Genomic DNA, 114967 nt, shown 5'->3' with positions numbered 1-114967 from the left:
CAAAAAATGAAAGAAACTGTCTGCGGATGGTGCTGGACCATCTGACATAAGAAAAAAGGGGACAGATTGATGAAAAAGCTTTAAATAAAGCAAAAAAAATTCAGGTCATGTGACATTATTAAGCAATACACAGGGCCCTTCTCATAATTGATGGGATGAAGAAATCGAAGGCCTGGTTGCCAAGGTTCATCTCCAAGAACACTTATGAAACTCAACAACAAACGGTTTAATCATACAGTATCAAACAAGATAATTTACAACATCATATACATCAACAGTTTGTTTCGCTTTATGACGAGAGTCAATCAAATATCATTAATCACAGATTGTAATCATAAAAATATAGCCTTAGTTATAAAGACTTATAACTAAGGCACATCCTTCTAGAAACATCCGTTCTACCGTTCACCCACTATCGCATCACTTCCTTTAACTGCTCTGGGCCCCAGTTTCCCGATAGCAATGGAACTTATGAGTGTTTTAACGATGCATTGTTCTCACAACGGCTGAAGATGTAACATGTTCACTCAGTGTTACGTTGGAGAATGTGTCCATACTGATAGGATCAAAAGAAAGGCAGTACTGCTCTCGGATCAGCTTTCTCCATTCAAATCTTACCTTTAAATTATACGTATTCCACAAGACTGACGAGGGATCAGCTCCTACAGAGACATTATTCTAATGCTTACCCGATAACAATCCACTAAATCACATATTTGGCACATCATTGCATCATGAAATATATTGAGGAAAAAATGACAGTAGGTTAGCTTTAATAACCCATTTTCCAACCAGGGAAAGGTGGGGGAGGTATGATTAGTCCAGTGTTAGTCCTAGTGTTCAGTTTAGTCCAGTGTTAGTCCTAGTGTTCCGTTTAGTCCAGTGTTAGTCCTAGTGTTCCGTTTAGTCCAGTGTTAGTCCTAGTGTTCCGTTTAGTCCAGTGTTAGTCCTAGTGTTCCGTTTAGTCCAGTGTTAGTCCTAGTGTTCCGTTTAGTCCAGTGTTAGTCCTAGTGTTCCGTTTAGTCCAGTGTTAGTCCTAGTGTTCAGTCCAGTGTTTAGTCCTGTTGTTTTGTCCACTGATTTGCCTGGTGTGGAGGTCAAATGAAGGAGTCTGCTGGGGTGGATGGGTAAGTGGGATCCTGTCGAAAGAGCAGTAGAATGAAGACAGACAGTATTTGATCTTGTGCGTTTAAAGATTTTGAAAGTGTTGGACGTGCGTGTGCTTGATGTAGCTTGGAGTTTATTTGAAACTAGAAAGTATTATTAAGTATTCTACCGAGGTCTACAACTTATATTACACTGCCATTATGCATAAAGATGACATCAACACACCAAAGCACATACGAAAACAATAAAACACATATTCTACTGTAGAATGGAATGCACTCGTATTTCTTGAACACTCACCGAGAACATTGGGTTTATGAAACTGCCGTCGGCATTGTCATCAGGAATGGGTTCGAACTGAAGAGGGGGGTGTGAAAGAAACAATTATTGGCATTCAGGTAAATTAACAAGAACTTATATCTCAAACATAGACATCATATGACCATATTCAAGTACGCATGATATTTACAGTATTTTCATAGTAATGGTATACACAGAGAGAGCTGTACACTACAATTAAAACATGACAGTACTCATCATCATATATCATTTTCACAAAGTACAGAGTAGTATCCACGTCTAATTGTCCTTTATCATCTCCGTGGATACCTTTAGTGACTCGTCGGCGACTGGTTCCTCGGGAGTCAGTTCCTCACCTGGATTCTCAAAGGCCCCCTAAAATGTCAGCCAGAAGAAAAATGGTATAAAAGCCTGAACTGTAAAGATTTTACTCTATTGGCTGATATTTTAAAGGGATAGTTCACCTCAAAATCAAAACTTGTCAGTCTGTTTGAGTTACATTTAAAGGGATAATTCGCCCTATGTCAAAAGTCAGCTAAAACTTTAAAAAGCTAACTATCCCATGAAAATGAAAACAAGCTGACCAGCTTTTATTTTAGATGTGAACTATAACTAGCCCCTAAATGTTTGTTTTTTCAAATGGTGCCTACCTCGACTGATAAAGTATTAGCAGGTGTGGCGCTAGCGTCGGGCTCAGGGTCAGGCTCAGCTATCACACGAACCTCAGCATACAACGGGTTCTCAATGTTCTCCTATAGAACCAAGGACATCATAAAGAACAGTTCAGAACTACACGCAAGATACAGTCGACAGGGTGGTCTTCCTCATGTTCTATGTTCTGAATGAGATTGGCATACTGCTCAGTGCATGTCCCTAAAAACAATAATAATACACTTTTTAACTAGCTCTCAATTGAAACTCCAAATCAAGGGTCTTCAATATGGCCCACAAGCTGATTGGATGTGACCCGCAAGTGTTGTCTTAGTAAAAATAAAATCATAGAACTGCTGAAATCCACATTGGGATGATTTAACAGAATACAGTACATTATAGGGCTCCCAAGTGGCGCAGTGGTCTAAGGCACTGCATCCCTAGTTCGATTCCAGGCTGTATCACATCCGCCCCTGATTGGGAGTCCCATAGGGCGGCGCAAAATTGGCCCAGCATCGTCCAGGTTTGGCCGGTGTAGGCCGTCATTGTAAATAAGAATTTGCTCTTAACTGACATGCCTAGTTAAATAAAAGGTTACATAGTACATATATTGGCTAATAAAGTATATTTGGTGTATTGACCATTGCTGTCCCATTGGGCACAAGGACGGCAGGAGTAATGCAGTTAGGGGCAGGTCTCTCATCCCCCTCAGCTGCATAGGCGGGGTTCTCAAAACTCTTCCCCCCTGCCTCCTCCATAGAAACAGCAGTACAGGGCTCCTGATGAGACATTGATGAGACAAAGATGAGACATAGACCGTAAAGACTATGTAAAGAGACCCCTTGCATGAACATAAGCTAACCACAGTACCGTAGGCGTGCGTCTGTGTGCTGGAAAATACTGATTGAAATACTTTAATGTTTTTGTTTTATGGGTTATTAAGAAATCATGATCAGACAAACCGCTTTGATGCTTGGGCCCGGGTCACTCCCCTCCTCCTTTGATGGGTCAGAGCTTTGATATGGGGAACCCCTGAAAATATCCATTAAAAGTACACTTGGTATGAATGAAAGGATTAGGACACAGATATTAGCTCTGTATTATGAGGAAACTTAGCTTTAGCATTAGCATCCCTTTAGATTTAGAATATAATGAGATGGAGGGGCTAGCTTTAGCATTAGCATCCCTTTAGATTTAGAATCCAATGAGATGGGGGGGCTAGCTTTAGCATTAGCATCCCTTTAGATTTAGAATCGAATGAGACGGGGGGGCTAGCTTTAACATTAGCATCCATTGAGATTCTAGTGGGCTAGTGGACAAGATATAGTGTGGCAGTACCTGTGGAACTGTGGCTCACCTGAAGCTAGGCATACTTGGCATGATGTGGCTTATTGTCTCCGTGACACTGGCCTTCCTTTGGGCAGCATAGACCAGACCCCCAAGGAGAAGTACTATCAGTACAGTCACCCCGATGGCTATACCCACTGGGAGGGACAGAATGAGAGAGAGAGGGTGAAAGAGAAGGGAGAGAAGGATATGAGGTGAAAGGGAGAAAGACAGAGAGAAAGGGGAGACGGAAAGACATTGGCATCTTGTGGTATGGAAAAAAATATATGTATGAACAAAATAACGATGGATCATGGATGAACTGTAGCATGTACCTGAAGATGCGACCACCCCAAATATGTTTATCTCGCAAAAGTCTCCCTGCCATTCTGAAGGACATCTGAGGAAAAAAAATGTAACCAATGTTATACAGAGAGAGGTAACACCGGCAGGGCTCGTACGCTATCCATAATAAGGACAGAGTCACACGTTATGTTCAGGTTATTTGTTGAATTTAAGACTTTTTAATGCCACTTGGAATGCAAATCAATACCAATTTTGAGGTTTGCAAGCGCCACACACCTGCTAATATTCCACTCCATGTTGGCAAAAAGTAATATTTTTATGTTTGAATTTCACCAAAGGCTATAACCTACAGTACATTATCAGGCAGGTGTGCTATTTTAGCAATGCACATTATCCTGTAGCCTAACGGATGTAGTAGCATAGTGGCAAGGATATAGATGGCTGAAGCATGGGGTTGCCCATCTGCATTTGTTTAGGCTACCCCAAATGGGCAAATCATTAGCTAAATCACAAACTCTAGGCCTAAGTGTTCAGAATTTTGGCTTCGATACCAATATCAAGTTTAGTATAATGATGCTCAATATCATAACGAAACCACTGTGAAAATGCCTTAAAGTAAAATATACAACTATGTTACTATATAAAACACGTGGTCAACTCTCAATCTGGAAATCCAAGCCACTGGGTGTGCAGGCTTTTAATCCTGCACTGCTCAAACACACCTGAGTCAGCTTAACAAGGTCCTGTTGAGCAGTTAGTGTGTTAGAGTTGAGGGTGGAACAAAAGTCTACACAACCAGTAGCTCTCTTGGAGTTATTATGCTATACCGTTAGAACATTAGCCTACAACCAAAAAGCCTAATAAAATAATTCCCTTGTTCAGTGAATCAGGTATCAAATGGCTATACTTTGAAGCAAGGTAGCTCTAGACTGAGTTTTTCCAGTGCCAAGTAAGACATGTTAATGGAATGCATGAATTAAATATATGATTTTGATTTGTAATGTTTTTTGTGCATATTGACCAGGGGCAATTGTATGGTTAAACAGTACAAATACAACCTACGCAGATTGATCAAGATGATGAATATAGGGACAAAGTGGAGGAAAAGAGGTGGATACGAGGTGCATGTGAAGGGCTTCTAATGATCACGGATTATCACCAATGCCGCCCTACCAGACGAGCTATACAACTTTTTCTCATGCTTTAAGCAAAACGACTCTGAGCTGCTGAGTAGAGCCCTTGACGACAACAAGGGCTATGTGGTTACGGTCTTCATGGAGGACGTATGCAAGTAATTTAAGCGTGTTAACCCTCGCAAGGCTGCAGGCCCATACGGCATCCCTAGCCGTGCCCTCAGAACATGTGCAGACCAGTTAGCTGTTGATGGCGCCGACAGACATGGCAGCTCTGCTTCTAGCTCCTAAGCAACTCTGCAGTGTTTTTTGTTGTGTGTGTGTTATTTCTTACGTTATTAGCCCAGAATATGTTTTTTGTTATTACATACAGCCCGGAAATAACTTTTGGATATCAGAGGGCGGTAACTCACCAGTATTACAACCAGGAATATAACTTTCCCGAATTGGATCCTTCGTTCGTACCCCCCCAGGGAAATTGAACTTATCCCAGAGGCTGCTCCAAGATGCCGCCAGCGGCGAAGAGGTGGACTTCTAGTCCGACTCAGGAGGCGTGCACACCATCTACCGCTTCCGAGTATATTACTCGCTAATGTTCAGTCTTTGACAACAAAATAGACAAGCTCAGGGCGAGGATCTCCTTCCAGAGAGGCATCAGGGTGTAACAGTCAGTTTCATGGAATCATGGCTCTCTCGGGATATACTGTCCCCGTCCATACAGCCAGCTCAGTTCTCAGTTCATCATGCAGACAGGAATAAAGAACTCTCCGGGAAGAAGAAAGGTGGGGGTGAATGTTTCATGATGAACTACTTATGGTGTGATTGTAATAACATACAGAAACTCAAGTCCTTTTGTTCACCCGACTTAGAATATCTCATTTAAATGCTGACTGTATTACCTCCCAAGATAATTCCCTTCAGTTACAGTCCCAGCCGTGTATATTCCCCCTCAAGTCGATACCACGTCGGCCCTCAAGGAACTACACTGGACTTTATGAAACTGGAAACCACATATCTTGATTTATTGAAGCTGGGGATTTTAACTAAGCAGATTTGAGGAAAACGCTACCGAAGTTCTGTCAACATATTGACTGTAGTACTCGCTTAGGAAAAACATTAGATCACTGTTTCTCACCTTTTCAAGACGTCTACGGCCCTCCCTTCGGCAAATCAGATCACAACTCCATTTTGCTCTTCCCTTCCTATAGGCAGAAACTCAAACAGGAAGTATCCGTGCTAAGGTCTATTCAACATTGGTCTGACCAATCAGAATCCATGCTTCAAGGTTGTTTTGATCACGCGGACTGGGATATGTTCCGGGTAGCCTCAGAGAATAACATTGACGTTTACCCGGACACGATGACTGAGTTCATCAGGAAGTGTATAGGGTATGTTGTTCCCACGGTGTCTATTAAAATCTACCCAAACCAAAAAACGTGGATAGATGGCAGCATTCGCGCAAAACTAAAAGCGCGAACCACAGCATTTAACCATGGCAATGTGATTGGCAATATGATTGAATACAAACAGTGTACTTATTCCCTCCGTTAGGCAATCAAACAAAGCAAAACGTCAGTACAGAAACAAAGTGGAGTTGCAATTCAATGGCTCAGACACAAGACATATGTGGCAGGGTCTACAGACAATCACGGATTACAAAGGGAAAACCAGCCACGTCACGGACACTGACGTCTTGCTCCCAGACGAGCTAAACACCTTCTTCGCCCGTTTTGAGGATAACACAGAGCCACCGACGCTGCCCGCTCCCAAGGACTGTGGGCTCTCGTTCTCCATGGCCAACATGAGTGAGACAATTAAATGTGTTACCCCTTGCAAGTCTGCCGGCCCAGACAACATCCCTAGCCGCGTCCTCAGAGCAGGCGCAGACCAGCTGGCTGTAGTGTTTACAAACATACTCAATCTCTCCCTATCCCAGTCTGCTGTCCTAACTTGCTTCAGGATGTCCAGCATTGTTCCTGCACCCAAGAAAGCAAAGGTAACTGAACTAAATGACTCACTTCTGTCATCATGAAGTGCTTTGAGAGGCTAGTTCCCTGACACCCTAGACCCACTTCAATTTGCTTACCGCCCCAATAGATCCAGCAAAGCTGTCATCAAGGCAAAGGGTGGCTACTTTGAAGAATCTAAAATATGATTAACACTTTTTTGGTTGCTACATGATTCTATTTGTTATTTAATAGTTTTGATATCTTCACTGCAATGTAGAAAATAGTAAAAATAAAGAAAAACCCTTGAATGAGTAGATGTGTCCAAACTTTTGACTGGTACTGTATGTGAGAATGCTTTTTATCGACTACAGCTCGGCCTTCAAAACCATTGTTTCACCACAAAGCGCACAGCCCTGGGACTGAACTCTTCCCTATGCAACTGGGTCCTGGACTTCCTGATGGGCCGCCCCCATATGATGAAGGTAGGCAACATTACCTCCTCCACATGGGGGCCCCACAAGGGTATGTCCTCAGTCCCCTCCAGTACTCAATGTATACCCACGACTGCATGGCCTCACACAGTTCCAACTCCCTCATCAAGAGTGCTGACGACACGACAGTAGTAGGCCTGATTACCAACAACGATGAGATGGCCTACAGGGAGGAGGTAGGCACTGACGGTGTGGTGCCAGGTAAAAAACCTCTTAACGTCAGCAAAACAAAGGAGCCGATTGTGGACTTCCGGAGGAAACCGGCTGGGCACGCCCCCCATCCTCATCAATGGGGCCGCTGTGAAGACTGTCAAAAACTTCAAGTACCTCAGTGTCCACATCTCCAAAGAGCTGAAATGGTCAAACCACACTAACACTGTGGTGAAGAAGGAATGACAGCCACTCTAACCTCAGGAGGCTGAAGAAATTCAGCCTGTCCCAGAAGGCCCTCACATCAAAAACATACAGTCGGACTACATCACAGTCTGGTACGATGACTCCAACGCCGCTGACCGCAAGGCTCTACAGAGGGTGGTACGCTCATCTGAACGCACCATTGGTTGCACAATGCCTGCTCTCCAAGACACCTACCAGACCAGGTGTCGCAGGAAGACCAAGAAGTTTATCAGGGACCTCAGCCACCCGAGCCACGGCCTGTTCTCCCCGCTTCCATCACTCAGATGCGGGAAGTACAGGAGCATCATGGCTAAAAATAACAGACTGACCAATAGGTTCTACCCCCAGAATAGCCACCACTAGCCAGCTACGTGCTCTCAATGACATACTCTGTTTGTAAAGTGGTGTTATTTCCTCTGTATTGACAGTAGAGAAAAAAATGTTACACTCCCATAAAGCTGAGACTCTCCTCTTTTTTTAACAACAGCATCAGTAGTTTTTTTTTTAAACGGTCTTTCACACAATTACATTTTGAAATGTTGCTCAACTGTCAGTATGCTTGCACGTATCAGAATACATCTCTCCCTTCACTACATGTTTAAATAGGTGAGCGGAAGTGAGAGCCAGGACAAAACAGGGGCAGGGCAGATACATTCATTGCAGGAAGCAGATTAATTAAAGCACATTATTGTTGACCAAATAATGGCTTTTAGAGCCAAAACATCTGCAGGAACTTGTGTAGCCTAATCACCGAAATGACAGGTGTACGCACATTTGCTTCGATAAGAGGGCAATGTTTGTGTTGTCTATCAAATTGTATAGGCTTATTAGGCTACAATTGCTAGGCTACTATAGGCTACTATTGCCTATTGGCTACTATTGCTACTTTTTAGGCTACTTATTATTGCTCTCATCTCTCTTCTCTGGCAACGGACCGACTCGCACTGGCACACGCACCGGATGTGCGCACACAGACATGTGGTTGGATAGCTCTTCAACATCATCGAAAGTGTGCCTCAGGTATTATTTGATGTTCAATTTTGTGTATTTTTTTTGCCGTGGTGGCAACAATTAAAACCTCTACAGGATCGGTGGGTCCCCAACAGGGCGGTTGAGCTAACGTAGGCTAATGCGATTAGCATACAAGTTTGTAAGTAACAAGAACATTTCCCAGGACATAGACATATTTGATATTGGCAGAAAGCTTAAATTCTTGTTAATCTAACTGCACTGTCCAATTTACAGTAGCTATTACAGTGATATAATATCATGCTATTGTTTGAGGACAGTGCATAGTTATGAACTTGAAAAGTTATTAATAAACCAATTAGGCACATTTGGGCAGTCTTGATACAACAGTTTGAACAGAAATGCAATGGTTCATTGTATCAGTCTAAAACTTTGCACATACACTGCTACCATCTAGTGGCCAAAATCTAAATTCTGCCTGGGCTTTAATAGTACATTATGGCCTTTCCCTTGCATTTCAAAGATGATGGTACAAAACCAGTACAAAAAAAACACGTTTTTTTCTTTGTATTATCTTTTACCAAATCGAATGCGTTATATTGTCCTACATTAATTTCACATTTCCACAAACTTCAAAGTTTCCTTTGAAATGGTATCAAGAATATCCATATCCTTGCTTCAGCTCCTGAGCTACAGCTAGTTAGATTTGGCTATGTCATTTTAGGCAAAAATGGAAAAAAAGTGGTGGATCCTTAGCAGCGGCACAATATAAAGGAAACACTCTAGTCCTCTCCGTCACATTTGTTAAGACGTTTGAATACTGAATTTAAGACATTTTAGGATTTAATAAGGCTTTTAAATCAGATAAATTCATTTAAGACTAATACTTTTTAAGGACCCGGGGACACTTAAAAATGGCACTAATAGGACAAGTTAATGTAACAGACAACTTACATGCACATGGCCTTGTTGTCATCAAAGTAGCATGTTCCGCCATTTATACACTGGCATGGAGGGGGCATGGTGGGTGGGGGGTCAAATCCTGACAGAGGTCAGAGTTCAAAGGTTAATACATGGTCAACACTAGTCAGCACAATTTCAGCACAATTTCCTTTATAGTGTTACATTCTGTTTAAGGTATTACATCATATCCTGTCTCTGCCCAATACTAAAGTTTGGAACAGTGTCTCAAAAATATGTATTTTTGACCCACCTACAGCTATTCCAATTTTGTTGTGGCACACAAAATAGATTAAAAACCTAATGTAGCTAACCACAACAGTCAAACCAAGAGGAACAAGATACAGATCATTGACATTTACAATACAAGACAGAGTCATCAGTCCAAGATGGAGGAGGCTATGGTACCTGCATCACAGTCTGTGTTGCTGCCAGAGACAAAGCTGGATCCTTCAGGGCAGGCGCAGGTGTAGCCTCCAGGTCTGAGCAGACACAAGTGACTACAGGTCCCTTTACAAGGGGTTTTCACTGACAGACACAAGTAAACAATGTCACTTAAACCTAGACAGCATTTTAATTTATTCTCAAACAGGAAACACAAGAGATGTTTGAAGTGTCACTCACTGCCTATTGAGTTGTATCTCTGCTGCTGGTACACACTGATCTGGGTGAGCCAGGGCCCAGCGGTGAGCAGCTTGGTCTTGGTGCCACGGCCAAACTTGTCCTGCCGGAACACTTCCCCTTTCTCCTGCGTGCTCCAGTAAATGTGGTCCTCAAACACACTCACACTGAAAGGGTACCGCACATCTGGGCCCACAGAGACAAATGACAGGGGTTAGAAATGACAGGTTACCGATGAAAGAAAATAGGGTTAGAAACCATGAACCACCTTAAATTTCTGTTCATTTTCAGACCTATAAGTAGTCCAATGTCAAAACGAACCAATTCTCCACACACTTAGATTGAGTGTAATGTCCCTTTAAAGAATTAAAAAAGCATGAAGTTTGAATAGTAAGTCAGCCGACTGTCACAGAGAGGCAGGGCAATCGTATGATAGAGTTTTGTACAAGTAAAGCAAACGATAAAAAATAACACTATTTTCAGGTCATGTGTTTCCCTCCACCCCATTGTGTATTACTCCGCCCTCCAGCCTCACCAATATACAGTGCAGTGCGGCGGTCTTCTCCGGAAGGTAGCACCGACTCAATGCGACTCTCCTTGGCATCGGACCAGTACACCCGGTCACCGTTGGCGTAGTCGATTGACAGGCCTGTGGGAAAACCCAGGCCGTCGGGCACCAGGACATTCCGGTGCTGCCCGTCCAACCATGAGTACTCGATCCTGGCCGCGGTTCCGCGGTCCGCCCAGTACAGCATCCTGGATGAAGATGGTAAAGTGGAAAAGGAAAATGAGGGATAAGTGTTTCACCTTCAGTAGATTTATTTTGCAAGGGGATTTTCAGACGTCAGATTTTTTTGTCCAAAGAATTCCGAGGTCAACGACAAATATGACCATGTCTCATCCATGACTGCTTGCTCGTCAATTGTGAAAACTGTCGTACTGCGATGATCCATCAATTTTGCAGTTGAAACCAGTTCACAGTTTCTATGTGTATGAATTTTTTGGGACAAAACAATTGTGAGCCTCTCGAAGCATCATCCACAGCTTCCAATACAAGTCCCAGACTCATTGCAGCCTACAATGATTCTCACCCCAGTCGAGGATTGACAGCCACAGCAGAGGGATGGTCAATGTCCGTCTTGACCAGGTGCTTCCTGTAGCGCCCGTCCAGCATGGCCACCTCTACCCTCTTGACTCTCGAGTCCGCCCAGTACAGGTTCCTATTCACAGGAAAATAAAGAACGTGTTATGTTATGTCCCAAACATGTTATAGCACTGCATATCAAAGTCATTCATAGCCATTAACATAAATATAACAAGTAACGTGTAGATACCACTGCCATGACAATTTCAGTGATCGATATATATTAGCTAACAGATTACATTACATTTCCATAATGTGAACATTTCAGAATATGAATGAAACACAAAACCACACAGTAGGGGAGTATGCCCAGTTCTTCATTACAAGGGAAGCTGAACAACAAACAAACAAATAAGTAAATAAAAGAGGCGCAGCCATGCCATCCTACCTTCCGACCCAGTCAACAGCGATGCCATCTGGTGTGGTAATGTATTTGATGCCCAGGTCGACAGCGGCGGCAATATTGTTGCTATTGTCATCCACTGTGGGTATATATGCCCTCTTGATGGCGCCTGCCGCATTGTCCTTCCCCTCCACCGTGAAATACACCATACCTGAGAAAGACGCGGAGAGCTTACTCAGCTCTCTTTTAACGCGGAGACCTTATTTTTGTCAGGATTATTATTTTGCATCACTTAGTCCCGTTTGAATATAATTAGTAACTTTTTTATGATATTGATGACAATTAAGGTTTTCCATGTAAGTTTAACTAACATGTTAAACATGTATTTGAATATGCATTCCTGACTTTGATGAGTAAAGTTTCTTTGGAAGCATAATGTTTCTTTGTTTCTTTGTAAATGAAAAATGAAAAAATAAATTACATTTAAAAAAAAAAAACTAATAAAAGAGTATTTTTAGTATTATCGTAGCTATTTTGTCTGGGTCATAGGAGGCAGCTAATTTTGTTTGTGTGACATACTGAGTCCAGTGTTGTTGTGGTCCCAGTCATAGTCCAGAGCCATGATGTGCTCCTGCTCCTCGAGGAAGTCATGGTAGGCCTCCATCTGCAAGTTGAACTTCCGGATACGGATATTCTCTGGGAGCAACAGGAGTGGCCCGGCACCTGGTAAGTTTGTGTTGAAGTAGGAAAGAGTTCATTTTTTAAGTTTCCCCATAAAACATTTCTCCATAAACATCGATAAATGAATAGCAACTGTAATAACAACAATATTGTTACTCTTTGTTCATAATAGTGTATAATATTATGGAGATTATTTTGAAATCCCAAACAGTCCATTTATAGGCCTAAACAGTACTAAAATGAGATAGAAACAACAAACTGTTAATTTGCAAATTAGACAACTGGTCTTTAATTAGCAAAATACTTAGCAATTAGCATATTTCTAAAGCAAAGCTTTCTCAGTTCTAAACAACAGTATGGTAGAGGTGTGAACTCACCCTCAGCTTCACACTGGTTGCCATTGCCCACTTTGCGGTACCCGGGGGCACACTCACAGTCGTACCCGCCCTTGGTGTTCTTGCAGACCTGCGGGCAAGTCCCATGTACCTCACACTCGTTGATATCTGGGGAAAATTTCGGTAGAAAGTTAAGTAACTATATGTGCTTGTTATTGTTTATAGGGTAGCAAGGTCTAGGTAGGGGTGGGTGGATGTCAGGAAGTGATTTTGCCCTCCATATTGTAAACGTGGACTTAAATATTATTTTCTAAGCAAAACATGTTTTGGACAAAGAATTGACCAATACTGTATATAACCACAAAAAGGAGTTGTACTAATGCTGCTTTTTTACCACAAACACTTTGATTCATGTTCTTTCAGAGGGTTATCTACGCTGCGTTGATTGTGTTTCGTTGTTTTCAGTGAACAACAACTCTACAAGGAAGAGATGGAACGAAAGCAACGATCCAGTTAATAAACAATATTCATGTTGCTTATGTCTGTGTGGGTGTAGTCTAAGTTGAATGTTGTTTAAGTGAATTCTGGAGTGTGTGTGGCATGCATGTATCGTGATAGGTCAACATATTTTAAACGTGTATTTGTCCATATATAGACACATCCTATGAGTTTTAATCAAATCAACTATATGCACTGAGCTTGTCTGGTGCTTTAAGCGCTCTGTCTGATTAAATAATTAACCTAAGGTCGATGTCCGCGCCCTCGTGGAAATCAAACTCGCATGGTACAAAAATCCCCATTAAAGTCTGTCAGTTTAATCTAGAGATATCAATTTGACATTGGACGCATTTCAGTCGACCGCATCCGCCTAAGTAACACTTCCGTAGCTGCAGTGAAAGGTGATAGAACTAGAGAAGATCGGTATACTCACAAAATAGTCTGTAGCGTCCGAATGGTTTGGCCTAGGAACTATTATGACCCCTCTATGGAAAGACGAGAATCTTGCTCTATGACACCCCCACAAGCGTCTTGGGACTCATCTGCAGTCGGTACAACCGATTTGCCAACGTCTGTCTGTAGCGCCCAAACGGTTTGGGCTACACACTAATATGACCCCTCTGTGTAAAGGTGAGACTCTTGTTTTGCTCTAGGCCTCAAAAGACTAGTCTGAAGGTCCCATTGTACTAGTTGAAACAAAACAGTATATGGACACTGTTTAGTGACAAAAATAAGGGGTTAAATACATGTACAAAAAATACAACAAAATGTTTCCTGATCTTTCTTACATCTCTGAGATATAGGACAGACACTTCAGAACAAACGTCATTTAGGTTTTTTTCGGGGGACTATCTGCTGTTCCATGTAATGAATCTGTTATTCAATGCGTTTGAATGGGCTAATAGCAGTAAGGCCCAAAAATTATTTTTATAATATTTTTTGTAATATATTTTTTTGATACTTCAAGGCGTCTTAAAATTTAAAAAATCAAATAGCAAAATTATCCTTGGTATGACTTTCTTAAAACAATTCCATTTATCTTAAAAACTACTAACCCTGCTAATGATAATGACATTACTTATAACGATGATCATGAAAATAACAATAACAAGGAGATCAAGAAAAGGAGGCTTATTGTTATTATAAATATTATTTTCCTGACAATTTGGAACAGTATAAAACACTAAATAAACAAGCAATACCAGAGAGTCTGTTCTAATGAAAAAAATTATAGCACAGCAAATATTAAAAACAGCCGAATTTGTGAAATTGTTTATCCGACATGTTGTCTTGCATGAGGCTTGGTACTCACGGGAATCAGTAGGCTGTTAAACAAACACTCAAACAGGCAACACAAGCAGGATCTGTCTTACTTCTGTAGATAAACTATATATAGATGATTAAAAAAACAGGCACATTTAACAGTTAGGCTATTGATTATAGACCTAATTAAGTTTGGGTTTCCTCTCTCCTCACTTTTCTTAGACAATTAAGGCAAGGGCTGTTTTCTCGTCTCCTAACTCTGCTGCTGCCTCCACCACATTGTTCTCAACACCAATATACTGGTTAACTTTGCTATTGTGCACATAGCAACATGGTCTAGGAAAAGGCACCAATTCAAAGGCACGCTCATGTTTCAGAACAGCGGACAGCAACCACTATCAAACGAGGGAGAAAGCGCATTTTTTATAAAATATATTTTTAAAATTATTAGTGTCGTACCATTGTCCTTAACCATATGCAATTTCAGTAGCACATGCCTTAGTGATGGACTGCGCCATCCCCACAGCCTCCACAATGGAGTAGTCCACTCAGATAGGTGTCTTGTACATCATGATTATTATTTTTTTGCTCAACTAAAGAAATCTCGGTCAAACAACAAACAGCCTATCGACCAGATGACTAAATTGGGTCAACCCTAGTGAGAATGTCTTTATATGTGTGTACCTATGCAGTTGAAGGTGCTGTCCGGGTCCACTCTGTATCCAGGTCTACAGGAGCAGATGAAGCCGGTCCTGTTCAGGTGGGTACACTCGTGCTGACACAGTTTCTCCTCACAGGTCCGGTCATGGCCAAAATCTGAAACAGGGCACACAATGAGTCACTTTCTCCATTTGTCTAAATCAGCTTTTGATAGGATCACAGTAATAAACAATTGTTTAAAGTGAAGGATTCTGGTTCAGGCTATGAAAGTAGGATTAAACCCAATCCCCGAGGCCCACCAGCCATTCTATAATTTAGTTGTACTCCAACACTTGCACACCCGTTGCTGATTAGTTCACTAGTTTCAGTGGTGTTTGAATACATCAAATACATGGAATTGCGGTGGAGAAAAGTTGAGGTAAATTACCTACATTACATAATAGATCATGTGAAGACAGCATCTGCATAAGGACAATGCATCTTCACTTATACACTTATACATTTAGTTTGTCAAATATGTTGTTTAATTCCGCCCAAAGTGTGTTTCATTTCATTCAAACCTTGCTATACAAGTACCATCAACTTCACCTTCAACAGTTTCAAGTGTTTGTCTTTTCAGTTTGAGTGTGTTGATTTTCATTACTGTGTTAATTATTGATCTTAGTTATTGTGTGTTGCTTTGGAATGGTGTCTGTTTGAACAGTGTAGGAGACATACTTAGTGAAAGGTGGTAGACATGCTTTTATGCTCTGCAGGAAAGTTTGTTGATTTTATAACCTTTAGCATTGTTTTTTATTTTTGTTTTTTATTTCACCTTTATTTAACCAGGTTGGCCAGTTGAGAACAAGTTCTCATTTACAACAACTGCGACAAGATAAAGCAAAGCAGTGCGACACAAAACAACAACAACAAGGTTACAAATGGCATAAACAAAACGTACAGTCAGTAACACAACAGTAAAAATGTACAGTGTGAGCAAATGTAGAAGATTAGGGAGGTAAAGAAATAAATAGGCCAGAGGCGAAATAATTACAATTTAGCATTAACACAGGAGTGATAGATGTGCAGATGATGATGTGCAAGTAGATATACTGGAGTGCAAAAGAGCAAAAAGATAAACAACAATATGGGGATGAGGTAGTTGTGTGTGCTATTTACAGATTGGCTCTGTACAGGTACAGTGATTGGTAAGCTGCTCTGACAGCTGATGCTTAAAGTTAGAGAGAGAGAGAGACAGAGGGAGCTACAAGTCTCCAGCTTCGTGATTTTTGCAATTCGTTCCAGTCGTTGGCAGCAGAGAATTGGAAGGAAGAGCGGCCAAAGTAGGTGTTGGCTTTGGGGATGACCAGTGAAATACACCTGCTGGAGCACGTGCTACGGGTGGGTGTTGCTATGGTGACCAGTGAGCTGAGATAAGGTGGGACTTTACCTAGCAAAGGCTTATAGATGACCTGGGGCCAGTGGGTTTGGCGACGAATATGTAGCGAGGGCCAGCCAACGAGAGCATACAGGTGGGTAGTATATGGGGCTTTGGTGACAAAACAGATGGCACTGTTTGCTGAGTAGAATGTTGGAGGCTATTTTGTAAATGACATCGCCGAAGTCAAGGATCGGTAGTATAGTCAGTTTTACGAGGGTATTGACAGTGATGAGGGGTGGTCGTTTGACCGCGGACCCATTACTGAGGCAGTGATCGCTGAGATCCTGGTTGAAGACAGCAGAGGTGTATTTAGAGGGCAAGTTGGTCAGGATGATATCTAAGAGGATGCCCATGGTTACGGATTTAGGGTTGTACCGGGTAGGTTCCTTGATAATTTGTGTGAGATTGAGGGAATCTAGATTAGATTGTAGGACGGCCAGCTTAGATTGTACATATCCCAGTTTAGTTCACCTATCAGTACAAACTCTGAAGAAAGATGGGGGGCAATCAATTCACATATGGTGTCCAGGGCACAGCTAGGGGCTGATGGGGGTCTATAACAAGCAGCAACGGTGAGAGACTTGTTTCTGGAAAGGTGGATTTTTAAAAGTAGAAGCTCAAATTGTTTGGGCACAGACTTGGATAGTATGACAGAACTCTACAGGCTATCGCTGCAGTAGATTGCAACTCCGCCCCCTTTGGCAGTTATATCTTGTCGGAAAATGCTGTAGTTGGGGATGGAAATGTAAGAATTTTTGGTGGCCTTCCTAAGCCAGGATTCGGACATGGCTAAGACATCAGGGTTGGCAGAGTGTGCTAAAGCAGTGAATAAAATAAACTTAGGGAGTAGGCTTCTGATGTTAACATGCATGAAACCAAGGTTTTTATGGTTACAGAAGTCAACAAATGAGAGGGTTAACCTCGACATCACCAGAGGAATAGAGGAGGAGTAGGATAAGGGTATGGCTAAAAGCTATAAGAACTGGTCGCCTAGTGCATTTGGAACAGAGAGTAAAAGTGGCAGATTTCTGGGCATGGTAGAATAGATTCAGGGCATAATGTACAGACAAGGGTATGGTAGGATGTGGGAACAGTGGAGTAAACCTAGGCATTGAGTGACGATGAGAGGTTTTGTCTCTAGAGGCACCAGTTAAGCCATGTGAGGTCACCGCATGTGTGGGGGGAGGTGGGACAAAAGGGCTCTCTAAGTAAGGCATGCTGGGCAGGGCTGGGGGCTCTACAGTAAAATTGTTACGTGCGTGAATGAGGACCCAAAAGCGAATTAACGTAAACAGAGCTTCTTTATTAACAAAACAAACGTAGGCTCAGATGGACCGGCAGATTCCGACAGGACAGGACAAGGTTGCAGCAAACATGACGATAGTCTGGTTCAGGCATGAATAACACAAACAAGAATCCGACAAAGACAGAAACAAAAACAGAGAGAGATATAGAGGACTAATCAGAGGGAAAAAGGGAACAGGTGGGAAAAGGGGTGACGAGGTAGTTAGGAGGAGACAAGGAACAGCTGGGGGAAAGAGGGGGAGAAAAGGTAACCTAATAACGACCAGCAGAGGGAGACAGGGTGAAGGGAAAGGACAGAAACAAGACACAACATGACAATACATGACAGTACCCCCCCACTCACCGAGCGCCTCCTGGCGCACTCGAGGAGGAAACCTGGCGGCAACGGAGGAAATCATCGATCAGCGCACGGTCCAGCACGTCCCGAGAGGGAACCCAACTCCTCTCCTCAGGACCGTACCCCTCCCAATCTACTAGGTACTGATGACCACGGCCCCGAGGACGCATGTCCAAAATCCTACGGACCCTGTAGATGGGTGCGCCCTCGACAAGGATGGGGGGGGTGGGGGAAGACGAGCGGGGGCGCGAAGAACGGGCTTGACACAGGAGACATGGAAGACCGGGTGGACGCGACGAAGATATCGCGGAAGAAGAAGTCGAACTGCGACAGGATTAATGATCTGAGAAATACGGAACGGACCAATGAACCGCGGGGTCAACTTGCGAGAAGCGGTCTTAAGGGGAAGGTTCTGAGTGGAGAGCCAAACTCTCTGACCGCGACAATATCTAGGACTCTTAGTTCTACGCTTATTAGCAGCCCTCACAGTCTGCGCCCTATAACGGCAAAGTGCAGACCTGACTCTCTTCCAGGTGCGCTCGCAACGTTGGACAAAAGCCTGAGCGGAGGGGACGCTGGACTCGGCGAACTGAGATGAGAACAGCGGAGGCTGGTACCCGAGGCTACTCTGAAAAGGAGATAGCCCGGTCGCAGACGAAGGAAGCGAGTTGTGGGCGTATTCTGCCCAGGGGAGCTGTTCTGACCAAGACGCAGGGTTGCGAAAAGAAAGACTGCGTAAGATGCGACCAATAGTCTGATTGGCCCGTTCTGCTTGACCGTTAGACTGGGGGTGAAAGCCGGAAGAGAGACTGACGGAAGCCCCAATCAAACGGCAAAACTCCCTCCAAAATTGAGACGTGAATTGCGGACCTCTGTCCGAAACGACGTCTGACGGAAGGCCATGAATTCTGAAAACATTCTCGATGATGATTTGTGCCGTCTCTTTAGCAGAAGGAAGCTTAGCAAGGGGAATAAAATGAGCCGCCTTAGAGAACCTGTCGACAACCGTAAGAATAACAGTCTTCCCCGCTGACGAAGGCAGTCCGGTGACAAAATCTAAGGCGATGTGAGACCACGGTCGAGAGGGAATGGGAAGCGGCCTGAGACGGCCGGCAGGAGGGGAGTTACCGGACTTAGTCTGCGCACAGACCGAACAAGCAGCCACGAAGCGACGCGTGTCATGCTCCCGGGTGGGCCACCAAAAACGCTGGCGAATGGAAGCAAGCGTACCCCGAACGCCAGGGTGGCCGGCTAACTTGGCAGAGTGAGCCCACTGAAGAACGGCCAGACGAGTAGGAACGGGAACGAAAAGAAGGTTCCTGGGACAAGCGCGCGGCGACGGAGTTTGAGTGAGTGCTTGCTTTACCTGCCTCTCAATTCCCCAGACAGTCAACCCGACAACACGCCCCTCAGGGAGAATCCCCTCGGGGTCAGTGGAGGCTACTGAAGAACTGAAGAGACGAGATAAAGCATCAGGCTTGGTGTTCTTAGAGCCCGGACGATAAGAAATCACGAACTCGAAACGAGCGAAAAACAGCGCCCAGCGCGCCTGACGCGCATTAAGTTGTTTGGCAGAACGGATGTACTCAAGGTTCCTATGGTCAGTCCAAACGACAAAAGGAACGGTCGCCCCCTCCAACCACTGTCGCCATTCGCCTAGGGCTAAGCGGATGGCGAGCAGTTCGCGGTTTCCCACATCATAGTTACGTTCCGACGGCGACAGGCGATGAGAAAAATACGCGCAAGGGTGGACCTTGTCGTCAGAGAGGGAGCGCTGAGAAAGAATGGCTCCCACGCCCACCTCTGACGCGTCAACCTCGACAACGAACTGTCTAGTGACGTCAGGTGTAACAAGGATAGGTGCGGATGTAAAACGATTCTTGAGGAGATCAAAAGCTCCCTGGGCGGAAACGGACCACTTAAAGCACGTCTTGACAGAAGTAAGGGCTGTGAGAGGGGCTGCCACCTGACCGAAATTACGGATGAAACGACGATAGAAGTTCGCGAAGCCGAGAAAGCGCTGCAGCTCGACGCGTGACCTAGGGACGGGCCAATCAATGACAGCTTGGACCTTAGCGGGATCCATCTTAATGCCTTCAGCGGAAATAACAGAACCGAGAAATGTGACGGAGGAGGCATGAAAAGAGCACTTCTCAGCCTTCACAAAAAGACAATTCTCTAAAAGGCGCTGGAGGACACGTCGAACGTGCTGAACATGAATCTGGAGTGACGGTGAAAAAAATCAGGATATCGTCAAGGTAAACGAAAACAAAGATGTTCAGCATGTCTCTCAGGACATCATTGACTAATGCCTGAAAGACAGCTGGAGCGTTAGCGAGGCCGAAAGGAAGAACCCGGTATTCAAAGTGCCCTAACGGAGTGTTAAACGCCGTCTTCCACTCGTCCCCCTCCCTGATGCGCACGAGATGGTAAGCGTTACGAAGGTCCAACTTAGTGAAAAACCTGGCTCCCTGCAGGATCTCGAAGGCTGAAGACATAAGAGGAAGCGGATAACGATTCTTCACTGTTATGTCATTCAGCCCTCGATAATCTATGCAGGGGCGCAGGGACCCGTCCTTCTTCTTAACAAAAAAAAAAACCCCGCTCCGGCGGGAGAGGAGGAGGGGACTATGGTACCGGCGGCAAGAGCTACAGACAAATAATCTTCGAGAGCCTTACGTTCGGGAGCCGACAGAGAGTATAGTCTACCCCGGGGGGGAGTGGTTCCCGGAAGGAGATCAATACTACAATCATACGACCGGTGTGGAGGAAGAGAGGTGGCCCTGGACCGACTGAACACCGTGCGCAGATCGTGATATTCCTCCGGCACCCCTGTCAAATCACCAGGCTCCTCCTGTGAAGAAGAGACAGAGGAAACAGGAGGGATAGCAGACATTAAACATTTCACATGACAAGAGACGTTCCAGGAGAGGATAGAATTACTAGACCAATTAATGGAAGGATTATGACAAACTAGCCAGGGATGGCCCAAAACAACAGGTGTAAAAGGTGAACGAAAAATTAAAAAAGAAATGGTTTCGCTATGATTACCAGAAACAGTGAGGGTTAAAGGTAGCGTCTCACGCTGAATCCTGGGGAGAGGACTACCATCCAGGGCGAACAAGGCCGTGGACTCCCTTAACTGTCTGAGAGGAATGTCATGTTCCCGAGCCCAGGTCTCGTCCATAAAACAGCCCTCCGCCCCAGAGTCTATTAAGGCACTGCAGGAAGCTGACGAACCGGTCCAGCGTAGATGGACCGACAAGGTAGTGCAGGATCTTGAAGGAGAGACAGGAGTAGTAGCGCTCACCAGTAGCCCTCCGCTTACTGATGAGCTCTGGCTTTTACTGGACATGAAGTGACAAAATGACCAGCAGAACCGCAATAGAGACAGAGGCGGTTGGTGATTCTCCGTTCCCTCTCCTTAGTCGAGATGCGGATACCTCCCAGCTGCATAGGCTCAGCACCCGAGCCGGCAGAGGAAGATGGTAGTGATGCGGAGAGGGGAGCAACGGAGAACGCGAGCTCCTTTCCACGAGCTCGGTGACGAAGATCAACCCGTCGCTCAATGCGAATAGCGAGTTCAATCAAGGAATCCACGCTGGAAGGAACCTCCCGGGAGAGAATCTCATCCTTTACCTCTGCGCGGAGACCCTCCAGAAAACGAGCGAGCAAAGCCGGCTCGTTCCAGCCACTGGAGGCAGCAAGAGTGCGAAACTCAATAGAGTAGTCTGTTATGGATCGATTACCTTGACATAGGGAAGACAGGGCCCTGGAAGCCTCCTCCCCAAAAACAGATCGATCAAAAACCCGTATCATCTCCTCCTTAAAGTCCTGATACTGGTTAGTACACTCAGCTCTTGCCTCCCAGATTGCCGTGCCCCACTCACGAGCCCGTCCAGTAAGGAGAGATATGACGTAGGCGACACGAGCAGTGCTCCTGGAGTAAGTGTTGGGCTGGAGAGAAAACACAATATCACACTGGGTGAGGAACGAGCGGCATTCAGTGGGCTCCCCAGAGTAACACGGCGGGTTATTGATTCTGGGCTCCGGAGATTCGAAAGCCCTGGAAGTGGCCGGTGGATCGAGGCGGAGATGGTGAACCTGTTCTGTGAGGTTGGAGACTTGGGTGGCCAGGGTCTCAACGGCATGTCGAGCAGCAGACAATTCCTGCTCGTGTCTGCCTAGCATCGCTCCCTGGATCTCGACGGCTGAGTGGAGAGGATCCGAAGTCGCTGGGTCCATTCTTGGTCGGATTCTTCTGTTACGTGCGTGAATGAGGACCCAAAAGCGAATTAACGTAAACAGAGCTTCTTTAATAACAAAACAAACGTAGGCTCAGATGGACCGGCAGATTCCGACAGGACAGGACAAGGTTGCAGCAAACATGACGATAGTCTGGTTCAGGCATGAATAACACAAACAAGAATCCGACAAAGACAGAAACAAAAACAGAGAGAGATATAGAGGACTAATCAGAGGGAAAAAGGGAACAGGTGGGAAAAGGGGTGACGAGGTAGTTAGGAGGAGACAAGGAACAGCTGGGGGAAAGAGGGGGAGAAAAGGTAACCTAATAACGACCAGCAGAGGGAGACAGGGTGAAGGGAAAGGACAGAAACAAGACACAACATGACAATACATGACAAAAATAACACAATAATAACTAACCAAAACAACAATAGACAAGGCATATTGACATAAGGGCATTGGCATGTAGGGTCCAATGAGTCAGGGAGCCTTCGGTAGCCACTACTACGCTAGGCGAGCTGGAGACATGGCGATTCAGAGCTAGTGGGGCGGGAATAGCAGATGGGCTTCGGCAACGTCGCAACGGAAAAGCCTGCTGAAAACACCTCGGGCGATTACGTCGGCAGACCAGTCGTGATAGATCGGTGGGGTTCCGTGTCGGCAATAAAGGGTCCATGCCAATTGGCAAAAGAGGTATAGTAGACCAAGAATTAGCTGGTAGACCTCTTTGGCTAGCCGGGAGAAGGCCTAGCTCGAAGCTAGCTCAAGGCTAACTGGTGCTTGCTTCGGGACAGGTGTGTTAACCAGCAATAGCCACTCGATTGCAGCTAGCTAGCTGTGACGATCCGGTGTAATGGTCCAGGGCTTACTGCAAGAATCCGGTGATGAGGTAGAGAAAAAGCAGTCCGATATGCTCTGGGTTGATATCGCGCTGTGCAGACTGGCAGGTATTGACCGAGCTGAAGCTGGCTGGTGTCCGAGTTAACGGTGAAGACCGCTAGCAGGGGCTAACTGACTACTAGCTAGTTAGCTGGCTAGCTTCTGATGGGGGTTCCGATTCTAAAGTATAAAAATAGCAGAACCGTATGACATTGGGTGAGGCGGGTTGCAGGAAAGTATATTCAGTTCGTAGATGGAAAGTGAGATTAAAATATATATGGAAAAAAGCGAGGAAAACGACCATTTACACAGGACAAGACAAACACGTCCGACTGCTACGCCATCTTGGATCAATCGCCTGTATTTTAACCAATTTTTTAACCCATCTGTTTTACAATAATTATTTACAGATTTAGAAAATGTTTCCAGTCCATTTACCATTTTAATAAGCCTCTTAGTGTGCATGGGTACGGCCAGTTCCTTCACAGATACAGTTGAAGTCAGTCGAAGCATACATACACCTTAGCCAAATACATTTAAACTCAGTTTTTCACAATTCCTGACATTTAATCCTAGTAAAAATTCCCCATTTTAGGCCAGTTTATTTTAAGAATGTGAAATGTCAGAATAATAGTAGAGAGAATGATTTATTTAATTTTATCACATTCCCAGTTGGTCAGAAGTTTACATACAATCATTTAGTATTTGGTAGAATTGCCTTTAAATTGTTTAACTTGGGTCAAACGTTTTGGGTAGACTTCCACAAGCTTCCCACAATAATGACAGAGCTGGTGTAACTTAGTCAGGTTTGTAGGCCTCCTTGCTCGCACACGCTTTTTCAGTTCTGCCCACAAATCTTCTATAGCATTGAGATCATGGCTTTGTGATGGTCACTCCAATACCTTGACTTTGTTGTCCTTAAGCCATCTTGCCACAACTTTGGAAGTATGCTTGGGGTCATTGTCCATTTGGACCCATTGAGATGTTGCTTCAATATATCCACATAATTTTCCTTCCTTATGTTGCCATCTATTTTGTGAAGTGCACCAGTCCCCCCTGCAGCAAAGCACCCCCACAACATGATGCTGCCACCCCCATGCTTCACCGTGTTCTTTGGCTTGTTCTTTGGCCTTTTTCCTCCAAACATAACGATGACCATTATGGCCAAACAGTTCTATTTTTGTTTCATCAGACCAGAGGACATTTCTCCAAAAAGTATGATCTTTGTCCCCATGTGCAGTTGCAAACCGTAGTCTGGCTTTTTTATAGAGAGGTTTGGAGCAGTAGCTTCTTCCTTGCTGAGTGGCCTTTCAGGTTATGTCGATATAGGACTCGTTTTACTGTGGATATAGATACTTTCGGACCTGTTTCCTCCAGCATCTTCACAAGGTCCTTTGCTGTTGTACTGGGATTGATTTGCACGTTTCACACCAAAGTACGTTCAGCTCTAGGAGACAGAACGTGTCTTCTTCCTGAGCGGTATGACGGCTGCGTGGTCCCATGGTGTTTATACTTGCGTACTATTGTTTGTACAGATGAACGTGGTACCTTCATGCGTTCTACAATTCTTTAAATCTGAGGCTGATTTCTTTTGATTTTCCCATGATTTCAAGCAAAGAGGCACTGAGTTTGAAGGTAGGCCTTGAAATACATCCACAATTACACCTCCAATTAACTAAAATTATGTCAATTAGCCTATCAGAAGCTTCTAAAGCCATGGCATCATTTTCTGTAATTTTCCAAGCTGTTTAAAGGCACAGTCAACTTTGTGTATGTAAACTTCTGACCCACTGGAATTGTGATACAGTGAATTATAAGTGAGATAATCTGTCTGTAAACAGTTGTTGTAAAAATTACTTGTGTCATGCACAAAGTACAGGTCCTAACCGACTTAAAGAACTATAGTTTGTTAACAAGAAATTTGTGGAGTGGTTGAAAAACTAGTTTTAATGACTCCAACCTAAGTGTATGGAAACTTCCGACTTCAAATGTACATTGCAGATCATGTTTACTCATTTGTAATGTATCAACAATGTAATACAAATAATTATGAGCAATGGGTTTTGCTCTCTCAGAAGATTCATGTTGTGAGAGAGTGATGTTGAACTCACTGCAGCCTATCTCGTCAGTGAGGTCCCCACAGTTGTCATTGTGGTCACACACATAGGGCAGGGCAACACACTGTCCATTGGTACATTTGAACTCCTGGAGCGTGCAAGGAGCCAGGGTGGGCTCACGGCCTGTAAGGAAACACACACACACACATGCTAGGATGAGCACACACACACAGACGCTAGGATGAGCACACACACACGCACGCTAGGATGAGCACACGCACACGCTAGGATGAGCACACGCACACGCTAGGATGAGCACACACACACACAGGCACACAAATATTTAAAACACAATCAAAAGGTGCATTCAAGTCTTAATGTATTTTTTGTCTCATCCTGTTGTACCCCCAAAATATTACAAAACTACCTAAATTCATAACAGCAATCTCGTCTAAAAATAATTTGCCTAGATCGATTTTTATGCCGGATCGTACAACAATGAAACAAATAACTACTTTTGTTTTATCTCTAATATTGTTATTTCAATAGTGATAAATGCTGCCCCTCTTGCCTTTCACCCTTACTTCGAGATTAAGTCACTGAGTGCCTGTCCAACTGCACTTTAACATAGAGGGTCATCTAACAAAGTCATTATCTATGGAATGTTCGGGAAGATTCCATTGGAAAAAGTACACTGAGCGTACAAAACATGCTCTTTCCATGACATGACCAGCTGAATCCAAGTGAAAGCTATGATCCCTTATTGATGTCACCTGTTAAATACACTTCAATCAGTTTAGATGAAGGGGAGGAGACAGGTTAAAGAAGGATTTTTGAGACAATTGAGACATGGATTGTGTATATGTGCAATTCAGAGGGTGAATGGGCAAGACAAAAGATTTAAGTGCCTTTGAACGGGGTATGGAAGTTGGTGCCAGGCGCACTGGTTTTGAGTGCTCCAAGAACTGCAACGCTGCTAGGTCTTTCATGTTCAAGTTTCCTGTGTGTATCAAGAATGGTCCACTACCCAAAGGACATCTAGCCAACTTGACACAACTGTGGAAAGCATCGGAGCCAACATGTGCCAGCATCCCTGTGGTAAGCTTTCGACACCTTGTAGTCAGTCCATGGCCCAACAAATTGAGTCTGTTCTGGGGGCAACAGTGGATTAAACTCAATATTAAGAAGGTGTTCCTAATGTTTTTTACACTCAGTGCATATTGCAATACATTTTCAAATATAAGGGCTGTGTTCACTGAACCTTGACCTAATGAATATTTGGGTTAGGGATACGTTCACGCAAACATAATCATAATACTATTTGCATAAGGGCAAATAAGTCATAAGGGCTGTTTTAACTAAACCTAGATAAACCCCAATATGTTGCACTAGGGCTATGTTCACTTCACTAAACATCACTACAGGTTGCATTATTTCTGTGTTTATTGAACCTAACCTCCACAACATATTGCATTAGGGCAGCATTCACAAATGTTGCGTTGGGGGTGCGTTGCTTACAGAGGTCCTCCTTCTCATCACTTCCGTCCCCACAGTCGTCCTTCTGGTTACACAGATTCCCAGAGTAGATGCAGTAGCCGTTAGCGCAGCGGAACCTAGATGGCATCTCACAGGTGATGTTCACTGGCAAACAACACCAAAGGAGGAAATGGGTATTAATTAATTTGACAAACATACACACACACACACACACGACTGTATTTCTACAGTATTATTGGTTGCCCTGAGCCCTATACTACGAATTTAGTGAGGTAAATTTGGTCAACTCTGGATAACCGATGACACGAAAGTGGCTCACTTTTTCAATTATAATGAATGAAGGGTTTGAGCCGTGAGTTGGGGACCAATCAAATTAGATTCCCTCCGTTTGCAAAGAGTGCATCATCATCCCATCAGACGACTGATTAAATATTTCATTAATCAAATGTTTTTGTGTGTTAAAATTATAAATATTCAAATACATACAGTGGGGTCTGAAATCATTGACAGCCTTGATAAAGATGAGCAAAAATGACTGAAAAAAACAATGAATATACTGAGGGCTTTATTTTCGGCTGGCGGTAGGAAGTGCAAGTGTCAAACGCATATTAGTTTCAAATCAAATGTTATTAGTCACATGCGCCAAATACAGTGAAACGCTTACTTACAAGCCCCTAACCAACAATGCAGTTAAAAAAAATACGAATAAGAAATAAAAGGAACAAGTAATTGAAGAGCAGCAGTAAAATAACAATAACGAGAGTATATACAAGGGATACCGGTACTGAGTCAATGTGCGGGGGCACCGGTTAGTCAATAAAAAAAGTGGTCAGATGAAGCAAATGCTAAGCTACAGGACAGTTTTGCTAGCACAGACTGGAATACGTTCCGGGATTCTTACGATGGCAATGAGGAGTACATCACATCAGTCATTGGTTTCATCAATAAGTGCATCGATGACGTTGTCCCCACAGTGAACGTACATACATACCCCAACCAGAAGCCATGGATTACAGGCAACATCCGCACTGAGCTAAAGGATAGAGCTGCTGCTTTCAAGGAGCGGGACTCTAAACCGGAAGCTTATAAAAAATCCCGCTATGCCCTCCGACAAACCATCAAACAGGCAAAGCGTTAATACAGGACTAAGATCATATCGTACTACACCAGCTCCGACGCTCGTCGTATGTGGCAGGGCTTGCAAAACCATTACAGACTACAAATGGGAAGCACAGCCGAGAGCTGCCCAGTGACACGAGCCTACCAGACAAGCTAAACTACTTCTATGCTCGTTTCAAGGCAAATAACACTGAAAGGCATGAGAGCACCAGCTGTTCAGAACGACTGTGTGATCACGCTCTCAGCAGCCGATGTGAGTAAGACCTTTAAACAGGTCAACATTCACAAGGCTGCTGGGCCAGACAGATTACCATACTGCGAGCTTGCGCTGACCAACTGGCAAGTGTCCTCACTGACATTTTCAACCTCTCCCTGTCCGAGTCTGTAATACCAACATGTTTTAAGCAGACCACCATGGTGCCTGTGCCCAAGAACACTAAGGTAACATGCCTAAATGACTACCGACCCCTAGCACTAACATCTCTAGCCATGAAGTGCTTCGAAAGGCTGGTCATGGGTAGGTAACAACCCATCTGCCAAGCTGATACTCAACACAGGGGCCCCTCAGGGGAACGTACTCAGTCCCCTCCTGTACTTCCTGTTCACTCATGACTGCACGGCCAGACACGACTCCAACACCACACCGTCATTAAATTTGCCGATGACACAACAGTGGTAGGCCTGATCACAGACAACTACAAAACAGCCTATAGGGAGGAGGTCAGAGACCAGGCTGTGTGGTGCAAGGACAGCAACCCCTCCCTCAACGTGATCAAGACAAAGGAGATGCTTGTGGACTACAGGAAAGGGAGGAACCGAGCACGCCCCCATTCTCATCGACGTGGCTGTAGTCGAGCATGTTGAGAGCTTCAAGTTCCTTGGTGTCCACATCACCAACAAACTAACATGGTCCAAGCACACCAAGACAGTCACGAAGAGGGCACGACAAATCCTATTCCCCCTCAGGAGACTGAAAAGATTTGGCATGGGTCCTCAGATCCTCAAAAGGTTCTACAGCTGCAACATCGAGAGCAACCATCGATGCAACAACTGTTCGGCCTCCGACCGCAAGGCACTACAGAGGGTAGTGCGTACGGCCCAGTACACCACTGGGACCAAGCTTCCTGCCATCCAGGACCTCTAACCAGGTGATGTCAGAGGAAGGCCCTAAAAATTGTCAAAGACTCCAGCCACCCTAGTCATAGACTGTTCTCTCTGCTACCGCACGGCAAGCAGTACCGGAGCGCCATGGCTAGGTCCAAGAGGCTTCTAAACAGCTTCTAAGCCATAAGCCATAAGCCTCCTGAACATCTAGTCAAATGGCTACCCAGACTATTTGCATTGCCTCCCCCTTTTTACTCCACTGCTACTCTCCACTGCTACTTTAATAACTCTACTTATATGTACATACTACCTCAACTAACCGGTGCCCGTGCACATTGACTCTGTATCAGTGCCCCCCTGTATAGTCTCACTATTGTTATTTTACTGCTGTTCTTTAAAAAGTGCCATTTGATGACGTTATCAAAAGTTTAAAAAAAATAAAATCAGTGATTTTAAAACACTTTGAGATTCACAATGACAAGGGGAAAAAAACTCATTGCAGGTTTTGAAAATCATTTAAAAAAAACGTATAATCCTACTCGATCATGTCATAGAGTACGACTTAATGTCCTTTCTTTTTGTATTTTTATCCAAAGAAAGTAGAAATGTGCCGTTTTTTTACATTATATGTACATATTATGTAGACACGGGTATGGTGCTGGAGATAATGAATAGGCGGTTGAAAAGTGGTGGAATTGCCCTTTAAGTAGTCTGCCATGAAAAGGAGACCAGAAGACATAACCAAATAAATGCCATCATCTTAAGAGAGTTTTGTGTGTGTGTGTGTGTGTGTATGTTAGGGAGTACTTGCATGTGTGTGTGTCTTACAACATAAGATGAGCTCCTCGTCGGAGTGGTCTCCACAGTCGTCATTGCCGTCACACACCCAGTTCTCATACACACACAGCTTGTTCGCACACTGGAACTGGTGGTTGGGACACCAGCGGCCACCTGGGTAACGGGTCGCTATGGTTTGGAGAAAAGGTAGGGAATGAGAGATGTATTTGCATACCATTTTTTTTAAATAGCGAAATGGCTAGCATTGGTGTGGCAAAATGGCTGGTAAAGGTGTAGAGAAATGGCTAGCATTGGTTAAGCAATATAGCGAAATGGCTAGCCTTGGGGTAGTGAAATGGCTCGCTAACTGAAACAGTTCCTCTTGTAGAGACTTACGACAGGAGCTCTCGTCAGAGATGTCCAAGCAGTCTGGTCGTCCGTCACATTGAAGAGCGGCGGGGATACAATGACCCGACAGACACTGGAAATACCCTGGACGACATGTCTTCAACTCTGTGTGTGAGAGGAAGGTAGAGTGACCAGTTGAGTGTGTATATGTGAGAGAGAGGCATGTAGAATGAGAGAAAAGAGAGCAAGAAAGTGGGAGAAGAGAGTGGAGAGAAGAGATATAGTGGTCCATCTCACCACAGTCGCGCTCGTCTGAGTTGTCCCCACAGTCGTTGTCATGGTCACACACCCAGTTTCCAGGTATGCACTGCTGGTTGTCACAGCGATACTCGCTCTCCGAGCACGGCCTTGGCACTGTGAATGAACACGCACACATAAACCACCTGTCCTGGCAACCCATCATTATGCACACCTGGCAACCTTCATTACGCACACCTGCGCCTCATCATTAGGCACACCTAGACGTCATCACTTCCCTGATTACTTCCCCTTTATGTTCATCAGTCCTTAGGTATTATTGATTGTCTCTCACTTTCACTACGCTTCCCATGTTTGTTCTTTTGTATCTGTTCTGTATTAAACTCGCATTCCGCACACATACACACACACACACAATAGTGTGGGGTCACTTAGAAATATCATTTTTTTTGTTTAAGAAAAGCACATTATTTGTCCATTAAAATAACATCAAATTGGCCTCTCGGGTGGCGCAGTGGTCTAAGAGATTCTGGATTCGAGCCCAGGCTCTGCCGCAGCCGGCCGCGGCTGGGAGGTCCATGGGGCGATGCACAATTGGCCCAGCATCGTCCGGGTTAGGGAGGTTTTGGCTGGCAGGGATATCCTTGTCTCATCGCGCACTAGCGACTCCTGTGGAGGGCCGTGCGCAGTGCACGCTGACCAGGTCGCCAGGTGTTTCCTCTGACACATTGGTGTGGCTGGCTTCCGGGTTGGATGTGCATTGTGTCAAGTAGCAGTGCGGCTAGGTTGGATTGTGTTTCGGAGGACGCATGGCTGTCAACCTTCGCCTCTCCTGAGTCCGTACGGGAGTTGCAGCGATGGGACAAGACTGTAACTACTACCAATTGGGGAGAAAAAGGGGGTAAAAAATAAATAAATAACATCAAATTGATCAGAAACACATTGTTAATGTTGTAAATTACTTTTGTAGCTGGAAACGGCTGATTTTAAAATAAAAAATAAAAACAAGTTATGGAATATCTACAGAGGCCCATTATCAGCAACAATCACTCCTGTATTCCAATGGAACGTTGTTAGCTAATCCAAATGTATCATTTTAAAAGGCAAATTGATCATTAGAAAACCCATTTGCAATTATGCTAGCACAGCTGAAAACTGTTGTCCTGATTAAAGAAGCAATAAAACTGGCCTTCTTTAGACTAGTTGAGTATCTGGTGCATCAGCATTTGTGGGTTAGATTATAGGCTCAAAATGGCCAGAAACAGAACTTTCTTCTGAAACTTGTCAGTTTATTCTTGTTCTGAGAAATTAAGGCTATTCAATGCGAGAAATTGACAAGAAACAAGAAACTGAAGATCTCGTACAATACTGTGTACTAATCCCTTCACAGAACAGCGCAAACTGTCTCTAACTGAAAATAGAAAGAGTGGGAGGCCCTGGTGCACAACTGAGCAAGAGGACAAGTTTGAGAAAGACGCATCACAACAGCTTCATTCGATAGTTCCTACAAAACACCAGTCTCAACACCAACAGTGAAGAGGCGACTCCATTGTGGCGTATTGTGTACAAGCCACCAGTGGGAGACTCGTCGAAGCCTGGTGACAGACAGAGTCTACATCCAACGGCAGTGGCTCCTTCTGCTGGACGTACCAGGTCTCTACGGGTCCTCTGGCCAGGACTAATTGGGACTGATTGAGGCTTGTGAGTAATCAAGGGGCTGATTGCTCACCACCCGTATGGGGCCCATAAAGCTGCCAGGAGGCCAGCACATGGGAGGTTTGGATGTAGTGAGAGGTTGCTACCGGATAGACGTCCGAGGGGCTCGGTGTTCCACCGCAGAGGAGACAGCATTCCCCAGAGCCCAGACGATGGTAGGAGGAGGAGGAGACCCATCTCTTTTATTTTTCTTTATAGTTTTAAATAAACACTCTTGAAACTGAGGTATCACACTTGTGTCCATGTCTGATCTGTGTAAACATCTAGATCCAAAACCCTGGTCTGCCACAAGTGATGGAGAATGCAGGCATTTGACAATGCGGTCAGACCAAGGTTGACGTTTACGCAGTATCAGCATGGACGAGTTGATAGCTCAGTTCGTTCGGGCCCAACAGGACATTCAGAAACAAATGCTGGAAGAACAGCGTCTACAGAATATCTGCCTGCTTGGACGGACAGCACTCCTTGATAGATGGCCCAACGTCAAGTGGGCGAGTCTGCTGTCCCCATTCCTGTCCGGAGATGCCCAAAAGGCATATCATGCCTCAACACTAAATAGACGGCTAACTACGATGGTCTCAAGAGGGAGGTACTCAGCTGCTATGGGTACAGCCTGGCACTGTCGGGCCCAACTGTTCCACGATTGAAGGTTCATGGGCGAAGCTTCCCCTGTGCCCAGATGAACGATCTACTGCGCATCACCAGGAAATTGCTCCCAACTGACATAGCCTCACGACATGAAGAGGACAGTGAGCCTACGCGCGCCCCAGACCTTGGAGAACCTCTTGTGAGCCGTGGAGACACACCAGAATACAGAGGCCCTGCTGAAGGGGACGCAGACCGAGTCCGTGAGCTGTCAGGGGGGACGGAAGGACAAGCCCACCACGTACTCCCAATCCGGAAGTCAGCCATGCTAAAGGACTGCAGACACGCGGAAGGAGCCGGGGGAGAGTCGACCCACCACCGACAATCCCAGGTTGAGCAAGACCAAAGGAGGTGTTTTGAGTGTGGGGCCCGGGGACACCTCGAAAGGAATTGCCGGGTTCGAAAAGAGTCGATGACATCAGCGGGCCCCGGAGACGAACCGTGCGACGCAGTAAACTACGTCACCTCCTGTAGGGCCCACAGCGAACCACCAGCACCTATGGTCATGGTGAAAGTTGACGGTCATGACACCCACGCTCAGTTGGATTCTGTGAGTGTGGTAACGCTCGTACAAACGCGCATGCTGGTCCATCCGGCTGACCATGGTGAGGAGATGTCTGTCTCCTATGTCCATGGCGACACCAAGTGGTATTCGACTGGGGAGGCCACCATCTTGATGCCACACAGTTGCTGCCAAATGGTGGTGTGTGCCGTCCTTGAGTTGCCGGTACCGCTCCTCGTGGGACGAGATTGTCCACTGTTCGTGGCACTGCGGAGGCATGAGCTGGGAAAAAAAGAGTCAGAGCCAGCAACAGACAACAGCGGGGAGGGACTGTTACCTGTGCGGCCCGGAAGCAAGCATTTGCCAATCCTGTGTTTACGGACCCGGAGTCCGAGGGGGCGCCGGAACCAACCTCACCTGGTGAACAACCGGAGGAGGAGCCCATACTTCCCCTCTTCGATTTCGAGGGACCCGTCGAGACACCTGCCCTGAGCCCCGAGGGAACAGTTTGGGACCGCCCAGTGGGAAGATCCGAACTTGAAAGCCGCCGCAGCTCAAGTGATAGCGGTGGATGGCCAGCTTCTTCCAGGGGTGAGTGACTGGCGATACCCTCATTTCCAAATAAAAAATAACCTGTTGTATCAATTGTCGTACGAACAGGGGGATCTTCGAGAGCGCTGTTGCTGCCCCGCCGGTACGACGGAACCGTTCTTCAGCTGGTCTACACTCATTTGTTGGGGGCGCACCTGGAAATGGAGAAGACGCGGGAACGGATCGCTGCCCGGTTCCACTGGCCCGTGATGAGGTGGGCCATGGAAGACTATTGTCGCAGCTGCCTGGAGTGTCAAATCACAGCCCCAAATGCACCTTTCCAGGAACTGCTGGTTCCCCTACCGATCATCGGAGTGCCATTTGAATGCATCGCCATGGCCCGAGGGCACCGCTACATCTTGGTAATAGTAGATTATGCCACCCGATATCCCGAGGCCCATTCCCCTATGGGTAGCAGTCTCCAAGGGAATCGCCCGGAAACTATTCCACCTCTTCAGCCGGCTGGGCATCCCGAACAAGATCCTGACCGACCAAGGTACCGAGTTCATGTCCTGACTAATGTAATATTTGTGTGCTCTCCTACAGCTAAGGCAGATTCGGACCTGTGGTTGCAGGTCAGACGCCGGACCTGTGCCTTGCGGTCAGACGCTGAGCAATTGCTGTACCAAGCAGTGATCCACAGATGGATGGACTCAAACAAATGCTGTGGAAGGTCATCGAGCAGGACGGGAACAACTGGGACCAGCTACTACCCTACCTAATGTTCTCGATCCGAGAAGTGCCCCAGGCCTGCACTGGGTTTTCCCGTTTTGAACTCCTCTACGGGAGGAATCCATGCGGCATACTGGATCTTGCCAAGGAGGTGTGGGCCAATGGTAAGGGAACATATGGAGAAGGCCCAGTGCGCCCAAGCCTACAATCGGGGTACCCAGCACCGAGAGTTCCATGACGGTGACAAAGTTCTAGTTTTAATCCCCACCTCAGAAAGTAAGTTCCTGGCAATATGGCACAGGCCATACGAGGTGACAGAAAAGCTGGGACCTGTAAATTACCGCTTACCGTAGCCAGGGAGACAGAAACCCCAACAGATTTACGTGAACCTATTGAAGAGATGGCACGTGAGGACAGCCTTTGCCATGTTGTGGTCAAAACCCAGGACGTCACTGGTCCCGAGCAATGAGGACCCCTTTCCCAGGTGCGCCCCGCCCCCAACAATATACATGACACAACAAAAATACTATTTACACACTTCATATATTCATATTCTTATATACAGTACAGTTAAATCAGATCTTTAGAAAGAGGAGAGACGATGTGATACAAGATGTTTTTTAAAGCTAATCTCACTTTTTGCCTGAGTACCCTCTGGTGGCAGAGCATTCCATGCACAATGACATGGCTCTATACATAACTGAGCGACACTTTAAATCTGTTTTTGGATTAGGTACCGTGAAGAAACCCAAATTGGCGTCTGTTTGAAGTGTATGCAAATTTATTACACAAGTGGTTAGGCATTTTCAATACACAAAAAAATCTTAAAAATACAAGAAGTAATGTAGTCAACTTCGCCTCAACCCGCAACCATGAAAGACTATCATGCTTGTTGTTGATGTTAGTTATGTTTGTGCAGTTAAGAGCAAGGCGTGCTGGTTTGTTTTGAGCCAGCTGCAGCTTTGCTAGGTCTATCTTCGTTGCAAATGACCATATTGCCAGACAGTAATCAAGATGGGACAAGATCAAAACCTGAACAACATGTACAGTTGATCTGTGTCAAAAACACATTTTTATAACAGACATACTGTACCTCCCCCCATCTTCACAATCATTTTGTCAATATGACTTGACCATGACAATTGACCATCCAATGTTACTCCTAGGAGCTCAAGCTTCTTCAACTTGTTCAATTATAACACCATGAGGATAGTACCATTTTCAATTTTCACCTAAAATGACATACCCAACTCTAACTGCCTGTAGCTCAGGACCTGAAGCAAGGATATGCATATTCTTATTCTTGATATATTTGGGCAGGTAAAAATCTGAGTGGCTGGTACATTTTTTAAATCTACCTGCCACAGTTGCTGGTGTACCTGCGGGTTACCGCACTGTACATATCTGATGTTAGAGAAGCTCCCATTGAAGAATACTCTCTGGGTTCTGTAAGTAACTCTCCAACCATGTGATGGCAAGTGATGTAAAGCCATAACAAGTGAGTTTTTAAAAAACAAATTATGATCAATAACATCTGCACTGAAATCTAACAATACAGCTTCAACTATCATCTTATTATACATTCATTTGAGTCAGTGCAGTACAAGTTGAGTGCCCTTCCCTATATGCATGCTGAAAGTCAGTAGTTTGCTATTTTGTAAAAAAAAAAAAAAAAAGAGTTTTGTATTGTTCAAACACAATTCTCTCCATTAGATTACTAAGAACAGGCATCAAACTGATTGGGCGGCTGTAAGAGCCAGCAAAGGGTGCTTTACTATTTTTAGGTAGTGGAATTACTTTAGCTTCCTTCCACAACTGTGGACACGCACTCCTTTAGGCTTTGGTTAAAGACATGGCAAATAGGGGTAACAATACAGTCTGCTAATGATTGGCTTTATCAAAAAGTTTTGCTATAAATTATCCATCAACTTCGATGAATGACAGAGTCATTATATTATGGGCAGAAAACCAAATGTAAGGTGCTGTCACACCCTGACCTTAGAGAGCCTGTTTATTTCTCTATTTGGTGAGGTCAGGGTGTGATTTGGGTGGGCATTATAGTTTTCTATTTCTTTGTTGGCCGGGTATGGTTCCCAATCAGAGGCAGCTGTCTATCGTTGTCTCTGATTGGGAATCATACTTAGGCAGCCTGTTTTCCACCGGCGTTTGTGGGATCTTGTTTTTGCATTGTTGCTGTATAGCCCTGCAGAACTTTACGGTCGGTGGTCTTGTGTTGTTTTCGGTGTTCATCTAAAATAAAGAAAGATGTAGACTTTCCACACTGCGCTTTGGTCTCATTCTGACGACGGACGTAAACAGGTGCTCAATTCTTTCCCCATTGTTGATGTTGTTGATCTTGATTTGGTAATACCATTTATTTTTTAAAGTTTAGTCACAGCATTTCTCAAATGACAGTATGTAAACTAAATCAGCTGAGCAGTCAGACTTGTTTCCCACCTTTTTTGCATAATTTCTTTGAACCCTGTTAGATGGCTATGGAGTTGAATTCCATTAGGAGGGCTACAGAGTTGAATCGCATGAGAGGGCTACGAAGTTGATCCCTATTAGATGGTTATGTACAGTGCCTTGCAACATTTTGCCACATTTCAGGCTTCAAACATAAAGATAAAGATATAAAACTGTATTTTTTTGTGAAGAATCAACAACAAGTGGGACACAATCATGAGGTGGAACGACATTTATTGGATATTTCAAACTTTTTTAACAAATCAAAAACTGAAAAATTGGGCGTGCAAAATTATTCAGCCCCTTTACTTTCAGTGCAGCAAACTCTCTCCAGAAGTTCAGTGAGGATCTCTGAATGATCCAATGTTGACCTAAATGACTAATGATGATAAATACAATCCACCTGTGTGTAATCAAGTCTCCGTATAAATGCACCTGCACTGTGATAGTCTCAGAGGTCCGTTAAAAGCGCAGAGCATCATGAAGAACAAGGAACACACCAGGCAGGTCCGAGATACTTTTGTGAAGAAGTTTAAAGCTGGATTTGGATACAAAAAGATTTCCCAAGCTTTAAACATCCCAAGGAGCACTGTGCAAGCGATAATATTGAAATGGAAGGAGTATCAGACCACTGCAAATCTACCAAGACCTGGCCGTCCCTCTAAACTTTCAGCTCATACAAGGAGAAGACTGATCAGAGATGCAGCCAAGAGGCCCATGATCACTCTGGATGAACTGCAGAGATCTACAGCTGAGGTGGGAGACTCTGTCCACAGGACAACAATCAGTCGTATATTGCACAAATCTGGCCTTTATGGAAGAGTGGCAAGAAGAAAGCCATTTCTTAAAGATATCCATAAAAAGTGTTGTTTAAAGTTTGCCACAAGCCACCTGCGAGACACACCAAACATGTGGAAGAAGGTGATCTGGTCAGATGAAACCAAAATTGAACTTTTTGGCAACAATGCAAAACGTTATGTTTGGCGTAAAAGCAACACAGCTGAACACACCATCCCCACTGTCAAACATGGTGGTGGCAGCATCATGGTTTGGGCCTGCTTTTCTTCAGCAGGGACAGGGAAGATGGTTAAAATTGATGGGAAGATGGATGGAGCCAAATACAGGACCATTCTGGAAGAAAACCTGATGGAGTCTGCAAAAGACCTGCGACTGGGACAGAGATTTGTCTTCCAACAAGACAATGATCCAAAACATAAAGCAAAATCTACAATGGAATGGTTCAAAAATAAACATATCCAGGTGTTAGAATGGCCAAGTCAAAGTCCAGACCTGAATCCAATCGAGAATCTGTGGAAAGAACTGAAAACTGCTGTTCACAAATGCTCTCCATCCAACCTCACTGAGCTCGAGCTGTTTTGCAAGGAGGAATGGGAAAAAATGTCAGTCTCTCAATGTGCAAAACTGATAGAGACATACCCCAAGCGACTTACAGCTGTAATCGCAGCAAAAGGTGGCGCTACAAAGTATTAACTTAAGGGGGCTGAATAATTTTGCACGCCCAATTTTTCAGTTTTTGATTTGTTAAAAAAGTTTGAAATATCCAAACATTTCGTTCCACTTCATGATTGTGTCCCACTTGTTGTTGATTCTTCACAAAAAAATACAGTTTTATATCTTTATGTTTGAAGCCTGAAATGTGGCAAAAGGTCGCAAAGTTCAAGGGGGCCGAATACTTTCGCAAGGCACTGTAGTTGACCTCTACTCACCGCAGTCCCTCTCATCAGAGCCGTCACCACAGTCGTTGCTGCCGTCACACCTCCAGCGGATGGGCACACAGCGGTGGTTGTCACAACGAAAGTCTCCCAGGGGGTCACAGGTCAACGCCTCTGTGAATAGGTCAGGGGTCAGGTTAATGAGGGGTCAAATAGTTTGAAATTATCTATTTGAAGTTATTTAGTGAAATGTAAGGAAAAAGCAGGACCCGGAACTTACACAAATGTGATTGGTAGCCTGCTATACATTTTCTGTATCCATATTCAGACAATGTAACTTTGCCCTTATATCACAAGCACACACACACACACACCACAGTTCTGCTCGTCAGTGTTGTCGATGCAGTCATTGGAGCCATCGCACACGGCCCAGGTGGGGATACAGCGGTAGTTGGTCTTACAGGAGAACTCTGTGAGCTCGTCGCAGTTATATTCTGGCCCCACTACAGAGGGAGGAGACAAAGGGATGAAGGGATAGATAGAGAAAAAAGATGGACGCAGTGAGTTTTTCTGCAAGACGGTGTTTTAAAAAATATATATATATTAAGCACTATGCAGATGACGGAGCACAATTCTCTCCTGATCCTATAAGTGCCACTGTTTCGGTACATAAAACATAAATTCATAATTAGCACCGAACGAAAAAATCCAGACTTATACAAACATAGCAAACTCACTGCAGATCTCGTAGTGCTCATCGGATCTATCTCCGCAGTCGTTCTGAGTGTCACACACATAGTTGGGCGGGATACACACTCCGTTTGCGCACGTGAACTGGCCCGGTCGGCATGTCTTCTGGGCACAGCCATCAGGATCCTCGTCACTCCCATCAGAACAGTCGATGATGCCGTCACAGTGCAGTGACACAGGGATGCACTGCTTGTTCTTACACTGGAACTGATTTTCTGCACACCTGTGGTCACCTAGGGGATTGAAGGATTGGGTGTTTTGATTCTAAGGCCACATCTCTGAAAGTTTTAGTTTATCTTGAGGGATCAGACTGGGTTGCCCCCCCCCCATGTTTGTTTGTAATCGCTATTAAAGACACTACAACAGAAAGAGCAACGAGAGCAGTTGAACAATCACACTGTGGGTTTCGGACGCTAGTAGAATGGTGGGATGGAAGTGGTGTGGTACAAATAGGTGGAATAGGGTTTTCGTACTGCAGAGGGCAGCGTCCTCATCTGAATTGTCACGGCAGTCAGCGTGTCCGTCACACAGGAAGCCAGGATAAGTGCAGTTCCCATCCTGGCACTGGAACTGACCAATTGGACAGTAGCGGGGCGGGCAGGTGAGGGGTTCGTCGGACCCGTCACCACAGTCGGACTGACCATCACACTTCCACCAGATGGAGACACACCTAGGGGATTAGAAGGAGAGATGGAGGGAGGTGGGAGAGTAAAGAGTTAACTCACTCACTTAATGAATTTAGACAACTGTGCAACCACACAAGTTATCAAGCAAATAGTCACATGGCTCCAAATACCCTTTTCCACACTCACCGAACCAAACTGTGCTCGCTCAAATATTTCACATTGTCCTTTTCAAGCAAGCTTAGTACAGCTTAGTTTGGCTCAGCTTGGTAGTGTGAAAAGCCCTAAATTGTACGGTTGTGTCAGTATCTGATCCCAAAAAAAACTGATTCAAATTCTACTACATGGAAAACAAATATTCCTGATAAGTGACATAAGTGACATAAATTCAGACTGACTTCTCGTTGTCTCCGCAGCGGAACTGGGTGCTGGAACAGTCGGCCACACACTGGATCTTGAAGCCCACGGAGAGGCCAATGAAGTGGTCTGGACACTCACACGTAGCGCTGGTCCCGCCAGGACCAATCAGACACAGGTGGCTACAGGTTAGGTGGTGTGTTGCACAAGGGTTATCGCCTAGGAAACACCAATCAGCAGCCATAAGAATGGACGCATCTATGATGGAAAGCTAATAATATTGTCCCGATGGACAATCAAGCCATTTTGCAAATGCTGTTATCCAGTAAGTGCATTCAACTAGGTTAGAGGAAAACAACCACATATCAAAGTCATTGCAAGTAAAAAATGTATTTTAAATAAGCTGCTATCTGCAAAATCAGGGCCAGTAAGAAAATACAAATATGAGTGTAAATGCAGGAAAGACAAGTACAACAGTGGTGTATACAAATGAAAATTAAGCAAGCAATGTATGGGAATTCCAAAGGGTCAAAGGGCACAGTACTATACATACTGCGAGGCTGCCTGTAGGGATGGTATACATGGATGTCATTTGGCCGGTGTGTGTTGTTTCCCATGACAACGCGGCCGGTGCCAGTGTACTTGTGGGCCTTCTCAACGGTGTGGGTGTTCCAGTCAGTCCAGTAGACCCAGTCTTCAAACAGGGTGACGGCAAAGGGGTGAGGCAGAGAGCCTGCTATGGCCCGGTGGCGGTTCTCCCCGTCCATATCAGCAAAACTTTAGAGAGTTAGAGAGAGGGCATACACTTTAACTGTACTGTTCTGTTGTCCTTATTTTGTTCTTGTCTTTTTTTTTCCTAACTAAAGAGTTTTTTCCTCCATTGCCTTTTCTCTACTAGGGGTTTTCTTACCTACTTATCCTCAAGTGTTTTATTTCTTCAACTGAACATGATCTCATTCAACCCTGATATTCAAGGCATAGATGTGATGGGGTCATAATGCCTTATTTTTCTGCCCTACGACACTTTCATGATAAAGCCCGATAGTACTACATAGAAAGGTATTAAGAGTGAATTATTAAGTTCATCCCTGAAGACAGTGTTGTGTTGATGTCTCACTCTAGGAAATTGAGGTGGGAGTCGGCGAAGAAGATCTTGTTGGTGGTGTAGTCAATGGTCAGGGCACTGGGCCACTCCAGCTTGGTGGTGATGAGGGCAGTGGCGTTGGTACCATCCATACCAACCCTGCCAATGTAGGCAGTGTCCCCCCAGTCTGTCCAATACAGCCAGCTGCAGGCAGAGAGAATCAAATGGAGAGTCAATTTTAAAAAAGGGAACAAAAAATTTGATGTAATTTGTTAACTGGTATTACTCAATAATATATCAAAGATGTCATGATTATTGAAAAATGCCTCAATATCTGCCATTAATTAAGAATGGCCACTCTTCCTCTATCTTGCAGGTGGGGATGTGTGGGACCTCGTATGTTTGTGTGTATGCGCGTGCATGTGCATGTCAGTACCACAGGAGGTTGGTGGCACCTTCAATTGGGGAGAACAGGCTTGTGGTAATAGCTGGAGCAGAATAGGTGGAATGGTATCAACTGGGGCCAAGCTTCCTGCCATCCAGGACTTCTATACAGTACCAGGCGGTGTCAGAGGAAGGCCCTAAAGTGTCAAAGACTCCAGCCACCCTAGTCATAGACTGTTCTCTCTGCTACCGCATGGCAAGCGGTACCGGAGCACCAAGTCTAGGTCCAAGAGGCTTCTAAACAGCTTCTACCCCCAAGCCATAAGACTCCTGAACACCTAATCAAATGGCTACACAGACTATTTGCATTGTCCCCCCTCTTTTACACCGCTGCTACTCTCTGTTGTTATCATCTATGCATAGTCACTTTAATGACTCTACCTACATGTACATATTACCTCAACTCACCGGTGCCCCCGCACATTAATCCTGTACCGGTACCCACCTGTATATAGTCTCACTATTGTTATTTTACTGCCACTCTTTAATTACTTGTTACTTTTATTTCTTATTCATATTTTTTTTAAAACTGCGTTGTTGGTTAGGGGCTTGTAAGTAGGCATTTCACTGTAAGGTCTCCTCCACCTGTTGTATTCGGCGCATGTGACTAATAAAACTTGATTAGATTTGAAATACATCAAACACGTGGTTCCCATGTGTTTGATGCCATGCCATTTGCTCTGTTCCAGCCATTATTATGAGCCGTCCTCCCCTCAGCAGCCTCCCCTGGTTAGTACCCATATTTGGGGTTGACGGCTACGGCACGGGGCCGGACAAAGCAGTAGGTGGCGTTAGGTCCCACGCAGCCACTCAGCAACTTCTTCTGGAAACGACCATCCAGCTCTGACACGTGGAGAGAGCCGTAGTAACCGTCTACCCAGTAGAGCTTCCTTTGGGATACACACACATAAACATACAAGAATGACTATGGACATATGCATAGATACAATATCATACAGTGGCAAGAAAAAGTCTGTGAACCTTTTGGAATTACCTGGATTTCTGCATAAATTGGTCATAGAATTTGATCTGATCTTCATCGAAGTCACAACCATAGATGAACACAGTGTGCTTAAACTAATAACACACAAATTATTGTATTTTTCTTGTCTATATTGAATACATCATTTAAACTGTCACAGTGTAGGTTGGAAAAAGTGTGTGAACCCCTAGGCTAATGACTTCTCCAAAAGCCAATTGGAGTCAGGAGTCCGCTAACCTGGAGTCCAATCAATGAGACAAGGTTGGAGATGTTGGTTAGAGCTGCCCTGCCCTATAAAAACGCTCACAAAATGTGAGTTTGCTATTCACAAGAAGCATTGCCTGATGTGAACCATGCATTGAACAAAAGAGATCTCAAAGACCTAAGATTAAGAATTGTTAACTTCCATAAAGCTGAAAATGGTTACATAAGTATCTCTAAAAACTTGAATGTTCATCAGTCCATGGTAAAACAAATGATCTATAAATGGAGAAAGTTCAGCACTGTTGCTACTCTCCCTAGGAGTGGCCGTCCCGCAAAGATGACTGCAAGAGCACAGCGCAGAATGCTCAATGAGGTTAAGAAGAATCCTAGAGTGTCAGCTAAAGACTTACAGAAATATCTGGAACATGCTAACTTCTCTGTTGACGAGTCTACTACAGTGCCTTGCGAAAGTATTCGGCCCCCTTGAACTTTGCGACCTTCTGCCACATTTCAGGCTTCAAACATAAAGATATAAAACTGTATTTTTTTGTGAAGAATCAACAACAAGTGGGACACAATCATGAAGTGGAACGACATTTATTGGATATTTCAAACTTTTTTAACAAATCAAAAACTGAAAAATTGGGCGTGCAAAATTATTCAGCCCCTTTACTTTCAGTGCAGCAAACTCTCTCCAGAAGTTCAGTGAGGATCTCTGAATGATCCAATGTTGACCTAAATGACTAATGATGATAAATACAATCCACCTGTGTGTAATCAAGTCTCCGTATAAATGCACCTGCACTGTGATAGTCTCAGAGGTCCGTTAAAAGCGCAGAGCATCATGAAGAACAAGGAACACACCAGGCAGGTCCGAGATACTGTTGTGAAGAAGTTTAAAGCCGGATTTGGATACAAAAAGATTTCCCAAGCTTTAAACATCCCAAGGAGCACTGTGCAAGCGATAATATTGAAATGGAAGGAGTATCAGACCACTGCAAATCTACCAAGACCTGGCCGTCCCTCTAAACTTTCAGCTCATACAAGGAGAAGACTGATCAGAGATGCAGCCAAGAGGCCCATGATCACTCTGGATGAACTGCAGAGATCTACAGCTGAGATGGGAGACTCTGTCCATAGGACAACAATCAGTCGTATATTGCACAAATCTGGCCTTTATGGAAGAGTGGCAAGAAGAAAGCCATTTCTTAAAGATATCCATAAAAAGTGTTGTTTAAAATTTGCCACAAGACACCTGGGAGACACACCAAACATGTGGAAGAAGGTGCTCTGGTCAGATGAAACCAAAATTGAACTTTTTGGCAACAATGCAAAATGTTATGTTTGGCGTAAAAGCAACACAGCTGAACACACCATCCCCACTGTCAAACATGGTGGTGGCAGCATCATGGTTTGGGCCTGCTTTTCTTCAGCAGGGACAGGGAATATGGTTAAAATTGATGGGAGGATGAATGGAGCCAAATACAGGACCATTCTGGAAGAAAACCTGATGGAGTCTGCAAAAGACCTGAGACAGGGACGGAGATTTGTCTTCCAACAAGACAATGATCCAAAACATAAAGCAAAATCTACAATGGAATGGTTCAAAAATAAACATATCCAGGTGTTAGAATGGCCAAGTCAAAGTCCAGACCTGAATCCAATCGAGAATCTGTGGAAAGAACTGAAAACTGCTGTTCACAAATGCTCTCCATCCAACCTCACTGAGCTCGAGCTGTTTTGCAAGGAGGAATGGGAAAAAATGTCAGTCTCTCGATGTGCAAAACTGATAGAGACACACCCCAAGCGACTTACAGCTGTAATCGCAGCAAAAGGTGGCGCTACAAAGTATTAACTTAAGGGGGCTGAATAATTTTGCACGCCCAATTTTTCAGTTTTTGATTTGTTAAAAAAGTTTGAAATATCCAATAAATGTCGTTCCACTTCATGATTGTGTCCCACTTGTTGTTGATTTTTCACAAAAAAATACAGTTTTATATCTTTATGTTTGAAGCCTGAAATGTGGCAAAAGGTCGCAAAGTTCAAGGGGGCCGAATACTTTCGCAAGGCACTGTATATGTAAAAAACTAAACAAGTATGGTGTTCATGGGAGGACACCATGGAAGAAGCCACTGCTGTCCAAAAAAAACATTACTGCACGTCCGAGGTTCGCAAAAGAGCACCTGGATGTTGGCAAAATATTCTGTGGACAGATGAAACTACAGTTGAGTTGTTTGGAAGGAACACACAACACTCTGTGTGGAGAAAAAAAGGCACAGCACACCAACATCAAAACCTCATCCCAACTGTAAAGTATGGTGGAGGGAGCATCATGGTTTGGGGCTGCTTTGCTGCCTCAGGGCCTGGACATCTTGCTATCATCAACAGAAAAATGAATTCCCAAGTTTAACAAGACATTTTGCAGGAGAATGTAAGACGATCTGTCCGCCAATTGAAGCTCAGCAGAAGTTTGGTGATGCAGCAGGACAACGACAAAAAACACAGATGTAAATGAACAACAGAATGGCTTCAACAGAAGAAAATACACCTTCTGGAGTGGCCCAGTAAGAGTCCTGACCTCAATCCGATTGAGATGCTGTGGCATGAGCTCAAGAGAGTGGTTCACACCAGACATCCCAAGAAAATCCTAAATTCCTCCTGACCGTTGTGCAGTTCTGATTCGCAGCTACAGAAAATGTTTGGTTGAGGTTATTGCTGCAAAAAGGAGTTCACATACTTTTCCCACCCTGCACTGGGAATGTTTACACAGTGTGTTCAGTAAAGACATGAAAATGTATAATTGTTTGTGTGTCATTAGTTTAAGCAGACTGTGTTTGTCTATTGTTGTGGCTTAGATGAAGAACAGATCAACTTTTATGACAAATCTATGCAGAAATTGAGGTAATTCCAAAGGGTTCACATAGTTTTTCTTTCCACTGTATATATAGACCTTTTTCTATGAAACATATAATTGTAAGGAGATACAAATGTGTCATTATAAGCCAACTGTAGGCTATAATCAAAATGTGAAATGTGAGACAGTTTTATGAAGCTTTTGAACACAACACAGTGCATCATGTAATTATTCACACTCATAGTTTTCCCTCACCTGTCCTTTCCAATTGAGGTGCTGGAGATTAAGGAAACTGCGTCGCCATGAGGCCAATGATTTTAAAATTACAATCAAGCTCTGATGCCCCTCCCCCTTCACTCACCTGCCAACCCAATCCACTGCCATTCCCTCAGCCCCTACCACGTTGTTATCCACTATCGTCTCCCTCTCACTGCCGTCGAATCGCATCCTCTCAATCCGCACCATTCCCGCATCCAACCAGTACAGCCTCTTTTCGTAATGGTCAAAATCCAGCGCCACCACATTCGACAGTCCTTGCAGAATCACGCTCAGCTGCGAACCGTCAGTCGTCAAATTACGAATGTAATAGCGATTACTGTACAGAAGATAAGGGGCGATGGCGCTGTTCTGGCGGCACGTACTCCCGTCTGGCTCACGCACGTAGCCCGGGGCGCATTTGCAGTGGAAGGAGCCGGCGGAGTTCTCGCAGATCTGGCTACAGACGGCGGGCGTGTCGCGGCACTCGTCCAGGTCTGCGCACGCCTTACCATCAGGCATGAGGTGGTAGCCGGCATCACACGAGCAGTAGTAACCTGTCAGGGTGTCGGTGCAGACCTGGGCACACTTGTGGACCGACGGATCTTGGCATTCGTTAATTCCTGCACAGAGTAGAGAGGGAAGGAGATAGAGAGAGGTAGGATGAGTTCTGTAAGATTAAGGTGTGCTGTAAGATGAATCTAGGAATCCAAATCAGAGTTCCCTTTTCCTACTCTAAATTCTTATGCTCTTACTGCAAATACTAATTTCCTACTCCACATACTTACAGTATTTCCTACTCCAAATACAGTGTACGTCTTGAAATATCATACATTTAGTGTGGTTACATTCGCATGACCTATTGTACAACTGTCACAACAAAGAAAATAAATCTATCCCTTCCCCATTGTGTTACACCCTTCGCTGTACGAGAGATCTTACCGCATCCCTTCTCATCACTGTTATCCGAGCAGTCCTTCTGCGAGTTGCAGACCTTGTGGGTGTCAATACACTCGCCCGACTTGCACAAGTACTCTCCCGGGGCACAGGTAGGCTGGGGGGTGCTGCACATGCCTTCTGCCTCGTCAGAACCGTCCAGACAGTCGGCCTCGCCATCGCAGGCAAAGGTGGCTGGGATGCAGGCGCCGTTTTGGCAGGTGAACTGGTAGCTGGTGCAGGTGTCGTAGGAACAGTCCAACTCGTCGCTGCCGTCCCCGCAGTCATTGACTCGGTCACAGCTAACAGGAGAGGAGGTAAACAATGAGGTATGAAGTCTTTGTGTAAGTACCCCTACTCTTCAATGTACGAGAGAGAGACACTCAACAAAAATACAGTGCATCCGGAAAGTATTCAGACCCCTTGACTTTTTCCATATTTTGTTACGTTACAGCCTTATTCTAAAACAGATGTAATTCTACACAATACCCCATAACTATTCAGACACTTTGCAATGAACCTCGAAATTAAGCTCAGATGCATCCTGTTTCCATTGGTCATCCTTGAAATCTTTCTGCAACTTGATTGGAGTCCACCTGTGGTAAATTCAATTGATTGTCCATGATTTGGAAAGGCACACACCTGTCTATAAGTTCCTACAGTTAACAGTGCATGTCAGAGCGAAAACCAAGCCATGAGGTTGAATGAATTGTCAGTAGAGCTCCGAGACAGGATTGTGTTGAGGCATAGATCTGGGGAAGGGTACCAAAACATTTCTGCAGCATTGAAGGTCCCCAAGAACACAGTAGCCTCCATCATTCTTAAATGGAAGAAGATTGGAACCACCAAGACTCTTCCTAGATCTGGCTGCCCGGCCAAACTGAGCAATCGTGGGAGAAGGGCCTTGGTCAGGCAGGTGACCAAGAACCAAATGGTCACTCTGACAGAGCTCCAGAGTTCCTCTGTGGAGATGGGAGAACCTTCCAGAAGGACAACCATCTCTGTAACACTCCACTAAATCAGGCCTTTATGGTTGAGTGGCCCTCACCCGCTAGTCCACTTGAACTGATTCACTAAGATCTGCCCATTATTGTGCTGTCTAGGCTTGGGCGGTGTACCGTATAACAAGCTATTTGGAAATAGCAACGGGATGGTTTTTTAATACCGTCAATACCATTGAAACTATTTATTTTAAGTTTTTCAATAAATTGTAATATTTGTAGCTAATGTTTAAGTAAATACCTGCAGTCAAGTTGTGCAATTTGTTAGGAGATAAAAGAATATTGGGTTCTTCATTTCACCCATCACATGATTTTACATTATGAAGCTTACCATAGTTTCCCTGAACAGTTGAGCCAGATTGTAACTAGCACAACAGGAGAAAGCGGGAGCAGGTGAGTCCAGCTTTATATTGACACGGGTCGCATTTTATATTAAAAGTAAAGTGTTTTTTTGCAACTATAGTTTTCATTTACAGAAAATACATTAGTGCATGACATTTTGGCCGAAAATTTAATCTGATGAAAATTAAGCTAACAGAAGTGCAACGCTATTTAGCTGGCAGTCACAAGTAAATGAGCTTACAATGAAAAAGCATGGTATTTTTTGCTAAAACGATGCATGGCCATCATATATTGGGGCAGCAGGTAGCCTAGTGGTTCGAGCGTTGGTCCAGTAACCGAAAGGTGGCTAGATCAAATCCCTGAGCTGACAAGGTCAAAAATCTGTTCTGCCCCTGAAGAAGGCAGTTAACCCACTGTTCCTAGGCCATCATTGTAAATAAGAATTTGTTCTTAACTGACTTGCCTAGTTAAATAAATAAAAATGTTTATCACAGAAAGGATGTAGCCAGCTACATTTCCTAATGTTTTGTTTAAAGGTAATCTTTCATTTTACCAGAGAAAAGTAGGCTGGCTAAACCAAGAGAAAAGTATCTATCAGTCAGAGCGCTGTTTGCTGATAGAATGACACCGTTCATGAATTCTCATCCAAGTGGAGAAGTGCAACTGAAGCCCAAAATGTGTCTGATGCAGAGCAGAAATTACAATAAGAATTGAACATTTGCGTTTCCAAAACGCAGCATGAACTCATTATATATATTTTTCCTGCGTGAAAAAAATAAGAATTCTGACATTCAGTAGCTCCTACCTATATATTGTATGTATAACTTCATGACCTGGATTGGCGGTCATTGCAATTTGTTTATATTTGTTTGCGCTCGTTAGCATCTTTAGCTAGCAGTCTCCATGGGAATTCGCTAATACTTTTGCTAATTTTGTTAGAATTCTGGTAATAGATGCCCAATGGGATTTTTTGCTGTTTTTGGCACCCCCTTGTGTACCAAGCCGGTAATACCGTAAATCCTGGGAAGAGGGTATGATGATATGAAAATCTACATACTGCACAACCCTAGTGCTGTCCGGTACAAACATGATGTTGAGGCCCATGCCACACACGCACAGACACAGTGGATTCCATTAGAAGTTATTTACAGTGGGGAGAACAAGTATTTGATACACTGCCGATTTTGCAGGTTTTCCTACTTTCAAAGCATGTAGAGGTCTGTAATTTTTATCATAGGTGCACTTCAACTGTGAGAGACGGAATCTAAAACAAAAATCCAGAAAATCACATTGTATGATTTTTAAGTAATTTGCATTTTATTTATTGCATTCTACCAACCAGTAAGAATTACAGCTCTCACAGACTTGTTAGTTTTTCTTTAAGCCCTCCTGTTCTCCACTCATTACCTGTATTAACTGCACCTGTTTGAACTCGTTACCTGTATAAAAGACACCTGTCCACACACTCAATCAAACAGACTCCAACCTCTCCACAATGGCCAAGACCAGAGAGCTGTGTAAGGACATCAGGGATAAAATTGTAGACCTGCACAAGGCTGGGATGGCCTACAGGATAATAGGCAAGCAGCTTGGTGAGAAGGCAACAACTGTTGGCGCAATTATTAGAAAATGGAAGAAGTTCAAGATGACGGTCTATCACCCTCGGTCTGGGGCTCCATGCAAGATCTCACCTCGTGGGGCATCAATGATCATGAGGAAGGTGAGGGATCAGCCCAGAACTACACGGCAGGACCTGGTCAATGACCTGAAGAGAGCTGGGACCACAGTCTCAAAGAAAACCATTAGTAACACACTACGCCGTCATGGATTAAAATCCTGCAGCGCACGCAAGGTCCCCCTGCTCAAGCCAGCGCATGTCCAGGACCATCTGAAGTTTGCCAATGACCATCTGGATGATCCAGAGGAGGAATGGGAGAAGGTCATGTGGTCTGATGAGACAAAAATAGAGCTTTTTGGTCTGAACTCCACTCGCCGTGTTTGGAGGAAGAAGAAGGATGAGTACAACCCCAAGAACACCATCACAACCGTGAAGCATGGAGGTGGAAACATCATTCTTTGGGGATGCTTTTCTGCAAAGGGGACAGGACGACTGCACCGTATTGAGGGGAGGATGGATGGGGCCATGTATCGCGAGATCTTGCCCAACAACCTCCTTCCCTCAGTAAGAGCATTGAAGATGGGTCTTGGCTGGGTCTTCCAGCATGACAACGACATGAAACACACAGCGAGGGCAACTAAGAAGTTGCTCCGTAAGAAGCATCTCAAGGTCCTGGAGTGGCCTAGCCAGTCTCCAGACCTGAACCCAATAGAAAATCTTTGGAGGGAGCTGAAAGTCCGTATTGCCCAGCGACAGCCCTGAAACCTGAAGGATCTGGAGAAGTGGGCCAAAATCCCTGCTGCAGTGTGTGCAAACCTGGTCAAGAACTACAGGAAACGTATGATCTCTGTAATTGCAAACAAAGGTTTCTGTACCAAATATTAAGTTCTGCTTTTCTGATGTATCAAATACTTATGTCATGCAAGAAAATGCAAATTAATTGATTTTCGGGATTTTTGTTTTAGATTCCGTCTCTTCCGTCTCCGTCTCACAGTTGAAGTGTACCTATGGTAAACATTACAGACCTCTACATGCTTTGTAAGTAGGAAAACCTGCAAAATCAGCAGTGTATCAAATACTTGTTCTCCCTACTGTATATTGTTGTGTGGTTTTAAAAGGGGAAACAATACAATAATTAGTATCCATTAGTATCCACGCTTTAAAACTCTTAAAGTATGGCCAAGTTAATAATTATGCTGAGGATTATACACTAGTATAGGTATTTCTAACATGTACTAACTCAGGGAGCTGAATATTTATGCAACGACTAATTTAGTTATTTCATTTCTATTAACATCAAATCAAATGTTATTTGTCATATGCGCCGAGTACAACAGGTATTGTAGACCTTACCGTGAAATGCTTACTTACAAGCCCACAGGTTCCAACATAACAATAACAAGGCTATATACAGGGGGTCCCGGTACCAAGCCAATGTGCAGGGGTACAGGTTAGTCGAGGTCATTTGTATGCATAGATAGACAGCAAGTAGCAGCAGTGTAAAAACAAAGGGGGGGTGGGGGTCAATGTAAATAGTCCGGGTGGCCATTTGATTAATTGTTCAGCAGTCTTATGGCTTTGGGGTAGAAGCTGTTAACCTTTTCGGGCTAGGGGGCAGTATTTTCACATCCGGATGAAAAGCGTGCCCAAAGTAAACTGCCTGCTACTCAGGCCCAGAAGCTATGATATGCATAGTATTAGTAGATTTGGATAGAAAACACTGACATTTTTACAACTGTTTGAATGATGTCTGTGAGTATAACAGAACTTATTTGGCAGGCGAAACCCCGAGGACAAACCATCCAGGATTTTATTTTTTAGGTCTCTCTCTTTTCAATGGATTTTCATTGGGAATCTGGGAGTTGCTTGGAGTTCCTTTCGCTTCCACTGGATGTCAACAGTCTTTAAAAATTGGTTGATGTTTTTCCTTTGAGAAATGAAGAAGTAGCCCTGTTCAGAATGAGGGTCGAGTGAAGTGTACTGTTTGATAGAGGCGCGTGATCTGAAAAGCATGCTCCACTTTGTTTTCCTCCGGTATTGAAGAGAGTTTATCCCGTCCTAAATTTTTATTTATTATTTACGTAAAAAAATACCTAAAGTTGTATTACGAAAGTTGTTTGAAATGTTTGGACAAAGATTACAGGTAACTTATGAGATATTTTGTAGTCATGTTGTGCGAGTTGGAACCAGTGTTTTTCTGGATCAGACGCACCAAATAAATTGACATTTTGGATATATAAATACGGGATTAATCGAACAAAAGGACCATTTGTGATGTGTATGGGACATATTGGAGTGCCAACAGAAGAAGCTCGTCAAAGGTACTGCATGAATTATATCTTTATTTCTGAGTTTCGTATCATGCCTGGCGGGTTGAATTATGATTGTCTGTCTTTGTTTGATGGGGTGCTGTCCTCAGATAATAGCATGGTTTGCTTTAACCGTAAAGCCTTTTTTAAATCTGATCATAATGGCTAGATTAATAAGCAGTTAAGCTTTAATTTGGTGTATTGCACTTGTGAATGTATGAAAGTTAAATATTTCTAATAATTTGTTTTGAATTCCGCGCTCTGCCACTTCACCAGATGTTGTCGAAACGTTCCGCTAGCGGAACCCCTAGCCCGAAAAGGTTTATTAAGGAGCATTTTGGTCTTAGACTTGGTGCTCCGGTATAGCTTGCCGTACGGTAGTAGAGAAAACAGTCTTAGACTTGAGTGACTGAAGTCTTTGACAAGTTTTTGGGCCTTCCTCTGACACCACCTAGTATATACAGTTGAAGTCGAAAGTTTACATACACCTTAGCCAAATACATTAAAACTCAGTTTTTCACAATTCCTGACATTGAATCCTAGTAAAAATTCCCTGTACTAGGTCAGTTAGGATCACCACTTTATTTTAAGTTGAGAGAATTATTTATTTTAGCTTTTATTTCTTTCATCACATTCCCAGTGAGTCAGAAGTTTACATACACTCAATTAGCATTTGGTAGCATTGTTTTAAAATGGTTTAACTTGGGTCAAACATTTCAGGTAGCCTTCCACAAGCTTCCCACAATAAGTTGGGTGAATTTTGGTCCTTTCCTCCTGTCAGAGCTGGTGTAACTGAGTCGAGTTTGTAGGCCTCCTTGCTCGCACACGCTTTTTCAGTTCTGCGCACACATTTTCCTTGGGATTGAGGTCAGGGCTTTGTGATGGCCACTCCAATACCTTGACTTTGTTGTCCTTAAGCCATTTTGCCACAACTTTGGAAGTATGCTTGGGGTCATTGTCCATTTGGAAGACCCATTTGCGACCAAGCTTTAACTTCCTGCCTGACTGATGACTTGAGATGTTGCTTCAATATATCCACGTAATTTTCCTACCCCATGATGCCATCTATTTTGTGAAGTGCACCAGTCCCTCCTGCGATAAAGCACCCCCACAACATGATGCTGCCAGCTTTGTGCTTCATGGTTTGTGCTTCATGTTTTTTTATGGCGGTTTTGAACAGTGGCTTCTTCCTTGCTGAGAAGCTTTCAGGTTATGTCGATATAGAACTTTTTCTTTTACTGTGGATATAGATACTTTTGTACCTGTTTCCTCCAGCATCTTCACAAGGTCCTTTGCAGTCGTTCTGGGATTGATTTGCACTTTTCGCACCAAAGTATGTTTGTCTCCTAAGAGACAGAACACGTCTCCTTCCTGAGCGGTATGATGGCTGTGTGGTCCCATGGTGTTTATACTTGCGTACTATTGTTTGTACCGATGAACGTGGTACCTTCAGGCATTTGGAAATTGCTCCCAAGGATGAACCAGACTTGTGGCGGTCTACAATTTTTTAAATCTGAGGTCTTGGCTGATTTCTTTTGATTTTCCCATGATATCAAGCAAAGAGGCACTGAAATTGAAGGTAGGCCTTGAAATACATCCACAGGTACACCTCCAATTGACTCAAATGAAGTCAATTTGCCTATCAGAAGCTCCTAAAGCCATGACATCATTTTCTGTGATGTTTAAAGGCACAGTCAACTTAGTGTATGTAAACGTCTGACCCACTGGAATTGTGATACAGTGAATTATAAGTGAAATAATCTGTCTGTAAACAATTGTTGGATTACAGTTACAATTGTTGGATTACAATTAACAATTACTTGTGTCATGCAAAGTAGATGTCCTAACCGACTTGCCAAAACTATAGTTTGTTAACAAGAAATTTGTGGAGTGGTTGAAAAACGAGTTTTAATGACTTCAACCTAAGTGTATGTAAACTTCCAACTTCAACTGTAGTTCCTGGATGTCAGGAAGCTTGGCCCCAGTGATGTACTGGGCCGTTACGGTCAGATCCCGAGCAGTTGCCATACCAAGAGGTGATGCAACCGGTCAGGATGCTCTCGATGGTGCAGCTGTAGAACTTTAAGGATCTAGGGACCCATGCCAAATCTTTTCAGTCTCCTGAGGGGGAAAAGGTGTTGTTGTGTCCTCTTCACAACTGTCTTGGTGTGTTTGGACCATGTTAGTTTGTTGGTGATGTGGACACCAAGGAACTTGAAACTCGACCCGCTCCACTTCAGCCCCTTCGATGTTAATGGGGGCCTGTTCGGCCCTCCTTTTCCTGTAGTCCACGATCAGTTCCTTTGTCTTGCTCACATTGAGGGAGAGGTTGTTGTCCTGGGACCTCCTTCCTATAGGCTGTTTCATCGTTGTCAGTGATCAGGCCTACCACCATTGTGTCGTCAGCAAATTTAATGATGGTGTTGGAGTTGTGCTTGGCCATGCAGTCATGGGTGAACAGGGAGTACAGGAGGGGACTAAGCACGCACCCCTGAGGGGCCCCAGTGTTGAGGATCAGCATGGCAGATATGTTGTTGCCTACCCTTACCACCTGGGGGCGGCCTGTCAGCAAGTCCAGGATCCAGTTGCAGAGGGAGGTGTTTAGTCCAACGGTCCTTAGCTTAATGATGTGCTTTGTGGGCACTATGGTGTTGAATGCTGAGCTGTAGTCAATGAACAGCATTGACTATAGGTGTTCCTTTTGTCCAGGTGGGAAAGGGCAGTGTGAAGTGCGATTGAGATTGCGTCATCTGCGGATCTGTTGGGGCGGTATGAGAATTAGAGTGGGTCTAGGGTTTCCGTCATGATGGTGTTGATGTGAGCCATGACCAGTCTTTCATAGCACTTCATGGCTACCGACGTGAGTGCTACGGGGCGGTAATCATTACAGTATTTTGTGTAGAATGTTGACAGAAAATGACAAATACGTTTTAATCCCACTTTGTAACACAATAAAATGTGAAGAAATCCAAGGGGTCTGAATACTTTTGCAAAGGCACTGTACATGTCCAGAGAGAGAGAGAGAAATAGAAGGCTAAGGCCATGGAGCTTTATGGCTCTCTCTCTGGCCTGGCTGAGCTCTCAACTTAGGGCTAGTGCACATGTGCTTGCGCACAGAAAGAGCTAGAACATTCTGGGAACTTCTAGAATCTGTAGAATGACACCAGCTACTATACAAGTAACACAAGAGGCTATACATATTGCAGATATAAATATACTGCAGCTGTAGCATGCATATAATATAAACATATTGCAGCGAGGGCATGCAAGTAATACAAAACATTGCTTATACTTACTAATGAGTAGGCTAGTCGGACTCAATAAACACACTTGTAGCAATGAATAAAGATACTAGACGAAGTAGCATGCACAGGGCAGGGTACATACAAATGAACTGGAGCTAGCATTAACACGAGACCTAGCAAACAGCACTGCAACTTCTTACTTGCAAACTTATCTACACTGTTACAGTACACTGCACAATAAGGTACCGTAACTTACTACTATTGCACCCCCTATTAGCACAATAACATTCCCAACACACACTTGTCAATGGACGCTTCAGTTGTCCAAAGGTCCGTTTGCAACACAAAACTTGCTTGTTCTCGGGATGGTATATTCCGGGCACTAACGTGAAGTGATAGGAGGCGGAGCCCTAAAGTGCGTCCAAGCACCCTGATTGGTCGGGATGAATGTGATTTATAGATCTGAAGGCCAATCAGATTGAGAGGGCCTGCCTTTTTTTACACAGATACAGAGGCAAATTTGCACAAAACACACACGTTTGTTTTACTACGCTTGTGGGGACCAAACAATTGATTCCCATTCAAAATCCTATTTTCCCTAACCCTAATTCTTACCCTAACCCTAATTGTAACACTAACCCCTAAGCCTAACATAGGCTTTTTCCTTGTGGGGACTGGCGAAATGTCCCCACTTTTCTGAATTTCCCTTGTTTTACTATCCTTGGGAGGACTTCTGGTCCCCACAAGGATAGGAAAACAAACAAAAACACACAAACACACCTTATTTTTACAGTATGTGACTGACACACACACAAACTCACTGGAAGGGGACGAGGATACACAGGCCATTGGCGCAGGCAAACTCATTCATGTGGCAGGTGCGGTTGAGACAGTTTTGAAGCTCATCAGCTGCGTCGGCACAGTCCTTCTCCCCATCACACACATAGCTCAGAGGGACACAGCGCGGGTGGCCAGGACGCAATGGAGGGGGGCAGGTGAACTGATGAGAAGCGCATGTCCGCTCTCCTGAAATTGGAGAGGTAAGTAAAGATGCACACACAATATTTTGAAGAACATTTGTCTTGCGCCAGAGTAGTAAGAGTTGAAACAAACCCCAAATGAGACATCTGAAGCATTGTGAAGCAAAACACATGGCTCTCTTTGCTGAACCGTCTTTTTACACTCTGAAGCATACACAATTGTTACAAAAATGATTGCTTTCAGTTCCTGTTTGTGTGTAGATTCTGAGTTACAGTGCCTTCGGAAAGTGTCCAGACCCCTTGACCTTTTCCACATTTTGTTACATTACAGCCTTATTCTAAAATGGATTAAATAAATAATCCTCCGCAATCTACACATAATACCCCACAATTAAAAAAAAAAAAAATTAGCAAAAATTCTAAAAAACATTTTTTTGCTTCGTCATTATGGAGTATTGTGTAGATTAATAAGGGCGGAAAAAAATCAATAATACGTTTTAGAATAAGGCTGTAACCTAACAAAATGTGGGAAAAGTCTAGGGTTCTGAATACTTTCTGAATGCACTGTATACTGTAATGTCTCACCACATTGGAGTTCCAGTGCCTCGTCACTATTGTCCCAGCAGTCGTTGTTGCCGTCACACGTCAGTGACATGGGGATACAGTTCCCGTTGGTGCACGTGAACTGGTCAGGGTGACAGGTGTTTATTTGGTCCTCTGGAGGAAAGAGAGAGAGGGGGACAATTTAACAGCTATTGTTTTCACTACATTGTTGAATATTCAGATAGACATATGTTACATCAAACAAGTATGCCTCTCTGTCTTGTAGAATAAGGAATCAATAGTTTTACAAAATTACATTATTTGCAACAGTCCGCAAAGTTTGCCTTCTGAATGTGGCCATGATCTAGGTCGCACTGTTGCAAAACATTTTGAAGTGGAAAACGAACATTTGAATTTCTTATTGGAAATGTCCAGGTAAATCTCTCCCTGTTTCAGTCTGTTTTCTTGCCTTTGGTGCCTGAACATGGCCCAGGTTAGGTAGTACTCACGGCAGGAGGGGGGCTCGTCGGTCCCGTCGACACAGTCTCTGATCCAGTCACACACCCAGTGGCTGGGGATACACTTCCCCTCGTCACAACGGAACTGGTCGGGTGAGCACGTCCGGCCCACTGTAACATACACACACACACAAACGCGCATGCACACACACACACACGCATGTATGCCCAAACACACACACGCATGTATGCCCAAACACACACAAGGGCACAGTATACAGTGAACAGACTGTGGAGAGGGACGTAAAACTGAAAAAACATACATGCGCAAACAAGTCAGGGATAAAAAGATAACTACCTTGTCCAAAACCACAGCATGATATGCAGTGTACAAAACATTAGGAACACCTTAATATTAAGTTGCACCCTCTTTTGCTCTCGGAAAAGCCTCAATTCGGGGCATGGACCCTACAAGGTGTCGAAAGCGTTCCACAGGGATGCTGACCCATGTTGACTCTCAATGCATCCCACAGTTATGTCAAGTTGGCTGGATGTCCTTCTGGGGGCGGACTATTCTTGACACACACAGGAAACTGTTGAGCGTGGAAAATCCAGCAGCGTTGCAGTTCGTGACACACTCAAACCCGGTGCGCCTGGCACCTACTACCATATCCTGTTTAAAGGCACTTAAATATTTTGTCTTGCCCATTCACCCTCTGAAAGGCACACATACACAATCCATGTCTCAATTGTCTCAAGGCTTAAAAATCCTTATTTAACCTGTCTCCTCCTCCTTCATTTACACTGATTGAAGTGACATCAATAAGGGATCATAGCTTTCACCTGGATTCAACTGCTCGGTCTAAGTCATGGAAAGAGGATGCACACTCAGTGTATAAAACAAAACAGACATCATAGCTAGACTTACCACAGAACAAAGGGTTCTCGTCACTGTTGTCCCCACAATTGTTGTAACCGTCGCACAGTTGGCTCGCGTAGATACAGATGTTGGTGCTGTCACACTTGGTTTGTCCGGAGGGACACGTTCTGGGCGCTACGGGAACGGAGTAAAGTAGAAAAGGTTAAAGGTAGATTCAACGATATGAGGTTACAATAAGGAGCGGGGTAACTTTTGACATAAGCAAAGAGAGTTTGAATAAAGAGGTCAAACTTTACTTATGTCACACAGCTAAATATGTTGCTGGACAGAGTGAACTCCTAAGCACATGTGCAGATGCTTAACAGTATCTGTGGACTAGTGCAGTCTCTTTTTTGGCACTCTTGCTAATATCTTTGTTTCGACTCTCCTTAAATCAACTCTAGTCACAGCAGTTATCACTCACGACAGTTGATCTCGTCTGAGGTGTCGTTGTCGCGGCAGTCACTGTAGCCGTCGCAGACGAAGGCGGCGGAGATGCAGCGTCCATTGGTGCAAGTGAACTCGGTGGCGGAGGCACAGGTGGGGAACGCGCAGCCCAGCTCGTCACTGTTGTCGCCGCAGTCATTCGCGTAGTCACAAACGTAGGACAGGGCCACACAGCGGCCGTTGTCACAAGTGAAGTCCTGGACCGAGCACTCGTGGAAGGCTGAGAGGGGAAGTAAGAGAGGGTGAGCACAACTGGTTTCTCTTGAAGATTCTTCCTTGCCATTGTGCTTTTCAAATCAAATCAAATTGTATGTCACATGCGCTGAATACAACAGGTGAAGACCTTACAGCGAAATGCTTACTTACAAGCCCTTACCCACAATGCAGTTAAAAAAGGAATAAATAAAAGAATACCTCAAAAAAATAAAAATAATAAATAAAAGTAACAAATAATTAAAGAGCAGCAGTAAAATAACAATAGCAAGGCTATATACAGCAGGTACCGGTACAGAATCAATGTGCTAGGTTAGTCTTTGGGGTCTACGCCAGGTTACTGTAAAGCACTTTGTGACAATTGATCTAAACAGGGCTTTATAAATACATTTGATTGATTGATTGATTGATTATTTGATTGAGCAAGTGTGGAAATCTATGCGAAATAGGAGTCTTTTTAACAAGGTTGCTAGGTGCAGGGAAATGACAGTACAGGGAGCACACTTGAGCTATAAAACATTTGACATGACCGCTGAGTTTGAAAGATTCAAAACTTAAGAGCTCTTGGCTTTGCTGTTGCTGGGTCTTGACTAAAATGGCGGCAAAAAACAGACTGAGGTAAATACACTCACCGCACACTCTCTCCAGCTCGTCTGAGTTGTCCTGGCAGTCACTGTAGCCGTCACACTTCAAACGCACTGAGATACAGCCACCATTCAGACAGGTGAACTGCTCGGGCTGGCAACGGTTACCATTGTCATGGATACAGTCCCTGCCATTGTTGGCCAAATACCAGTTACCCGATACCGGACACTGACACTCTGGACCAGAGGGACCTATAGGAAGAGGGAACCATCATCAGGGTCAGGGGTGATAGATATTGGCAGGATGGACATACATAGATGTTGCTTTAGTTGCTCAATCTTATTGTGAGTTAAGTGTGTGACTACCCACTGGGAACAAACTGGTTGATTCAACTTTGTTTACATTTAGTTTGTCAACTTATTGTGACGTGGAAAATATATTGGATTTGAAAAAACGTTATCAATGTACACTTGTTTTGAGGGTAACATTTAAACCACAGGATTATGTCATCATGGTAACAAAATTTCAACATCGACAAACCTTGAATTTGTTGAATTTATAGCTCTAAAACAACGTCAGATCTTCAATGCTGTATCCACTTACAAGTGGTGTAAATACTTAAGTAAAAAAAACTTTAAAGTACTACTTAAGTCGTTTTTTGGGGGGTATCTGTACTTTACTATTTATATCTATGACAACTTTTACTTTTACTCCACTACATTCCTAAAGACAATGTACTTTTTACTCCATACATTTTCCCTGACATCCAAAGTACTCGTGACATTTTGAATGCTTAACAGCGTGTTCGTAACCAACTTGCCTAGTTAAATAAAAGGTTAAATAAAAAATACATTTTAAAAACGGAACAGCAAAATGGTTTCTGTTTGTCTGTTGCCAGTTTGTCATGTCCCACCAGCGGGTTCCCTGTGCGCTAGTTTTCCCCCTAGTCTTCCCAGTGCTGACCTTTCTGCCTGTCCTGTACCTGCCTGACTCGGATTTGGATTATGACTCTTTGCCTGCCTTGACTTACCTTTTTCCTGCCCCTTAAACTGTAAGAAACACCGAGACTCGTACTATCTGCCTCCTGTGTCTGGATCTACGGTCTTAGCCTGAGCCGTAATAACTAAACACAAATGCTTCATTTGTAAATGTGCCCCTGACAATCTGCATATTATAAAAACAAGAACATTGTGCCGTCTAGTTTGCCTAATATAATGAATTTTAAATTATCCTTAAATATATTTAAAAATCAAATACTTTAAGACTTTTACTCAAGTAGTATTTTACTGGGTGACTTTCACTTTTGAGTCATTTTCTATTTAGGTATCTTTACTTTTACTCCAGTATGGCAATTTGTTACTTTTCCACCTCTGCCACTATCAAAAAATATATAAATAGGCTGGGCTGTACTGGAGAATTGATCTATCTACAGCTACCCTTTGGTCTCCCAGTCAGGGTTTTAACCCAGACCTCCTTAGCTATGATATTTGTCACTGACTATTACTAATGTGCTATAGTGAGAAAGATTGTTGAGAAATCTCCACTTAAAAACTAAACAGATGTCCTGCTATCGAGGGGTAGGTTTAACAGAGCATATGAAATGTAACCATACTTTATACCTCAAATATCATCAATGATGCTATTTAGGACTATATACCAAGTCATGAACAGCTATTGTTTCAATTCAACCCAGGATTCAACAATAAATAGGGAATGCATAGGAATAGGGTTTCAAGTTTCAAGCTCTGGCTAACTTCAAATGTCATGATATTTAGTGATATTGAATTGTGTTTGGTTGTCAACGCAACGTAAAAAATAAATCAACATTTGAAGGAGATATACAGGTAACAGACAAAATAAAGGAAAGACCAACATAAAGTTTCTTAATAAGGAGTTGGGCCACCACGATCCGCCAGAGCAGCTTCAATGCACCTTGGCATACAGTGCATTCCGAAAGTATTCAGACCCCTTGACTTTTTCCACATTTTGTTATGTTACAGCGATATTCTAAAATCAATTTAAAATAACGAATCCTCATCAATCTACACACAATACCCCATAATGACAAATCAAAACACAGGTTTTTAGAAATGTTGGCAAATGTTTATGTTATATATATATATTATATAAAATAAAATAAAAACAGAAATACCTTATATACATAAGAATTCAGACCCTTTGCTATGAGACTCGAAATTGAGCTCAGGTGCATCCTGTTTCTATTGATCATCCTTGAGATGTTTCTACAACTTGATTGGAGTCCACCTGTGGTAAATTCAATTGATTGGACATGATTTGGAAAGGCACACACCTGTCAAAATAAGGTCCCACAGTTGACAGTGCATGTCAGAGCAAAAACCAAGCCATGAGGTCGAAGGAATTGTCCGTAGAACACCAAGACAGGATTGTGTTGAGGCACATATCCGGGGAAGGGTGCGAAAAAAATTCTGCAGCATTAAAGCTCCCCAAGAACACAGTGGCCTCGATCATTCTTAAATGGAAGAAGTTTGGAACCACCTAGACTCTTCCTAGAGCTGGCTGCCCAGCCAAATTGTGCAATCGGGGGAGAAGGGCCTTGGTCAGGGAGGTGACCAAGAACCCAATGATCACTCTGACAAAGCTTCAGAGTTCCTCTGTGGAGATGGGAGAACCTTCCAGAAGGACAACCATCTCTGCAGCATTCCACCAATCAGGCCTTTATGGTAGAGCGGCCAGACGGAAGCCACTCTTCAGGAAAAGGCACATGACAGCCTGCTTGGAGTTTGCCAAAATGCACCTAAAGGTCTCTCAGAACATGACAAACAAGATTCTCTGGTCTGATGAAACCAAGATTGAGGGGACTGGGAGACTAGTCAGGATCAAGGGAAAGATGAACGGAGCAAAGTACAGAGAAATCCTTGATAAAAACCTGCTCCAGAGCGCTCAGGACCTCAGACTGGGGGTGTAACGAATAAAAATGAGTGAGTAACGAATAAAAATAACAAGTAAAAATAACATGGCTATGCAGTATATAGGGAGTAGAAAATAACATGGCTATACAGTATATAGGGAGTAGAAAATAACATGGCTATACAGTATATAGGGAGTAGAAAATAACATGGCTATACAGTATATAGGGAGTAGAAAATAACATGGCTATAAAAAAGGGTTACCAGTACCGAGTCGATGTGCAGGGGTACAAGGTAATGTGCAGGGGTACAAGGTAATTGAGGTAGCTATCTACTGTACATATACTGTAGGTAGAGGTAAAGTTACTAGCAGCAGCGTATGTGGTGTGTGTGTGTGTGTGTGTGTAAGCATGTGTGAGTGTTTGGGTAGAGTCCAGTGTGTGTTCATAGTCAGTGCAAGAGAAGGGTAAAAAGGGTAAATGCTGGTAGTCTGGGTAGCCATTTGATTAGCTATTTATCAATCTTGTTTAGAAGTCTTATGGCTTGGGGGAAGAGCTGTTCAGGGTCCTGTTGGTTCCTGACTTGGTGCATTGGTACCGCTTGCCATGCGGTAGCAGAGAGAACAGTCTGTGGTTTGGGTGGCTGGAGTCTTTTACAATTTTTTTGTGCCTTCCACTGACACTGCCTGGTATATAGGTCATAGATGATGTACTGGGCTGTACGCATTATCCTCTGTAGCTCCTTGCGGTCGGATGCCAAGTAGTTGCCATACCAAGTGGTTACGCAGCCAGTCAAGATGCTCTCGATGGTGCAGCTGTAGAACTTTGAAGATATGAGGGGCCCATGCCAAATCTTTTTCAGCCTGCTGAGGGGGAAGAGGCATTCTCGTGACCTCTATCACAACTTTGTTGGTGTGTTTGTGCCTTCCACTGACACCAATAGATCCTTAATGATGTGGACACAGAGGAACTTGAAGCTCTCGACCAGCTCCACTACAGCCCTGTCAATGTGAATGAGGGTATGCTCGGCCCTCAGTATCCTGTAGTCCATGATCAGTTTAGGGAGAGTTTGTAGTCCTGCTAGGGGTTGTCTCATCGTCGTCGGTGATCAGGCCCACCACCATTGTGTCGTCGGCAAACTTAATGATGGTGTTGGAGTCGTGCAGGGCCACACAGTTGTGGGTGAACAGGGAGTACAGAAAGGGACTAAGCACGCACCCCTATGTTGTGGGTCAGCATGGAAGATGTGTTGTTGCCTACCCTCACCACCTGGGGGTGGTCCGGCGGGAAGTCCAGGATCCAGTTGCAGAGGGAGGTGTCCCAGGGACCTTAGCTTAGTGATGAACATCGAAGGCACTATTGTAGTCAATGAACAGCATTCTCACGTAGGTGTTCCTTTTGTCCAAGTGGGAAAGGGCAGTAGAGATTGCGTCATCTGTGGATCAGTTGGGATGGTACGTGAATTGGAGTGGGTCCATGTTGTCGCAGGTCTATGAAGATCTTCGCAATTGTTGGAATAATCTATGCAGAATCTCGAACGGTACTTAAAAAAAAAAAAATATATATATATATATATATATATTTGAATTTTTTTTTACCCCTTTTTCCCCCCAATTTCGTGGTATCCAATTGTTTAGTGGTATCCAATTGTCTCATCGCTACAACTCCCGTACGGGCTCGGGAGAGACGAAGGTTGAAAGTCATGCGTCCTCTGATACACAACCCAACCAAGCTTCTAAACACAGCACGCATCCAACCCAGAAGCCAGCCGCACCAATGTGTCAGAGGAAACACCGTGCACCTGGCAACCTTGGTTAGCGTGCACTGCACCCGGCCCGCCACAGGAGTCGCTGGTGCGCGATGAGACAAGGATATCCCTCCCGGCCAAGCCCTCCGTAACCCGGATGATGCTAGGCCAATTGTGCGTCGCCCCACGGACCTCCCGGTCGCGGCCGGTTACGACCTGGGCGCGAACCCAGAGTCTCTGGTGGCACAGCTGGCGCTGAAGTACAGCGCCCTTAACCACTGCTCCACCCGGGAGGCGCACCATGTACTTTTAATGTAATCTCAACTGCAATCCAGGTAATTTGATTCTGCTATTAGATGAGGCACAGTGATAGCGCATTAAACAACATATCTGACATTGTATTCCCATTTAAACTTTGCTGTACTTTTAAATGGTTGAAAACGCAGTGATAGACATTTGGGTGACAATTAAACCAAAAATCAGACATTGTTTATCTGTAAAAATGTGGTTGTGCTTTTAGATGGTTGAAATCATAGTGATTGTAAATTAAAATAACTTTTGCCTGTCTTTTTGAGTGGGTGAATATAGGTTGCATTCTCAATGATCAACGTCTCAACCAAATACTGTATTACGAAATTATACATGTTGAGATAATGTGGTGTGCCCAGTGGGTATTGTTGTTCTCAGAAGTTCACCTGAATCATGAATTGATGTCAATGAGAGATGAGACATTTGAGTTTAGCATGTGGATCTCAAGCCCTGGAGGAACTCCAAGACACTAAAAGCAAATGTTTTGTTATTCAAGCTCCTGACCTGGCACGCAGACGTGACTACACCCTCCGTTAAACTGCTGACAGGGGCTTGAGCAAGCCTGCTGCTTGGAGCCGGCGTACACGTGGATGTCGTTGGGCCTGTACTGTAGTTCCTGGACCAGGACCGTGAAACCTGACCCGTCGTCCTTCCCGGCACGGTAGACCGCTCGCGTGGTCCAGTCAGTCCAGTATATGTCCTGCTGGAACACGGTCATAGCGTAGGGGTACTGGACGCCCATCATGATCACCTGGCGCCTCTCCCCGGTCAGGGTGGAACGCTCAATCTTATCTCTAATGGTGAGATGGAAGGGAGTGGAGAACAATAATGGATGGGTGGGTGGGTGAGTCGGTGGATATATGGATGAATGGATGGAGAGTTAGAATGATAAGAGATCATGAGAAATGGGTGCATAGAAAACAGTGTAGCCTACAGAATGTTACTAATGGTTGTGTTCTTACAGGGAAGCGTCGGCCCAGTAGAGCATCCTTTCCTCGTAGTCTATGGAAAGTCCGTTGGGCTGGGACAGACTGGTGCTGATGATGGGCACCCGGAAGTTTCCACCCAGAGTAGCTCTCTCTATCTTAGCAGGGCTCCCCCAGTCAGTCCAGTATAGGTATCTACAGAGAGAGAGAGTTAAAGAGAAATGTTATCCTGGCATCTTAGCTTAGCCAAGGCCCCTATGAAGGGGTGTCTGTACATGACTATTTTTACTTTTACTCCACTACATTCCTAAAGAAAATAAATGTGCTTTTTACTCCATACATTTCCCATGACACCCAAAAGTACTCGTTACATTTTGAATGCTTAGCAGGACAGGAAAATGGTTTAATTCATGCACTTATCAAGAGAACATCCCTGGTCATCTCTATTGCCTCTGATCTGGTAGACTCACTAAAAACAAAATGCTTAGTTTTTAAATTATGTGTTGACCCTGGCTATCCGTAAATTTAAAAAAACAAGAACGTTGTGTCGTCTGGATTGCTTAATATAAGACATTTAAAATGATTTATACTTTTACTTTTGATACTTAAGTACATTTAAAACCTAATACTTTAGACTTTTACAGTAATATTTTACTGGCTGACTTTTACATTTTCTTTTAAGGTGTCTTTACTTTTACTCAAGTAGGAAAATTGGGTACTTTTTCCACCACTGCCGACCGCAAGGCGCTACAGAGGGTGGTGAGTAATGCCCAGTACATCATAGCGGAAGGCCCCCAAAAAACTCCAGCCACCCAAGTCATCGACTGTTCTCACTGCTACCACATGGCAAGCGGTACCGGTATACCAAGTCTGGAACCAACAGGACCCTGAACAGCTTCTACCCCCAAGCCATAAGACTGCTAGACAAGACTGCTAAATAGCTAATCAAATCAAATTTTAGTGGTCACATACACATAGTTAGTAGATGTTAATGCGAGTGTGCAAAATGCTTGTGCTTCTAGTTCCGACCGTGCAGTAATATCTAATATCTAGCAGCCAATCTAACAATTCCTAACAATTACCTTATACACACAAGTGTAAAGGAATGAATAAGAATATGTACATATAAATATATGGATGAGCGATGGCCGAACGGCATACGCAAGATGCAGTAGATGGTATAGAGTACAGTATATACATATGAGATGAGTAATGTAGGGTATGTAAACATTATATAAAGTGACAATGTTTAAAGTGACTGGTAATACATTTATTTAATAATACAAAATTGGCTAGAGATTTGAGTCAGTATGTTGGCAGCAGCCACTCAATGTTAGTGATGGCTATTTAACAGTCTGATGGCCTTGAGATAGAAGCTGTTTTTCAGTCTCTCGGTCCCAGCTTTGATGCACCTGTACTGACCCTGACTTCTGGGTGATAGCAGTGTGAACAGGCAGTGGCTCGGGTGGCTGTTGTCCTTGATGATCTTTTTGGCCTTCCTGTGACATCGGGTGGTGTAGGTGTCCTGGAGGGCAGGTAGTTTGCCCCCGGTGATGCGTTGTGCAGACCTCACTACCCTCTGGAGAGCCTTACGGTTGTGGGCGGAGCAGTTGCCGTACCAGGCGGTGATACAGCCCGACAGGATGCTCTCGATTGTGCATCTGTAAAAGTTTTGAGTGTTTTCGGTGACAAGCCAAATGTCTTCAGCCTCCTGAGGTTGAAGAGGCGCTGCTGTGCCTTTTTCACCACGCTATCTGTGTGGATGGACCATTTCAGTTTGTCCGTGATGTGTACGCCGAGGAACTTAAAACTTTCCACCTTTTCCATTACTGTCCTGTCGATGTGGATGGGGTCTGCTCTCTCTGCTGTTTCCTAAAGTGCACGATCATCTCCTTTGTTTTGTTGATGTTACTTTTCTGACACCACACTCCAAGGGCCCTCACCTCCTCCCTGTAGGCCGTTTTGTTGTTGTTGGTAATCAAGCCTACCACTGCAGTGTCATCTACTAACTTGATTGAGTTGGATGCGTGCATGGCCACGCAGTCATGGGTAAACAGGGAGTACTGGAGAGGGCTGAGAATGCACCCTTGTGGGGCCCCAGTGTTGAGGATCAGCGGGGTGGAGATGTTGTTTCCTACCCTCACCACTTGGGGGCGGTCTGTCAGAAAGTGCTGGACCCAGTTGCACACGGGCGGGGTCAAGACCCAGGGTCTCGATCTTAATGACGAGTTTGGAGGGTACTATGGTATTAAATGCTGAGCTGTAATCGATGAACCGCATTCTTACATAGGTGCTCCTCTTATCCAGATGGGTAAGGGGAGTGTGATTGCGTCGTCTGTGGACCTATTGGGGCGGTAAGCAAATTAGAGTGGGTCTAGGGTGTCAGGTAGGGTGGAGGTGATATGATCCTTGACTAGTCTCTCAAAGCACTTCATGATGACGGAAGTGAGTGCTATGGGGTGATAGTCATTTAGCTCAGTTACCTTAGCTTTCTTGCGAACAAGAACAGTGGTGGCCCTGTTGAAGCATGTGGGAACAGCAGACTGAGAAAGGGATTAATTGAATATGTCCATAAACACACCAGCCAGCTGGTCTGCGCATACTCTGAGGACGTGGCTAGGGATGCCATCTGGACCAGCAGCCTTGACTAACCGGTGTCTGTATGTAGCCTTGCTACTGTATATGGCCTATCTTTTTACTGTTGTTTTATTTCTTTACTTACCTATTGTTCACCTAACACCTTTTTTTGCACTATTGGTTAGAGCCTGTATGTAAGCATTTCACTGTAAGGTCTACCTACACCTGTTGTATTCGGCGCACGTGACAAATAAACTTTGATTTGATGGGATTTGTAAAATTAGCTATCAATGTATGCAAACATCTCAGTTGGTTTTACCCATAGCAGGGATCCACAATGATGCCAAGAGGGCGGTTGGCATGGGCTATCAAGGAACGGTTCTGCCCGTCCACCCCCATGGCCTGGACACTTCTGTTGTAGTAGTCGGTGAAGTAAAGGCGCTTGTGAACCCAGTCATAGGCCAGCCCCTGTGGATAATTTAAATCTGAGAGAGAGAAAGAGCGAGAGTGAGAGAGAGGAGGAACATTTAAAAGAAAGAGGGGAGAGAAATAGAGAGAGAGAGAAAAGAGTCAGAGTGGGAAAAGATAAAGGTGAGGATGGAGACAACCTAAGTCACCAAGGTAACTAATACTGCAACTTATAGATGTTAACAGCTACACTCAATACTGTAACAAGACATTAAAGGCCCAATGCAGCCGTTTTTGTATCAACATCAAATAATTTCTGGGTAGCAATTAAGTACCTTACTGTAATAGTTATCGATGGTCAAAATAGATTTTTTGCAACAACAAAAAATCCTCAAGCCAGAATTTTGCTAAGACTGTCTGGAAGTAGGAAGGGGAAAACTGAATAGTATCTGTTGTTGGCAGAGAGCTTTGGAACTCTTTATTATTGGTCTATTCAAGGAAAACAAAAACATATTTTGGCATTTCTTTCATTATGCATTATGCATTATGCATTGGCTGTATTTTGAAAGTTATATATCTTGAAAACTTGATTGCTGACATGCAATTTGTTTTGGGAATATATCAACAATGGACTAATGAAACAAATGCCAAAATATAGTTAACTAATTTACCATCTGGTGATGTCACCAGGCAAGCCAAAACTCCACCTATGCAAAACTTGCTAGTTAGAAGGTCCTATGTACACTGAACAAAAATATAAACAAAACATGTAGTGTTGGTCCCATGTTCATGAGCTGAAATAAAATATCCACAAAATGTTCCATAAGCACAAAAAGCTTGTTAAAAAATATATATAAAAAATACGCAGCTGTACCTTGTGCTGGGGACAATGAAAGAATACTCTAAAATGTGCAGTTTTGTTACACAACACAATGCCACAGATGTCTCAAGTTTTGAGTGAGCATGCAATTGGCATGCTGACTGCAGGAATGTCCACCAGAGCTGTTGCCAGAATTTAGTGTTAATTTCTCTCCGTCTCCATTGTTGTTTTGGAGAATTTGTCAGTACGTCTAACCGGCCTCACAACCACATGCCACATGTAACCACGTGTATGGCGTCGTGTGGGTGAGCAGTTTGCTGATGTCAACGTTGTGAATAGTGTGCCACATGGTGGCAGTGGGGTTAATGTATGGGCAGGCATAAGCTACGGACAATGAACACAATTGCATTTTATCGCTGAAAATTTTAATGCAGAGATACAGTGACGAGATCCTGAAGCCAAATGTCGTGCCATTCATCCGCCACCATCGCCTCATGTTTCAGCATGATAATGCATGGCCCCTTTTCGCAAGGATCTGTACACAATTCCTAATAGCTGAAAATGTCCCAATTCTTCCACGGCCTGCATACTTACCAGACATTGAGCAGTTTGGGATGCTCTGGATCCCACCAGATACTGACTGGTTTTCTGATCCACACCCCTACCTGATCCACGCCCCTACCTGATCCACGCCCCCTGATCCAGACCCTTATCCACTCCCCTACCAGGTATCTGTGACCAACAGATGCATACCTGTATTCCCAGTCATATGAAATGCATAGATTGGGGCCTAATTTATTTATTTCAATTCACTGATTTCCTTATATGAACTGTAAAATCTTAGAAAAATGTGCATGTCACATATATATTTTTTGTTCAGTGTAGATTGTACTTTCAACCAGCAAATATCAGGAAATAACAATGATAAATAATTTCACACTTTTACAGTGTTAATTTCATCAAAATGAGGGAAAACTTAATTTTGACTGTACTGGGCCCCCTTTTTTATTTGATGTTCAAATCATCTCAGTATATCTAATAAATCACTGTGTGTGTTCATTTCATAAAAATAATTCCAAATATATTTGTTATTTGAGCCTCCCTTTGCCATTGAAATGCTCAGTCTGATCGCATGGGCGTGTCGATACACATTTCAATATATTTACATACACAGCCCTGATTCGCGGATAGGATCGTCTAGACCAGTGGTCACCAACCTTTTACGAGTCAAGATCACTTTCTGAGTCAAAACGGAAGCTGAGATCATGACTTTAAAAAACGTATTCAGCCTATGCAACATTAACCAATTAAAAACAGTTATGTATCAATGAGGTTTGTGCAGTAGGCTATAGGCCAAATATATTATCACTGCATATTGGCTATGCTTGAATTGCCCTGCCAATGTTGTTCTTCTCAGACAATTTTGAAATGATATATATTTTTAAATGGTATATGATCACACTGGTAATAGACAATTTGTAGTATTACTTGTGAGGCACACCTGAGTGGGCATAATAATTCACTTTTTTTTTTTAATAGACTGATGGCCTGGATAGATAGTCTGAGGGGAGGGAGCAATGGTGAGGCTGCCTCTCACCTCACTCACCGTCCCTTTGCTCTCCCTCCCTCCACAGCTGATGGCGAAAGTCAAGTCACACTGCATTATTTCTGCCTAATGCACCAATTCATGTTGTCACTCCTATGACCAGAGAAAGTGAAATATTCCTCCATATTAAAAAATACATATGTCGCTAATAATAACAATGCAAGCTTATCGAAACACTTCGGAAATACTAATTCATTGCAGCTGCAGTGCTGGTTGTAGGGTTAATGGAAGAAGATAGATTTTATGGCTAATAAAATATTGAGCAAAGTGTTGACAGTGCTGAACAACAACATAAACATGAAGTTACTCATCAAAACAGCAGCTCTTTGCTGTATTCGTTGTCTCTCTCTAGTCATGGTTTTAAATGTTTAGAAATCTCACAGTATCAACTTTGCTGTGCGTTCAAGGTTTCTTTTTACAGTCTATGGCTCGAGGAAACTGTGCAGACACGGTGATCTGAGCTTTCTGATTGGCCAACAGTAAACCTATAGGTGCACTTGATCTGTTCTCTTGGCCTGCAGGGTAGGCGGAGTTCTACCTTCAGACACATGAAATGGTTCAAAGTGGGAATATTTTGCCTTCCCGGTGCTATAGCTGCTGAATCAAGTGCACCTATCGTCAAGAGCGCGAAAAAATAAAAAATAATAACGTAAATAGGAAGGCGAGGCTTTATCGTTTGGTTTTAACATAAATGTTTGGTGATTGACAAGGAATGCCTTGTAGATCGACCACTGGTCTAGACTTTACAGCCTAGCGCTTATCCTTAAAAGTAGGAGGATACATATGCAAATGACTGGTCATTGATCAGAATAATCAGATCCGATTGTGATGTCACAATCTGAGCAGGCTGAAATTCTAGGCATTTTTTTCACTCTTCCACAAAAAGGGCATTATCATAATTTTCACAATTTTCACAATCATTACAAAAACTGGAAAACCACACTATACATTGTCTTCCCCAACCCTCGGATTCACAACACTTACTGTCGGCTATGATGACAGGTGCACCGGTAACCGTGGTGATGACATAGCCTATCCTGCTTCGGCCTATCCCCAGGTACTGAGTAAAAAATATCCTCTTGTCTGCAAAGTCAAAATCCAGCGCCACCACATTATAGCCCAGGTTGATAGTAGGGTAGGGGCTAGTGTGATCGGAGGGGTCTAAACGTAAACTATTCATGGTGTAGTCTGTGGTGAATACCAGGAATTCGTCCAGACCGTAGCCACACGACACTCCATTGTTGAGGAGCGAACCGTGGGCGCAGGCGCAAGTGGGTTTCTCCTGCCCGGGCAGGGCGAAGCAGAGCTGCTGGCAGCGCCCATTGTCCTCCTGGCACGGGTTGAAGCCCACCAGGTTGGCAGCGGTGGGCTGCACGTGGGAGTTGAAGACCACCACGTCCGTGAGCCCGTCAATGCCGTCGCGGATCACCTGGTGATGACAGTGGCGTTGTTATATTCGGTCTTTGAATGTGAAAAGACACCATTTTGTGCTTTGTGATTTTGTGGTACTTTTGTGCAGCTTGTCTAGGAATTGTATGCTGTGGGTTTACTCATTGTTGTGTACATTAATTATGAGTATTTTGTTATGTTACTTTGATAATACATTTTTAAGACACTAGGCAAAATAAAGCTACTTCATAATCACCTCTGGCTGAGTCGTATTCGCTGGATCCTTGCTGGCCTGGAAAAGCTTCCCAAGCTTTCTATCCACCCACAACATAGAATTCCCAAATATCGACAATCCGTAGGGAGCCGGGTATCGACTCCCATAACGGACAATCTCCCTCTGTGTCCCATCGGCCGCCATGCGCGAAATCATATCCAGCACGTCGTCTGTCCAGTACAGGAAATCGTTGGTGTAGTCGACAGTGAGGCCGCGTGGCGATGCAAGGCTCTCGGAGGCTAACACGGTGCGGTTGGCACCATCTAGCTGGGCACGTTCTAGAATAGAAAATAATACATTTGTTACACACACATTGAAAGGCACAGGGTTTATGCACAGTTTTAGGTGCAGCACCACTGCATGGAAAGCTATTTTGGGGGTTAAGGGCCTTGCTCAAGGGCACAACGGTAGTGGTAGTAATGACACCATCAGCCCTCCAGTAGCCAGTTCAATTCCCACTTTTCCTTTTGTATATTGTAAGGTGTTTTCTGACTTTATTGAACGGAGAAAGGGGGTGAGTGGGGAAAGATAGAGAAGTTGTGTCAAAGGGCAATAGGCCGGATTCAAACCTATGCCAACCCTTTAGACGTGTGCCGCAAACAGCGGCTTAGACCGCTAGACCACCCTAGGTCACTGTTCTCATCGCCCAGCCGGGGACCTGAAACGGCAACCTTTCGGTTATTGGTCAACCTCTATAACCTCTGGACCACCTACCAATTTTGGGGTTCTGGCCTCCGTCGGCCCAGAAGAGAAAACGGAGCTTGGGGCTGACGGCAAGGTCACTGGGCCGGTCCTCAGTGGACTTGAGGAGGACCGTGCGGTAGGGGGTTTCGAGGCGGGTCACCTCCAAGTAGGTCAGGGCCTCAATAGCGTTGGTGAAGTAGAGGTTGCCTAAGGGGGAGAGGATGGGAGAAAGAACATTTAGGGAGTGAACAACATTTATATTGAGGGATACCTGGACCTTTTTGAAATGAAAATGGATGGCCTTTCCCCTGAGGAATTAAAAAAAAAACTAAAACTCCCCCCCCCGTCCAAAAATAATTATTTAAACAAAATATCAGGTTATATTAAACCCCTTTTTAGTAGGCTATCAATGTTGCAGACGTGCTTTCTATCAAAATAAACCCGTGGTTGAGAACCACTGCTGTATTCATACCACATTCATGTTATCCGCTAGAAGGGGGAATTTACCAATTTAAGCGTTAAGGGCCGTCCACACCAAGGACGATAAATCGAACGATATATTATACATAACTATAAAACGTTGGCAAGCATCCACACTAGAAGAAAGTTTCAATTCTACAGTAGCCTACACCCGTCAATCAACTGTCAACGCATCCTACTGCACGCCGTAGGCCTATTAATAAGGTGATAGCACAGACCATTCAGTGCTTCAAAGTGTGTTCATTGTTATTGTGACAACTGCAAATAATATTTCAAATACATGTCGCTTAATGAAAATGTTAATCAAATGCTGAAATTCAACAACAAACGCTGTTTAGCCTGCACATCTTTTACATCGTGTCATTGATCGCCTCGTTGCTCATGTGGTTTGAAAGTGATTTCCATTTTTCTAATGGATGTAAATTCATTCGGATCCTCTTTCCTCGCCGTCTTTCTGTCCTGTGCAACCATTTAATAGGCTACTTCTGTGCAGCAATGTTATCATCACTGCACTCTCTCTCCTGCAACTTTCCCCGACAGTTAATTTGGCCAATGCCTATTTTACATTCAGCAGTAGCAAGAAAGCCTTCAACTCTCCACGAAAAGCCTATAATGCCTAGTATAAAGAAAATGCAACAGCAAAAAAATAAATCCTATAGTTTTTGTAGCCTATAGCTTTTCCTGGGATTTCACGAGAAGAGGTATAGCAGAGGCTTGCGTCCGTAGCCTATAGCCCATTGCGCACGGGAATAGCTGGAAGAGAGAGGCTGGAATTCTAAAAACAAAAAGTGATGCAATCAGTCTCTTCTTTACTTTTAGCCAAGAGAAACTGGCATGCAATAGTATTGATATTAGCCCTCTGATTAGAGTGAACCAAAAAACATTTTTTTCACATGCGCCGAATAGAACTGGTGTAGACCTTAGCGTGAAATTCTTGCTTGCGAGCCCTTCCCAACGATGCAGAGTAAAATAGTAACAAGAGGAATAAAATACACAAGAATGGAGGTATATACAGGGAGTGCCATACAGCCTAGGCCTGATTATGCAATCATTTGGATCATTTATGGGTCTACAGTTTACAATGTCCTGAAAGGTACATTAGCAGGCTACTCATTTGGTGTATTTTGATCACACCACTAAGCAGTCTCTCTCTCTCTCTCTCTCCTTTCAAATTCCCAGCCAGGGGCGTATTCATTACGGAAACCGTTTACTGTTGATAACCAAACGAAAACAAACAGAGCAAAACGAGAGTTTATATTTGTAGGTCCCTACCCGTTTCATCCTGTTTGCTTCCGTTTAAGAAAGGTTTTGCAACAGAACCATCGTGATGAATATGCCCCAGTTCTTTTGGGTTGTACGTCAAAGTTACACAGAGTCTAATTCAATGCGTAAACTCCGAAATGCTGACAAATACTAACATTCAATCGATTAGGAATTACATGACCCTCCCCTGGACTAAATAAAAAAATACTAACACCCCCCCCCCCCCCCCATTTTCCTCCAGGTAACAATTGCATAAAGTCATTTCAACCACTTTTGCCTGCTGGATGTGGTATATAGATGAGGATCTGTACCAGAACTATTTACAACTTGGAGTATGTCTCTCAACTCTTTACATCATGGATCCTAACCTGAGATCCAGTCCACAGCCATCCCTTGTATGCCACCTCGGCCGATGCCTTGGTTGACGACAGGAGTGAAGCTTCCACCGTCTGTCTGGGCCCTGAAGATCCCTCTGTATGAGCCGGAAGTGCTGTTGTCGATCCAGTAGATGTACCTAGAGGCGACGTGGAGATCCAGCTTGTCCATCACAGAGTAAGAGTCTGCAGTGGGAAAAGACATGTTAACTTATCGAGATACTCAGTTACAGTGTAAGTTAGTAACAAAGTTGGGTATAGATTCGTGAAAGAGGATTCATGACAAGATGTGTTTCAGACATAGACTTAGGGTATATTTAGGTCCGGTTACTTTATAGAAAGAGTTACGTACATCCAGCAACAGGCACCATGGCCTCCGAGTGGTCGGAGCTGTTGATGTGGAAGCCTCGGATAAGTCTGGGGGTGGAGACCACTGCGTAGGAGTCGTACTGCACGCAGGTGGTGCCATCCTGGGAAGGCACTAAGCCCGTGGTGCAGACACATGTCTTCTGGCCCCCAGGCTTGGGCAAACACAGGTGGGGACAGGCCCCATTGTTGGTGCTGCAGCCGTTGGTGGTGCCGGCCGAGTCTGGGGAAGAAGAGAAAGGATGAGAAATTAACTTGAGATATAATGCCTGTGTGGAACACATTATGTTCACAAAAATCTCCCACTGACACCAACTTGCATGATTACATGAAATTTCAAGGACCTTTTAATCTACTTGGTGGCAAATGTACCCAATATCGGATCAGTAAAATGTTCCGTATCATACTCTACATACTGTCGCTCTCTGTTGAAAAAACACTAGCGGACTAGGTTAGCTGTAGGTAGCCACACTCACTGTCTCGGGCGTGGACTTTGAGGGCTCGGACTCCTGTCATCCCACTCCTCAGCACGACCATGTTGGCCCCGGTGCCCTTGTCCACCCTCTCGATGACCTCGTAGTCCAGGTCGGTGTAGTAGAGGTAATCCTGGTGCACTGTGAGGCCCCAGGGGTGGGACAGCTGGCTCACTATGGTCACCCTGCTGACCCCGTCCATCGTACCACACTCAATCTGTTCACAGGGAAAGGGAGAGTAGAGGGAGTCAGGGACATTTAGAGTTACTGTATGTTTCAGTTGCAGCACTATTCAATACAATTCAGTACAACCTTATTTGTCCCCTTAGGGTAATTATTACTAGGGCTAGTGGTGTTTCAGACACATACAACAACACGTATATGATATGCAATAAAGTTGTGTGCACTAAATGAGAAATGAATACGATAGTGGTTGTGCGTGTTCGCGCATGCATGTCCGTCCGCCCGTTCGTGTGGTCCTTTGTAGCTCAGTTGGTAGAACATGGCGTTTGTAAAGACAGGGTAGCGGGTTCGATTCCCAGGACCACCCATACATAACATGTATGCACACATAAGTCGCTTTAGTGTCTTCTAAATGGCATATATTCTCCTCAATTCTGCAGATGACACAACAGTAGTAGGCCTGATTACAGACAATGACGAGACAGCCTACAGGGAGGATGTGAGGGGAGTGATGCCAGGAAAATAACCTCTCCCTCAAAGTCATCAAAACGAAGGAGCTGATCATGGACTTCAGGAAACAGCAGAGGGAGCACGCCCCTATCCCCATAGACGGGACCGCAGTGGAGAAGGTGGAAAGCTTCAAGTACCACGGCGTACACATCACTGACGATCTGCGCAACAGCGCCTCTTCAACCTCAGGAGGCTGTAGAAATTCGGGATGGCCCCTAAGACCCTAACAAACTTTTATAGATGCCCAATGAAGTGCATCCTGTCGGGCTGTATCACCGCCTGGTAAGGTAACTACACCGCCCGCAACCGCAGGGCTCTCAAGAGGGTGGTGCGGTCTAGCCAACGCATCACCGGGGGCACACTGCCTGCCCTCAAGTACACCTTCAGCACCCGATGTCACAGGAAGGCCAAAAAGATCATCAAGAACATCAACCACCCAACCCACGGCCTGTTCTCCCTACCATCATCCAGAAGGCGAGGTCAGTACAGGTGCATCAAAGCTGGGACCGAGAGACTGAAAAACAGCTTCTTTCTCAAGGCCATCAGACTGTTAAATAGCCATCATTAGCCGGCTACCACCCGGTTACTCAACCCTGCACCTTAGAGGCTGCTGCCCTATAGAAATTGACATGGAATAGCTGGCCACTTTAATAATGGAACACTAGTCACTTTAATAATGTTCACATACTGCTTTACTCATCTCATATGTATATACTGTATTCTATTATACTGTATTTTAGTCAATGCCACTCCGACATTGCTCGTCCTAATATTGATATATTTCTTAAAAACCTTTTGTGACTAGGGGGCAGTATTTTTATTTTTGGAAAAATAACGTTCCCGTAGTAAACGGGATATTTTGTCAGGACAAGATGCTAGAATATGCATATAATTTAGCTTAGGATAGAAAACACTCTAAAGTTTCCAAAACTGTAAAAATATTGTCTGTGGGTATAACAGAACTGATATTGCAGGCGAAAGTGTGAGAAAAATCCAATCCGGAAGTGCCTCATGTTTTGAAAGCGCTGCGTTCCAATGCGTCCCTATTGAGCAGTGAATTGGCTATCAACCAGATTACTTTTTCTCCGTATTCCCCAAGGTGTCTACAGCATTGTGATGTAGTTTTACACATTTATGTTGAAGAATAACCGTAAGCGGCTACATTGCGCAACTGGTCACCTGATGGCTCCCAGAGTGATTCTCGCGTAAAATACAGAGGTAGCCATTATTCCAATCGGTCCTACTGAAAAACCAATTGTCCCGGTGGATATATTATCAAATAGATATTTGAAAAACACCTTGAGGATTGATTATAAACAACGTTTGCCATGTTTCTGTCGATATTATGGAGCTAATTCGGGATATTTCTCAGGGCGATTTCTCAGCCAAGCGTAAAGAACAAACGGAGCTATTTCGCCTACAAAAATAATATTTTTGGAAAAAGGGAACATTGGCTATCTAACTGGGAGTCTCGTGAGTGAAAACATCCGAAGCTCATCAAAGGTAAACGATTTAATTTGATTGCTTTTCTGATTTCCGTGACCAAGTTACCTGCTGCTAGCTGGACAAAATGCTATGCTAGGCTATCAATAAACTTACACAAATGCTTGTCTAGCTTTGGCTGTAAAGCATATTTTGAAAATCTGAGATGACAGGGTGATTAACAAAAGGCTAAGCTGTGTCTCAATATATTTCACTTGTGATTTTCATGAATAGGAATATTTTCTAGGGATATTTATGTCCGTTGCGTTATGCTAATTAGTGTCAGTCGATGATGGGGGATGGGGAGTCACTAGAGGTTTTAATTCAATTATTTTACTTTTAGATTTGTGTGTATTGTTGTGAATTGTTAGATAATACTGCACTGTTGGAGCTAGGAACACAAGCATTTCGCTACACCGGTAATAACATCTGCAAATACGTGTATGTGACCAATAAAATTTGATTTGATATATTTGTTTCTGTGTAACTCGGTACCCACCACTCCGGTGCCGGCTACGCCCCAGTACAGCTTGCTCATAGCGATGTCTGCGGTGATGAACCCAATGATCCCCTGGTTGACGGTATAGAGGTTCCTCAGGTTGCCTCCATCCATGTCAGCACTGGCAACCTTAGGAGGTACGCCACTGTCTGTCCCCCGGTCTGTCCAGAACAATTGACTAGCAAGCAGGAAGTCAGAAAGTTCAGTATTAATTAGTAATAGCGTTAGTATTAATCCACTGATGATGACATGGAATGAAGACTAACTAGCAATTCAAAATATGTCTGGTGTTGTCGTTGACTATAACGTTATGAAATGCTTGGTACAATGTTGGTATAAAGTCACATAGATTATTTTACTTCCTAAATAGATCAGTAGCCAACAAACTGTACAGTATCAATACTTGACAATTAAACATGCAGGACGACACACACACACACACAGTACTACTTCTTTGTCAGTATTACATTTATTTAGTTGTATCCTTTGTAACTAGTAATAATGATACACAGATGAGTGTTTACCCTCTGGCTGGGTCCAGGGCTATTCCAATAGGCTCCCCTGCTCCCTCTGGCTTCCCTGTGTTTGTGATGATGGTCTTCCTGTAGAGTTGAACTCCATCCACACGAATGACCTACGGTAGATGAGAAACTTGCTATATCATGTTAAATTAATACATTATAACCACGTTACTACCAACGCAGTTAAAAGACTACATTATGCAAAGTAAAGAGATAGAGTCACAATTAGCATGAAACTACTCAGTTATCATCTCTATATTGGTTCCAGTAACACCTTGAGCCAAGTAATGACATTGTATCTCTACAAAAGCAAGTCAGATATACATCATTTACAATGAGGACATGACACGCTACCTCTATTGCTTTATTAGTTGGATTAGTGTAGTACATCATGCGAGTTATCCAATCAAAAGCCAGACCAGAGGGCGAGCCAATGATTGCAGATGGAGCAAACAGAGTCCTATTGGTTCCATCAGTTTTCACCCTGTAAATGGAGCTCTGCGAGTGGGAGACAGCAAACAATTAACTTATATTAGACTCGAATCCAGACTTGAAATAAGTGAGTTTTGAGGTGTTGGGTTCTAATTTGAAATATCCTTATTCATGTTACCATATTAGAACTGGGTGTACGGAAATCTACTAAGTGAGAGAGGGGAGCCCAGAAAATGTACATTCTGTCAGCACATGTTATTGTCAAATCTCATGTGTCCTATGGAGAGAGAGAAAGAGTAACAGTCTGGTTTCAGTCACTGATAAGGTTGTATAGCCGTGGATTAGGGAGAAGTGAGGAATGTGGGCCGAGGTCAGGTCAGATGTAGTGAGCAGGAACAGTCCTATGACATACACACACAGGAGGCAAGGCCGTGACTACATCCATGAGAGGAATCACTTAAGTTCCTGCCCAGCAATATTGGCTGTCTAGATGTGCAAGAAGTGGACTCTGCCCAGTAGAGGGTATAAATATATGCACTTGTGTAAACATGTATTTGTCTTTTCAGCTGTTGGACCCCGGTGGGTGAATAAACTTGGTTTGAGCTTTTCCCGATTTGTCCGTTTGAGTTTTTACTCTGTTTGTCAGAACCTAACAGGGGCAAATCCTCCTCTGACATCAATGTGTGAGTTAAGCAAGAGTCTAGTTAAGTGTGTGCATATTAAGCTGGGATTCCGCCCTTACAGCATTCAAAATGGTTAAAGTTGCAAGATTCCAGTAACCGTCCCATTTTTTCCCTCAAGAAATCCTGGTTGGAGGATTCCAGATTCTCTGCTTATTCCTGCCCTATTACGGGAATCTCACAACCGGGATTTCTGGAAAACCTGGAAATTTTGCAAAACCAGATTTTTGCAACCCTTAAAATGATAGTGGCTTATTTACTGTGAGCAACTTGTCACTCACCGAGCCCTGCACCCAATAGACAAACTGCTCCTGGTCGTCAAAGTCAATGTCCCGCCCCTGAGTGATGCCAGAGACGGGTGCCATGGCGTTGTTGGAGGGGTCGGCCGGGTCCACAGGGATGCCGAAGATCACAGTCTCCCTCACCACCATCAGGAACGGAGTGTCATCTGAGGTAGAGACAGAGTAGGATAGAAAGGGATGAGGTGGAGTGGAGTGGAGTGGAGTGGAATAGAATATGAAAGAGACAAGCAAGACAGGAAAGCACAATCTACCATTGTTTTTTTCCGATTGGCCTTTGCGAAATCGTTATCTCCATTTATCATGTCATGACAACTACATAACACATTTGCCTTCATACAGGATAGTATAAATCAGAGTGGTACAGAAAACAATACAATTGATTAGGAATAGAAAAAAATCCCTTGTACTGTACTATGACAGCAATAATTAAATCAGGTCAAATAGATGAGTTAAGAGAGATGCTACAAGCCTATCATTAGAGCTGCTGTTAGGGTACCTTTGATGCAGGTGCGCCCATCACTGTTGAGGTTCCAGCCAGACTGGCAGTGGCAGGTGTAGTACCTGGGCCTAAAGCCAGACAGTAGGCAAAGCTGACTGCACAGGTGCTCTGCGCATGGGTTGATTGCTGCATAGTGGAAAACAATGGAACAATCATGTCAATGGAACTATAAAGTCATGCTTTATCCACTACTAGTGCTGAGCGATTAGTGCTTTTTGAGGTCAGTTCGGTTTCGGTTCAATTATTTAAAAATAATCACGGTTTTCGATTTTATATATATACGTATATATATATATATATATATATATATATATATATATATATATATATATATATATATATATATATATTTTTTTTTACTTTAAATGCCTTATGCAATACATTTATGTGGGTTGAATGCTGTAACACAGAATAAAACAATTAATAAAAGTCCAATGATGGTAGTGGCTGCCACATGCTTATTAACCATAATTTATTCACATTACCTTACTTTAATAGAACATTTCAGTTGTTGTGTATATTACATTTGTTTTAGGCTTATTCGATGACTTTATTATTTCATTTCCAAGTCATCATCTCATCTCTATAGAGCTGCTGCCTATGCGGTCTGACAAAATCACTGTTTTAGTAGTTCTTCAAAGTAAATAAGGCTAAATACCAACTATCAACCACATATCATGTATTTTCAGGTAGAGATGCCTCACGAAGCTCTCTATCCCTCTCGCTTGCGCCTTCTTCTGTCACTTCTCTCCATCTCAGACCGGACAATGAGGTGCGCAATGGGTTATGGTTATAGTTAATTATCACATTTTCTGCGCTAAACTACGTTGTCACGTTCGTCGTATAGAGGACACCAAGGCGCAGCCTGATATGAATACATTCTTCTTTTAATAAAGAAAGAACACTAAACAAACTAACAAAACGACCGTGAAGCTATATAGAAGTGCAGAACAGGCAACTAACTACACATAGACAATAACCCACAAAACCAAAATGGTTCCCAATCAGAGACAGCTGTTTATCGTTGTCTCTGATTGGGGATCCTATTTAGGTTGCCATTTTGGTTTTGTGGGTTATTGTCTATGTGTAGTTGCCTGTCAGCACTTGTTATTGTAGCGTCACGGTCGTTTTGTTATAGTTTGTTAAGCGTTCTTTCTTAATTAAAGACGAATGTATTCTGGTCACGCTGTGCGTTGGTCTCCTCGTTATGACGACCGTGACATACGTAGAACTCCCTACTACAACGCACAGTTCAGGCTTGATCTGATTTCTCTAGAGAAACTGTGATTTGCCCTCACCAAAAAAAAAAACGAAATGGAATTCAAATATTTAACAATAACCAGAATGTATTTTAATTGTTCAGCACTATCCACTATAAACAAATGGTAAGTTTGAATGTTTTATGGACGTATTTTGAAAGTTACATGCTGGTTGTTAGAATGTCATCCAGAATTTGTTGGAACAGTACCTACTGTTTGTTTGAATGTTACCTGCTGGTTGTTTGATGGGGTGGTCCATGACAATGCCCATGGGCTGGTAGACGTTGGTGATCACGGTGGTCGTGTTTCCCCCGTGGAACTTGTTGGTCCTCAGGACCTGGTAAGTATAGCGCTCCGACCAGTAGATGTGGTCCTCGAAGATGGTCATACCGTGGGGGTGTTGAAGAACCTACAGAGAGGTAGGGGGAAGGACAGAGTGGGTGAGAAACTGGGATTTATAAAGGAATAAAGGGTGACACTTTACTGAAAACGTGTTCAATCCTTTATTACATGTTATAGTTTGAGCCTTTATAATGTCTTATTATACAACTCATGACAACTTATTACATGTTATAGTTTAGCCTTTATAATGTCTTATTATACAACTTATTACATGTTATAGTTTGAGCCTTTATAATGTCTTATTATACAACTTATTACAACTTATTACATGTTATAGTTTGAGCCTTTATAATGTCTTATTATACAACTTATTACATGTTATAGCTTGAGCCTTTATAATGTCTTATTATACAACTTATTACAACTTATTACATGTTATAGTTTGAGCCTTTATAATGTCTTATTATACAACTTATTACATGTTATAGTTTGAGCCTTTATAATGTCTTATTATACAACTTATTACAACTTATTACATGTTATAGTTTGAGCCTTTATAATGTCTTATTATACAACTTATTACATGTTATAGTTTGAGCCTTTATAATGTCTTATTATACAACTTATTACATGTTATAGTTGGAGCATTTATAATGTCTAATTATACAACTTATTACAACTTATTACATGTTATAGTTTGAGCCTTTATAATGTCTTACTATACAACTTATCATGTATTTATATAGCAGCCACAAACATGAGATGATACTAAGACATTATGAAGGGTCATAAATGCTTATGCTCAAGTCTTACGATACAATGCATTACCATCTGCATTAAGTGTTAACAATGAATGCGATACTGTAGGAAGTAGTGCCAGGAGAACAAATGATTCATGGGCCCTTACAATAAGAATAAGATACTAGTGTACAGTGTCCAGTTTAGGACAACCTCAGCCTGCTAGTTTTACCCATGCTCACCATATCACTGGCCATGACCTGGAAGCGGTTGTTGCCGTTGTAATCGCAGTAGTCGATGTACTTGAGGTAGGCGTCAGCAAAGTAGACCCGGCGCGTGGTGTAGTCCAGGGCCAGACCGTTGGGCCAGTAGAGCTTGGTGGTGACAATGGCCTGTCTCCCGGTGCCGTCCATGTAGGCCGTCTCTATCCTCGGGTTCTGACCCCAGTCTGACCAGAACATTACGTTGGTGCTGGGAAAGGTCAAATGCCAAATCAATTATGATAATTTTTCTGTAACCTTTGCTGTGCTGTGATTGTGCAGTGAATAAGGTAGATGTGGAGAACTCAACAGAGAGAAAGAGAATGCACAATAATGATTCAGAGAACAACATGTAAAGTCAAATGCAGTGGTGCTGGATGATTTAGCAATTCTTTATTTGAAGGGTTCCTAAAAAGGGACAGCATAACACATTCATTAACCATACATAACACATTCATTAACCATACATAGCACATTCATTAACCATACATAGCACATTCATTAACCATACATAGCACATTCATTAACCATACATAGCACATTCATTAACCATACATAACACATTCATTAACCATACATAACACATTAATTAACCATACATAACACATTCATTAACCATACATAGCACATTCATTAACCATACATAACACATTAATGTGAACAAACATAGCACATTCATTAACCATACATAACACATTCATTAACCATACATAACACATTCATTAACCATACATAACACATTCATTAACCATACATACCACATTCATTAACCATACATAACACATTCATTAACCATACATAACACATTCATAAGCAGTAATTAAGTAACTTAAGTCATTCATAATTTGAGCATTTGTTGACAGGAATTTAATGAATTATTGTCTACTGCTCATGAATGTGCTATGTATGGTTAGTGAATGTGCTATGTATGGTTAGTGAATGTGCTATGTATGGTTAATGAATGTGCTATGTATGGTTAATGAATGTGCTATGTATGGTTAATGAATGTGCTATGGATGGTTAATGAATGTGCTATGTATGGTTAATGAATGTGCTATGTATGGTTAATGAATGTGCTTTAAAATCCTTATGTAGGTACCTTTCAGTGCTACTGATCATTCAATCATTGCTGTGTTCCTATGGTTAGCAGTGAAAGGCCTTACTGGTTTCGGGGGTCCAGAGCCAGTCCACGGGGGCTGGTGACGTTCTTGGTGAGGAGAACCTTCCTGAAGCGGCCGTCCAGAGTGGACACCTCGATGTTCTCCATCACCGAGTCGGTCCAGTAAAGGTTCCTCGCCACCCAGTCCACAGCTATGCTCTCCGGTACCATTAGACCAGTGGAGAACACCTAGAACCACAGAAGAACAAAGTGTGGTATATTAGAACACTGTAGACCCTAAGTGGAGTTCAATTTCATGTGCTTGAATTATTGTATTTTGGAGTTTCAGCACGTCATATAGGTCATACTGTTTAATACGGATGAAATATTAAGAATCCTAATAAGGCACAGGATTCTGATGTATGTTAAATAACTATATTTGTTATTAAAAACTGGACGAAGGCTTTTTTTCTTGGAGCAATAACCGAAAAATAACCATTATTCAGCGTGTTCCTAACGTATGTTCTCAGACCTCGCGTCTGTCCGTGCCATTCTGAAAGGAGGTAAAGATCTTCTTCAGCGAGGCGTCGGCCCAGTAGATTCTGCTGGTCAAGCGGTCAAAGTCAACGGTCACGATGTCGGAACCGCTGACCACAGGGTGGATGAGGGGCGGTTGGAGGTTGACTTTGTTGGAGATGATCTGACTGCGCTTGGCAACTAGGAGCGTGGCTGCTGTGGTGTCTGCGGGTAAACAAATAAATAGTAAGTACAAGAAAAGTATTTCACAATAGATTAGAGGGAGTTAGAGTTTAGGTTAATACAAATATATTGTAATAACAAATATTTGCTAACATTACATGGCAAATGTTTTTCCATAACAATATCTTTCTTTGTATTCGCCAATAAAAACTATTGGGATTTGTTTTTTTACTGTAATGTCAAAATAATCACATCACTTTCACCTCAAAATTATAAAGATAAATGTATTCTGTCGAAGTGCAAATAGCAATGAACGAACAGCTCAAATGTCAGGTTGCTCCCTTACCGGTGGCTTTGCAGGAGCGACTATCGGCCTCTAGCAGGTAGCCGTCTGAGCAGGAGCAGCGGAAGGAGCCTCTCTCGTTGTAGCACTGCTGGCTACACCAGCCTGGGATAGAACACTCGTCGATGTCGTCGCAGGTCTTGGAGTCGTTGAGGAGCTGGTAGCCTGGTTGACAGGTACACTCTGCTCCGAAAGGACCCTGGATACAGCCGTCACTGCAGCCCCCGTTGTTCAATGCGCAGTCCTCCTGGTCTATGGAGGGAACAAACATGGAGGCATGTTTATTGGTTCGCCTGCTCAGGGACAGTAGAGATAAATGACTCGTTTAGCTAAATCTAGTACAATGCATCACATTTCTCCTTGAGAGTTATGTTTTAATTACAGTATATGTGTCACTGTTAAATAAACGTAATATTTAAACATATTAAATGTTAGACCAAAAGTATCTGGACACCTGCTCGTGGAACATCTCATTCTAAAATCATGGGCATTAATATGGAGTTGGTCCCCTTGTGCTGCTCTAACAGCCTCCACTCTTCTGGGACGGCTTTCCACTAGATGTTGGAACATTGCTGCGGGGACTTGCTTCCATTCAATCACAAGAGCATTAGTAAGGTCAGGCACTGGTGTTGGGCGATTAGGCCTGGCTCGCTGTCGGCGTTCCAATTCATCCCAAATGTGTTCGATCAGGTTGAGGTCAGGGCACTACGCAGGCCAGTCAAGTTCTTCCACGCAGATCGACAAATCATTTCTGTATGGACCTCACTATGTGCACAGGGGCATTGTCATGCTGAAACAGGAAAGGGTCTTTCCCAAACTGTTGACACAAAGTTGGAAGCACAGAATCGTCTAGAATGTCATTGTATGCTGTAGTGTTAAAATTCCCCTTCACTGGAACTAAGGGGCCTAGCCCGAACCATGAAAAACAGCCCCAGACCATTACTCCTCGTCCACCAAACTTTACAGTTTGCACTATACATTCGGGCAGGTATCATTCTCCTGGCATCTGCCAAACGCAGATTCTTACATCAGACTGCCAGATGGTGAAGAGTGATTCATCACTCCAGAGAACGTGTTTCCACCACTCCAGCCGTCGCTTGGCTTTGCGCATGGTGATCTTAGGCTTGTGTGCAGCTGCTCAGCAATGGAAACCCATTTCATGAAGCTCCCAATGAACAGTTATTGTGCTGACGTTGCTTCCAGATGCAGTTTGGAACTCGGCAGGGAGTGATGCAACCGAGGACAGACCATTTTTACGCGCTTCAGCAATCGGCGGTCCCGTTCTGTGAGCTTGTGTGGCCTACCACTTTGCTGCTGAGCCGTTGATTCTCCTAGAAGTTTCTGCTTCACAATAACAGCACTTACAGCTGACCGTGGCAGCTCTAGCAGGGCAGAAATTAGACAAACTGACTTGTTGGAAAGGTGGCATCGTATGACGGTGAAACGTCACTGAAAAAGTCACAGAGCTCTTCAGAAAGGCCATTCTACTGCCAATGTTTGTCTATGGAGATTGCATGGCGGTGTGCTCGGTTTATACACCTGTCAGCAATGGGTGTGGCTGAAATAGCCAAATCCACTAATTTGAAGGGGTGTCCACATACTTCTGCATATAGAGTGTATGTTGTCACATGTTAAAGTCACGCTAGTACCACTACTACTTATTGCATGGCGCCCTCACCTAAAATGGACAGACTTAAACAAGTCTTCACTCAACATCCATGACCATTTTAAAAATGTATATCACATGTCAATCTTAACATCAACATTTGAGGCGCTTCTCCAGCGTGCCATTGGCCATCGAAGGTGAGCATTTACCCACTGAAGTTGGTTACTACGCCGAACTGCAGTCAGGTCGAGATCCTGGGAGGACAACGAGCACGCAGATGAGCTTCTCTGAGACAACTTTGTGCAGAAATGATTTGGCTGTCCAAACCCACAGTTTCATCAACTGTCGGGGGTGGCTGGTCTCAGACGATCCTGCAGGTGAAGAAGCCAGATGTAGAGGTCCTGGGCTGCCGTGGTTACATGTGGTCTGCGGTTGTGATTCTCTAAAACGACGTTGGAGACGCCTTATGGTAGAGAAATTAACATAAAATTATCTGCCAACAGCTCTGGTGGATATTCCTGCAGCATGCCAATTGCATGCTCCCTCAAAACTTTGTGGCATTGTGTTGTGTGACCGAAATGCACATTTTAGAGTGGCCTTTTGTTGTGCCCAGCACAAGGTGCACCTGTGTAATGACCATGCTGATTAATCAGATTCTTATGATATGACACAGCTTTTAGGTGGATGGATCGTTTTGGCAAAGGAGAAATGCTCAATAAAAGGGATGTATTTGAATCTGTGTGCAACATTTTAGAGAAAAAAAGCTTATGGAACATTTCTGGGATCTTTTATTTCAGGTCACGAAACAAGGGACCAACACGTTAATATTATTGTTCAGTATAGTAGTGAGTTGTAGTTTCCAACAGGCATTTGTTCTACATAGTTTAGCACAGAAAACGTGGTAATGTTGATTTTGTTTTCAATTGAATTAACTACAATGACCATGCTCCATTGCGAGTCTACCTGTGCAGTCTGTGTGGGGCAGACACTTAGAGAGAGAGAAAAGACAGAAGAATGCACAAATAAAACAAATTTAATGCACACAACTGAAATATTTTATAAAAGTAATGTGAATAAAGGATGGTTAATATTACGTATAAAAGTCATATCGCTTAGTGATAAGCAGTAATGGGCTGTCACTACCCTCATGGGACTTGAATTAGTACGTATATTCTGTGTTGTTACAGCATTCAACCCACATAATGCATAGTGCATTTAATGTAAAAAAATATTTTTTTTTTTTAATAATCTAACCGAAACCGAACCAAACTCAAAAAGCATTCATCTCTCATTACTACCTTCAGGTCAAAACCTTGCACAATAACATTGCGGGAGCACTCAACAGTGTGCAAGCATCTTTCTTAATGACTTCACTTGTGTACCTGAAAGTTATTACATGTCATACACTACTTCTAAACTAGAAACGTCCTTGTCACTCACTGCAGAGGGGTGACTCATCAGCTCCATTGGGACAGTCCCGCTGTCCGTCGCACACCTTCCCCAGGACGATGCACACCTGGTCGGTGGGGCACAGCCAATGGCCCGAGGGGCACATGAAAGGAGGCGTGGGGCAGTTCTGCTCATCGCTCATGTCCCTGCAGTCGTTGTCGCCGTCGCACACCTGATAATAACAATGTCCACGATGGAAACAAGTCGATACACTCACGTGCATGTAAAATTTGTCCAATCAAATGAATTAATTCATTCACCCATCCACTCACTCACCCAGCTCGGAGAGATGCAGTTGCCGTTGGCGCACTGGAAATAGTTGATGTGGCATGTTACAGGCGGGCACGAGTTGTGTTCGTCCGAGCCGTCCTCGCAGTCGTGATGCCCGTCACACTCCCACTCGTCGGGCACGCACAGGCCGTCCGTCTGGCACTGGAACTCATCATTGTGGCAGAGGCCAGGTCCTCGCGTGGCTGCAGACGTAAGAAATTAACACATTGACTGAGGAGTCCATAAAGGATATTGGAGGGCTGAATGTGATACAATTAATATACGATTCAATCTCAGATGAGCACAAATATTTGGCTTGATAAGTCCTTGCAATAAAATTCAAACACAGCCATACTCAAAGTTAGGAAGTATTAAGCAATTATTTTTCCTACGGGAAAAACAAAACTGAATTTGTCATATGACTCGAAATCTGAGTCAACTCAGGATGATGGTACAGGAAGCGGGTAGAGTCGACTTACGGCAGCCGCTCTCATCCGATTGGTCCCTACAGTCAAAGACCCCGTCGCAGTGGTAGATGCTACTGACACAATGGTCACCACTGGCACAGGCAAACTCATAGGATGAACAGGAGAACTCTGAGAGGAGTGGAAGAGAAGAGGAGGTGTGGTAAAGGAGAAGAGGGAAAGGGGATTTGTGAGGGGAGGAGAAGGGAGAGTAGGAAAATGAGGCAAAAAAGAGCATAGTTGAGAAATAGAAAGGGTGGGGGAAAACAGTGCACAATATTGCAAAATACAAAACTTAGATTAACAAGAGTACTTAACGAAATAGACGCTTATTAAAAAGAAATAGAAGCTTATTGAATAGAACTAATTCTCTCTTATGCATCCCAGTGGCAGAGCACACAGAGGAGGATAGTCTTAGATTACTCATCGTACCACAGTCCTTCTCATCGGAGCCATCCATACAGTCCTGGTCTCCGTCACACACGTAGGAGCTGTAGATGCAGCGGTGGTCGGGACAGAAGAAGTACCCAGGCTCACACGTAGCGATGGTCCCGTCTGTCAGAAGAGACAGAGCAGGGTTTTTTCTGAATCAAAACGGGGCTTAGGTGGTCGACGTGACACGGGTGTGGCAGGGGGCACAGTTGGCCCATCGACACGGCTGAATTTTAGATACATTTCAGAGGCCTCCCATCTTGGCGGTAAAGATTGTTAGTTAAAATATATAGGTCCATTATATTTTCTACATACTTCATATCTGGTATAGTCGTTTAAAGGTGCATTATGCGGAAATCGCTCTGCCATTTCCTGGTTGCGAAAATTCAAATAGTTCGCCTAATTTCAGTTTATGGGACAAAACAAGCAAGTATAGTGTAGAGAATCATCGTACCATCTAAACCCCTGTGAAATATATTTTCCATAACCAAAAATATAGCATTTTCAGCTGTTTGAAGCTGGTGTACAAAATCGAAAGTAAAAGCACACATAGAACAGATCTACCGCTTCTTAGACTTGCTTTCAATGAGAATGACAGATCTATAATTCACATGTCTATGTTAATTTGGTGGGTCGCCTCCAAAAGTTACATATTGCATCTTTAAGTTTACATTAAAAGTGTTTTTCCATCCCGGGAAAAATCTCAGCCCCAAAAAAGTTTAAACAGTTTGGACTTAAAGACAACCTGAAAAAAGGCCCGTCCACGGATTTCAATGGCAGAACAATCCCTGACAGATTTATTAAGACAGAGGTCAATCCTTATAGTTCACATTTTAGTTTATTTAAAAAAAAATGTAACTATCCTTTTAACATCATGTCTGTTTGCTAAAGGTATGAGAGGATAAAGGATTGAGAAATGAGAAGTTAGGACTTGATGAGTCTGCCCCTTCAAATAAATAAAATAACACACAAATCAACAATGTAGTTCAGTACAATTCCGCAAGGCAATCATATACTGTGAAATATTTTCCTGGCTACCCAAATTCCTTGCTCCGTCCAAACGCTACGCCAACGGATGTTCATTTCTTGTCCGCAATGAGTCTGGATCTAAGTACCTCCCTGACCATTTCTACAACGCAAACACATTCTAACCCTTCTGATTGGTCCCGGAAACAGATGGGTCCGGCCAGAGTCAGAAGTTGAACACACCTAGGTAAACGCTTAATTTAGAAAATTCATCATTGGCTTTGGTACACTGATTGGTTAGCGATGATCCAATCGCTGATTCATTGGTTTTGTACAACACCCCTCATTTTGACATCAACACAAACGACTTCAATGATGGCAGTCTCAGATTTAAGTATGTCGCGAACATGTAGCAGCGGAAGAATTCCGATTGAGTCGTCAGGCAAGTAAACATATCCCTAGTCAAATAATCCTATAGGATTTGAATTTAAAAAATCATATTAGAATCCAATACAAAATCCTATCATATTTTGGAACCTATCCTATATGATTTTATCTAATTCTGATTTTTTATTGGATTCTTGTATTGTGTTACTGTAGGTAAATGTATTTTATTTCTACATATAAGAAATGTAAAGTTGCTGTGCATTCTATAGGGAAACCCCCTACATTCTTGTGTTATTGTAACATTGTACATTGTATTGTATGTCACATTGTAATGTCTCATTCATAGACAAGTTGCATGAATAAGAATCAATTCAAATAACTGAGAGTTTTGTCGAAAAAGGTGCGCTGTTCTGGTGGTCATAACTCAAATGAACACACTTGGTCCTCGCCCATATTGTGGTGGTGAATAAAACAGAAATGAATATAGAACTGTTGTTTCCCATCAACTAAAAATGTGGTCAATTACATTATTTCATTGTACTGGAACACATGAGAACAAACTATAACTTAATGTGTTAAATTAAGAAAACACTTCTGATTGGGGTGACAAAATCCTACAAAACCTATAGGATCTACTATGATTACTTTGGATTGCCAATAGGAAAAAGGTAGCCCAATAAGGATTCCAATAGGATTATGACAGTTGACACAAAATCCAATAGGATTGTGTTAATCCCATAGGATCCAATAGGATTGCTTTTGATTTCCAATAGGAAAAAAGTAGTGCAATAGGATTCCAACAGGAATCTGATAGAGGTGACAAAATCCTATAGGATTCGAATAGAAAAATCACTAGTCCTAGGATGTTTTGACTAGGGATACACTTAAGTAACAGTAGGTGTATAAAACTCTATCCGCCACTAACAATCCTGGCCCCTCCCACTTTTACTCACTGCAGTTTCTCTCATCCGAGCCATCGCTGCAGTCCTTGTCGGCATCACACGTCCAGGCTTTGGGGATGCATCTGCTGCCGTCAGTGCAGGCGAACTGTTCTGAACTGCAGGTGAACGGCAGACGTGTGGGGCAGTCAACCTCGTCTGAGCCATCGCCACAGTCTTCGTGGCCGTCACAGCGCCAGCCGGACAGGATGCAGTGCTTGTTCTCGCAGGTGAACGCCCACGGGGAGCAGGTCATGCCTGGTAAACAGGTAAAGGAAGGAGACGAGGAAAGAAGCATGAAGAGGAGGACATTAGGTCAAACTTGTTGGGTTGTCTGTGTTTGTTTGCTTTTGGAGCAAGATAGGATACAGTTACATGATGCTGATTATCTCACACACAAATGTGTTTTCTATGTTAACACAACACTTTTGACACCCGCTCGTACAGTTTTCATTATTTCACATAAACACACACACACTAATGAAAACCACAAACGATCTTGCACAAGTACGTTCGCACACTCCCACTCAAACACAAAATGCCTCCACTGTCCCCCACTCATAGAGATCTAAAACAAAAGAATCCCTGACCGAGATGGCCTCCGTTTTAGTCACATTGCCAGGATGCTAAACGTGTATTCTAGTGCCACCACCTGTGTCAGTGCAGTTGGCCTCATCCGTCTGGTCCATGCAGTCTTTAACCCCGTCGCAGCGGTACGAGTCGGGCATGCAGCGGCCCCCGTCGCAGGGGAAGGAGTAGTCTCCGCAGCTGGTGTCTATAGGGGGTTCTGAGTCGTCCTTCACACAGTCCCTCTGGTTCTCCTGGAGCTTCATGCCGTAGGGGCAGCCACACACGCGGCTAGAGGAGGGCGCGGGGAAGCAGAAGTGGCTGCAGCGGCCATTTGGCACCATGTTGCACCGGCTGTTGAACACTTTGAGGCAGAGAGGATGCAACACAGAAAGACGAGAAACAGATGTGGAGAAAAGATGTGCAAAAAAAAAAAAAGACATGCAGAAACATATTTGGGTCTTTTAATAAAACGCATGTATTATTTTATTATTAGAAAGAGAGAGAAATAGTGTCTGGTTCATAACACCCAGAGGAAATGCTGCAGAACAATGTCAAACGCTTTTTATAAGCACAAATCAATACAGCAATGTCTGTGTTTAACTTGTGTGACTTGAGGCTCGGTTGATTTTTAAAAGAACAATGGTAAAAGACACAGCACAGCTGTAGTTTAGCAGTGCATGAAGATAAGCCCTTCTTTCACCAGCCCCCTAACTAGGGATATAGTGGTAAAAAAAAAAAACAAGGCGGTTTAACCGAACGGCAGTATTAAATTAGCATCAGCATTTAGGTTACTCGCGAAATGTCATCTCTACTAGCCTGGGTACCAGTCTTTTTTTAGCTAACATTACACTCCTTACCACTCGTGTCATTTGTTGCTAATTTTGTGTACTAGGTGCATCAACTCTATCCACAAAACACTTTGTAAAATTGCTTATTTTTCACTCACTGCCATGAAGGTCAGCTGTGTAAGCCTTGACACTCAGGATTCCGGAGATTCCCTTTCGGATAGGGGTAATTTCACCCCCGTCCCTCTTCCGCATCCGGAACACTGACCTGGTCCTCGAGTCTGACACAAACAGGTAATCTGGAGAGAGAGAGAGAGAAATTACGGGATAAAGGAAAGACAACAAACTTAGTGGCATGTGGGAAAATACATTCATTTCACAGGTAGATGTGTCAGAGCTGTTGCAAAATCGTGCTATGTAGTTTAATTATTTTTTTAATCTGAATGTCAATTATCCAGAAATATAGCTACAAGTAGCAATTCCAGGGGCCAAGCACGCAATAGCCACATTTAAGATACCATGTGGTCAATCGGAGGGACCTTGGAGTGACCTTCTATCATTGTGCAAAGTTTCGTGACAAAAGACCAGGTGGTTATGTAGTGTTATCGAATCGTATAGGGAGAGTAGCAGCATTTTATTAAAAAAAATCTATTCCCCCACACGATCGCGTTGGACAAAAAGCCTAATTTGCAGAAATCTAATAGGCAGAGTTTATAGGTCCTTATGTGAAACGTTTTTGTCTATCATGAGGAGATGCATATGTATAAACATTACATGACTGTTGGTCAAACAGGGCAAGAGACATGTTTGTTCAAAGTTTGGTAGGGGACAAAAACATTCTGAAAATCTAATGGGCAGAGCTGATTTTTAGTTAACTAGGCAAATCAGTTAAGAACAAAATGACAATGACGGCCTACCCCGGCCAAACCCGGACGATGCTGGTCAATTGTGCGCCGCCCTATGGGACTCCCGATCACGGCCGGTGTGATACAGCCCGGGATCGAACCAGGGTCTGTAGTGACACCTCTAGCACTGAGATGCGGTGCCTTAGACTTGGGAACCTTAAAACCAATACTGTAGGATCTTACGGGAACATGTTACTCATGAGGGTTCTGCATGTATGTATAACATTTCATGGCTGTAGCTCAAACGGGACAGGAGATATGCTCGTTCAAAGATTTCAAATGATTACTATGGCACCCCACTTGGGCCAATCAGTGTAATCTTGTAAATGTCAGATCTTCATGGCAAGACTCACTTGTAACCCACATGTAAACATCTTAACATGTAAATGTACGTGCAGTTCAATTCACAGTTACACAAATAAAGATAAGAGTCATTGGCTCATCCGACTGTGCCCACCTGCATGGATAGTGATGGAGAAGGGTTGAGTGATCTGCCCGATGTTGGAGAACTTCTGTCTGTCGTACCCGTCAATGCCCACGTGGCCTATCTGGTCTAGAAGGGCATCCGCCCAATACAGCCTGTCATTCCTGCCAACCGGAACCAAGTCAGAAGAGATCAGGTTGTTATTTAGGCGCCGAATCATCACAGGAATCAGCTATGCGTCTTTACATGGATGAGACAAGTATTCCTGTGACATGCTAGCAGAGATCTTATCAATTCCATATACAGTTCCAGTTGTTTTAAAAAAAACATGTCAACGGACTAAAATTGTGAAGGAAGCGCCCATTACTATAAGAGCTGGAGTGAAATCTTAGGGGACGACCGGCAATTCTCTGAAAAGTGTGCATTCGTGTACTCTCCCCCTTACATTTAAAAGCATTGGATTGGTAAAGGCATGGGCTAGGGGCAGTTTCCACTTTACTTCGTATACCAGTCCTTTCCTTTTAAATCCACAAAGGGACGTCTTCATCGGCAATCACTTCGAGTCGAGTATGATTGGGCAGAAGGGTGGACAATTTGGACGCATAGAAACAACTAAACAAACAGATGTGTATAGTATTCCTTCTTACATGTAGTCAATAGTGAGTCCGTTGGGCCAGCCCAATGTGGTGTTGATGAGGGGAACAGCGTTGCTACCGTCCGTCCAGGACCTCATGATCACTGCTGGCCGGTACCAGTCAGTCCAGAACAGATATCTGTGGGCCAATATCTTTGTTATAGGACTGTCTAGAGAGAAAGCCCCCCCCCCCGTCCATGTATTCTTATTCACTGATCATAATTGTTTATGATGTGTTGTTATGTCTGAGATTTATTTGAAACATTATTCCCACCTGCTGTTGTCTTGGTTGGACCAGGTCTCTCTTCAAAAATAGATTTTTATCTCAATGAAACTAACCTGAATAAATAAAGATTACATTTAAGTCAAAATTCTGGTTCTCACCCGGCACTGGGGTGCACAGCGAGACCCCTGGGGTTCTTCAGGCCTGTCACGATGTCCCGCCTGGACTTGTCGGTCACTCTGAAGGCCACCACCACCCTGTAGGAGCTGGATGTCCAGAAGAGGACCTTGGAGGTCCAGTCGTACGCCATGGACTCCGCATGGCCCACCCTGTAGCCTGTCAGGATCTCTGTGTCTGGAGAACAAAACATTAAATTCCTGGCATGAATAATGTCATGTCCACAACTCTTATGTTTTCTTTGTCCGGCGCCTGACAATGGGATGTGGTATTTTTCCTTTTTAATACCAGAGAACAAAACAGATATGTTGAAATGTTACGTATCTGTAACTTCAATGAAGCTTGTTGTAGTAAATGAAAGAGTAGAATTAGTTGGAGAAATAGTTGGAGTTGGAGAAATAAATCACTTTAAGGTAGCAACGCAGACTTAAACTAGCAATGTAGAAGGTGTAAAGGTGAAGTCTTATGTGTAAAGTCCTCTTCAGCCTTCTACCTCTTCAGTGCAATATTTTTCCCTACTACAAGATCACTTATGTGCATAAAGACAGGAAGCTATTTTTCTATGCCTATACTAACATCTCACTTAGAATGCATGTCCAATAAATCACTTCCTTCTAAGCAGTATGCTAATGTGAATATTGGAACAGAGCTGATATTGCAGTACAACACATTGCAATCTTTAACGGCAGGACATGACGGAACACATTCAGCCAGACCTGGGTAGCTCCGAATAGGAGCGCTGATCTAGGATACATTTTCCCCTTCAGATCATAATGAATAAGATTATACGGACAGGGAAGACCTGACCCTAGATCAGGAAACCGATTCTGAAACGCTTTGTGAACACGGGCCCTGAAAGACTACAAACTCACTGGAGCCGTTGGTGTTGGACTTGTAGATGATCTGCCTGCTGCGGTCATTGTAGAACACGGCCTCCTGGTTGCCATCGAACTCCACGGCCGATGAAGAGAAGGTGACCCCCAGACCGGTCAGCGGCAGGGTCACATCCTCCTGGAGGGACACGTTCAGGGGGATCCCACGCACTGCGTATTGGGTGGCCAGTAGCAGGTAGTCTCTCACCTCTGGAGGGGGGACAGAACAATCAGAAACTCTTTATTATTAAACTCTCTTTACCTTTTAATCATTTATGAGACCCCGTCCGTCCCAGTCACTCACTGAAGCAGCTGTGGCGGTCTTCATGGAGGTCGTAACCCAGGCGACACTTGCAGCGGAAGCCCAGGCCATCATTGTCGGAGAGGTGACTCAGGACGCAGATGTGCTGACAGCCCCCGTTGTTTCGACCGCAGGGACTCATCACTGTGGGGGAGAGAGAGAGAGAGAGAGCAGAGTAGAACCGCACACGGTCAATTACAACAATGCTAAAAGCCCACAATTTTTTTTATTAAAGATGGACTCAGTAGTGAGTTTTGACTACCATCAAATATCTCTTCAAAAGTTAGATTCATAAATGCAAATAAGGATGTTCATGTTCAAACCATCTTAAATATCCCTAAGGTTTTATATGTTGTGACATCATTGTGTGATGATCAAATCTCACAATGCCTATGGACATTACTGCAACCAGACAGAGCAACATGCTCTCAACTTCCTGCAGAGGTCCATGCCAGGCAGAATCAGGCACATTTCAAACTAGCAAAGTACATTAATTGGTCAAATATACTGTATAAAGTACTAGCCTCATTTTAGGTCTGTTTGTACTGTTTTTTCCAACTCCTGAACATGAAAATTACCATAGCGGTTGGCTGTACAACACAAACAAATCTGGAACCAGGCTTATAAAGTACTGCAACACTGGAGAAAACCATGTGCTTTATTGATAGGCAGTCTGCTGTTCTTCTACTCACCAATGGGTTGCAGGACAGGGTGCGCGACCACAATGTGACCGGGTCTGTCTGCGGTGCGATAGATGAGGTTCGGGTCGCTACCGTTGAAGCGGTTAGTCCGTATTACCCCCATCTTGGTCCAGTCGGTGAAGAACAAATGGTTTTCAAAAACAGAGATGCCAAACGGGTATGGAACCTGGGTGCCACCGTTGAGCACCGTTTTCCTGTGGAGAATTAGCAAACATGTCTAACACTGTAGGCGGCAATGATTTTTTTATATAGAAAAGAATGCTAGTGTAAAGGTGGTGGTTCTGTAAAAAAGAAGAATACTTTATTATTCATAGGATACCTATCATTTTTCCTGTCTGACTTGGGATTTGGACCAGCAACCCTCCAGTTGCAGATCCACCTCTCTAACTAGTAGGACCTTGTCTGAGACCTGAGGACTTGCATGCATACCTCTCCAGACCACTGTAGGTGACCGTTTCCACCATGTTAAAGTGGCTATCGGACCAATAGACCCTTTGGGTGACAATATCCAGGGTGACGCCAGTCGGTATCCCCAGCCTGGTCTTCACCAGCTCCACACGGTTACTACCATCCATGTAAGCCCTCTCCAGCTTCATGTCCTCACTGACGTAGCCGCTGTCCGTGAAGAACATGTACCTTCAAAAAGCAGGAGCCAAGTTAGATTTTGAGGGTTAGCATTGAGTTGATTAGCTTGCGTTAGCCAGTGCTAGTTAGCGGTTATTAATAATACTATGGGCAGTACAGTGTGGGAGAGTAACTGAATTCATGATGTAAGCTGGGTTAGTACCAAGATAGCATAAACTGTGCTCAAAAGCAGTGTTGGTTGTTCCATACATGTAAGGAGAGTTGAAAATGTTGACAATCAAATGTCTCTTTCAATCTCCTTGTCCTTGTTTTTCCAATGGGTATGTTTGTCAATGGGTTATATTAATGTAAAGGGGATGGGTTCCATGTTTCATTTCTTTTGGTGGTGAGACGTTCAAAGTTCTATGTTCTTACCCCACGGTGGGGTCCAGAGCCAGCCCGTGGGGAGACAAAAGGTTCTCGGCCACAAGGGTGACCCGGTTGCCTCCGTCAAAGTCGCACATGTCGATGCGCTCCACCCTGGCCTCTAGGACGTAGAGCTTGAAGTTGATCCAGTCCACAGCGATGTTCTGGGCACTGTGAACGGCCTCGTTCAGCACTTCTTGGATGTCACCTCCATCAAAGTTGGCAGAGTACACCTATAGGGAGAGAGTGACACTAATTGAAGATGCAATCTGGGATCCTTGAAGAATAAATCGGTATATCATTCATTGCAATTGTTCAAAAACAGCTGCATTAACCTGAGTGCAGTTTCAAGGGACACGCCATACTGGAAATGATTGCGTGACAGATGTGTTAAAAAATGTATTTGTTGTATTAATGTTGTGTTGCAACGGTCATTTAAAGGCAAGTCTGATTCAGCAAACACAAACAAAGCTGGTTTGACGTGGGTTTTTAGTTTGTGAGTTTATTACATATAGCAAATATGTCAATCTTATTCTTAACATTTAGACTTAGGGAGGAAAATGGGGGATGCTTTTTCAATTGCATTCAAGAAGAGGGTTTAGTTGAGCTTTTTCAATCTGCAGTTTTTTAGAATTAGTGGCTTATTGGGCTATATATCGACCCTCATTTCTGATTCTCTGCTGAGTGCACAATATCAAGTGTGCCTATAGGCTATTTAGTGTGGTCTCAAATTATCCATAGCCTTTAGGCTATAGGCTAGGAAGTGCATGCTCAGAGAAGTACAGAGCAAAGTTATATTTCTAAGAAAATTAATTTCCTTCCTGAGTCTTTTGCGCTGCTGGGATGGTGTAAATAAAACTAGGCTGCATTACACACTGCAATGGATATTCCAAACCTGAGCCCCAGCCTGCTCTGCTCTTGCTGATCAAAACTTGTGTTTGTGCTGCCTAACCAATGCTGCCCTGTGTAAGCCTACAGTGGCAGTTCAGGAGGAGAGTCAAAGAATTCTTCTGAAAAAATGTTGGGATCTATATCTTGCGGGCGGTCTAGCCTATAGCCTACCTGCTTTTAATTTGAGAATGAGGACCCGAAGATGAGAAGGAGGACCGGAAGTAAACTTTGATAGCTTGCTACTACTATAATTCATTTGAATAAAAACAAGATGTTTCTTGCCCATGATGTATTTATCAGAGTTATTTGCCAGATTCGAGTAACTTACATTGTGGTGCTGAAACTAGAAGCAGCAACTGCTGCACAATCAATCGGAAATGGACAGCTCATGGTGCTGAAAGCAGCCAAATTCAAGTAGGCATAATTCATTTCAACCCTCTTCATTTAAATTAGACTTGACCAACAAGAGAGCTTAGTGTTGAAGCCTATTGTGTCGGAGCCTACCTGTTTGATAGACGAAATTAGCCTATATGCTGCAATATCCATAGATGTGTCTGCCAATTCCTCCACCCACCATGCACTCAATTAAATAGCTTACCTCCGTGTCAGTGAAGGACTGTTAAGTTAAAACCAGGACTCTAATTGAGGTGGTATGAGAGGGTATGACACTGACCTACCTATTGTTAGATGAAGATTTGGAAGAAAATAAAACAGATCCGATTGTCTAAAGTGATCTACCGCACTTTGGTCCGTGCTGCTTTATGCTGTAAAATACCAGGGGAAACGTGGCTAAGATGCATATGGGGATGTCATTGTTTAGTTTCTTTGACATTCAGAGGCTGAGCTACAACCTTCTATAGCCGAGGAGACCTCAAATTTACTAGGGAAGTAATCAAATTCTGTTACCATCAATTGAATAAGCTATTCACTTCCTGTACAATAGAATATGTTTAAACCCAGACAGCTTTCAGGGAAACACTTGTGACCTTCTCTCGTCGGGTTAAGCCACGGAAGAAGAGTAGCCAGCAGTTAAAGCTTAAATGTTTATGTGTCACTCGGCCTGCGGTCTGGGGTGGAACGGTAGGCCTAACTTTTGAAAGTACCGTGCTCAGATTCCTAAAGATGTCTCAGATTTGATTATTTGCAAACATGGACAATTTCATTGCAAACAAGACACACTGATTTGGCATTGGAGAAATATGACAAGATGAACAAATAGGCCTATATCTCTGTCCATTCTTAGCCTTTAATTGCGGTAATTTAATTGGTATTAAAAAAAGTATTCTGCTAATATGTAAAATTATGTAGAATTGCATGAAATTATTATAAAATACCTGCAAATATGATGATAGATTCATGCCATGCTTTTACTATAAAGGAGATCTTTCACCCATACTCTTGTCCAGAGTTTAACCAGAAATGTAGTAAACAGTGCACTACATGCGCCAAACCAATGCAATCGCTCTGAGGCATCGGAGCTCCCCTTATTTAGATCATTGCATTAGTTCACAGCGCAGTGCTGTTTTAGAGTGAGGAAAATGTCACCCACAAGCAGTAAATACGACCCACCTTCTGAGTGTTAGTGTCTGTCCAGAAGACCCTCTGACTGTGCCAGTGGTACCCCACACCCACCGAACTACCTCTGCCCTGTGAAGGGACCAGGGTTCTGATAAAGCGCCCATGAATGTCTGCCATCATCACGTCACCACCATTGGTGAAGATGAGCTGCGGCAAGCCAACTACAGGGTAGATATAAAGCATAGGTTGTTATCCTGTAAAGCATGGGTGGGCAACTCCAGTCCTCGAGGGCCTGATTGGTGTCACACTTTCTCTCCATCCCTAGCAAACACAGCTGATTTAATCAAATTGCATTCTAAATGGAAGATCATGATTAGGTGATTATTGGAGTCAGGTGTGTTAGCTGGGGCTGGGGAAAAACTGTGACACCAATCAGGCCCTCGAGGACTGGAATTTCCCATCCCTGCTGTAAAGGGTTCATTCTGATCCTTCTGACACCATGTTAGGTTATTATCTATTGATCACAACGGAGATAACCCGATATAGGACAGTCGTTTTATATTTTGGAATGATAACTGGTACACTTACAGTAAGTTTACTTAAGCACAGTTATGCACACAAGGAAGGTCTTTTCACAATGACCTTTTTGTAATAATGACCTTCAATGGAAATCCCACAATTAAGAACATCACTTTCACACAATGCTCACTCGTGCTAGCACATTAGCCACACCACACCACAACTTATCACAAAAGACGACAGTTCCCTAAATGTACGTTTCGTGAATGTTTGCTTGTTTTACGTTTATTTGATTCATCACACAATTAAGATATAAATCAAATTAACTTGAACCTGAACAAAAATACAGTAGCGCTCCCACGTGATCACGAGTGACGCTAGTGGTGTCACATCCTGTACCTGAGATGTTGGCCCTGCAGCGGTCGCCCTGTTCCAGGAAGTATCCATCTGCACAGCTGCAGCGGTGGGTCCCGGGGCGGTCCTCACACAGCTGGTCACAGATCCCCCAGATGTCACAGTCGTCATAGTCTGGGTAACACAACCACAGTGTTGTCATGTAAGCCTAAACCTGCAGGTAACTGCCAAAATAAATTAATTAATTTAAACGGCAAATTATGGAATTTCTTGTGGAAAAACGGTGCCGCATCCCTCCTAGCTAAGATGGGGAGAAGTCTGTCCATCATAAAGTGTTGTTCTACCTTCTTAAAACTGCACCATCAACAAAGCAGGTCCTACAGAGCATCGTTTTGTCGCACCTGGACTACTGTTCAGTCGCGTGTTCAGGTGCCACAAATAGGGACTCGGGAAAATTGCAATTGGCTTAGAACAGGGGCGCACGGCTGGCCCTTGGATGGACACAGAGAGCTAATATTAATATTATGCATGCCAATCTCTCCTGGCTCAAAGTGGAGGAGAGAATGACTTCATCACACCTTGTATTTGTGAGAGGAGCAGCAGCTAATGGGGATCGTTAATGAATACAAAATTACAAAATAGGGTTCAGGACATTTGTGGAATCCATGACAAGGTGCATTGAAGCTGTTCTGGCGGCTTGTGGTTGCCCAACGCCCTATTAAGACACTTGTTGGTGTTTATTTATTTATTTATGTTGGTGTTTATTTTATTTTGGTAGTTACCTGTACCTACACTAACATAATAGAATTGAGTAGAATAGAATAGAACAGCTCTCTGTGTGTCTATGTTAAAGAATGGTCATTTTTGATCATTTCTCTGGTCTACATCTGTTTCTATTTAGTAATCTGTATGTGGATTCATTCATAGTGTTTGTCACATCACTGCTAGTGGCCCTGTTTCCTTCCTCACTTCCTTCAGCTGTTTCTGTCCTTACTACTTCCACCAATCAAACCGTTCACACTCTGACTCACCCGCACAGGAGCGGCTGTCATTGGCCACGGTGAAGCCATCTGGGCAGTAGCAGGCTCCGCCCTGTGGGGTGAGGTGACACCGGTACTCACAGCTCAGCGCTGAGCACCGGTCCAGGCCTGGGAGAGGGGAAAGAGACGGGAAATACAACTAGTGGTGGAAATGGGCCGGACCGCAACAGGAAATATGATCTACTACATCCCCAATGCTGTACTAGCACTTTTAGTTTTCAAACACTTTTTTAACACTTTTTTTAGATTGTGCGTCCCTAATGGCAGCCTATTCCCTATAGTCACTACTTTGTGACCAGTAGCACAGTAAATAGGGAGTAGGGTACCATTTGGGTAGCAGCCGTTGAGGGGCCGTTTCCTGGACACAGATCAAGCCTAGTCCTGGACTAAGAAACAATGTTGAACGGAGATTCTAAAAAACGATTAAGCTTAATCTCTGTTGTGGGAAACTGTCTCTGATTGTCCACCATCCAACTTCTACTGGCTGCCTATGACTTACACTATAACACCAGTACAATTACTAAAGAGGACATTTTTATGTAGTTGTGCACAGTAGTAAGTAAAAGTGCAAATGTAAATATTTAACAAAGAGTGTACACGCACATGCTGATGAAGGGATAAGGGAAGGTGAGAGTTAAAGCCATAAATGTGACGACAGCGGTCGTAACAGGTGAGCTTGGAGAAACATTAAAACATTCAAGAGTACACAGTCTTGTTGCATGACCACAGGACCTTGGCTTTACTGCCCAATTTAACATCACACAGCATTGAGTTGACTGTGTACGCTACTGTCCTTTTAAGTGTATGTGTGTGTGTGTGTGTGTGTGTGTGTGTGTGTGTGTGTGTGTGTGTGTGTGTGTGTGTGTGTGTGTGTGTGTGTCCATGTGTGTGTGTGCGTGTCCATGTGTGTGTGTGCGTGTCAGACCTGGGTTTAAATACATGTGTATTTTATGTATCTGGGGGGGTGAAAATACTTTTTCTGTGTATTTGTTTATTTTCAAATACACAGAAAGGTCCCGCTGACCAAATTGTTAACCTCCTAAAACCCAGTACAAAGGTGCGCCCTGTAGTAAAACGTGTCAGATAGAAGAAGAGACTCACTGCAGGTTTGCTGTGCGGTGGTGTTGGTCTCATCTGTTCCTCTGGGGCAGTCTGGTTTGCCGTCACACACCTTGCCCACTGGCACACACATGGAGGAGCCTGGACAAGGCCACTCACCAGGGTAACAGTCTCGGGAGTTACTATCTGAAAGAGAAAAGACAACACATTTCATTTGCCACCTTTTGCTGGGTAGGCCTCAATGACACAGTTATTTTTATCCAATAATTATACATTTCACTCAGCTTTGACTAAAATGTCAATATAATTATTTCCTGGATAACCTTATTTACTATTATGTATTGATTTATTTTTCACTCTTTATGCAGCGTGCACTGAATTATCACAGTAAATTATCACTGAATTATCACAGTTAATTATTGTAACGTTTGTTTATGTGTCAATTAATCCCGTAAGGAATGGGTTGCCAACTGGCAACATGACATGAAAATAAAATGTAATTCATGCATTCATCATTTATTCATTTATTCGTCAATGTTTTAGGGCCGATGAAACAGTATGCTTAAAAAAAAACGTGGTTTCCATTCAATTCATTTAGTATGACCACTACTTAGAATATTTACTATACCACACACATAGCTGCAATGTTATTTGTTCCCCTTTTATGTTCCACTTATTACATATTACCGTTTAGATCTCCAAATCAACAATGTCTCAATCTTCATGGTCAGTGACATAATAAACTGTCCCAGATTTCCTAGTGAATTTCTCACCACATCCGTTCTCGTCGCTGTAGTCCCCACAGTCGTTGAACTCATCACAAACCCAGTTCTGAGGGATGCAGCGGCCACTGCTGCAGGTGAACTGAGTTCCACTACAGCTCTGGTACTCTAAGGGGAAGAAAATGATGCAATACAATACAATACAATACAATGTGTGTGTGTGTGTGTGTGTGTGTGTGTGTGTGTGTGTGTGTGTGTGTGTGTGTGTGTGTGTGTGTGTGTGTGTGTGTGTGTGTGTGTCTTTCATTCAACAAAGCCATGACTAGCCATCAAATCTGAATTGCTGCCCCCGACATGAAAAAAATATTACAGTTTACTATAGAATACTACAGCACTTACTGTAAACTGTAGTAAACTGAAGAATTTTATACTTCACACTGTAGTATCCCTCGATCATGTGCAGTGTTTACTATAGCATTTTGTAAATACTACAGTATTATCTGCAAAAATAACGCTGTAGTAAATACTACAGTAATGTCCGCAAAAACACTATAGTGAATACTACAGTAATGTTCACAAATAACACAACAGTGAATACTATAGTATTTATACCATAGTATTTTTTTTCATGTGGGCTCATAACAATAGGCACGATGAAACCTCCATTAGATTCTGTATGGTTGATATTGTTGAGTTGATTTAGCGAGAGGTACAAAGGTTTGAAATAGCAATCCCAGATTAACACATATTTACACCAATGTTTTAGGACTTCACCGTGTTTACGTTGTGAGGTAAGAATATCCTGTGTACTGCGGGTGGTCTATGTGCTTCTTACCACAGCCTTGCTCATCGCTGTTGTCCCCGCAGTCGTCCCAGTGGTCACAGATGAAGGTCGTAGGGATACAGTGGCCATTGGTGCACTGGAACTGGTGCAGAGGACATTGCTGTGTCGCTAAGAGACACAATGTAATATACTCAGCAAAAGAGCAGACATATAGGAAAATGAAATAAATTCATGAATCTTTATGTCAACCCAATATGCCTGACATATATTTAGTATATATTTTGTGTCTTTGTCATTGTCAAAATGGGATAAATGCATGACTATTTGATTATGTCAAACCATCATTTCTTAATTGGGCCATATATTTTATCATCCTGCTAGGTGTCTTTGGTGTTTGGGGTCAAGACTACTCCCTCAAACAGACGGTTATCTTCAGTTGAATTTTTCCAGACTCTCTTGATCCACTGAAGTTCAATTGACTAACTCGATTGACGCTGTCGAATTCGATTCCCCTGACCCATTCGACTTACTGCAGTTGGATTCGTCTGAGCCGTCCCGACAGTTCTGCAGCCCGTTGCAGTGCTGCGAGTTATTGTAGCAAGCTCCATTGGCACAGGTTTTCTCAGTGCAGCTGGGGTAGTCTGGAGAATAACACACACACAAAGGTTGGGGGTCAATTTCGAACTGAAATCAGTCCATTCAGGAAGTAAACTGAAATTATAATTCCATAAGTGAGAAAAGGCCAGTTATGTTAAATTAATTCTCAATAAACTGAAAAGGAGAAGCAATTTACTTCAAAAGTTTGAACATTTTCGTATTTGAATCACTCCTTGAATTAGCTGACTTCAACTTGAGATGACCCCGACCCTTGACACACACACACACACTTGTGATTGTCATGTTGAAGCGTTTTCTCACAAGACCTCAAAATGGTTGTGGGGACAAAATTGTGACAAAAGCAATGACTTAAATGTGACTGAGGATTATATAGTTGAACTATGATGGACTTGAACAACTTTCTTGTTAAAAAAGGAAGAGAGAATAAAGTCTACTCCTGTGTTGCCACATTAAGATGAACAGTGGCCTGTAATAGGAGATGCAATCTGAGTTAACAACGTAACAAGCCCTAATTAAAAATCAAACCCTTTGGTGACTAAAGCATATCCAGCAGGAACAAAACTGGAATGCTTCTTACATTTTTAATACGAAAGGTTGTAAAAGTAGTCCCATATACAATAGAACAGTCTGAATTTGCACATTTGCAAATCCCACAAATTGCAGTGTCATTCACAATGAACATACAGTACACTCATAAGTCCTACATCGATCATACAGTACATCACAAGCATCTATAACACTCAATCATGAGAAAATGTGTTATTGTCAAAGTAGACAAATGTCCACAACCTCTGCTTTCAGCAGAAATGATCTACTGCAAATGAACCAGACAGGTTTTTAGAGCCGTAAACTACAGACCAATCTTATTAAAGAACATGGATTTAAAATTCTTACTGCAGTTGTTCTCGTCTGAGTTGTCCAAGCAATCCTTCACACGGTCACATCGGTACACTTTGGGAATACACTGGCCCTCCTGGCACGTGAACTGGTGTGGTCCACAAGTCTGCTCTCCTGAAAACGTAGGAGAACACGAGCACAGCAATCATAAGGCATGTCAATGTAATGTCAAATGGATCAGGAGGGAATTCACATTCACATATGAATCAGGGGTGGATGGAGAAAAATCCACACTCTTTTCATGAATTTTTGTAAATGATACAATTTCGGGTTTTCAATCTTCAATCGTCTTAAACAAAGCATGACATGACTATGAAAATGACATGTTCAGAATCAGAGGAGAAAATACAAAAAAGAAAAAGCTGTGGATTTTTGTACAATATTTTTTTGTTCATTTTCTTGCTTTCAATCTTCAATAGCTCTTACACAAATTGTGAGACATGACTATGAAAATAATATATTCAGAATCATGGGAGGATGGTTTAAATCCACTGCTTTTTTTCCAATTCAAATTTAGTTTTTATATCATATCATATATCAGTTTATATATCATATACAGTACCAGTCAACATTTTGGACACACCTACTCATTCAAATTTGTTGACTATTTTTCTATATTGTAGAATAATAGTTAAGTTATCAAGACTATGAAATAACACATATGGAATCATGTAGTAACTAAAAAGTGTTAAACAAATCAAAATATATTATATATTTTAGATTCTTCAAAGTAGCCACCCTTTGCCTTGATGACAGCTTTGCACACTCTTGGCATTCTCTCAACCAGCTTCACCTGGAATGCTTTTCCAACAGTCTTGAAGGAGTTTCCACATATACTGAGCACTTGTTGGCTGCTTTTCCTTCACTCTCCGGTCCAACTCATCCCAAACCTTCTCAATTGGGTTGAGGTTGGGTGATTGTGGAGGAAAGGTCATCTGATGCAGCACTCCATCACTCTCCTTCTTGGTCAAATAGCCCTTACACAGCCTGAAGGTGTGTTGAAAAACAAATGATAGTCGCACTAAGCGCAAACCAGATGAGATGGCGTATCGCTGCTGTGTTAGCCATGCTGTGCCTTGAATTCTAAATAAATCACAGACAGTGTCACCAGCAAAGCACCGCCACATAGCACACCTCCTCCTCTATGCTTCATGGTGGGAACCACACATGCGGAGATCATCCATTCACCTACTCTGCATCTCACAAAGACATGGTGGTTGAAACCAAAAATCTCAAATTTGGACTCATCAGACCAAAGGACAGATTTCCACCGGTCTCATGTCCATTACTCGTGTTTCTTGGCCCAAGCAAAAGTCTCTTCATCTTATTGGTGTCTTTTAGTAGTGGTTTCCAATGCAGCAATTTGACCATGAAGGCCTGATTCACACAGTCTCCTCTGAACAGTTGATGTTGAGATGTGTTTATTACTTGACCTCTGTAAAGCATTTATTTGGGTGGCAATTTCTGAGGCTGATAACTCTAATGAACTCACCCTCTGCAGCAGAGGTAACTCTTGGTCTTCCTTTCCTGTGGCGGTACTCATACTTTTTTTTTTGCATAGTCATGGCATGCTTTGTTCAAGAGCTATTGAAGGTTGAAAGCAACATTTTATTTAAAAAAAATGTACAGTGTATTTTTCTCCATCCACCCCTGATTCAGAATTTACCATTTTCAAAGTCATGGCATGGTTGGTTCAATAGCTATTGATAAGAGAAAACCGAATATCCAATACAAACACATTTTACCTCTGGATTATAAACATTGAGAGAGATAGGCTTAGCCTTGTCTTAAACCCCAGGAATAACATAATAACATATATCAAATTCATAACATAAAACATGTTTTGCTAATTCGTAATTTATCATACAAAATGGCTGATGGACATCCACAAATTAATGCATACCATACGAAACGTAACATATCATACTTAATGGAGTGTCTCAGATTTATGTACAGAATAATAAGAAATTCTCTGAGACCAGGTTGAGATAAGACCAAACCGTGTGAGGTCAGGGCCTGTCTGTTTAAAGCGTCTCAGAGTAAAATGTTGGTCTTAAGTGAGTGATATCCAGAGGAAACTGGCAACCTATGTAACCCAAAGTGAAGCCTTGTGAACTCGTACGTACTGCAGGTTCTCTGTTCGTCTGAGCCGTCAGTGCAGTCCTCCTCCCCATCGCAGACAAACTGGAGGGAGATACACTCGCCTCCCGTCACACACTTGAACTGCTGGGAGCTACAGGATGGAGGTGCTGCCACACAGAAATACACAAGGGCCCATATTCACAAAGTGTCTCAGAATATGATGTAGGATCCGTTTTTCCTTTTAGATTACAATGGCAAAGTGTCACACCCTGATCTGTTTCACCTGTCCTTGTGATTGTCTCCACCCCCTCCAGGTGTCGCTTATTTTCCATGGTGTATTTATTCCTGTGTTTCCTGTCTCTCTGTGCCAGTTCGTCTTGTATGTTCAAGTCAACCAGCGTGGTTTTTCCCCATGCGCCTGCTTCTCTATTCTCTTCTACTAGTCCTCCCGGTTTTGACCCTGTTTTCTGGATCCATTCCTGCCTGCCTGACCTCGAGCCTGCCTGCCATTCTGTACCTCTGGAACTTTGAACTGGTTTTGACCTTTTGCCTGTCCACGACCTTTCTCTGGCCTACCCCTTTTGGATTGTTAATTAACATCTTGGAGTCTAACCATCTGCCTCCTGTGTCTGCATCTGGGTCTCGCCTTGTGCCCTGATACAAAGATTATATGGACAGGGAAGACCTGATCCTAGATCATGACTCTTACTCTGTGACGCTTCATGAATAAGGCCCAGGACAAGTTATGCATAGGGAACTATTCAATCAAAACCTATAACCCAGTGCCTGGCGTTTTCAAAAACACTTTGAATTGAATTTTATCTGGTACAGTTAGCGTCATGTTCAGCATGTATAAGAGCAAACCTGAAGCCATGTACAGTATAAGGAATTCCAAGATCATGGTACCGGTGATACTCACGACAGTTGAGCTCGTCAGAGTCATCTGTGCAGTCCTTGGTTCCGTCGCACCTCCAGTCTAAGTCAATGCACTGACCATTGGCACACTGAAACTTACCATCGTCACATTGGCCTTCAAAAAAGAGAGTGCAGTGGTCAGTAGCACAGTTTATTGTGGTAACTGCGTTATGGTTGACTTGTTAAAAAATAAATAGCCTAGGGCCCCCAAAAGGCTAGGGCCATCTCTGACTGCACATGTGGTTATGGAAGAGGGTACGCAGACCCGGGAGCCACTGCGGCCCCTCATGATGAGTTCAGATATTTTGTGACCCCCCCACCCCATCACTTCTCTAAACCATTAGAATGTCAAAACTGAACAAATGAACAAAACTGACATTGAGATGGACTAACTATTAATAACACATATTTGAATCTCTTCATCTGGTAGAATTTGCTATAAAAAAATAAAAAAAACGTTTTACTGTTTCCCTGAACAATAAGTAACAGTGTTTATGACAACTACAGCTACTGTTCCGTCTACTTTGTACGGCATTTGAACCCTACCGCATGTGGCGGACCTTTAAAAATAGAGTTAATTATTGCCCATAAATGCAGTCAGGACACATCCTATGAACCTTGAAACTCATGAAAGATGAGTCCTTGATCATATAGCTGGTTTTAGATGGCCAAATCATGTCACCATGTAATACTTTTCAAGGGAAATACATATTCATACATGTTGATAATAAATCAGCTACTCCGTTTCAAAAAAACAATCATTTGATGACTTTAACCTGTCGAGCTCTGAAGCAGACATATTTTACATTCAGATAAATCTAAATGTGTGCAGCTCTGAGCAGACATATTTCACATTCATATAAATCAAAATGTGTCCCGTTTTTAGTCAATCTAACGATTCATAGTGTTTGTCTGTGAAAATAACAACCAAGAAATGTTCCAAGACATATTTGGATCCCCCCTAAAATTCTAAACTTAACATGTCCACACGATTGCACATTATATCTTATGACATTCTTTACTGAAGGAACCTGTGGTATAATAGAATAAGGTCAGCACACCTACTGATCTTGGTTAGGCCTGTGGTAAAAACACATATTTTTTTATGTTTGGGCATTGGCTGCACATAGCATTCTGGAAAGCATATTGAACACCTAACTCTTCAACTAAGAGGACACTTTTCAAATCATGTAGAAAGACAATGATTCAATCGATTCAAAAAAACAAAAATAATGCATTATCTCTGTGCCATTAAGGCAATACGTGTACTATAACAAATTGTTAAAGTAAATTAAAACAAACAGTAATAGACACATCCTTTTTTCAAATCATACATACCTTGAGTAAGCTGAATTCCTTGAGAGAGCAGTAAGAGAGACAGAACATTTAGACCTAAGAGGTCCATCTTCAAGCACCCTCTCCCTTTGGTCAATACTCTCTTTTTTTTGATTGGGTATAAATTAGTATGATGAACAAAATTGATTCTTACTCAATCTTAACTATCACCCCTCTTCCCTCTAAGCCCAGTGTAAACCAGAGTGTCTTTTGGATGAAGTTTTCTAAACCCAAATGACATAGGGTCCAATTTGAAGTACACAGCTTTTTATGACTCTCTTTTACATTAAATTCATCTAAGATTAACTTGTACTGGTGGAGATGTTGTCCACATCAGCAAGAAAACATCCCCAGTCATTGTTGTGCAACAGGAAGACAGGAATTGTTATTTTCATCCTGGTTTTGTAAGATCAGATCCCACCAATCAAGACCCATTTTTAACTGTACAGTCGTGGCCAAAGTTTCTGAGAATGACACAAATATACATTTTCACAAAGTTTGCTGCCTCAGTGTCTTTAGATATTTTTGTCAGATGTTACTATGGAATACTGAAGTATAATTACAAGCATTTCATAAGTGTCAAAGGCTTTTATTGACAATTACATGAAGTTGATGCAAAGAGTCAATATTTGCAGTGTTGACCCTTCTTTTTCAAGACCTCTGCAATCTACCCTGGCATGCTGTCAATTAACTTCTGGGCCACATCCTGACTGATGGCAGCCCATTCTTGCATAATCAATGCTTGCGGTTTGTCAGAATTTGTGGGTTTTTGTTTGTCCACCTTCCTCTTGAGGATTGACCACACATTCTCAATGGGATTAAGGTCTGGGGAGTTTCCTGGCCATGGACCCAAAATATCGATGTTTTGTTCCCCGAGCCACTTAGTTAGCACTTTTGCCTTATGGCAAGGTGCTTCATCATGCTGCAAAAGGCATTGTTCGTTAACAAACTGTTCCTGGATGGTTGGGAGAAGCTGCTCTTGGGAGGATGTGTTGGTACCATTCTTCATTCATGGCCGTGTTCTTAGGCAAAATTGTGAGTGAGCCCACTCCCTTGGCTGAGAAGCAACCCCACACATGAATGGTCTCAGGATGCTTTGTTGGCATGACACAGGACTGATGGTGGTGCTCACCTTGTCTTCTCCAGACAAGCTTTTTTCTGGATGCCCCAAACAATCGGAAAGGGGATTCAAAAATTACTTTATCCCAGTCCTCAGCAGTCCAATCCCTGTACCTTTTGCAGAATATCAGTCTGTCCCTGATGTTTTTCCTGGACAGAAGTGTCGTCTTTGCTGCCCTTCTTGACACCAGGCCATCATCCAAAAGTCTTCGCCTCACTGTGCATGCAAATGCACTCACACCTGCCTGCTGCCATTCCTGAGCAAGCTCTGTACTGGTGGTGCTCCGATCCCGCAGCTGAATCAACTTTAGGAGACGGTCCTGGCGCTTGCTGGACTTTCTTGGGCACCCTGAAGCCTTCTTCACAACAATTGAACCGCTCTCCTTGAAGTTTTTGATGATCCGATAAATGGTTGATTTTGGTGCAATCTTACTGGCAGCAATATCCTTGCCTGTGAAACCCTTTTTGTGCAAAGCAAAGATGACGGTACTTGTTTCCTTGCAGGTAACCATGGCTGAGATGAAGAACAATGACTCCAAGCACCACCCTCCTTTTGAAGCTTCCAGTCTTTTATTCAAACTCAATCAGCATGACAGAGTGATCTCCAGCCTTGCCCTCGTCAACACTCACACCTGTGTTAACGAGAGAATCACTGACATGATGTCAGCTGGTCCTTTTGTGGCAGGGCTGAAATGCAGTAGAAATGTTTTTTGGGGATTCAGTTCATTTGCATGGCAAAGAGGGACATTGCAATTAATTGCAATTCATCTGATCACTCTTCGCAACATTCTGGAGTATATGCAAATTGCCATCATACAAACTGAGGCAGCAGACTTTGTGAAAATTCATATTTGTGTCATTCTCAAAACTTTTGGCCACGACTGTACATACCATCAAAGAGTGGGTCACCAACAAAATGTTTAACAATGGAGCAATTCTCACAAATAACATTGGGTTGATACCTGTAGTGCTCAAGGAACTACATTCTATGAGTGTCACGTTCTGACCTTTATTTCCTTTGTTTTGTATTTATTTAGTATGGTCAGGGCGTGAGTTGGGTGGGCAGTCTATGTTTTGGGGCATTTCTATGTTTCGGCCTAGTATGGTTCTCAATCAGAGGCAGGTGTCATTGTTGTCTCTGATTGAGAATCATACTTAGGTAGCCTGGGTTGCACTGTTTGTTTGTGGGTGATTGTCTATGTTGATTGCTTGTTTCAGCGCAGTTTGCATTAGCTTCACGGTTGTTAGTTCGTTTATTGTTTTTGTATAGGGTTTCAGTGTTCAGTGTTTTCTGTAGTAAAATAAATGATGAACACATACCACGCCGCATTTTGGTCCTCCGATCCATCTCGCCTCTCCTCTTCAGATGAAGAGGAGGACGACCGTGACAATGAGAGCAAAGTTACTTTTATCTAAACACAATCTGAAATCATGCTGAAATCTGTTTTCAGCATTACTTTTTCCCGAAGACCTACCATAAATATAGTTACAAAGACACATTGGAAAAACAAGAATTTGTGGATACGAACAGATATACAATCTGAGACATCAAAAGGTAGAGGGAGAAATCTGGAAACCTTTACAAACTCCCCTGCTAACCTCAAACCTAGCCTGGGTTATGTATCCACAGGCTATTTTTGACAGAAATACTAATAATTCCACCTAAGCATAATTTTAAACACATTTCTAAGAT

The 114967-nt window shown here is 43.4% G+C and overlaps 1 protein-coding gene across 1 annotated transcript; it reads right to left on the bottom strand.

Moving 5' to 3' along the window:
- Positions 1-211: 211 nt before the first annotated feature.
- Positions 212-94754, bottom strand: lrp2b (low density lipoprotein receptor-related protein 2b). Its single transcript, XM_021565420.2, has 65 exons — positions 94745-94754; positions 94356-94493; positions 93492-93770; positions 92855-93097; positions 90549-90671; positions 90132-90248; positions 89659-89855; positions 89374-89554; positions 86331-86579; positions 85818-86026; positions 85350-85534; positions 84169-84397; positions 83078-83255; positions 81585-81713; positions 81068-81234; positions 80029-80172; positions 79678-79787; positions 79154-79331; positions 76483-76696; positions 75993-76229; positions 75635-75826; positions 73554-73730; positions 72822-73117; positions 72161-72605; positions 68662-68827; positions 65802-65960; positions 65344-65633; positions 59944-60147; positions 59076-59318; positions 58661-58786; positions 57784-57903; positions 57317-57448; positions 56573-56777; positions 47243-47538; positions 46407-46923; positions 42743-42895; positions 41595-41765; positions 41031-41254; positions 40519-40696; positions 39971-40167; positions 39485-39730; positions 39122-39250; positions 38802-38921; positions 30522-30638; positions 30273-30389; positions 29928-30065; positions 26898-27020; positions 25434-25562; positions 15158-15289; positions 12755-12880; positions 12276-12419; positions 11742-11907; positions 11301-11429; positions 10745-10965; positions 10213-10395; positions 9997-10116; positions 9583-9670; positions 3720-3784; positions 3416-3542; positions 3021-3090; positions 2700-2837; positions 2058-2159; positions 1717-1782; positions 1408-1464; positions 212-1139 (listed from the first exon to the last, which is right to left on the bottom strand). Exons 1-65 carry the CDS (start codon positions 94752-94754, stop codon positions 1098-1100), a joined length of 11103 nt encoding a protein of 3700 aa, XP_021421095.2. The 3' UTR covers positions 212-1097.
- Between the last annotated feature and the right edge of the window lie 20213 nt (positions 94755-114967).

This window comes from Oncorhynchus mykiss, chromosome 16 (assembly GCF_013265735.2).
Source record: "Oncorhynchus mykiss isolate Arlee chromosome 16, USDA_OmykA_1.1, whole genome shotgun sequence".
NCBI classification, from domain to species: domain Eukaryota; kingdom Metazoa; phylum Chordata; class Actinopteri; order Salmoniformes; family Salmonidae; genus Oncorhynchus; species Oncorhynchus mykiss.
Note: the sequence above shows the minus strand (reverse complement) of the source record. Positions and strands in the feature narration are given on the sequence as shown.

Bases quoted from the DNA above. Each gene is read 5' to 3' on its own strand.
- lrp2b (XM_021565420.2), bottom strand. The intron at 57,449-57,783 runs GTGAGTACTACC...TCTTTCCTCCAG, and splicing joins CGACGAGCCCCCCTCCTGCC to AGGACCAAATAAACACCTGT. The intron at 2,838-3,020 runs GTTTGTCTGATC...ATGTCTCATCAG, and splicing joins CGGGCCCAAGCATCAAAGCG to GAGCCCTGTACTGCTGTTTC.